The 144,179-nt window shown below is 39.7% G+C and overlaps 7 protein-coding genes across 17 annotated transcripts; 2 read left to right on the top strand and 5 right to left on the bottom strand.

Annotated features, from left to right (window-relative positions):
• Positions 1-9,423: 9,423 nt before the first annotated feature.
• LOC128520696 (coiled-coil domain-containing protein 178) lies at positions 9,424-34,109 on the bottom strand. The gene is made up of 19 exons (XM_053495052.1): positions 34,046-34,109; positions 33,315-33,445; positions 33,115-33,173; positions 32,972-33,036; positions 32,349-32,552; positions 32,027-32,247; positions 31,711-31,853; positions 31,094-31,247; positions 30,407-30,502; positions 29,677-29,813; positions 26,117-26,300; positions 24,229-24,291; positions 23,935-24,096; positions 23,422-23,535; positions 22,095-22,240; positions 21,676-21,835; positions 17,508-17,657; positions 13,951-14,085; positions 9,424-10,138 (listed from the first exon to the last, which is right to left on the bottom strand). The coding sequence occupies exons 1-19, from the start codon at positions 34,101-34,103 to the stop codon at positions 10,010-10,012; spliced, it is 2,511 nt and encodes an 836-aa protein (XP_053351027.1). The 5' UTR covers positions 34,104-34,109; the 3' UTR covers positions 9,424-10,009.
• Positions 34,110-36,119: 2,010 nt separating this feature from the next.
• dtna (dystrobrevin, alpha) lies at positions 36,120-55,801 on the top strand. 7 transcript variants are annotated; one of them, XM_053494058.1, is made up of 22 exons: positions 36,120-36,302; positions 41,172-41,239; positions 42,255-42,335; positions 43,450-43,663; positions 43,891-43,976; positions 44,224-44,378; positions 44,466-44,571; positions 45,433-45,599; positions 45,742-45,866; positions 47,256-47,333; positions 49,171-49,242; positions 49,410-49,505; positions 50,067-50,157; positions 50,268-50,356; positions 50,462-50,575; positions 51,830-51,926; positions 52,188-52,208; positions 52,812-52,974; positions 53,087-53,176; positions 53,349-53,406; positions 54,168-54,280; positions 54,382-55,801. In XM_053494058.1, exons 2-22 carry the CDS (start codon positions 41,173-41,175, stop codon positions 54,402-54,404), a joined length of 2,106 nt encoding a protein of 701 aa, XP_053350033.1. In that variant the 5' UTR covers positions 36,120-36,302; position 41,172; the 3' UTR covers positions 54,405-55,801. The 7 variants fall into 7 exon arrangements, with proteins under 7 accessions (XP_053350033.1, XP_053350032.1, XP_053350036.1 ...); XM_053494057.1 differs by lacking the exon at positions 36,120-36,302 and adding an exon at positions 39,427-39,737; XM_053494053.1 differs by lacking the exon at positions 36,120-36,302 and adding an exon at positions 39,828-40,925.
• Positions 55,802-57,685: 1,884 nt separating this feature from the next.
• cebpd (CCAAT enhancer binding protein delta) lies at positions 57,686-58,999 on the top strand. The gene has a single exon (XM_053493588.1). It carries the CDS (start codon positions 57,863-57,865, stop codon positions 58,676-58,678), a length of 816 nt encoding a protein of 271 aa, XP_053349563.1. The 5' UTR covers positions 57,686-57,862; the 3' UTR covers positions 58,679-58,999.
• Positions 59,000-59,133: 134 nt separating this feature from the next.
• spidr (scaffold protein involved in DNA repair) lies at positions 59,134-95,540 on the bottom strand. 3 transcript variants are annotated; one of them, XM_053495270.1, is made up of 20 exons: positions 95,392-95,540; positions 92,848-92,991; positions 92,684-92,747; positions 92,360-92,515; positions 91,031-91,107; positions 84,511-84,728; positions 82,623-82,723; positions 80,352-80,529; positions 74,684-74,897; positions 72,286-72,494; positions 67,539-67,697; positions 64,576-64,663; positions 63,329-63,451; positions 63,179-63,238; positions 62,004-62,205; positions 61,761-61,901; positions 60,510-60,603; positions 60,289-60,400; positions 59,994-60,044; positions 59,134-59,528 (listed from the first exon to the last, which is right to left on the bottom strand). In XM_053495270.1, the coding sequence occupies exons 1-20, from the start codon at positions 95,407-95,409 to the stop codon at positions 59,397-59,399; spliced, it is 2,541 nt and encodes an 846-aa protein (XP_053351245.1). In that variant the 5' UTR covers positions 95,410-95,540; the 3' UTR covers positions 59,134-59,396. The 3 variants fall into 3 exon arrangements, with proteins under 3 accessions (XP_053351245.1, XP_053351244.1, XP_053351246.1); XM_053495269.1 differs by having other exon boundaries at positions 84,511-84,734; XM_053495271.1 differs by lacking the exon at positions 95,392-95,540 and adding an exon at positions 94,933-94,948 and having other exon boundaries at positions 84,511-84,734.
• Positions 95,541-95,774: 234 nt separating this feature from the next.
• mapre2 (microtubule-associated protein, RP/EB family, member 2) lies at positions 95,775-113,452 on the bottom strand. Of its 2 annotated transcripts, none has more exons than XM_053494629.1 (7): positions 113,373-113,452; positions 103,121-103,248; positions 101,158-101,303; positions 100,845-101,061; positions 100,492-100,640; positions 99,554-99,712; positions 95,775-98,529 (listed from the first exon to the last, which is right to left on the bottom strand). In XM_053494629.1, the coding sequence occupies exons 2-7, from the start codon at positions 103,239-103,241 to the stop codon at positions 98,452-98,454; spliced, it is 870 nt and encodes a 289-aa protein (XP_053350604.1). In that variant the 5' UTR covers positions 103,242-103,248; positions 113,373-113,452; the 3' UTR covers positions 95,775-98,451. The 2 variants fall into 2 exon arrangements, with proteins under 2 accessions (XP_053350604.1, XP_053350603.1); XM_053494628.1 differs by lacking the exon at positions 113,373-113,452 and adding an exon at positions 107,242-107,523.
• Positions 113,453-115,068: 1,616 nt separating this feature from the next.
• On the bottom strand, positions 115,069-124,387 carry mcm4 (minichromosome maintenance complex component 4). Its single transcript, XM_053493603.1, has 17 exons — positions 124,336-124,387; positions 123,161-123,230; positions 121,921-122,076; positions 121,673-121,803; positions 121,430-121,531; positions 121,174-121,269; positions 120,996-121,091; positions 120,730-120,868; positions 118,253-118,473; positions 117,999-118,119; positions 117,654-117,913; positions 117,155-117,520; positions 116,914-117,041; positions 116,620-116,827; positions 115,789-116,017; positions 115,420-115,553; positions 115,069-115,292 (listed from the first exon to the last, which is right to left on the bottom strand). Exons 2-17 carry the CDS (start codon positions 123,216-123,218, stop codon positions 115,200-115,202), a joined length of 2,538 nt encoding a protein of 845 aa, XP_053349578.1. The 5' UTR covers positions 123,219-123,230; positions 124,336-124,387; the 3' UTR covers positions 115,069-115,199.
• Positions 124,388-125,595: 1,208 nt separating this feature from the next.
• On the bottom strand, positions 125,596-135,283 carry ube2v2 (ubiquitin-conjugating enzyme E2 variant 2). 2 transcript variants are annotated; one of them, XM_053494444.1, is made up of 4 exons: positions 135,204-135,283; positions 132,103-132,251; positions 130,462-130,587; positions 125,596-127,018 (listed from the first exon to the last, which is right to left on the bottom strand). In XM_053494444.1, the coding sequence occupies exons 1-4, from the start codon at positions 135,217-135,219 to the stop codon at positions 126,872-126,874; spliced, it is 438 nt and encodes a 145-aa protein (XP_053350419.1). In that variant the 5' UTR covers positions 135,220-135,283; the 3' UTR covers positions 125,596-126,871. The 2 variants fall into 2 exon arrangements, with proteins under 2 accessions (XP_053350419.1, XP_053350418.1); XM_053494443.1 differs by lacking the exon at positions 135,204-135,283 and adding an exon at positions 133,658-135,144.
• Positions 135,284-144,179: the final 8,896 nt, after the last annotated feature.

A 144,179-nucleotide genomic window follows, 5' to 3' on the forward strand; every position in this document is an offset into this window, starting at 1 on the left:
AGTGTTTAATATTATAAGATCCCATTTATCCAACTGTGATTATTTTCCAACATTTGTACTCCTTCCAAGCTTAAAATAATCTGTTCTACTGGACCATTTCAAGCATTTCTTACTAGAAGAAAGCAAAATGGTCATTAAAACTTAAAATGTCCACAAGTATTTAAAAACAAGTCTTATGAGACCAATTTTTCCGTGTTCAAAATATTTCCACTTGCTACACTAGCACGTTATTTGTCGTTGTGTGAAGCTGATTATTTTCCGATAACAGAACATCCCAAAGAGTTTTACTTCTTGTACACCTCATTAATTTGCTAAAGATAAATGACAATTAATGTTGTGTAACAAGTTAGTTCCTGTTCTCACTTATGTTATAGCAGCTATAAACATTCATTTTAGCCTCTCTTAAAAAAATATATAAATCAAATGACACAAACAAACAAACAACAACGAAAAAAAACAGCTTATCAAGTTCCCAAAACCATTCTGTCCCAAAGATAGTAATAATTTAATTTATTTTGTGATGGGAATCTTACATCTTACATTTATTTCAAAAAGATGTTAGGAAGAATTCAGCCTTATACGTGTATTTGCTATGAAGGAAAATTATCTAAAACTGCTAATTGAAAAATCTTTAAATGATCATCTGATTTTAAATAATTGTCTAAAATTGAAAAATATTTGTAAAAAACTAGTAAAACTAGTATACATTTATTTGAAACCAAAAATGCTGTATGGAAAGCACTACCAGCGAGATGGTATCAAAATGCATCATAAGATCATTTTATTTTTAGAAAAAGATATATAAATTCGGAACAAAACCCAGCACGAAGAGACGATTTACACAAGACCCGGTGGATGAGGTGTGATCACTCACGGCCAGAACCTGTTCAGAGTTCCTCAATCTGTTAACTAGAAGCATTTCCTATTAGTTTTCCTGTTGTTATATAATAATAAGCTATTAAAGAATGAAATTCAGTAGAATGTTTTTTGCATAAAAACATTTATGAAAGGAGTCTCCGGTATCAGTGCTCTGTATTTAAGGTGGAGCATGTTGTGTTTTTCCCTGTATTTCTATTTCAGTTATTATGAAAGTTCGAGGAAAATAAAGCGTGAGTGAGAACAGACAGGAAATAATCTAATAATAATAACTGCTTATATTCCACTGTTGATTAGTTTTCTATAACAGCCTGCCTGTGAGTGTCTCATTCCTTACATATTATCATCATTTAGATTATTAAAGCATCTACATTTTTAGAGCAACATTTCATAAAATTTTAACATGAGTTCCATCCTATAATGTTGCAGTATGTCTGAGAAATATTTGATAGATTTTATATATAGAAGACTGTTAAAGATAATTCTAGTTAAAGAAAAAGCTTGGTGGCATGTTGTGGCGAGATGATTTACAGGATGTGACTTCTACAGAGCAATGTTCTATTGTGTTTTATATAGTATTCACTATATTTCAATAATCTATATCTGTATCTTATGCCTTTTAGAAACCTGAAAAAAAAAACTCAGATAAAATGTCCTGGAAAAGCAGAAAGAGAAAGAGAGAGAGAGAGGGAGAGGGGCATAGAAGGAGTGAAAGTTAGTAGCTGAAACTCCTCCAAGCATATTTCCTTTGCTTGGCTGCAGTGGGGAGAGTATGCTAAGATAGAAAGTATTATTTTCCTAAATGGAAGGTGTCAGATGGTCACGCTGGGGTGATCGGCTGTTCAAGATCACCGCTTCCCATCTGCAATTTGTGACGTGTGAAAGATTCAGCCCAAATGTGCTCACAAACTGGAAATCCGCAGCACTTTTTCTTATCGGCGCCGAGCAAGATAACCAGGTGCTTTACAGATCAGGGAACAGATCATATTAATATCACGGAGCGCTGCGATATCATCTTGTTTGTAAAAATATTTTTGCTAACTAAGTGTGGTGCAATGGCAATGTTCAGAAAGTAGCTTTTTGTGTAAGAAGTTGGTATTTTTTATATATGCATTTTCATTACGTATTAAAGCCTTTGACTTATGTGGAAGAGCCTGAGCTTTAATAGTGTGGATTTTTCACACCCTCTAGTATGTTAGGATTGTTAAAAGATGCTTGCAGTTATTTTCACTCAACCTGCGCTTTACAGCATAAACCCGCGTTTATTCCGTGTAAATGATCTGCGTGCTTTATGCTATATTTGTAGCCTAACGCACCACTTAGTCCTTAGTGTGCGCAGCAGCATGTTAGTAATAATGACTCTACATACTGTATAAGGTCACATTGAATAGAAAATATTCATCCCTTTTATAGATTCGTGACAGTACAGCCAAGATGAAGAAGACTCTGAGGCGTATCAGTATTTGGAGTCTTTTCAGATGTGCCAACATTGCTAGCAAGGAAATCCTACGAAGGAAAAACAAAAGCTAAATTGAACACAAAAGAAGACAGAAGTTTATTGGAAAAAATACCTGGAATTACCAGAAACCAATTAAAATTTTACTAAAAAAAAAAAAAAGGCAAACGATTAAAAATGTACTAATAAAATAAAGAAAGAATCAGAATTTTACCAGAAACTCCGAAATTTACCATAAAAACACCAAAAACAAAACAGAATGTTACCTGTTAAAAAAGAAAGTTTTTACCAAAAAAACATCCAGAGTTTACCACAAACAAACTGAATTTTACTACAAACCCCAGAATTTTACCACAACCAAAACAGAATTTAACATAAACTCAAAAGTTTTACCACAAAAACCATAGGTTTACCACAGAAACCCAATAAAGTTTACCACGAAAACTTTAACACTTTAAAAGTTTAACACTGATTAAAAAAAAAACAAAAAACTAAATCATACTACAAAAGCCAGAAAAAATTTAAATTAATCAAATATGAGACATAAAAACACTACATTACTTTTCCACAAAACCCCAGAACTGTACCACATAAAAATAATTTTACCAAAACTCTACTGAAACATAATTTAGAAAAATCTAGAAATTTACCACAAAACCCCCGGAACTTTACCATTAAAAACAAACAAATAAGACAAATCAACAAAAATAATAAACAAGTTGTTAAAATGAAACAAAAACAATGAATTTTAGCCCAATATCTTAGCACAAAATCTCAGAATTTTATCCTAAAAAAACGAAGTATCTTAAAAACATTTTATACATTAGGGTAAACAAAATAGGCTGTGAAAAAAAAACTATTATAAAATTTAATAATAAAAAACATATTTAGCAACCCCCCCCCCCCCCCCCCCCCACACACACACACACACACATACATACATACATACAAAACCCAAGAGAAAGCTTAAAGTTTGTGAATTCTAAAGGTCAAAGTTCACCTCCATAAAGTTGGAAAGTGGACCAAGTGCGTCTCTTTTAAGTCCCACTTCCTTTCCCCCCCTTCAGTCAGTCTGTTATTTGCTAAGTGAATTTTTTGGCTCTATTCTGAACAATACCTTACACCCATCACTAAAAATAGTAAATACCAGATAAACCGCTGTCAGGGCACCGCTGTATTTGGACTTCGCCGCATTATGAGCCAGTTTTAAACCATATATACTGTACTGTATGTCTAAACTGTGATTCAGACATCAAAGCTTCCTTTATATACCTTCTGTTCATCAGAACATTCAGTAAACATGGAAATGAAATGCAGTAGCAAATAGCAAATGGAAATGTACTTTTTCCATATGATTGATTCAACAACACAATAATGAGCCAAATTAGCTTTAATACTCTGTGTGTGTAGGGGGAAGGGAATGTTTTCATATCTCGGTGGGAACCGAATGTCCTCACAAGGATAGAAATACTTGATGGTTTAGATTTTGTAAGGACATTTGGCTGGTCCCCATATGGAAAAACAACAACAACAACAAAATGAACTATATTTAAGGCTTACTATTTGGTCTTGAGGTTAGCATAGCCTTACTTAGATGCATTTATACCCAAGTCAATGGAAGGTCCTCACAAAGATAGTAATAGAAACCTGCGTATGTATGTGTGTGAGTGTGTGTCCCACAGGAGTGTTGCGTTGGTGTAGAAATGTAGAAGTGCTGCTTCTTTCTCACATATGGGCTTCTAATGGGCGAGTTCTCGACCAGGTGGGCCCGGGCGCTTGGAGACCTGCAGATGATCACTCATGACAAAGAAAACACAGCAGCGAGAAAGAGAGAGAGAAAATGTGTGTATGTGTGTGTCAGTGTGTATGTGTGTGTGTATGTGTGGGAGAGAGAGAAAAGAGTAAAAGAAGAAGTGTCCCCAAGAGAGCATCTGGGCAGCCAGGGCAGAGACATGATGGGACACTCAAGGGACAATAGCTTTTCTCTGTGTGTCTGTGTACCTGAGTGCATACGTGCAAGCAGGCATTTTAGTGTGTGTGTGTGTGTGTGCACTGCTAACGGGTAGCCACCCTCAGGGTTGGCAGCAGCAGCAGTAGAGCCGTGTGCGATGGAGCGGCTGTGGGCTCAGTGGCGCGATCACCTGGGGAAGGTAAAGCCACTGGAGCAGAGCTGATGCTTATTTCTGAGGAGAACTGGGAGATTTTATTAGTTAAAGCAGCACCCAAACCCAAACGCTCCTCACAGGGACACACCAAACAAACAAAGAGTTTACAGGTAGGACAGACAGCCTTCCTGAAATGAGTAAATGACTGCTGGGTTACATCTAACTCGACTCCTGATACGATTCCTACACCCTTTATTGACGATGTACAATTTACTATCCCCACGTCATGTTTCATAAAAATAAATAAGTATATAAACATAATTTTTATATCATAAATGTATTTATTTTTTAATAAGGTTTTTTTCTTTTAAAAATATGCACTTTTACATGTTATTTCTATATAATTCATTTGTTTGCTTTTAATGTGATTTACCTTATACACAAATAAATTATATATTTTTATGTAATATTTAAAGGCATAATTTTTTTCTGTTTAACATGAAGTTTTTAATTTAAAAAGTTTTTGCATGTGTTTTTTTTATTGTGTTTTTTTTTTTTTTACAAAATATTTTTTTACTATAATTTCTACACTTTTTATTTATTTTTGTGTGGTTTTAACTCATTTTATATTTTATTTTATATTCATTTTTATTTAAATTAATCAATTATTTTATTTTGTGATTTTTTTTATATTAATTATTTATTTTTATACATGATTGTCACAACAGTTATTTAGTTTCACATGTTTTAGTTCCAACGAGATTTTTATACAGGTGATTTTATAATTTTATTTCTCCACATGATTTATTTGCTTGTACAGATGGTTCATTTGTTTTTACTTTTGATGTTTACGCCAATTTATTTGTTAAGGTTTTTTTTAACTAATGATATATATTTATTCCTTATTTTTTATAGGTGATTCTTACACTCATTTTTTATAGTGATTCTTACCCGTTATAAAAAAAAATTACGAGTCATTTATTTTCATGTGGTTTTAAAATAATTTTTTATGTAAATGTTTTTTTTTATTTTCATATGCAAGTTTATTATTATTATTATTAGTTTCACAAATTATTAGTTTATTTTTACATGTGAATTTTACATCTAGTTTATTCACAAGTCAGTTTGTAATCTTTTTCCTTTGATCTGTTTTTTTTACACAAATGATTTTGTTGTTTACGTGATCACCAATTTTATTTGATGTACTGTATATTTTTTTATCTGCTGTGATTTTTTCCCATAAAGGACCCTCAACATGTATTAGATCACCTAATACACAAAGCAGATTGTGTTATTTGTTGAATCCCTCTGCTTTGCTGTTCCTTTTGGTGCAAAAAAAAGGAACATTCGAAGACATTAAGCCTTTAATTTCATTTCCTTTGCTTTGTTCCGACACCGCTGTAACCCATTTGAAAATGGATAATAATATGGTCAGCACCACCCAATTACTCCCTCCAGTCAGCAGTGAAACAAACGGGGACCAAGCAGGGAATTTTACATTATCTGTGCTCCCTTGGATAGTCTGACAATAATAACTGCAACACAACGTCAAGCTGTGGCTGCCAAGCTCGGCTTGTGCGCTTTACAAACTTCCGAAATTAACCTTTGCTTGAAATGAAAAGGCTCCTCCACTTAACTTGTTACTACAAAAAAACAAAAAAACAAAAAAAAAACCCTGACATGAACAGTAGCAGGCCTTATATCACAGCACTGCTGAGCTCTGAAATCTGATTGGTCGGGAGGTGTTTATTAAATGTCTATAACAGCAGAAAGGTTTATATTCTGTAAATGCACGCAGTCTATAATTCGGTAGCATTTCTGTAGGAACAGCTTACATTCATGCGGTGGTAAAAAAAAAAAAAAGTACACTGCTTGCTTACTGTGTGTTTAGTTGGTATTTTTGGAAGGAGTCTCCAGTGTCAGGGTTTTCTTTTTTTCAGTGTCAGGAAAGTCTTCCTCTTGTGTTTTATTTTGTTCACATTCCACTTAATTAAACTTTAAAAAGGAGTGAAATGCTTCAGGACGTGCTGCTATTGGAAAGTTAAAAAAAACCCTCTGGGTGGGAAGAGCGATGCCGCTCCATCACATCACCTCGTTGAAGATAGATTTCCACTTCCACTTGTAGTAACAGGCACATTCCCAATTATTATAGGAATTTGAAATGGTATAAAAGGAAACTCAGGAATCTCAGTACTCATACTGAATTAGCCTCGCTGTATTCTCTCTCTCTCTCTCTTTCTTTCTCTCTCTCTGTGAGAGCTACCTTCTCCCTGAGCTACTGTAGCCGTCGATTTGGCACCAAACCCTTCAAGATGTCCCCAGCAGGCTTCTGCATCGCTGGCCACGTAGTAGAGTGTGTGGTTTCCTTTAAACAGCTGTAATTTGTATTTCCAATCACCGTGCTGATTTCTGCTCATTATATCGCTGTTTCACACCGGTAAGTGAGCAAAAGTTTGGATTGATTGACTCTAATTAAGTAAAAAACGTTCCGAGCCACGGGTTTATTACCATGCTAGCTAGCCACAAATGTCAGAGACTTTCACAAATTATTATTCTGTTAAGATGAATGTGTGGGAGAGCAGGCAAGTGTGGAGGAAAAAAAGGAACATACATTATTTTCCTGATGAATTTGTTTGCCACTTCTCTCTCTCTCTTTTTTTTTTTTTATTTTTTTTTTGTCTTTTCTTCCCAGACGTTTTTTTTTTTTTTGCCTCCCCCCCATCCCCACCATGCACGTTTAAATGACTACGCAAACTCATCAGCATCATTCACGCGGCTCGAGTTGTTGTCACTGTATCAATATCAAATTCACAGGTGTAAACAGGGGCATTAATCCAAGAAGGCACAAAAGGTGTTCGCTAAATATGATATCTCTTCAAAAAGCCATTACTTCTGACTTCTGGTGTCACTCTGTACTAACTGTACCCGGGAACACAGCCCCGTCTGAAATGACTCAATATCGCAGAAACAGGAGTAACTCAGAGTTATTTGTTTTACAAGGGAAAACTGAAAAGAATAAGGATATTAACATGAACATCATGATTATTTATAGCCCCAGCCCTTTGTGTCTGGGGTGACTATGCTCATGCGCTGCATAAGACTAAACGAATACAAAAGAAAGATTGTCTTTTGCATTTCATAAAGCGCACGCATGTGCATAAGCGTGTGTCTGTGCACAGCGTCAGAGCAGCGCGGAACGTCGACGGATGGATTTGATGCATGTTTCTAGAGAAATTAATGACACTATGGCGTCCCAGGTTTGGTGCCATTTATTTCGCAGGATTGATTAGCAGGATAGAGGGCGCAGATGAATGTGTTTGGGAAGTGTACTAATTTAAAATATGGCTGCCCAAACTGGAAGAGATAGCAGAGAGACACTTCATCTTTCAAAACATGACCATGGCATCCAGAGCACGTAAAAAAAAAAAAAAAAAAAAAACGAAGAAAAAAAAAACCAGGAAGCAACACCAGGTCTCGCTGCACAAAAACGGATACGCTATCCTGCGAATATAACGTAACGGACGATGTCTGACACTGCGTTATCCCGAGATCCTGACAGCAAATTGTTGCACGTAGCACAGACATGCGGTTGTATTACTCATCAGTGGCCTCTACTTTGGCTTGATTGTTTCATTAACAAGTCTCCGGAGTGAGATTTCCCGGAGCCTTGCGTTAGATGCAATCCGGATGAACACGCCCTGACAGGCTGCGAGGAAGCAGCAGAGCATCACGCACGCATAGCTTCATATACGACTGTCAGGAATGCAGGAAGTCTGTTCGGGGTTTACAGAAGCGTTAAGACTGCGTGCCTGAATTGTTCACTCCTGATTGGTCAGAAGGATCAGCTAATAATGCAAATCGCAGCCTTATAGGAGTGCTTATGTTTACATACGACAGAGTTAAAAAAATATATATATACTAGCTTGCGACAGACCAGTGGTTTAAAGCTGGATATGTAACTATAAGTGTTGAAAAACTACAGCATGTCCTTTAGTTAAAGGACACCTATTATGCAAAATTATTGTTATTATTATTATTATTACTATTTCATCTTTTTTTTACACATTCAGATGAATCTCCAGTGTACTTTCCAGGGCTTAAACCAATTAAATTAGATTTACACTCTAATGTGACCTCATATAAGAAGAGCCCCTCCCCCAGCTTGTTGCTCAGCTCTGTCGTTCTATGAAGGGGAATGTCTCAGAAGTGTATTGTTTACGTAGACACTAAAACAGCACATTTGGAAGAGGAGTGATGTTGACGTACTAAAAGGAAAAGTGGGAATTAGTACGATACGATATACAAGACATTTAATTAAAAATAAAAACTATTAATTAATTGATTGATTGGTTGATTGATTGATTATACAACACTTTAGGACATGCTGTAATTAAGATAACAATCAACTTCAGGGTGAGGATTGTAACTCTGCGTCACCTCAGGTTGGACCACATGATCACCACATGATGTCATTGTTGATTAGTTTCCTATAACAGCACCATGCTGAGGGGTTTATTCCTTATATCATTTTTTACAAAGACAAATTAAGTTCAATTTGTGAAATTATTTTCTTTTTTTTAAATTTATTTTCTCTATTTCAGACAGAAAAACTACCATATGTATAGGTGTGTGTATTTACTGTGTAGCTATACCTACATATACAATGCATAGGCTTAAATAAACGTACGCGGAGTTAGCCGCCGAACTGAAACGAGAAACTCATCCCAAATGAATTTGTCACCGGCGCACATTAGTCATGTGATGAGAGAAAATAGGAACACGAGTGTTTTCATGGGGTTCTGAGGAACGCCAGTGGGTAGTGCTCACACAACATCCTTCTGTGCATACTATTTACCCCTGGATCGCTTCAGGCTAATGTCTCAATAATTTTCCTTCTCTCTCTCTCTTTCTTTTTTTTTTTCCTCTTTTCTCTCTTTTTTTTTTTGCAGGTCCTTCCCACAAAGGACTTGACTAATGATCCATGGACAAAATGAAGCATTTAAATTTATTCATTAATCATTCATCTCCAGCTCATTGAAAATGCTAAACTTCCACAAAATTAAGATTGAATATTGAAAAGTGATTGAGAGAGACAGTTCTGCGGGCGGGAAGACGTGGGGGGAAGAAAAGGAACAAACAACGAAAAGAGTGACAGAGAGAGAGAGAGAGGGAGGGAGAGAGAGAGAGAGAGAGACATGGCGAGGGAGGAAGCGTGTACTTTGGCCATGGGCTGGTTAAGACTACACAGGTATACTAACCACAGGATAAGGTCAAGAGGGGTTTTAGTAGGTGTAATTAGATCCGGGAATGTGGAGAAGCGTAGAATTTCTGTCAACACAGCCCTGTAATTATTCTCTTTTCCAATTAATGGTGACATAGATTAATTATCTGATGAGGCAAAGCCAATTGCAATCATTCACCCAGCTAAAATTAGATCATTCCTGACAGCAGCATGAAAGTCACCTGTTTCATTGTTATGGATTGGGCTGTGAGGAGCAGAGAGGGTGGAGAGAGTGAAGCACGCTTGAAGAGGGTTATAAGTGAGTTGTCTGGCACAAAGGTGAGCGTCCAATTACTCTGCTATCTGCACCGTAGGCATCGGCCTGTTAAGTCCATCGAGGTCCAGGCGCCTCGGTTTGTCGTTGGCGTCGGCGTCGGTCAGGAAGGCCGAGATGCGCTGGATTGCCCTGGACAAGTCATCCTGTTTAAACAGGCAAGCAGATATGCAAAAAAGAAAAAAGTGGAATAATAATAATGCATTAAAAAAAGACCAAAAAAAAAAAACCGAGAGGCTGTGATACGGAGGCGAGCGACGCTGCTGCTGCTCCATCTCAGCCTACACACAACATCAGACGACGTAAGGAAAAAGAGACAAGCGGATGAGATGGCATGCGGCACTCCTGGTGAACTGTGCATGTGGGTTCAGTGCACATCTGCTCTAAAACAAAAAAAAAAAAACTCAGCAACCAGATTTTCTATTAAACTGCCTTGCACTGTCAACCAGCTTGGGAATCTGAGCTGGGCCAGCCATGCAGAAATTCTCTGACTAACAATTATATCAGAAACAAGATCTTGGATTACGTTCCCCCGAGAGCAGCGCAGCGGGCATCCGCTCCAATTATTACCGGCCATTCACAACTCTCCACCCTGTTCTCTGTTGTTAGCAATTGTCAATTATGCTATCCCTGGTGTAAACTTGCATAACCCTGAACGGAGTGCCCTGATTTGGCAGGAGCGTTCGCGAGATGACAGCCTCATGCTCTCCCATCCCTCTCGTTCTCTATCCCCCCTTACATCCACCCCCCCATCACACACACACACACACACACACACACACACACACACACACACTTCTCCGCACTACATCCCTCCACTCTAGTTGAGCTAGTCGGAGGCAGTCATTTGTGCCTCAGGAAGACACAGTGACAAATCAGTGGCGCTACTTTTCGTGATTGGGCGTTTCTCTCCAGTGGGCGTGTGGGTGTGTTGTGCCTGTGCAACCCGCTGAAGAATCCGGCTGCTTAAATAAAACTGGTGTTGATTGAAGTGTTGAAATACTGCGGGAGAAAGCTAATATAGTCTCCCCATGGCATCTGTTACACAAACTCCACCTTGTTACAGGTACTCAGGATGGTTCAAAGTTTTCGAACGCCGCGCAATGGTGACAAATCAACGAATTCCGAAAAAGACACCTTTTTGAAAAGAACACACACTGTTATGAAAAGCTTCATTTTTAAACTGTACAGAGCAGACACTGCATTCTCAAACCGGATTGGTCAAAAGGTATTGCGCGTATTCTAATACGGTAACATTTCCAAACTACAGACTTGTGTAGTTTCGTAGGAACTTGTGATGACTAAGTATGTTATTTTTGTCTTAATAACTGCAACGATAAGAAAAAAAGGGAGGTTGCTGACGGAACAACAGTGTATAGCTGCTCTAAAAAGGAGCTAGTTTGCCTTGCGGATGTTCTTCAGAATCAAACGCAACTATGGAAATTTAGAGAAAACTATTAAAGAAACTGAAAACTATGCTACATAGCAGAGCTGACAGTGTTTTATTCTACTTATACTACAGCAATTTTCTAACACGTTGTGTTATCTTAGCTACTAAATTAGCATAAGGTAACAAAACAGCAGCATTATTGCTGGCTATACCTTGGCACAATGACTCAGCAAATCTGTGTATGTAAATGAACATGGTTCCCCGTACTAACCTGTGATTTGCTGAGTCATTGTGCCAAGGTATACTGTAGCCAGCAATAATGCTGCTGTTTCGTTACCTTATGCTAATTTAGTAGCTAAGATGAGATTTTCCATAGCCCACCGTTCACTACGTGAAATGCTAGCTGCCAAGCTATATATATGTATATATAGCTTTAAAGCTTTTATTTGTTTACTTCAATGAATTTAATTTTTACTAGTTTGACTAGTTAGCTTCCTTAACAGATTAGCCAATCATGCTAACTCTACCTGCTACGCACACTCACCAGACACAAATTAATCCCTACTACTTCCTTATAAGATCTCATTTCTCTCTGTTATGTCTCTATAGCGATTTTAACGTGATATCTAGGAAGAAACTATGGTCATAGATTTTTGTTTTACTTAACAATCATTACTAGTTGTTATCTACAGGAAGGAACTACAGTTGTACTTGTAGGTTGGAAACTTAAAAAGCATCGGACCACACAAAAGTGAGTACTACATGATTTGTCAGTTTTTGTTTTTTATCTCCTGGTTCTGGAGGGGAAAAAAACTATTACTATACAATGTGGAATGCCAAAGCATGCAGTTCCTTGCATGTCCACTGGAGGCTCCAAAAGTGATTCAATCCCCATAGAGCCCCATGTTAAAATATAAAACTTTAGGACAGAAATAAACATGTTTTGGACCTGGTACTAAATTGCTAGATTTCCCATTCAGGACAACTGCACAAGGGTGAATTTTTATGTAACTTACCAATTAAAATTATATTTTGCCATGAATGTATGCATAATTAGCAGGGTGGCTGATTTGAACGAGCTCTCTGCGATGCATCGCTTTAGCTAACCAGCTAATTGGAATCGTTGTAGTTTACCTTGCAATAAAAGAAATGTAGGAGTTCACACGGGATCACATGTTGGGTGTTGATGACAAAGTTTGATCAAGTGAATTAGCATATAAACGACCATAAGTCACATTGCCTATTTATAGATTAGCTGGGGGTTCAGGAGGAGTCTTCAAAACCGCTCTTCAGGGACCCTATGGGTGACGTCACTAAGGGTTTGTCCAGTCTATGGTTTGGATTTGTCACTTTGCAGGATCATAGCTATCTAGAACAGAATTGTTACGTCACTTATTGTTATGCTGTTGCTTTGTGAACTTAGAGTGAGATTACAGCTAGGTGCTAGCCCCCGGTAGGACGCTTATTATGGCTGCCATACAGTGTTGTGTACTGGCTCATGTGTTGTGTCTAAATAAGCGTTATGTTAATAAGCCTGGTTAGTGTTAAGGTTGTTCTGTTAATAAATTCCGGGAAGGCCCTCGGTCCTGGGCTCACGTGCAGCTTTAGGTACCGAGTGAAAACCACAAAGGTGAGTCATTCGACACTGTGGACTTTTCACCAGTATTATATGCAGGTCTGCTTTCCGCTAGAGTTATTGCGGTATTAAGTAAATCAGCAGTGTGTGCATGTGTGTGTGTGCGTGCATGTGTGCGGAGTTGGGCAGGGGAGACGAGATCTATGCTAAGCTGCGACAGAGTTGAGTAAGGCTGCTCCTTTGTCCTTCACACTTGGAGGAGTCCTAAGAACTCCTCGCCTTCACGCTCCATTCCCCAGGCCGGCTTCCTGAGCTCACCTCCCTTGACTGAGCCGCAAACACACCAGGGCTCACCTCATTACAGTGCCCGCATCGCACCCACATTTTCACCATTAGCTAGTTGGTAAAAAAAAAAAAAAGAAAAAAACATAAAAACTTCACTTTTCTTCTTATAAATATATGTTTTTAACATTATGACCAAGTGCAAATAAACAAGCTTGTTATAATATTGCTATTGTTGCTATAGTAACAGCTTGTGCTTTATCTAAAAAAAAAAGTGTAATCTGTGATATGTGATGTGGTGACGTTTTCTGTAAGGAGATGTTTATTAAAACGTTTATGGAAGAAGGAGTCTCCAGTGTCAGGGGCGTAGCGTCATGTAGGTTGCTGTAACGTAAGCCGACCGGACAAGTCACATGATAGTTTGATGATATGATCTGATATTCGTTCAGATAAGGTTATGCATTAGCTCACAACACAAACGGGATCTCTTCCACCAAAATGCTCAAGTGCTGCTCTCATTGCTTTAACACAATTGTATATATATATATATATATATATATATATATATATATATATATATATATATGCGCACGTGTGTGTGTGTCTGTATATTTATATATATATATATATATATATATATATATATATATATATATATATATTTATATATATGTGTGTGTGTGTGTGTGTGTGTGTTAAACCGCCCATACCTGGAGGGCTTTCATTTTCTGCTTGTTCTGGTTGGAGAGGGCCTGGAAGCGGGCCAGCTCTGCTTGGCTGTAGACGCTGCGGTGTTTGAAGTATTTCAGCATGGCTTTGTGCATCCTCCTCTGCAACAATGAAAGCTGGGGAGGAGAGAAAGAGGGAGAAAAGAGAGGGAGAGAAAGAGAGAGGGAGAGGGAGAGAAATGGTAAGGCAAGAGAGGAAATTAATGGCAGTGTTCAAGAAGAATGATGGAGGGAAATAGAGAAAGCAGTCAATAGCCCATTCTGCAGTACACGGGCCTGACAGGAATTTCACAGTCTCCTGCTCTCCCTGCCCACTCATGTGCACTGGGTGGAATCCAGTCACATCTGGCTGCCAGGATGGGGGGTTAATTTTCTCTAAATGCTTCAGCGGTTTTGTTCTAGCTGAGGCAAACTCTGTGACTGCAAAGCTGATGAGTAAAATATTTCGACTTCACCCACTTTAACTTTATACCAATCCCCTCAAGACATATTTTACACATACACAAAGAGTCATGAACCCCCTGCCGCAATTAGAAATTATTCCGAGTCCACTGGAAGAAGACAATAAAACGAAGAGAGAGAGAGAGAGAGAGAGAGAGAGAGTGTATATATATGTGTGTGTGTGTGTGTGTGTGTGTGTGAGTGAGAGACAGAAGACATGCTGCTCGCTTTTCTCTTTTCGGAATAGTTTTCCTGTTAAAAAAAAAAAAAGAAAGAAAGGAAAAAAAAAACGGGGTTTTCAATTCTAAAGGATGTTGTGGTTTGCTTCGCCCCATCTCTTCTCTCTTCCTTTAAGCTTATCATTGCTTGGCAATGTGTTCCTCGGAGCATGAAAGAACTAACGAGAATTACCTCAGCCATCAACTGCTGAAGAAGGGGGGAAAAAAATGGGGTTTATTCCTCGCGGAACAGAATGTTAAAATGTGTACACTAGTCTCGGCACGACACTCACGAGATGTAAAGACGTGAATATCAATAGAGGAAGAGTACGCTGGGACCTTCGGAGGATGTGCCTTCGTTATGGAGTCGCCAATTATTCTTATTAATTTTTTTTTTTATATATACAATAACAAACTCTTTCTACGTACACCGATCAGCCATCATATTAACACTGATTATCAATTATATACCGGTAAACTGGTGACCGGATCATGGGCACACAAGGCTCACCCGTGCCCGTCTGGTCACATAGAAGAAACGCTCCCTCACTCACTCACCTTCTATACCGCTTAATCATGTATTCAGGGTCGCGGGGGGCCTGGAGCCTATCCCAGGAGACTTAGGGCACGGGACGGGGTACACCCTGGACAGGGTGCCAATCCATCGCAGGGCACACACTGCGATGGATTGGCACACACACACACTACAGGCAATTTGGGAACACCGATTAGACTAATCCGCATATCATTGAACTGTGGGAGAAAACCGGAGTACCCGGAGGGCACCGCATATCATTGAACTGTGGGAGAAAACCGGAGTACCCGACGGGCACCGGAACACAAAGTGCACCACAGCCTGCTGCAAAACAGGGAAAGAGCTCAATGCCGTCTGAGAAATTAAATCTGATCCACGGTCTGATCCACCCACTGGTAACACCTGCCGCCAGACACCACAGCACCCCTAGAGGTCCCATGGAGCCATACCCTGGGTGGACCAGCAGTATACGTATAGTATAGCACCCACTGACTCACTCATCGTCTGTACCACTTTATCCTGTATACAGGGTCGCGGGGTGCCTGGAGCCTATCCCGGGAGACTCACGGCATAAGGTGGGGTCCATCTGAACACACACATACACACACACTCATTTACATATGAGCAATTTAAAAACGCAAATTAGCCTAATGTGCAGGTCTTCGGACTGTGGGAGGAAACCGGAGCACCCTGAGGAAACCCACCAAGCACGGGTTGAACATGCAAACTCCATGGAGACAGACCTGAAGGTGGGAATCGAACCCAGACCCTGTAGTAGGTGCAAGGTGACGGTGATAAGTATAAATATATATACAAATCCTAAAGGGTTTCATTATAAACGTGTGGAATCAAAGACTGATGTTAAAGAAAGATAATCAATAACAATGCGTTACCGTGAGTCAACTGTTACTAAAACCAAAGTTGATTAATTTCTCTTTAACAGCAGGTTCTGGAGGAATTCATTCCCCACTGAGGAAGTTCTCACACTGGTGGCTCCTTCCAAATGTAAAACAAACTAATCTCATTGATTTTTTTTTTTCTTTAAATCTGTTTATCCAGAGCACCCGCCTTTCAAGTCCGTCTGTTACCATAGCGACGATTTTAACGAAGCCGTGATTCATGGCTCGCACCGCTAACTAAAACCACTACCGTTACAGAAAACTAATCAACATCTTTTAACCGATTAGAATCCAGAACCGAACGCATGGGAAACATCAGATCAGGCGAAACTCGGCACCCGAGTGTCTCTCACGTCTTCTCTGTGCGTCAGCCATGTTTTTTTTTTTTTTTTAAGAAGAAAAGTAGAGAAAGAAGAAAGAAAATGTCAAAATCTTTAGTTCGAAAATAAACAACAAACTGTAAAAGGCTGAATGCCGTGTGGAAGAAAATCAGGCTTTGATCACGAGCGTGGAGAATCCCGTCCACAGGATTTGCCTTTTGCATGCATTTCTCACTTGATAACATTCATGTAGTTAGATGAGGAGTTGTGGAAGTATTAGCCTTTCAGGGTACACACTTTGACTGTGTACTGCTGGTAAAATAATTCTATTTATAAGGATATTATTATGGAATAATTATACAATGCTCTTACTCTATTATTCATTAGAAACGTTTTTCTTTCGATCCCTGACGATCGTCGGTCTTTAAATTTCAAAAGATTTGAAAAGATGAACAAACATTAATATAGCATTTAAAGAACAGACGCATAAATTGGATCAGTTATTTACAAATATTTCAGTGCATATTCTATACACGCCCCAGGATGCGGACTAACATATCAACTGATCCTTTAAAAAAATATACGTTTGGCGTCATCGTTGAAAGTCGCGAGTTTGTGTGGGTTCGCGAAAAAAGACAAAATTCCTAAAAAGACTTACCTGGAAAGTTTAATGCCCTTCGACTTCACCGTATGATGTGTTCAATTTGTGAGAAAACAACAAACTGTTACTATAGCAACGTTACCGTGTTAGAACACGCGCACTGCAGGAGCTGAGTTAATAGAAAATTAATCAACATCACGTCTGGCAAAAGACTTCATGCGGAAACATTATACTGTATGTACAATCTTTCTGTATAAATCTGGTTCGAATATTATCTCCCTTCTTTTCTGTGATAATGAACACACTGTACGTCTGTTTAGGGTCACTGCACTGGACATGTTCACGGCTGCACAACTGAAGGCCTGGTGATGATGTAATATATATACATATATGTGTGTGTGTGTGTGTGTGTAACCAAAAACATCCCCTACACAACTCTGTGCTGCTCTAACAGCCCTCTCTTGGTGTATAAGTGTGTATAAGTGTTTATTAGTGAAAGAGAGAGCTCTGGACTATTCATTTTACCTGCGTGTGATTGTGAAAAGAGGCCTCGGCTCTGTTTTTCTCACCCGACGTGAGCACAGCTTCTCGCTTGGCAACCATCGCCGCTTTCTGCAGCTCGCAGTATTCCTGCGCCAACTCCGCGTTCTCTTTTAGAGCTTTCCCCAAATTAGCCTGCGCAGTCAGGAAGAGAAGCATCAGTGACGTTAATGCAAAAGAAAAAAAAAAAGACTGGGATCCAAATCAAAAGGCATTTATCTGGCACGGCGCTGTGGAGGTCTGGATACCGATTTTGATCGTTGGATGTTCCGCAGCTGTAAATTACAGTTTTACGCTACGTTAATGCCACCATTTTATTACCGTTTCTTTCTGTGCAGTAACGACTTGACAACAGCGGACGCTCCGGGTAATCTAAGACCGTTGAGAAAGCAACCATGTGAAGTTATTTATCAAAGGAAAAAGATCTACTCGCAGGTTATTATGGGGAAGGAGTCTCCAGTGTCAGCACTTTGTAACGGTCAGAGGCAAATGTTGTAACCTTTCAGAACGGAAAGTCTTCAGAACTTCAGAAGTGGAAAACTGTGCGTAAGAACCGTTTCTGGTTTATGACGCGAAAGAAAAGTGAAGGAACAACTGTATATAGTTACATTATAATGAACCTGTTTACATAACGCTCGTTTCTATATAAGACCTTACAGTATGTGTGTCTGGAGTTAAAACTGAACTTACAGCTAAAGCTATTATGTTCTATGTCTGTGAAGATCCTCAGTCATCCATGTGTGCAGTTATCTGGAAGCTGAGTCAACTGGACTTCTCTCTTATTAGCTAGAAACGTTTCACTACTCATCCGAGTAGCTTCTTCAGACGGAGGAGCATGCTTCAACTTCCAGATATCACACTATATATATTTACAACACGCTATTCAGTAAATACAATAAAACTATTAAGGAATTAAAGGTGGATTAAATCAACGTCTGGACTCGATCCATGTTTCCGGAGCTACTCACAGAGCACCAACGTTCATGGATTTTTTTCTTCTGCTACCTGACATGTATGTGACGATGCATCCTGTCTGAGACTTTTACAAAAAAAGAGAAAAACAACATTATTGTAAACGCATGCCTGCTGAGAGACATCGGCATGTGACGCCGCGTATGCATTTGGGTTTTCATTGTTACCTAAAAAAAAAAAAAAGGATTAAAATTCCTCATTAACAAGCACGTGCATGTCAGAACACGCAGTGCTGCGGTGAAACCTCTTTGCTACGACATGCACAAACACTAATAATCAGACGGCACTTAGAGGAGCATGTAAACAAATTACAATAAATAAATGGCTGATTTGCCTGTCTCATCTCATCTCCATGCAGCTCTCATGGCTGTAGGCAAGACTGAGCCGTGAGCACGTCTCTGTCGTACCTGTACAAATAATGGAGTGCATTTGGGCAGTAAAACAGTGCAGCACTAACTGATGAGTGGAAGCCAGCAGAGGGACCGGCCATAAACATGACAAATGCAGCCTATTGATTTAAAGCTTAATTACTGCATGCGGCACTGACAAAGCCTGTCTCACATGCCTGCAAAGTGTAAATGGAACAAATGATGCTTTGTTGAGTGTAAGAAAGCGACGGTGTCGGCACTTTGCTTCCCCTTTTTTTTGGACGAGAATCACTCCTGATCAAGTAAACAAACAAACAAACAAACAATCAGAGCCGGGGACTACGAGGGAAACAAATTGATTTGGAATGGGAGTCATGCTAGAGTACATGTTCGGCTTCAACACCCTACTAGCTGTTTATACCTGCCTTATGGATGCTCTATATGACTGCCATATGGTGTCTGTTTAGATTAATTTGTTTCGTACAAATGAACATGACGCTAGAATTGCACAGAGAGATTTTTTTTATTATTTTTTAAATAAATAAATAAATAACACGAACCTAAAAGCTGGAAATTACTTTACTTGGAGACGTACACTCTCGTGATTCCAAGAAACATCTTCATCATTATTTTTAAGGCTTAATGAACGGGAGGAAGGACGTCGCTGGTTTATTCCTCTGCTCTAAAACAGAGAAATAATCGTGACGGGGGCGACGAAGCAGAGTTACGCTTGTGTCATGAAGTCTTTCGTACCTTTTTCACCAAAGCAATTACAATATAGTCTTTATTGAATGAAATATATATGATTTTTTTATTTTTTCAAATCAGTTTTAGTTGCATTTAATGGTATGGGACTAAGTGAGCTGCTGCTATCATTTCCAGAATCGCACACAAAAAAACCCCAAAGACTTTCCTGTGGAGGATAAATAAACCTCTGATTGGTACAAAGCGTTCACACTCCAGACTCCCTTCATCATGAATGTTTTCGTACCATATGAACATCTAAAGAACTTAACGGACTTAACGGATCTGCCGCAGTAGCCCTGGACTGACCAATCAGGATCGAGAATTCAATCTAATCTAATCACGAAAATGAGATTCTGGATCTGCATCCACCAGCGATCGTGCCAGCGATCAGTTCCCTCCACAGACAGACCCCGCGACTGTACTCCTCACCATTCCCTTTCTTTAACTGGTAAAAGCGGCCGCTTTAATGAGTGTGTTTGCTGCTGTTTTATTGTTTTCCGAGGAAGGCCTGAAAAGGCGCTCTGCTCTGCTGCCCTGCAGCCAGCTAATGGGACCCCGGCTCTATGAGGGAAGACTTTTAATTCTGCGCCTGTCTCGCACCAACAACTTGTTTGGAGTTTGCTGCACCCGTGCGCGCATGGCGGATTAAGCTCCATTGCCTTTTCTTGTTTTGAACTAATGCATTCTTGATCACCGTTTAATGAAACTATATACCACATGGCGATTTCACATTAGATAAGCCATGTGAGACTCTCATCAGGCGCGAGGCTCTGACTGGGGCCATAATCCTGAATCTCAACTCCCCCAATAAATGGCTTTTTCCAAGCAAAATGAAGTGATAATTCATGGCTTTCATGCAACACATAACATATTATTTCTTACAGAAAATTATATGAGGCTGCGTCGCATTACCAGAACAAACATGTATTAGCATTGTGACACTGGATGACTATACGGCTGGGATGGAAAGCAGAAAGGGAGAAATAAAAAATAAAGGAAATGTACGATTTCTATATAGATACAATGCTAACGATTTGCGAGTCTTGTGCTTTATGGCAGTAAATGCCTTACATCATGATTTATTAAGGAGTACTGTATAGCTCAAAATCCTAGGAAGCCTGTGAAATCTAATCATACAGCTAAACAAAATGTAGAGTCAATCTTTTTTCGATGAAGATGAACATCATACGGGAGCCTGAAACTGAAAAGGAAAGCTGTGGCCGCATAAATATCACCCCGGTGTCATAATTACACTAAATCAATCACGTAATTAGTCGAACGGGATCGACTCGTGTGAGTTACATGATCTCAGTATCAATACACCTGGATTCCTGAATGGACCCGAGATGAAGCTGTTCAGAGATGGAGCCTTGTTTTTGGTTTCTACAAAAAATGTTCCAGTGTTTTTGAATTTCCCCGTAAAGCAACATTAAATCCATGAGCACAACCATGACAGGGGAATGACGACAACGACAGAGGAGTAAATAAAACCATGAGGGTAACTCTCAACACGATGCTACCACCACCATGTATCACTCTTAAAAAGGGTTATTTTTTCTGTAGCTTAAAGACAAACAATATTGTTTAAGGTTGTTTTAAGTTCAGGTTTGTAACAGTTTAAAAGATCATTGTAGGTCGGGAAATTTGAGATTGTTTGAAAATGGTATGCCCTTTTCCTTAATGTAACAGCAAAAAACAGTACAGAGACATAAAAACTGTAAAAACCTTTACTGCAATTCTGAGACTAATGTGTAGATATATTATATAGAGAGAAACTGCTTCATTCCTTATTCTATATACCAGTTTCATACAGTAACTACAAAATATAGCTCAGGATATAGCTCTGTTTGCCTAGGGTTTTTTTTTTTTTTTACTTTAACTTTATCTAGGTGGACACTTGAGCGACTTGCGAGGTCAAAAACCTCAGTTGTATAAACTTATCGATAACAAGTGTGCGGTAATGCGTATATTTAGTCGAAAATTAATTAGCAGTTTATTTTTCCTTGGGGCTTTACAAAACCTAGTAGTAACATCACCCACCCACCCCCCAGCCCCCACCCTCGGACCTTCAGGTCTTGCATCACAGCATGTCGTTGAGAAACGAGGGACGAGTGAGCCTCCTCTGAAAGCGCTGTCCTGTTTCTGCAGGCCGCTGTGTCACTCTGTAGGCTGGACATCACAGTGCTGATCAGGTTGTGTTTATACTCCACCATGTCAGATTCACTCCTAAAAAAAAACACACGCACTTGCTCACACTTAAATTAAACACTTTTATTGGAACATGATTATTGCAATCGATAATAAAAAGGTGTTTTAATAACCTGATCTCGAAACTAACTGAGCACTACTGTATATATATATACACACACACACACACACACACACACACACACACCTTTCTGTAGCTTTTAGATCACACACATGAGTTCTAGCTTTCACATTAAGGAGTTTTGTACAGTGTCTCTTCTATAGTAACTTGACTTACTGTAGTTCTCCCAGGACTTGCGGCATGCCAGTGACCATCTCCTCCATTATTGCTGATTCCTTTCTGTATTCTTCACACTTCAGCCTGAGCTCCTCGATCTTTCCGGAAACCTGTTCAGATCTCACCATCACCGCTTTTTGGGCTTCCTGCAGACAAACGTATCTCTGTTAAATATTCCAAAAACATGCACATTTAGATATATAGCTGCATCTCAATAAATTAGAACATCATTAAAAAAGTTCTTTAATACAGTATTTCAATTAAAAAAAATGAAACTCATATTATATAGATTTATTTCACACAATCTGATATATTTCAAGTGTTTATTTCTATTCATTATAGCTAATGAAAACCCCAAATTCAGTGACTCTGAAAATGTGAATATTGCAAAAAGTTCAATATTGGAGAATCATGATGTCACACTCTAATCAGCTAATTAACTCTAAACCCCGGAAAAGGCTTCCTGAGCCTTTAAATCGTCTCAGTCTGGTTCAGTAGGTTCACAGAGTGCTGTATTCAAGCACATTAATGAAAAGTTGAATGTAAGGAAAAAATGTGGTAGAAAAAGGTAAACAGGAGATTCACAAGAAGTGAACTGCAGCTGGAGTCAGTGCTTCAAGAGCCACCACACAATCCAGGACGTGGGCTACAACTGTCGCATTCAAGCCAACTCTTAAAGAGGCTTCTCGCCTGTCGCTCAGTGAGCCAACCTCATATTTTTTCATAGTAAATTTTGCATTTCATTTGGAAATCAAGGTCCCAGAGTCTGGAGGATGAGATGGAGACCAGCTTTATGGAGATGTTTATGGAGATATTTTATATACCAGAAAGTTTAAAAAGTTTGGACACAAGTTTGGATTTATTTTCTACATTCTAGAACAATACTGTTCTTTTTCAAAACTACGAAATAACACATCAGGGTGTCACATCAGTCAGTTGTTATTTTAAGACCTGAAGGTCAGCTGTTCTGGAGCAGTGCTTGCAAGAACAGTATTGCATCTGCAAAACCCATCAAGCACCAACTGTCTCTCATGAAGACCTTCCCAGGAAAGCGAGACCAAACGTGCTGCAGAGGAGAAGTTTATTTAGAGTTACCAGCCTCAGAAATCACCAACTAACAACCAGCACCTCAGATTAGAGCCGTTATGAAGCTTCACAGAGCAGAAGGAGCAGATAAACATCTCAATATCAACTGTTCAGAGGAGATTATTGCTAAATTATATAGAGTATGTACGTATATACAGTATATAATTATTAATATATACAATATATAAAAACACTTACTATACTTTTTATACTTTACTATACGTAAGTCGCTGCAACATACTTTAGCTGAACGCAGATGGTTGAGACAGTCACGCTTCTCCTGGTGAAGATCATCAGACAGGATTTTGTGCGCTGTCAGGACGTCACTCAATTTCCTTTTCAAGTCTACAATAGTCTAATTAAAAGCAGATACAAAAAGGTGGATAGTTTGTATAATTAAAATGCACTGTATGTCCATACTGGGATAATTTAAACAAAATAATACTAATAATTATTATTTATTATTATTATATTAATATCTACAAAATTTAAATAAACTTTCAGTAACAAATTATAACAATGTAATCACTTTATGCAAATAACTTAAAAAAAAATAAAAAATTATAAAGTACGTTTTAGCCAGGATTCTGAACATGCAACTCTCTGGGTGTCAATCACACCGACTCTGTTATGTTGCATGTTCAGTGGTATAAATTTATTATTTTTTTAATTGCTAAGTGAATCTTCTTGTTTTATGATTGTTTGAGCTAAAAGATGTTGATCAGCCAACTGTACGTCATCGTTAATCACTTACTTTTGATTTGGCTGTGTGTATTTCTCTCAGTTTGACCGTCTCTGTCTCCAGCTGGGCGACTGCAGACGAGGCTTCTTCATGTTCTTTCCGCACCTCGTCTTCCTCTCTCTCGTAGTCGTCTTCTGTCGCTTTATACTCCATCAGAATTGAGGCGACGTCACCCTAAAGGTTTGGATAAACGAATCGTCCTTACTGAGATATAAAGTGTGTTTACAAGTGATTTGTGCAGTGACAGTGTATACACAGTGTGTGTGTGTGTGTGTGTGTATACACTAATGTGTTCCGAGAGTTTACTTTAAGGTCTGCTACCAGCTTCATCTCACTCATCAGCTTCATCTTCAACGTTTCTGTGTCTTCCTGCCAAACAAAGAGGATATACACATGTACTGGAAACTCTTTCTGTTACAGAAACTTTTAACAAATCATAAAATGTTTTTCTCTATTAAATAATCACACATCATGAATCCTTATATTATTATTGCATGTGCACAGCCTCTTCCAAAAGTATTGGAACAAGAAGGGTAATGATTTTCCCTTTTTGTGCCACATTTGGGTTTGTGATTAGAAGGTGAATCATAGATCAGCTGGTATTCCCTGATATTTATATCTCCATGTATTAACCAACGTGGAACAATGGCACCTTTGGGACAGACCGCCCAATTTTCAGGCGAGCAAAAGAATCGAATGCGGACAGTCTAGATATTAGTTTGCATATCCCTTGCTTGCTATCAAACTGGTCACCCACTGGCATCACCAAACTATTCCGCGTTCGTTTTTTGACACTTGTAGTGTGGCTTCCTTCAGTGGCTGTTTGTTTCTAGGGAGATTTATCCCCGTTATCTCCTTTTCAGGAGGTGAAATGCATGATCAATTGGCTTATGATCTGATGATTGACTTGGCCAATTCTTTTTTTTTCACTCCTGATGAGGTTCTTTCCAGTGTTGGCATTGGGTTTGGGGTCATTGTCTCTGAGAATTTCTCTGTAAACTGGCAGACAGAATGTTTCTGTAGACTTCTGAATTCGTTCTGCTGCTACCATCATGAATTCCATCATCAATAAAGATTAGTGAGCTCGTTCCAGAAGCAGCCATGCAAGCCCAGGAGATGACACTACCTCTACTGTGCTTGACTGATGAGCTTGCATGTTTTGGATCATGAGCAGATCCTTTCATTCTCCACAAATTAGGTTCTGCATCACTTCGGTAGAGGTTAATCTTGGCTTCAGAACTTGTGTGGCCCTTTACGAAATTCCAATCTGGTTCTCTGATATTTATTGCTGATAAATGGTTTGCATCTTGAGCTGGGGCTAAATGTTGGAATGTGTAACCTGTTTGGCGTCTGCTGTTGTTTTCCCAGGGTGACCTGTTCAACTCCTCGTTACTACACCAGCGTTTTATTCCACCCTTTTTTAGGACATTCCAAACTATAGTATTGTCTCTGCCCAATGCTGGTGTGACGGCTCTGATCTATTTCCCCTCTTTTCTCAGCGTGCTTTTCTCCCATAGATATCGCTCTGGTTTATCTTTTTTAAGAACACATCTTTTGTGGATGAGATATTAAGAGCTGTTAATCCTTTGACCAATCATTCGAACAACACACCTGGGGAACAAGAAACACCTGTCAGTCACATGCTTTAATATTAATCACATAAAAAATGGGTAGGTTTAAACAAAAGGTGTGTGTGTGTGTGCGTGTGTGTGTGTGTGTGTGTGTGTGTAAATATAAAAAACTAAGGTTTTGATCCATCATATCATATTCATATTTTAATCTCAAACCCAAACATCTTCAATGTGTAGCAAAAACAAAAGGTGGCCTTCTCGTTCCAATACTTTTGAAGGGCACCATAAAAGAGGGTCTTGGACATGTTTCCCAACTATAAACTATATAAACTATAATTAAAGGAGTGAACAGTCTTATGCATTATAAATCTGGGTTCCATAACCTGAAAAGTAGCTTCACTGCATAAAATAGTGCTGATCCTGAATAGCATCACATTCCTTCTCCTCTGATACACAAATTCTCAGTGAGATGCAGTCATGAAAATTAATGAAAGATGACTTAAGATGTAATAACGAGACTTGGTTACTGGTTTTGCCGGTCGCATGGCTACCCAAACGGCTGGGTAGTAAAATGGAATAAAAGCAGGAGTAGACTATAGGTGGAGTGAGAAGACTTTCCCTACCCTCATGCTCTGCTCCTGCTCAAGCGTCTGCTGCTCCAGGTCCTCCAGCCGAGCCTTGGTGTCAGTGTGGCGGGCGGTGTGCAGTGCCAGCTCACCCTTGGCCTGATCCCTCTGTTCCTCATTTTGACGGATCTTCTCTTGTATCCGCTTTTGGTCTTTCTGCAGCTGCTGCACCGCCTGCTTGCTACAATGAGGGAAAACAAACAAACGTGCACACACACACACACACACACACACACACACACACACACAAGATGCAAATACTCACATCATCACTTCATTAAAAAAAAAAATAAGAACAAGGTAAAAAGAACGCTCATTAAATATGCACAGATTTTGCCAAACAACTTAAACTGCTTGGTAGCGTCACAACGTTTATACCACGTTTTTTATTTACTGTATAGTCTTTGTTGTGCACTGTGTACTGTATGGTGTTTGTTATATAGTGTTTGATTTTAAATGATTATTATATAGTGTTCGTTGTACAGGTTTTACTGTATAATGTTTGGTTCAATGTTTGAGTGAATACTGGATTGTGTTTTTTGCATCTTGTATGTTAAATAATGTTTACTGCATAGTATTTGTTGTATATTGTTTATTATGCGGTGTTTTTGTAGGTTAAATATTGTATAGTGCTTACTATACAGTAATTTCTTTAGTATTAATTGTTTATTGTTGACTGTATAAGGTTAGCAGTATAGAGATTGCTGGGTAGTGTTTGTTTTATAGTAATTATTGTGTAGTGTTTGTTTTATAGTAATTATTGTGCAGTGTTTGTTTTATAGTACTTATTGTGTAGTGTTTGTTGCTCAGTCAGTGTCCTTGTATGTGACATTTTGTATAGTGTTCATTTGTTAGTGTTTTTGCATATTGTTTAGTGTTTAGTGTTAATAATTGTTTAGAGTGAATGTTATCTGGTACACTCATTTGCACAGTGGCAATTGTACAGTATTTATTGTGTAGTGTTTGTTCTGTGATTGTTGTTAAGTGAATACTGCATATTGATTACTGCATGTTGTTAATTGTAGAGTAACTGCTGTAGGTTGTTTAGTGTTGATTGTATATTGTTTATTGTACTGTACTGTGTGTGTCTATTGTTGCTATAGTGTTTCTTGGGTGGTGTTTATTGTAGAGTGACTAGCATACTGAGTGTTGTAGAGTGATGTAAATAGTGTTTACTATATATTGTTTATATTATAGAGATGTTTGTGTAGTGTTTGTTGTAGAGTAAATGTTGCATATTCTTTATTGTATATTGTACAGTATATTGTGCAAAGCGTGTTTGTAGTGTTGGTTGTCTAATGGTTATGGTGTTAGTTGATTATTGTATAGATCTATGGTTGTGGGTTACTGTAGAAATCATCACCATATACAGTAGTAAAGCATTTAAAAACATCACTATATACTTTGGAACAAACAGAAATCTTACATCATTATTGTATAATATTTGTGTTTATTGTATATTGTTTTCTGTGTGGTGTTTATTGTATGTTATTAACTGTAGAGTGTTGATTGTATTGTCTTCACTGTGTATTATTGATAGTATAGTGTTTAGTGTGCAGTAATTATTGTACGGTGCACGATATATCGTTAATGTAGTTACTGTATTGTATAGCATTTACTGTATAGTGATTGCTGTGTAGTGTTTGGTGTGTAACATTTGTTTTTTCGTTGTTTGATATAAAACGCTTGGGATGGTGTTTAATGGAAAATGCTTAATGTAGTTAATTAAAAATATTATTATGTAATGTGTTTATTGTATAGTCTTTACTGTGTAGTGTTAAATGTATCGTATCTAGTGTATAGTGTTTACTGTAGCATGATCACTGCATAGTGTTTACTATGAGGTGTTCACTGTATAGTCTTTGCTGTGTGGTTAATGTAAAGTATCTACTGTAACTTGTAGTGTTTGCTGCAGCGTATTTATTGTACTGACTGTGCTGTGTCGTGTTTAATGTGTAGTGTTTGTTCTAAGGTGCTTACTGTATAGTGGTTTCTGTGCTATTAGTATCTAATATTTAGTATTTGCCATAGCGTGTTCATTGCATAGTCTCTGTTGTGTAGTGCTTAACTTATACTATCTACTGTATAGTGTATATTGTTATAGTATATGTATGGTGTTTGTTGTAGTGTGTTTACTGTAAAGTCTTTGCTATGCAATATCTAATGTATAGTGATTGTTATAAGGTGTTTCCTCTTTTATCTTTGTGCTGTGTAGTGTTTAATTTATAGTATTGTTTGTTGCAGGGTGTTTATTGTATATTGATTGCTTTGTGATGTTTAATATGTATCCAATGTGTAGTGTTGTTTTCAGTGTGTTTATGGTGTGCTGTATGGTCTTTGCTGCAAGGTGTTTAATGTTTAGTATTTAATGTATATTGTATACTGCGGGGTGTGAAAGCATTTAATGTAAGGTGTTTGTTGTAAAGTTTTTAAAGTGCAGTGTTTAATGTATAGTATTAAATGTGTAGTGTTAATTTATAGTATTGTTTGTTGCAGGGTGTTTATTGTATATTGATTGCTTTGTGATGTTTAATATGTATTTGGTAAAGTGTTTGGTAAAGAGGCTTTACTGTGAAGTCCTAGCTGTACAGTGTTTAATATATAGTATCTAATGTGTCGCATTAGTGGTAAGGTGTTTACTGCTTTGTGGTGTTTAATATGTATTTGATTTGTAGCATGCACTTTAGTGTGTTTACTGTATGGTCTCTGCTGCGAGGTGTTTAATGTATAGTATCTAATTTATAATGATTGTTGCAGGGTGTTTATTGTAAAGTCTTTGCTGTGCAGTGTTTAACATATGCTTTTTTTTAATAACATGTCATGTTTGTTGTAGCATGTTTACTGTGTATTGATTGCTTTGTGGTGTTTAATATGTATCCAATGTATAGTGTTTGCTTTAGTGTGTTTACCGTATGGTTTGTGCTTGTTGATGTATAGTATCTAATGTTGGTGTTTGCTGAAGTGTGGTTACTGTGAAGTCATTGCTATGCAGTGTTTAACACATAGTATTTCATGTGTCATGTATGTTGTATGGTGTTTACTGTGTACTGATTGCTTTCTGGTGTTCAATATGTATTTAATGTGTACTGTTGGTTTTAGTGTGGTCTTTGCCGTGAGGTGTTTATTGCAATGTATGGTGTATACTGTAGTGTGTTTAAAGTATAGCCTTTGCTGTGATGTATTTATTGTATATTATCCAATGTATGGTGTTTGTTGTAGAGTGTTTAATGTAAAAGTTTTTGCTGCACAGTGTTTACTGTATAGTATCTAATGTGCAGTGTTTACTGTATGGTGTTTTGTTTATTGTATAGTAATAACATGTAGTGTTTGCTGTATAGTGTTTAATGTAATGAATGATGGTTTGTTACATAATGAATGTTACCTAAAGTTTACTGTATAGCATTTGTTGTATAGTGTTTATACTGTTTACTGTCCTGTGTAGTGTTTATTGCAGAGTATTCGCTGCATTTTGCTTATTGTATAGCGCTTATATCATTTTGTTTTATTGCATAGAGACAGTGTAACTCAGTGTGTATACGGTATGCAGAGCAGCAAACCTTTGACGGATCTTCTTATTGTAGTCCTGGGTTTCTAGTTCATGTTCTTTGTTTTTGTCACGCAGACGCAGGAGCTCCTGACGCTTCCTGCTGAAGATCTCCTCAGACGCACAGACATTTGCTTCTCCTTCTTGACTCTGATGAACCATAAGGTATAGTTTTATATACGTATTAATGAAATAAAGTGTCATTTCTTTTTAAATGGCATGCAGGCATGAGCGAGCACGCGGCCGGATGAAGATGAGATGAGACTGGATCTGAGATAATGCTGCTTGTTTGTGCTGGTTATTGCAGTGGAAACATGGCATTTGGACTAGTGATGCTTTTTAACCATGCATTTATCAGTGGAGAGGTTTATATATATATATTGTATGTACAAATGAAAAGTAACAATAAGGAAATTTTAAGAATGCCATGTTATCTGTTATTTTAGGATGTTTCTGCATCACATAATTATGTATTTGAATGCGGTATATCATGTAAAAACTGGCATTAAAAGGTCTAAACCTGAGACAAGTGGGACAACAAAATGGTGGTGATGTGTTTAAGACTATGGGCCAATGTCCAAAATAAATCATGGGCCTTTCCTGCCCTCTAGAGGACAAATGGAAATACTCTTTTTGCATATTTTAGCAAAAAACAACCCAACAGAACATTATTTTTAATGGTTTTAATGAAAAAAAAAAATAATAATCAGATTTTCTGATAATTGATATTCCACAGTACTTACAGTCGCTTGGATCTGCTTTAGAACGTTTGTAAAACCATCTTGTTTTTCTGCCAGGTTCCTTTCACGACTTTGCAGATTTGCTTTTAGTTCCATAACCTAAAGCAAGAGCGTGATGATTAAAGGTAATTTGAACGAGGATGTTTCATTTTCTCAAGGAGCAGCTGTTACAGTGAAGCAGCTGCACATCCCAGGTTTATATCGATGTGCTGGTTCTAATACATTATCGTTTCTATAGTAACAGCTCCAGATTGAGAAATGTGTAATCATTTAATAACAGCATATTGGACACGAAAGCATTTTGTTTAATGAGATTGTTTAATTATTTAATATTTATGGAAGTGTCAGACTTTTGCAAGAGTTTTCTGACAAAGTAAATCCTTTAAGCTCATCACCCTCAAAAGGGGAAAAAGAGATGATGGTGTAAGAACGACTGTTTATAGCTGCTATAAACTTGAAAAGTAGTAATGTAATAATAAAAGGATGAAAAGTACCTATTGTTATTTCATAGGGAAATAATCACCGCCCTGTTGTTTATTTATCTGTATCGACACTGGTTGTCTCTTATTGTTTAGATGTTATTAAGTTTCATTTGCTCTGGATGCTTTTTTATAAGATCTAAAGTATTAGTAAAGTAATTAAGATTTTGAAAAAATATTTTAGTAAAGTAATATCAGAGTTAAGACTCACAGCATTGCTTAACTCGGTCTCTTGTGCTTCTAGAATGGGGATCTGCCGGAGCATGGCGTCGACCTGTTTATCTGTAAACGCTACTCTCTCCTCAGTTTCACGGATTCTGGTGCAACAGAGGTCCCAGGAAGTCTTTAACTGCTGCAGTTCGGTGCTGCGAGAGAAGAAAAAAAAGTGAACTCAAGAAGGTTGAGCAACTTATTTTTAGTTTTAAGAAATAGTGCTAATAATAACAGGATGCTTGTTTAACTCGGTTCACGCCTAATGCACAGTCAACGCACAACAGAACTGAATTTATTTACCTTATAAAAATCTTATCGTTTGAAATAGTTTCCTTTTTTTAATGTATTCCCTCTTAGAACCCATAAAGAAATGCAAACTTATTTGTCATCCACGAAGAAGCACAATTCTTAACGAAGACACATTGACTTTGGTGGTCCCTGGGTCCCCAAGCGCCTGCGAGGACATGGTGGTCCCACGTCTCATTACAGACACCAAAAACTTAATGCTCTCTTTGCAATTGCGAACAAGATCCATATCTCAAAAGGAGAAAATCCCACATGACCTACAGTATATACAGTACATACATCATCCACTGAGCGTCCTCACTGACTCACGTCCTCGTTTGAAGCTGAGCTCGGACGCCTTCGAGCGTCTGCCTCATGGCGCCCATTTCGCCATCCATCTGCAGTTGGTCTTTCTCCAGCTCCTGCTCAGAACCTCTCAGCTCGTGGGACAACTTCGCGAGCACCTCACTTGCCTAAATCAGATAGAGGAAACTAATCTTATTTATTTCTATGGAAGGAGTCTCCAGTTTCAGTAGAGACTCAGAAACCTTAAGACGTCCGAGCGACCAGGAACTTATTTTTCGCTAACGCTGCAAAAGGTTCAAAAACTTTTAAGGTTTTAACGTACACAGTCGATTGTTCTCACCTCGGCTCGGGCCGATTGTATCTGCTTCAAGTTTCCATCTTCCAGGTGCAGCTTCTCGTTTACGAGTGGACCCTGTTTCTTTAGAAAATCGATATTCTCGAGCAGTTGATGATTCTGCGTCTCGGCTTGCGTCAGGACGTTTCTGACTCTCAGCATTTGGTCGTTATGTACTCTCAGATGCCACCTCAGCTCTGCGATGTCTCTGGTGCAGGCTTCATATTCTAAGGAACGAACGGTTTATCAGGCCGAGCATTGTGGCTTGTTAGACAAAACAGAACCGTGTATTAGACAAAACATCATAGGAGCCGGCTGCCACACAGACCTAGCTGTACCGCTAGAGGAAACTGTTCTTGTTTCCACAGAGAGAGACTGTCCTGTTTACTTCTCAGGCGCTCCGCTTTACGCCGTTCCTCTTGCAGCGCCTCCTTGGCCTCTTGCCGATCTGACTCCAGGCGCTTGATAAGTGACACCACCTCCAGCAGAACGCCACCTGTCCCCTTCCAGAAGGGACACAAGGTTTCAGTTTCTACATGAGAGAAAAAAAAAAGGGAAGTACTCAGTAATCTGTCTAAGAAATTACGAGGCAGAACCGAGACGGTTGCGGTTTGTGTGGATTCTGACTGTTGGTTCATGCAGTTTGTTTCCAGCAGGCTCCTAATGAGGAGTGTTCCCGAGTTTAGTTCTTCCAGAAAGTGCCGTGGATACATACAAAAGTTGGGCATACATGGGCAGAGTTTGTCTAAAACAGGGCAACGTCTTATTTAAACATAATTCCGACCCTGAACGCAAGAAAACACTCAGAAGTGTTATTATTTATATGTTATTATATATTATTCTTTCTAGCCGTTTTAATAAATAAAATCGTTAAATTAAACATCGAATGGAATTGTCACTTTATTCAATTTTTTCTGGTCAAACAAGATCACATCAGCCTTACATACGTACCATAAAAAAGCCCCACGCCCTCAATATACAGATCTGCGTGATTTCCCGGATGGGACGAATCAAACCTAGAATCGAATACACATAAATGATTAACCTGCAATACCGGGACGCAACAGCGATACCACTGCCATCACGGTTCGTACCTGGAGATGCCGTGATTTGCATTGTTTCCTTCAGAAATGTCACGCTGCTTAGCAGCTTCCTGTAGCAGAAGATATATAGCAATAACGAAAACATACAGCATGCCAAGGCAGAACTGAAACTGTCTTTAAAATCGTGTTGGGCTGCTTCTGTTAGTATGTGTTCTGTTTGAACAGTCCAGCCTGTCGGTGTTGGTGTTTACCTGTTGGACCCAGTGGTCCAGTTTGTCTGTTAGTTCCTGGACGAGGCACATGGCTTTACAGACGCATGGTGTTGGAGCGTTCGCCAGCGCACATGTTTGGCTGGAGTACACTTTCTGAAACTCTCCTCGATCTGAAGAACAAAACAGATAACACAAAGCACGCTTTTAATAGTTTTTTTTTCATTATTTTTAATTTGATTATTGTAATTTTTGGATCGTTAAACATCTGACTATGACCATAAATAAGGACAACTACAATGTGGTATGATTATACTGAGTCACTTTTAACACACTGAAGTTGATTGTTTTACTGAAACAGCACATCACAAAAAGGGTTATTCCTCTTATATAAACAATCCATCCATCCATCCATCACTCATCTAGGAACCTTTGTAGTCCAACTAGGGACTGTGGAGGCTAGTGGTGACCATTGTATTTATTCCCAGTTGTACAACCATGGTAGGACCTCTGCTCAACATTCACACACACATTCACACACTACTGGGCAATTTGGGAACACCAGTTAGCCTAATCTGTATGTCTTCGGAGCGGAGAGGAAACTGGAGAACCCTGAGGGAACCCACCAAGCATGGGGAGAACATGCAAACAGCGTAAACCCGAGGTAGGAATCGAACCCACACCCTGGAGGTGTGAGGCGACAGTACTACAGTAACAATATCAGCATTTTATTACTTTATTTACTTTATGCAAGAGCAATTATTTCATCCTACCTTGCAAACCGTCTCCGCCTTCCCTGGAAGTACGTTTAAGCACATCAATGTCAGGCATAGCACTGGATCTATTAGAGAGGAAAAATGAAAGGGCAACAATAATCACTTGATTTTAGACATACAAGCGAAATGTTTAGTGCTTTCGATTGGAGAACATATTAAAGTAGGTATTTTTCACAGACGAAAGTTAAAATATCTTTGATAAATAATTCCCTCTAAAATACACAAATGTAGATTCAATCAATCGACTCTTTTTAAAAGAATAATTTCAGAGAAGCCGATTCGTAAACACGAACAAATTAAATTGCAGAGCTTTACAGCGGAAACAGTATGCATGCTTAATTTATATGTGTATAAAAATATCTCTATAGGAACTTCTCAGCCTCTCAGGGTTCAGGTACAGCGATCATACTGTATACTGTATATACCACTGAATCAGTCGATGCTTTATGAATCACTCAGGTCAGAGGAACTGATCCACAAAGAATCTTTAAGAACATTTCATCATATGTCTATCTGCACTAATTTAATATTATTTTGACAAGTCTAGAACCGTACTGAGAGAGATCAACTGTACATACTGTAGTTCCTAACAGTCGTTATGTAATGTGAAGTGTACTTTAATGCTATAACTTTATTAACTAATAAAACAACAGTCTAAGTCAGGACATTACCCAATGTTAACTAGCAAGTTAATCAGATAACTTACCCGGTTATGTCCAAATTCAAGCACAGGATGGATATTAATGACTGAGACTGTAATCAGTCTGTAATTTGGGTTTGTTTACAGCTGACAGTGATGGTGAGAAGCTGTCGGGTTAGTTTATGTGAAATGGCCGTTTGGCTCCAGCTGATGTCTCTCTCCCTTCTGTGTACTGAGTTAGACGGTCTCCTAGCAACAAGCAAGCGGGCGCGCTCCTGCACTCTGTGTAGTGGAGTGAGACAGACAGACAGACAGACAGATAAATAGACAGACAGACAAATAGATAGATAGATAGATAGATAGATAGATAGATAGATAGATAGATAGACAGACAATTTCTATAAATAAAAATTCTATGAGTAGATAGAGGGATAGTAAGATTTTACAATTTGTTAAAAAATATATGAATTAACGAATAGATGAACAGAAGGAGAAGATTTTAACAGAAAGACAGACATTCAGAAATGAATTAATGAATAAATAAATAAAAAAAGTGGTAGCTATACTAATATATATATAGATTTTATGATCTGTTTATTAGTACTATGTAACTTAGTGGATGATGAAGAAATAACTACAAATAATACATACATATTTAAAACAGCTAGACAGACAGACAGATAGATGTAATGGTATAATTATATGAAAGAATATACAGAGGAAGACAGGTATACCGTAGTTATAATTCATTTTAACTTATGAATGAATAAATAAATGAACAGATTGATAGAGAGATAGAAATAGAATGATTTAATTAAATGAATAAATAAATAGATTTTATAAGCTAATTTACTAAGCATGGATGAGGGATAGATAGATAGATAGATAGATAGATAGATAGATAGATAGATAGATAGATAGATAGATAGACAATTTGTTTGAATAGAAACTTGAATAGATATATAGATAGTTACATTTTATAATGTTTTTCGAAAAATGTATGAATAAATGAATGAATAGACAAACCGAAAGATCAGATAATACACAGAAATACAGGAATATTTTATTCAAAAATGATGATTGAAATAATAGATATGAAGAAATACAGATGGGTTTATATAGATACATATTACCAACAGATATATATATATATATATAATATATGTTGTTTTTTTATTGTTTTATTTCTCTATCTGTCTGTTCATCTGTTTATATATATATATATGATGATGATGATGATGATGATATATAAACAGATGAACAGACAGACAGAGAAATAAAAAAATCAGGTCAGTATTTAACCTGCGTGAATCAAAAGAGTCGACTCACTGAAGATTCGGCTCTGTAAATGAATCAGTTCGGTAGAGTGACTCATCCGATTCCCGGTAGAGAGAGAGAGATTCTGCATGACGTAATCGCCAGAGACGACGCCGCGGAGAGGAGAGACAGCGTTAGAGAGAGAGAGAGAGAGAGACCGCGGCTCCAGGTCCACACCATGGCGATCATTTACCGCTCGGCTCTGATAACCTGAGCGATTCATTATGACTGTATTTTATTGTTTTATCATTTTATTTTATTAGCTGTACATTTGCCTCGCGCTGATGCCTCGCGCTGGTAAGTAGCAAGTGCAATTCGGGCTCGCGCTGTGGATGCACTAAACAAAATATCTGAATAAAGTCGTGCTTTGTTTGTTTGCTTGCTGTAAATAAATGCATGAACAGAATAATGCAAACGCATTTCAGAGCGATTTTGGGGAACGTAACGAGCGTCTGTTATTATTATTGTTATTGTTGTTATTATTGTTGTTGTTATTATTATTATTATTACTATACACCATAGACACAAATTTTCCCTGATTTTAATTTCTCTCCCCTTTACTTTAAAAAAAACGCCAAAATAAACAAATGACATTTATTTGAATTACGTGTATTTAACACTTAAAATGCAGATTATGTACATGATTGATATAGGAGTAATGGCAGGAGACCATCCCCAAGGCCACAGGTTCCTGGAGAACCCTTGCGCTGCAGACATTAGTGATTATCCTGCTCTAACATGCCCACTTTACCTGAAGAATTCCCTAATAATCACAGATTGATTCGAGCCAAATCTGACCAATTAACCTGTGATTTAAGATGATAATAATAATAATACTAACAATAATAAATAATAATATTAATAATAAAGAAATTAAACCTAGACCAGGTATAGATCAGGGGAATTGGTTTAGGGTCACAACAGATGCTGCTCGCTCAATTTCTACAATTCATTCCTGATTAAATGATCAAGGCAGTCGTAATTGGTGTGCGCATTACAGGGGTGCCAATATTTGTGCAGCATTTACAATAGAACCGTTGCTCCGGTAATAGGAGAACCCCAAAACGATGCAGTTCTGCTTATCCACAGGAGCAGCAGTCAGAAGAAATGAGATTAAAAAGTCAGTGCGTAGTTTTACTTTTTTTGTGCCGTGAAATTGCAAGGTTTGGATTTATTGAGCCAATGGAAAACAAGTGGGCGTGGCTTGTGTCATGGTGTTCAGCACAATCAATGGCGGAGCTGCTGAATATTAATTAGGATCACACATTTGGTTTATGCCTAGGGTGTGTATTTTTTATATATTTTTTTGCAATGTATAGACTTGTGATGTCACCCTCCGTCACACTAAGTTTATTATTATTATTACATTTTTCTTTTTGCCAGAGATGGTGACATCATTGTAATTAGTTCAGCTAGCAGACTGAAACAGCTTTAATCACAGAACTCTACAAAGTGAATGTGGCTGTTTTGACATTTTTGGCACCCATAAAGTAACCCTTGCCAATGCTGATCTCCGGCAGCGCTGGAATTTTCACCCCCACCCTCTGGTTAGTGGAGCAGAACCTGAACTGGTGAGCCAACGCTGTCTGGAACGGATTGCGGTGTCAGAGGTGTAGCTGTCAACACGTACACCGATGACGAAACACGAGAGAAAAGCATGCGAACCTTGAGAAATAAACATTTGTATTCGCTTAAGCTCACTCTGAAGGTATTTTGTGTCGAATCTGAAAGACCGGTTGGTTGATGAGGCAAATTACACAAAACATAGTCGTGCTCGTTAATCACAGGTCCGTCGGTAAAGGATGTCCTAGAACCCAGGCCCCCGTATTTGTTTTTGGGTCATCTCCAACAGCGCAAGTCCTAATCCTAAAACTAGCTAAAAACATTCTGACACGCATCAAATCGTAATACACTTACGCTATGCGGAGAGAGAAATTATAACATGAGCTTTACATAAACAGTCAAATTTCAGTGTTCGCGCAAAAGACTCGCTGTTCTTGAAAACAGCTGTAAATGTGTCAGGAATGACCGGGACGTCCATTTTACTGAGTTCCGCGCTGACACCGGAATGTTTCACATCAAAATTAATGTTCCATGCCATAATAATACTGAGTGCCGAAAGCAGCGTGAGTTACTGCGCTGTTATTCAGCGGAACTTCACAAGAACTTGTTTTTTTTTATTATTATTATGGGAACACAGCCGCACATTTTCAAAGCAGCCTCGATAAATAAATCCAGGTGCTGTGTAGAGAGATGAGTGTTGTTTCCTTTCCTTTGTAAAAAAGAAAAAATATTGCAATATTGCAAGTACAGCGTGTAAGAGTCCGTGAAAGGACACGAGTGCAGGGATGTAAGAGGGAACCTGCATGACATGACGGACATTGCCAGATCATGCATTTCCATAACAGGATGACTGGTGTCATGTCGCCATGACGTCATTCCATGCCGAGTGTGTTTAATGTCATTTTGTCATGATTGCTTATGTTGTCCCAGCTATCTATGTCAATTGTGTCACGTGATATTTACAGACTAAATGTCATGTGAGGCTATAAGTCAGGTTGTGAAGTTTGCTGTCATGACAAATTGATTAAACTCTCCTAAGGGTGCTCTGTGTCAGGTGACAAGAGCTTACGTCATGACATCAAACAAATGTGCAGTACATTCTGATGTTTGCGGTCATGACATTATTATGTTCCATCATTTCGCTAAAAAACGAGTCAGATGTGCTACAGGCTTTATATGTTGTCATTCGATGACGTGACATCAGTCTTAAAGTCTGCTAAGCGAGCTCTCTGATATCGTCATGTGATGATAAGAACGTGTCATCAAGTCATGTAATATTTAATGACACGATATGACGGTATACAAAGTGTGCTCGATGTCATGTGGCATTTAATGACATGTCTGTGCCATGTGCCCTGTCACATGACTTCTCTGCCTAGTGTGCACTTTGCCTGCCATGTGTCATGTTGTAACATTGGATGTCATGACATCTTATTTTACGACATGACATCAGTCTTTGCCATGATATATAGACTCTTATATTATTGGACATTGATGTCAGTTATGACCGGGTTATGAGAGCGTTTTTTCCTGATTTGGCATGTAATGTTCAGTCCTTCGCACTTATGCTACAGCAGCAGTAAAAGGTCACACCTGTTATAAAGCACCGGCACTGGAGACTCCTTCCACACAGGCAAATAGTAACCGTCAGGTTTGTGTGTTGGTAATGTACTGTAATACAAATCCCTGCAAATGACCGAGCATTACAGAAACGTTAAAATATTAGAAGAACGAGTGTGTTAATGAGAACCGGCTGAGATTCTTGTAATACGGCTCATCATTGCCGGTCATACATCGGCTCCAGCTTCAGCTCCTGCTCCGTCTCCACTTTCTTTTAATTCTCATGCAGCGGATGTGCGAGGCGAAAGGCGCCAGAAGGAGAGCCAGCGAGCGTGAGAGGAGCTAAGGCAGCCGCCTGAAGCCGAGCAGGAATGTAAAGCTTGCACGTTGGAAGTTAAAGATAGAGGCACTGCGCAGGCTGGAGCTGACAGTTTCTAATTTCAGCTTGGCTGCTCTCCGCTTCACTGTACCGCTTTTGTTGTGGTGAGGAAACAAGAGGGACGTGTACGGCAAGAACGACGTTACAGGCAACACAACTTTGTAAATAAGAGAGAGAGAGAGAAAGAGAGAGATAAAGATAGAGGGGCGGACCATGGTGCTCTCCGGCGGGTATGTCTTCACACTGACTGGGCTTGATTACATAAACAAAGAGCAGAGTTATGGTCATGCATGATTTTTCTTACACTTGAATGTTTACACCTCTGCTTTAGATCGATGCATGACATTTTTCAGTTGTTGTTTTCGCATTATTTCTTTGGCATGCGTCAGCTGCTGGCTGGTGTCACTGCTTTCCCGGATCTAGGGCGGGACATTCCCTAAACCTAATCATGCATCACACGTGGACGAAAAAGGAAAAAGCTCGGTAGAGTGTGACAGATTGTCAGATTTTTCTCCGTCACCTCTCTGTAACTGTACTTCACCACCATGCTACTGGAGTCTCGAGTGGTGTTGATTGCTTTTTTGGCAACAGCAGCCCTGACGCTACCTGTTCCTCGACATTAATTGCAGGTTTATTTATATTAACTACATATACTGTATGTACACTACTCCATCTTACACAATGACTTGGAAGGAAGGAGTCTCCGGTGTCGGTCATGACTCATGGCTACAAGGATTTAAAAAACGAAAATTGTAAAATGTTTTAACGGCTTTCTGTTGAAATTATTAAACGCTTTACTCAAGGACTCAATACTGGAGGATGTTCGAGGGCGGGCATCACTTTATTAACTATATGTAGTGTTTAAATTTCTATATTTTAAATAATCTGCTACAGTTTTGAAGCTTCCAGTGAGTTATGTTCTCCTACACGTGGTTTATGGTCGAGTTATTCCGGGATACTTTGGCACGCCGCTATAACCTTTATGTCCGTGCTATGTTTAGCTTCCTGGCTGAAGTTCATGCGCAAGAATCCTTATTTATCCTGATGCTTTCTCGGTTTGTAACTCGCCTTCTGTCCTCGCTCTACAGGGACGCTACAGATTTATTTTATGAACATTATTTAAAATTCTTTGACCAGCTTTCAGACTTCTCATGCAGCAGCTTACAGAATAGCACCCGATGCAGCATATCGTATTCTTCACGTATATCTATGTTGTGCTCTGACTTATATTCGGTGGAGAGACATTAGATAGAGAGAGATACATAGAGGGATTCAGACTGCAACTCAAATCAACTCCGACACCACTCCATCCCGTACTGTTCTCCCAGCGCCGCTCTGTAATTTCACCTTCCTTTCGGGACATGGATGATTGGATTCCCTGTTGCTGTAGCGATGCATCACATGATCGGGATGGCAGGGTGGGTTGGCCGTGTGCAGTCAGCCATGGCTCTTCAGTATTGTTCTCACACGCTTCTTTGTCCTGCTTTGCAACTTACAGTAAGAGTCCATGTGCATGCTTTAAGCATTTTTGCACAGACCGAATGAAAAGCAACTGCGTTTTCACTTCACAAGCACTGGTTTACTTTCAGTAACATGATTATTTTACACACAGATAGTGGGAATCGGTATCTCAGGGTTTTTGTGCTGTTTGTTCTATTCGACAGAATGATTGAGGAAGCGGAGCATAGCGGCAGCACCATGGCAGACAGAAGACAACTGTTTGCCGAGATGCGTAAGTGTCACACCGTTTGTTTGTTTTTTATGTTTTTGAAAAACCTTTAGACTGTTTGAAGAAACATGACTTTAAGAGAGCTGATTGGCCGAGCTCTCTCAGGGGGAAGGTATGACAGGTACTTGCGCTCCCACATTAATCACGGCTCTTCAGCCAATCAGGGGCGTCTGTGAGCTCGTGCACGCGGAAGGAGCGGCTAGCGCTTTCCTCAGAGTGTGTTACTCCGTTACTTCCTCCTAATGGTGCGTGAGCAAGCAGTTCGAAAAGATGCGGTCGGCTGACATCACGCGGTTTGGAGGAAACACGTGATAGTCTTCGGCCCTCCCGGCTGAGGGGTAGTAGTAGCCTTAACGTGGGAGCCCCCTAGTGACGGGGAGGAATTGGCTACGACTAAATTAGGGGAGAAAATTGGAAAAATCTGAAAAAAAAATAAATAAATGATGTTGAGAGAATGTTGACTGAGCGACTCAAACACAACGTTGCAAATATAACTTCAAAACAACGTAATCGTAACCCTCATTTGAAGAATCTATGCTGATTAATATCTATTTGCACAACGTGTGACCACGCCTAAGTTTCTGACGGGGTTTAGAATTTTTTTTCGGAGATTGGGACGGACACGACAGCTTCCCGATGTCACGTTTCTGAAATTTTACCGAGTTCGAGTTCGGCCCAGGGCGTCGTGTTTCAAGACGTGTTTGCAAGATTGTGTTTGGAGCGTTCGTTCAGCGTTATCCCCATGTCATGTAGTCAACATTAGTCCGACATTATTTCATGAAGTCGTTCTAAATTCCAACAAGCTAATACCAATGGCAGCCTAATTACATCACAACAATGTTTCGCCAAAAAAAGACAGCTTGTTGTATTATCAAAGTTTAAAACAAAAAAGCATAAACATTGCTTTCTTTGTCCTGAAAATTTTTAACGCTAAATACAGTAAATGCTAATTGCTGGTTACAGAAAATGTCCCTGTATCCACAGCCACGCTATTTGTTAACGTCTCTCCTCTTTTCAGGAGCTTTACAGTTGGACTCCATCAGACTTTCCACCTACAGAACTGCATGCAAACTCAGATTCATTCAGAAGAGATGCAATTGTGAGTACAAGCACTAAGACACCACGTTGTTGTAGAGCAGACCAAAAAAAAAAAAAAAAAAGTTGTCACTTGCTTTCAAACTAAAAAAAATAAAACACTTTACCTGTAGCTGTAAAAATAATAATAATAAAAAAAAAAAAAAAAAGGAAAAAAACCCAATCTTAAATAAATATGCTCTGGGTCTTAACCCTTAGTGCTCTGCAGGTATTTTGGGGCCCTAAAGAAGTTCTGACATGTCCAGTGCATTTTTCAGTTTTTTATAAACATATCAATAACCAACGTCTGATTACACTTTGTATACAATAATACATAAGCGAGCAGCACTTATGTACAAATTTGTATTTTGAAGAAAATAACAGTTATGCATGGTTATTGGAAAAATAAAAATAAGTAACTGGAATAAGGCTTCAACCAACATTTGCAATATTTGTCTAAAATGACAATCCTTAACATTTCTAAGCAAGTTCTTTAAAGACCTTGCAACAAACAAGTGACAAAGCAACTATAAAAAATTATATTATTATTATTATTAATACTACTACTACTACTACTACTAATAATAATAATAATAATTATTATTATTATTATTAAATAAAATAATAAAATAATTATTATTATACATCAAACACAATACTGTAATGGAAGGACCATTACTGCAACAACAAAAGCGACCGCACAACAATTGATATTAGAATTGAACTGCGAAGTTCTACAGTAAATCTGGAAAGACTTCACAGATTTAAACAGTGGGGATCTTTGGTGCCTCTAGTGGCTGTATGTAGCTAGTGCAGTTAGATTATTTCACTTACTATAAGCCCAGTTCCTCCTTAAAATATATATATATATATTTTTGCTACGATTTGCTACGAGTTTATTTAGCAACAAAGGTCATAAAACAGCCACAGCCCCACATTAATCCTGTTGCGCATAAAATAAAACAAAAAAAACATAGCCACGATATTTCCATGAAACGGCTGTAACTTTAAGCAAATCTCTTGACACAGTTATCAAACAACCAAACTGATATTGTTTTATTCTCCAAACAAAATAAATGTTCATCATGATCGCACCAGCAATTTATTTTTTTTGCATTATCCACGCCCTGTGCCCGCAGTGCACCTAGTGGACATCTGGAACGTCATCGAAGCCTTCCGGGAGAACGGCCTCAACACCATGGACCTCAACACGGAGTTCTCAGTGGCTCGACTCGAAGCAATACTGTCCACCATCCTCTTCCACCTGAACAAGCGCATGCCCACCACACACCAGATCAACGTGGAGCAGTCCGTCTTACTTCTGCTCAACTTCTTGCTCGCAGCGTACGACCCGTAAGACTCCAGTGTCTTTTGTGTTAATGGGCATCTTATTACGGTCGCTCCCAAGCAGGGTTGTCTGGTAGAAATGACTTGAGGGGGGTGTTAACGCCATCTCTAGCTTGCTTTCGGGTTTTATAGTCCACTTGTCTTCTCATTGATGCCTGGCCAAGATGTTGCATGGTTCTGAGCAGCTATGTTTAGCTACGTGTTTCATTGGCATGCTTTTCTTTTCCTTGTAGGGAAGGTCTGGGCAAGATCTCGGTATTTGTCACGAAGATGGCGCTTGCTACGTTATGTGGAGGGAAGATTATGGACAAATTAAGATGTAAGCTCCACCTTGAATTTTACCTCCGGCCTGAGTCAAGTAATGTTGATCGATGGAACTTACGCTGAATCGCCTAATGTGTTCTTTTATCATGATATAACAAGGTCACAGGAAGCAAGCTTCAGTTATTAAACAAGACCTTGACCTTGTCTGGAATCTAGTCACCAGTGGCTATTATTGGTCCGATGTAGTCCAGTTTAACATTACACTAACATTATGTTCTCTCCTTTCCATCACTGCTGCTCAGACATTTTTTCCCAGATAGCAGACCCAACAGGCATGATGATTTATTCCCAGTTCGACCAGTTCTTGAAGGAGGCGCTCAAGCTTCCAGTTGCCATTTTTGAAGGACCGTCTTTTAGCTATACCGAGCAGACTGCAAGGACTTGCTTTGCACAACAAGTAGGTAAAACTTTACTGTTTATGTTTTTCAGGTTCATTTTTGTTGATTAATCTGGCTACGTTGTAATTCTTTGTGCTTTGTTACAGAAACAGGTTTCTCTGAACATGTTCCTGGACACCTTCATGTCCGATCCTGCGCCACAGTGTCTTGTATGGTTGCCACTTATGCATCGGCTGGCCAATGTGGAGAACGGTGAGGTTTTGGCCAGTTTGTACAGAACGCATGTCCCCCTGCATGTTGATACAGGCATTCAGTTAGCAAATTACACTACCACTCAAAAGTTTGGGATCACTTGCAAATTTCTTTGTTTTTATTAAGCGATCTATTTTCTACATTCTACAAAAAATACTGTGTATTTCAAAACTGCAAAATAACATATGGAATTAGGTAATTATGTAACAACAACAACAACAACAACAGCAGCATCATTCAGTTGTTATTTTAAGACACAAAGGTCAGCTGTTCTGAAACAGTTCTTGCAAGAACAGTATTGTCATGTACATTTGCAAACCCATCAAGCTATATGATGAAACGGATCTTCTCGTGAAGACCTTCCCAGAAAAGCAAGACCAAAACCTACCTCTGCATGTATCGTCCAAGTATCATGTGGAAAGAAATAAACATCAGGAAAAACCATGGAGTTAGAAGGGGTGTCCAAACTTTTGAGCGAGAGGGTATGTGGCATAAACGTAAGAAAAAAACTTTGGTTATTTTGGGGTATTTAGAGAATATAGATGGAGCATTTTTAATACGACAGATCTCCTGGGATTTTCACACAACATGGAGGTGCAAGAAACAAACATTTCTCAGGCGAGAGTTAAGAGCTGAAGATTGGAAAATAATCTTCTGAATAATGACACAGATATGCAGATCATTTTGTGTTTCATTGCATTGTACTTGTACCCTGACCACAGTGACTCTTGGTATAAGGTTATGAGCAACTGTTTAATTTTAACATGACCAAGATGGAATGAGTCCATGGGAAACTTATAAACAGAATACTTACAGTTTGCAAAAATATGTGGCTCAGTTTGTTTTCCTTTGCCTGCGTAGTCTTCCACCCAGTTGAGTGCTCGTACTGCCACAGCCAAAGCATGATGGGATTTCGCTATCGTTGCCAACAATGCCATAATTACCAGCTCTGCCAGGAGTGCTTCTGGAAGGGGCATGCCTCCGGCTCCCATAGCAACCAGCACCAGATGAAGGAATACACGTCATGGGTACGGCACGTTAGGTTCAACTCATTCTTTCACACAGTACAGATTTCCGTTGAACGTTCTGATGAAGTTACCAAAAAGCTTAATTTTCTTCAAATCTTTAAGGGAAATAATTACATTTTACTTTTTTTTAACCCCCCTCTAGAAATCCCCTGCTAAGAAGTTATCGAATGCTCTGAGCAAGTCTCTGAGCTGCGCCTCCAACCGGGAGCCACTCCATCCCATCTTCTCTGACGTTCCTGAGAAACCTCTAAACCTCGCTCATGCGGTGTAAGTCAGTCTTGAACTCACGTCTCATTGTGTCTAAGTTTATACGCAGTTATCAGAACACCACCACCATGGTTTAAACCTACAACATGTCACAATGTCATAACCTGTTTCCTACCTGACTGATGATACAGTACAGACTCTGATTGGTTTGAAGGAGCTGATTGTAGTTCTTGCAGCTTCAGACTACAAGCTGATTTTAATGTGTGCTTTTGAATATGTTTAGTTTCTACGGAATTGATGAAGTTCTCCTTAAGAAGATGTTTAATTAGGATTATACCGAGAAGTCTGATTGGACGGGGTGATTCACAACCAGTCACAGAAGCACTTTCAGTAACACCACACATCTAATAACGTTATGTCGTCTTAAACAACACAACATCTCTGCACTAATCACTTCAAAGTCGTTCAGAATCGCACCTTTTTATTTATGGCTTATTTAAAGCTAAATAGCTCGTAACACAAGCCTGAATTCCAATTCCCTTAAGGGCACTACTTGGTGTGAAGAACAGGCAATAGTACCTTCTACTGTACATAGCGCACCAGCTTTCCATTCAACGCTATTTGAGATTCAACCCCAAAAATTAACTGAGCTGATTATCTAAAGCGGAAAAAGTGGAAATGTGAAGAGAAACGTTTATTATCATTACTGTCCGTTATCAGGACTGTCCAGCACCTCCGTGGTTTATTCTCCTCACCTTTTGGCTCGGACTGTGCCCTATGTCATGTGTCATGTACGCCTATGACCGCATCACGGCTTATACTGTTGCATAACTATCGTTTCCTAACAATCGGTAGCTACATTTGCCGACTCGCAAAAAGGGAACTTTATAGAAGAAGAAAGTGAGGCGGGTTAAATATTGAAAAGAACGCTTGCTTGTTGTTGCTGTAACACAAGTAGTAACATGTTCCATGGTCACTCCATAATATTCAATGTGAATATACAGTAAATGGATAAAAAAATAGATTATTCTTAAAAAAAAAAAAAAAAAAAGAATTGATGGGGTTAACAGTTTGCTGTGGTATAAGAGGACTAAAATATCTAGCTGTTTCTTTTGGGGAAAATATTTTCATTTTTATTATTAGTTTTGCCATGAAAACCTTAGGCAAACTGATGCTTTTTATGGGATAAAGCACTGCACTTAACATATTTCTTGTCTTTCTTTTTTTCCCCTCTCTTTTGCTACCAAAAATAGTGACACTTGGTAAGTCGACTGTGTCGTTTGCATAACTGCATATTAATCACCCTCATCATGAACTATCATTTACGCTGCCAACTCTTAGAAGCTCGACACATCACTCACACGAGTTCTTTATCATCATCACGGTGTCCTCTAATTTCATTCCTTTCTTTCTTTCTTTCTTTTTATCTAACTCGTGTCTCTGTTCCAGGCCTCCAAGGCCAATAAACAGTGGGAACGAGTACGCGCTGTCCCACACCATGCCCTCGAGCAACAAGCCCTTCAGAGTGTGAGTGCGGCGTTGAACACACACCACTGTACTGCTAGTCTAAAAAGAAAGTCACCTTAGCAAGTGGAAGTCTTCTGATTACTGTTACATTTATGTGGTTATAACAAATCAACCAAATATAAGACTATTTATTAACTATTTCCGAACATTTTTTTCTCTTCGCAAACTTTCAGCATTCTTGTTCTACGTGTAGATCATTTTGTGTCTTTTTAGAAATATCTTCCAACAGCTTCAAATAATTACAAATGGCTTAAAGTAGATAAAACTCTCTTTTATGTGGTTTGTTGTAATCCTAAACAGGAAATACCAGATGATTTTTTTATTTATGTATTCCAACTGCAAAGACGTTTTTGGTTTTTGAGAAACATAAATCAGCCAAACGATGCAGCTTGTTTTACTGGGGGGCTGTAGAGCAATAAAACATCGAAGTGTAGTGTGGCAGGATGCTAGGAGCAGGATTAGGAAAACGGCTTTGTATGGTTATGACCTCATACGTGAAATGGTGGAAGACTGGAAGGTGATCATTTTTACAAACAGAGGTGCCAATATTTACAGCTTTGACCTCGTGATAGTTGTCTTCTGTATTGCCCTGTGCTAAAAATGAGACTTTTCTGCTGTTTGTGTGAAAAAAAAAAAATGAAATCCACTCAGGGGAAAAAGACTTCAATTTTGTGCCAACTTTATCTAATCACAAGCATGTGGAGGTGGTGCTTTGAGTTCTTGGCAATAATTAGCTTTATTAGCACCATTGCAGACTATATTTATACACTCATCAGCCACTTCATTAGGTACACCTTGCTAGTACTTGTCTGGACCCCATTTTGCCTTCAGAACTGCTTTAATTCTTCATGGCATACATGGTGGAACAAGGTGCTGGAAACCTTCCTTGGTTTGTATGGACATGACAGCAACCAGAAATCGCTGCTGATCTGTTGGCTGCGCATCCATGATATGAATCTCACGTTCCACCACATCCCGAAGGAGCTCTATTGGATTGAGATCTGGTGTCTGTGGAGGCCATGTGAGTACAGTGACCTCTCACTGTCATGTTCAAGAAACCAGTTTGAGATGATTATCCTGTGGTCATAAAGGGATGCACACGGTCAGCAACAATACTCGGGTAAAACCATGCTCAGGTGGACCACACTAAGGGGCCCTAGAGGATGCCAAGAAAATCTTCACTACACCATTACATCACCACCAGCCTGAACTGTTGATACAAGGCAGGATGGATCCAGACTCATCAGACTAGGCGTCATTTTTCCAATCATCAATTTCGGTGAACCCAAGGCGAATTACATCCTCGTTTTCTGTTTTTTGGTGACAGTAGTGGCACACAGTGTGGTCTTCTGCTGCTGTAGCCCATCAGCTTCAAGGTTCAACCTTTTAGAGATGCGTTTTGAGTCACTGTTGCCTTTCTATCAGCTCAAACCGGTCCGGCCATTCTCCTCTGATCTCTGGCATCAACAGTACATTTCACCCAGAGAACTGCCCTCACTGGACAAGAATAGCCCATCTGACCCCAACAACCACATCATGTTTACAACCACTTAAATCACCTTTCTTCCCCATTCTGATGCTCGGTTTCAACTTCACCAGATCATCTTGACCATGTCTACATGCCTACATGCATTGAGTTGATGCCATGTGATTGGCTGATTAGAGATTTTTGCGTTAAAGAGCAGTTGAACAGGAGCGCCTAATGGAAAGGCTGCTGAGTGTTTATACTGTATGATGTCATACTTTCAGCAGAAATGTTTTTCTCGTCCCACCGAGACATACTGAGTCATTGTGTGATGGTCCGCCTCTTACTGATCGCACTTTTTCACTTTTACAGAGCCGGGAATGACGACATTAAACAGAGAAAACTCCTGACAAGGGATACTCCAGACCTACTGAAAGGAAAAGGGTGAGTGTGTGTTCTTTACGTCTCCAACGGCAAATAATTTGACTTTCTTACTTTCCCATATGATCTCAAACTCGTTTTATTGGATTAAAAAAGTACTACAAGGTAGCACACACTTAAGACCGGGGAAGTTGTGCCATGTTTTCCCTCCCTAACGTATGTGTTTTCAGGTTTCAGTATAGCCTTGATATAGCGGACAGACTCGCAGATGAACATGTTCTCATTGGGTTATATGTGAACCTCCTCCAAAAGCAGCAGCGCACCGGGTTAGTGTAATCGACATGTGGCTGGAACTGCAGCGACGGCTTTATTCTAATAATATTACAGATTTGCATTAAAATGAGATTTTTGCTCATTGGTGGACATTTTGCTCGAAAGTGGGATTCGGAGCTTGCTAACAGCCAGTGCTTGATTTTTTTTTTTTTTTTTTGAAGGCTTTGTTTAATTAGCTAACTGTATTGAATGTTTTACTTTCCAGCAAAAAAAATGGGTTTTGCTAAATCTTAATCTTTAACTAATTGTTGCATATATTGTGTAATGAATGTTACCTCAAACCTCAACACAGCAATTTTCCAATTGTTTTTTATCTAAATTTAATATTACATTATAATCCCTTTATAATTAGAATAATTGGTGTGGAGCATTTAATGCTCCACACCAATTATGGTGTGGATGCTTTATTTGAAGCATCAGAGTTTCCTCACATTCATAAATGTGACGTAGATGTCACTTCTTCATGCAAACCTTACCAACACATCTTTTCTAAATTTTCTTCAGCTAACACGCTAACTTGCATACTTGTTTTATATTTACCTTTTTTTTGATAGTTTGCTGGAAAGCAGGAATAATAACCAGGATGATGAGCACTACCTCATTGCCCGCTATGCCTCCCGACTGGCTGCTGACAGACCATCTGGGGTAAGATGGACAATTTCGATTTTTTTTTTTTTTTTTTTTGCAGTTTTTCTTTCTTTTTTTCTTTTATTTTAGCAGCAAATACTGAGAATGTTTTGTCCCCTGTGGTGCAGCAAGCCAGAGTGCCGACTGAGCTGTCTCTCTCTCTGGACACGAACAAACAGCAGAGGCAACTCATTGCTGAACTGGAAAGCAAGAACAAGTAAAAAATAAAAGACTTATAATCCTTGCTTATTAGTAGCAATCCATAGCTCTAAAGAGAGTACCACTGAAACGGTTACGTATTGCCTTGTGCTGCTCTTCACAGGGAAATCTTGCAGGAGATTCAGAGGTTAAGACAGCAGCATGACGAAGCATCTCAACCTCTAGCTGACAAAAGCCAGCAAAACCCTACACTGCTCGCTGAGCTTCGACTTCTTAGGTATAAAAATCTCTCAATGGAATTTGGTAATGTTTTGACTATTCATTTGTAGAATTAACAATTAATAATCGTCAACAACATCCAATGCATTCTTGGTATCCTTTTTCATATCTAGCGGTCCATCTTGTTTACCTCCACATTTGTAAAAGCTTTAGGCTTTAAATGAGCAGATTGATGGACTAAAGTGCTGCGCCACATCACTCACTTTGTAGGGAACCAGTGGAGGGAATGTAGCAATGGGACAGCCTTGGAGAAGTAAGGGAGCTTGATACGAAGTCATGTGTTAGCTGCATTTTAGATCACTTGCTGAGGTTGGACGGTTCTCGATGGCAAACCAGCAAGACAACGGAGCGAGCTTCTGTATTCTGTTCTCTCAGGATAGAAATAGCTAGATCTTCCTGATGTTGTTCCTACGTGACCAATTCAGGTTAGTTATATTTGAGAAAATATGGCTAGTTCGCTGTCAAGTACTACACCAATATTGCATGCAAGGGCACATGGTGTGACCTAAGCGTTGTCCAGGAAGATCACAACATCTTAACATGAGATGGTGATGCATTTCTTGGAAAGGTTCAACAGTTCAGTCTCACTGGGATTTACTTTAACAGCTCTGCCATCAATGTCAAGATGACGGCTGGACATGATGAGACTGGAGCAGAAATATGAGTGTCTAAGAGGTGGGGAAAAGGAGAGGAAATGCCATGTGTTGAGTGTCATTAGTAGGAAAGCCAGTGTGAATACATGATGTCACTGAAAGTGGGTATAGAGTGATAACACAAGAGGTCCAAGCCCTAAGCCTTGTGGGACACCAGTGGAGAGTAATGTGGACGTCAATCCCTTTTATGACAAGTGATGAGAAAAACATTCCTCTGCTGTGCCATGGACTCCAAGACTAATGAGGATGGACAGCAGAGACTTGAGTGCCTGTATCAAAGACTGCTGAAAGGTCAAGCAGGACGAAGACCTGTGACAGTTTGACAGATCTGATGGCATGCAACTTGCCAGTAACAGCCACTGTAGAGTGTGCAGGACCGGTAAAGATCTTCTGGTCGTTCTCAAGACCTGCCTCTACATTCGGTGTTTGAGACCAAGAAATGTTGCTGAAAGCAGGGGTAGGCCTTGTCGGAAACCAGTGCGGAACATGAGTGAGACAGTGACCAGATTTTGTTTGATTCTTGTGCTTGTAGATATAACATTTAGCATTTTAACTGATAAGTGAGTGCAGCCTTGCCATTTTTTTATCAATTCCATTAGGCAGAGAAAGGAAGAACTGGAAGACAGGATGTCGGCTCTTCAAGGGAGCAGAAGAGAACTGATGGTGCAGCTGGAACAGCTCATGTTACTCTTAAAGGTAGGAGATTATATGATTAAATGAAACGAGAAACTGTGATGAAACCAACTGCTGTAGAAAAGACATGATGCGTTTCATTATTAACCCTTTCCAACTATAAATGTTTAAAGAATATTGTTCAGTAGCAACCATAATGCTAATAGGAAAGGTACAAAGAGAGTGAGGAATGCTAGTCTGGATCTGGGTATGGAGATTACAACAGATTAATATTGTATGTCCGGATGCACTGTCCCAGTGAACACCTAATCATTTTGTTTACAGGAGGAAGAATGGAGGCAGCTAGTAAGTTTATAACACCTACAAGGCCTGTGAGTGCGTGAGTGTGTAGACATGTCTTAGAGATGACGAACACGTCTGGGTTTGAATGCATGGTTCCAGACACTCCCCACTAATGCGTCGTATTGACGAGCACTGCGCGATGTAGTGTAATACGAGAGAGAGAGTGGAGTGGAGCTTTTCACGATGCTTGTATTATTGGTCAAAGAAACAAATTTCTCAGAATTATTTCGTAGCGATACTGAGTACTGAGGCAATCTAAAATACCTGTACACCTGCTTATCCATGTAATGAAAGGGGGAAAAAAGCATAACCTTGAGTTAATGTTAATTGATAAGAGCGATCAGAAGCGAAGTCCAGCCGGGTTCGAGCCGACAGGGTAACAGTAACTCAAACAACTAATCTGAGCAGAAATGCATCTCATTTTGACTCTTTGTTAATCGCATGAATGTTCCTGATAAAGTTACCATGAGTAGTACCGCGCTCTAACATGCTACTATCAGACCGGTGTCTCTTCTGTCTTGAGAATAATCCACCACCACCAAAATAAATTGGATTTGTTCTTCCCTCATGTTTCATGTTTAATGAATTGACATTATTTGATGTCAGAATCAGGGTCCAGGCTCCTCCTCTCGTTCCTCCCCAAGTCACACAGCCAGCAGCTCCATGCCCACGCCCGTCGCGTCAACTTCCGGCAACACCACACCCAGTCAGACACCTCAGGACTCGCTCATGGGCCTGGGAGGAGACGTCATACAGGCTTTTGCTCAGAGTAGGTGAACCGTTATCCGTACCTGAAAATCTAATCATCACTAATAATAATAGTCAAAATGATCACGTTAGTTTCTGGAGCTGATGCGCTCGTTTCTCTTCCCGTGCATCAGGTTCGAGACGAAACTTAAGAAACGACCTGCTCGTGGCTGCAGACTCCATCACTAGCACCATGTCGTCGCTGGTTAAAGAGCTTCACTCAGGTAATCCAAACTCTTCATATAGCGGTCTCATATTCTCATCCTGCTTCTCATACAGCATGCCTTCACAAGTTGGTCAGGATTAGGTTTCTATATCAGCAGTTCTCATAGTCCTCTATCTAAAATGACACAATTCAAGCATTTCTAAGCCTCTCTCATGTCGTGTCATTTCTAGAAGCAGGAAGCGAGTGTGACAGTAACGTTGACACAGAAGCTGATGGACTCACGTCACGGTACCTCCCTAGCTCTGTTAAAGAGCTCACATTATCACAATGATCGTCATAGTCCACGCTGCAGAAGCAAAAGTCCCGAGGGTGGTGCTGGATCTGATCCAGTCCTCCTATCAGGACAGCCAAAAAAAAACACACACACATTCAACTCATGGACTTTTGGCTCAACTTGGCCTGGGTCTGCACAAGTATTAGGAGCTGGAGCAGGTTTGGCTCCAGCCCTCGGAAATTTAGTCCTTTATTTGTGTAGTTAATAAAATGGACAAAAGACGGTGAAAAGGAAGTCCTTGAGGTGCAGTTATGGCACACAACATTGTCCAGGTCCTCATACTGAAGCCACAAAAGATTCAGTTACTTTTGAAACATTGTGACCCAAATGAGCTTCCCAGGAACACAAGCAAAGAAAACGTACCAAATTACATACAAAACACCACAGATTGGTCTCCAAAGCATGATAATTAAGTCTTTGTTTCTGTAGCGCGGACCTCACTAATCCCCGAGTGTAATCAGTGGTACAGGATTAATGTCTGGCTGTAGAGTTGTAATAACACCCTCTCACCAGTAGGTGTCAGAATCAACAAGACTTCATGTTAATGCATGAATTTGTGGGGAAAAGGTTTGAAATAGACAAAATGGGTAAAATACAGGTTAAAAACAGTTGCATTGAAAAAAAAAAACAGTACATGAAAAAGATTATCCTGTACTTTCCTAATCATGAATTACTTAAAAGTGTCTTGTTCGGGGTGCGTTTCGGGGACCAACAGGATGCTAGATGAAGACCAGGAAGGAGAGGGAGGCTATGAGAGGGAGCTGGAGCGACGTCTGGAGAGGGAACTGACGATGGATGAGAAAACACCTGCTGGAGAATGTCTACATGGTGCATACACACACACACACACACACACACAGCTAAGAAATAAATCAGGACATTTTTACACAAGAATGACTTTTAAAACGTTTCTTTTTTCTTTCTCACAGGCAAAGGGATCGCGCAGTACTGAAGTGCTGAGAACTCGACAATGACGATGGCTGAATCTACTGAGCATTAACACCACTTCTGTAAATATACACATCTTTTTTAAGTTTATTTTGACTTTACAAGATTGTTTTAGAAAAAAAAAAATACTGTGAACTGACTCAGATTATGCAGAAGAGATATGTCATAACACCATCAGTGCCATAAAACGAAGAGACGCAGACAGTATTTTGCGTACTGTACTACAGAAAGTGGCGGGAAAATCAGGTCTAACAAAGCTGCTATCTTTTATAGCGTACGTCACACCTCATCCTGACTCACCTCGACCCCGCTAGCTTTCTTTCTTTCTTTCTTTCTTTCTTTCTTTATGTCACATAAGTTTCTGGTTTGAAAATGTCCAAGTGGTTGGTTCTTCTGTTTGGTTTGGAATTTAAGCTCTACATTTTGATGTAGAAATTTGTATATATATATATATATACACACCTTATATATCTTAAAATCCCAAATGACTACACTGCCTTAGCTTAGCTGATCAGGTTAACCCTTGAAGAATAATAAGGAATGATTCGAATTCTTTATATATTTTTAAGCAAACTGTCGTTTCCCATTGTCGATTTGCACTCGTACTCTTAAGTTACTGTGGAGTTAATTAGGGAAACGTGCAGCGTGATAAAACTGAACTAGTAAAAATCTATTTAAATATGAAGTCAGAGCAAAGCACCCAATGCTACTGTAATAGTACTCGTTAAAAATATTACGGCACATGGAAGCTGACCTGTATGAAATCTTTTTTGAAAATATACATCACTTAAACAAAAATTCTCTTCCCTAACATCACGTGTATTGAATAAATCGACATTTTTAACTTTTTTGAAGTTGATAGTAAAACAAAAAAATGTTTTTGAAATATGTCAATTTTTTAAATCCAACTTTCAAAAATACAGATTTTTTTTTTAGACTTTTTTTTCCGAATCCACTTTTAAAGGCAAATAATACCCAGGGCAAGTTCAAAGCAAAATAAATAAATAAATAAAAACATAATATTTATCGGATGTGATGTTGTACATAATAGGATCCAAAAATACAAAATGTACACTGACGTACTTCAGTCAGCTTCCAAGTGCCGTAAACAAGACATTTGTACAATCTGAGTTAAAACACTGTGTTAATGATGTTATTTAAATGCTGAATTCTAAGCACATGTTTAAAGTAATGAATTTGTTCATGTATTAAAACAAACTTGTCTATAGAGTTTTTATTTAATGGACGGTTTTAAAGGGTCGTGGTTTCTGCACAGCTGTTCTTATGTCCTTTTATTCTGCACACTTGTACACACTTGACCTAATAAGCCTGCCCACCATTTTGAACTGGTTTGTTACATTTTGCATGGTGCAAACAATAAATAAAGATATTCTGTTGTAACAGTAACTCTGCCTCTGTAATCTCTTGCCTGCAGCAGCATAACTGTACCGTCTTGTCTGTCTTACTCAGGTGGAACCTGTAAGGTTAAAGGTTTAAGGTTAAAAAAAACCTTTAAGTGTTAAATGAATTTGGCTGAAAAATCCATTTGGGTCCACCAGAGGGCGTTTATAACGACAGCCAATGGTAAACGCCATTAAATGTTCAGAAATAGAACATCCAGGACCGGCTGGTTCTCAGCATCAGGACACAATGAATCAAGTTCCTTGAATTTGTAGCCAAGATGTTTGCAAACAGGAAAAACATACACCATGTTCTGTTTATGCTACAGATAAACTGTTTTCCCGTCTATCTACACCTGCTGGAGAAAAAGGGAAAACAAAAAAACATTACAACTGTGCATCTGGTTTACCTTTAATGTGTTCCTAAAAAATACTTACTGTTTATTTGTGCGACTTTGGGATTGGAATTTCTAGCCAATAAAACCGTTTCACCAGCCAGTGGAGTGGCAGTGCCTTCGAGGAGACACCTTTATGTCTTCTTTTTTTGCTTTAAAGTACAGTTTTAATCTGGAAGTGCACATTCATTACATTGGACCTACCTAGAAAAGATCCAGATGTTTTGCAAAGAGTACGACTGCACTGACAAGGAAGAGTTAATGTTTTTTTAACACTATTGTGCAGTAAGGAAGTTATATTCAGTTATCTCTGTATAACATCCAAAGGGTTCCTAGCAGGACTTTTTGTTGCTGTTGCTAGGGCGGTACCCTTAAAAGTACAACTTTTGTACCTGTAGCGTGTGTGTGTGTGTGCTTTTAGTTAGAAATGTCCCTGTTAAAGATTTACTTAAAATAAACAAAAAAATGAATTATGGTTTGCGTCTGTATGAGCAAAGGTGCACACTTCCAGGTGAGACGAACACTTTAAAAGGTCCAACCGTCTTAGCGACATTGAATGTGTACAGCAGTATCTTTGTCCTTTAATTGCTTTCCGTGATGAGTTACATGCACCTCTCTAGGCGTATCATAAAAGCACAAAAAAAAGTTCCCAAAGGTACCTTGAGTTTAGTCACTAGGCCTAATTATTATAAAACTATTCATCTGGTTTAACTTTAAAGTGTTCCTAAAAACTATTTACTGTTTATTCGTGCGACTTTGGGATTGGAATCTCTAGCCAATAAAACTGTTTCTCTAACAAGTGAAGTACTCTTTGTACTTTAAAGTACAAGGTTAACCTGGAGGTGCACCTACACTACACTACACTACAGACCTATCTAGAAAAGATCCAGAAGGGGGTAAATCCTTAAACGTACACCTTTTGTACCTGTAGTGTTCAGTCTGTATTTAACATTGTGAGGAAAAGGTTGAACCTAGTGTACCTTTAAAGCTTTAACAGCACAGGTTTTTTTTATGCATCTTAAACATTCCCATGATCCCCAGCCTGCATTTTTAAACGTGACCTGAGACAGACCTGTTTAAAGTTAAGAAATAGATGTAATAAAAAAAACATACCTAAAAATGTGTGTAGATTAAAAATGCATTGTGCCAAAGTGAACAGAGACACAGTAAAAGTAGTATGACATGAACAGGAACTGTAAAAGTACTGTGTGTGTGTGTGTGTGTGTGTCAGTTTTTTTTTTTTTTTCAAACCTATCATCATAAATGATTACTCTGTAAGAGTAACAGAACTTGGTGCAGAAGTTGACTTTGTAGTAAGTAATAACTTGGTGGGCGTGCGCGCGCTCTGCTCGCCTGCAAATGGGAGCGCGTGCAGGACACGTGACCCGCATCGGCAGCGAACCTCTGGCTCCCCAAAGGGGGCGGTGAGGCCCTGACGTCAGCTGAGAGTGTGTATAAACTTTGGCACACACAGGTTGCTTTTAGACGCATGAGAATCCCGTGAGTGTGTGTTCGTGTATATATACACGTGTGTGTCTATGTGCACGCGCATGTGAGCCACCCATCTCTCGTTGTATCCAGCCGGGCGCGCACGCGAGCTTGTGGCGAGGTTCTCCCCTTTACGAGTCCCAAGTGCGCGAGGATCCGGAGATCAAAGCGCTGCGTTCATGTGCGAGCCGTGCAGCCTGGACTCCGACTGCGTGTCTCCACCATGCTACATGAGCTGGGCGATGGAGCCTACGAACTTCTACGACAGTAAGCAGACTGGTGACGGGAAATGTCCCGAGGAGAGCACCAGCACCACCACGATTATCATCAATAACAACAACAACAACAACAACAACAGCAGCGTGGTGGAGCTGAGCAACGCGCCCGCCATGTACGACGACGAGAGCGCGATCGACTTCAGCGCCTACATCGACTCCATGTCGTCCGCGCCGAACTTCGAGCTGTGCAACGACGAGCTCTTCGCCGACCTGTTCAACAGCGCCGTCAAGCAGGAGAAGTCGGACTTCTACCAGCAGCTGGCGGCGTTCAAGGACGCGGCGGGCTACCCGGTCAAGCAGGAGACCGAGTGGAGCGACAGCAGCGACGCGCCGTCGTCGCTCCCGTCGCAGATCGAGGCGTGCGCGCAGACGTCGGTGAGCATCCACACGGGACAGCCGACGCCCCCGAGCACGCCCGAGCCGCCCTCGTCGTCGTCGTGCTCCTCCTCCAGCCCGCTGCGCAGGACGCCCAAGGACAAGAGCAAGAAGTCGGTGGACCGGCTGAGCCCGGAGTACCGGCTGCGGCGCGAGCGGAATAACATCGCCGTGCGCAAAAGCCGCGACAAGGCGAAGCGGCGCAACATGGAGACGCAGCAGAAGCTCCTCGAGCTGAGCGCGGAGAACGAGCGCCTGCACAAGACCATAGACCAGCTCACGCGCGAGCTCACCAGCCTCAGGCACGTCTTCAAACACCGCGAGACCCCCGACAACCGGTGATCGCCGCCGTCACCACCACCACGCGCATTGTATTTTGTTTCTTTCCCTTTGGATGACATACCTCACCTCACATGCACGACCCTAAAACTCTGACTGTGCACCAGAACTGAACTCAACATGTTTGTGAATATTATCTTTTTTTTTTTTTTTTTTGTATTCTAAATTATTACAGGAAAAAAAGTCATATATATTACGGTACATGTTTTATAATTCCAAACTTTGTATTCAAATATGTGAACATTTTATATAAAGTTTGTAAAGAGATTAAAAAAAAACTGGAATATTGATAGAAATAAAAATGAGATACGTTTTAAATATCAAGAGCTGGTTTGTGTGGATGGATGGAGGGATGAAATGAAAGAAGGGAGGGAGAGATGGAGGGAGGGAGGGATGGGTGGGTGTGGCTACAGAGAGGACAATCATATCATTTAAGAAAAGTAAATAAGCCAGTCGAATTTAGACTCTAGAAGTGTTTTATTTCACATAAACATGTGGCTCAGGTGGTTATTCTGAGAACAACAACAACATTTCACCTCCTTTCCGAATCCTATTAATAACAACCACTCTTCACACAGGAGACCTTATGATATGTTAACACAGCTTGACCTTTAGCCGACATTACATGACACAACGCGAGACCTGGCCCCAGATTTATTACACCGTAAATAATAATAATAATAAAAAAAAAGACCAGAGGAGGTGAGAGACACACATGTATTTAGTGACCCCCTGGGTCACAGAGTGTGATCTCCTCTAAACCCATCCAGAGGGCAGAAGAGCGGGTGACCACGTGGATGAAGGCGCTCAGGGGACCCACGCTCTGGCCGAGCACCGCCTCCACCTCGTAACCCTGTCGATCAAAAGCGACACACGGGTCAACTTTCACTGCACTGCCACAAGAACTTTAAAAACAAATAAAAATATCACATCATGTGTTTTAACATGTCATTGTTTCTGTAGCAACAAATTACACAGGTGCTTAAATATATATCAGATGTTAACATCTAAGACATTTGTGTTCAACATAAAATGCTGGTGTTTAACAAAGATACAAGACGTCTTTATATGCATACTGGCCACTTTTATAGGAAACAGTTCATTCACACAAGGGGTGAGCAAATTCACACTCATGAGTCGAAACACATCTCAGATGACACGCCGGATCTCGAGAACCGACGGGCTACAAGAGAGGAGAAGACTCCTGTCCCTGTGTGGTTTTCTGCTGTGTAACTGTGCCAAATGTTTTCTAATAAAGTGGCCACAATATAGAGTAACTTATTAACACATAAACACACTTGTTTGACAGGAATCTTACCTCGGCAGGTCCTGTCGAGTTTAGGAGGGACATGATGGAGTTTTGCTGTAGCTGATACACACACACACGCACATACGCACACACGCACAAAGAGAGAGACTTTCATATCAGTTTCACAAGATGCAGCTCAAGACAATCTTAAGCATCTAGCAGCTAAAAATGCGTGATGATAATCAAGTGTTAAAAAAAAAAAAAAAAAAGCTGTGCAAAGAGACGAGAGATTTCCTTCCTCTAATTAGGGCCCTAACGAGCGCGCGTTCTGGCTGCGTGGGAAACGCTCACGTCTGCGTCTTACCTTAACCCTGACGGTCCAGTGACTCGGGGAGGGACAGCTGAGGAACACTTCCAGCTGCATCTTTTGTCGTGGTTTGTCCACGACTCCGCACGCGACACACAAAAACACGTCTCTTAAGAAAAAAAAGAAAAAAAGACAATTGTTACGCACTTGACCAATCAAAACGCATAATTTTGTGTTACATCGTATGTATGCATTATATGTGATATGACGTGACTCACTGTTTATCTTCTACTGCCTCTAGCGCGTCGCCTCCGCACCAACTGCAGACTGGCCACGAGAAAGCAGAACTCTCGTCTATGTCCGTCACCACTCCTGGTTAGAAGGAAACACAAAATTGCATCACTTACACACGTACATACACTGATTAGGGGCGATTTTTAGTCTCGAGGTTCAACGGGCATCATGACATGCTTTTCTGTACACCACGCTTGTCCAGTGCGGTTAATCGAGGCACCATTTAAAAAAAAAAATAAAAATAAAAAACACGGCCTGGCAGATTTTTGTTTTTAAAAACAAACACTGTTTTAGCATTTTCTCCCATGTACAGTCTAATTCTCTTATTTAAGAAAGCGACACCACATCATGCGCCCATCCTTCTATCCGAGGATCTGGACAAGCTGCAACCGCTTAAGGAGCAACGGATTGAAAGCGTCTTCTAAAATTCAGCGCATCTGTGGTCGATCCGAAAGTCGTGAGACCGTGGCGAAGAATTCCAAACACTACAACGCATCTAGTAGAATTTTCTATTTATAGAACACCACCGTCACCTTTTTAAAATTCAGTTAAATCCTTAATTTAGTTTTCTTTTACTCCTTATAGTAGCGATGCTGCAAATGTGTATATATAGATATTATTCACTAGATATACCTGTGACCTCGTCAAGTTTAACCACCCACTTATAAGAGTTTATGTAAAAAATTGTACAGCGCCATCTGTTGAATTTTGAAAGGAACTATAATTTTTACGTGTTACTGCAGTGCGCGTAATGAACGTGTGAGATTTCAATGACGCATTCAAAAGCGTGAATTAAAAAAATGTTCAGCGCCATCTGTTGAATCTTGAGATGAACTAATGACTTTTTCAAGGTTGATTTTTTAGTCATTTACATTTTAAAGTAAAATGTCCTCTCTTTCTGTGGCCTATATGTTACATCAAGCTCGGCCAAATACAGCTGTGAAAACCCCATTAAAATTCGTCAGTCCTTTTTTAGAGGCGTGCACAAACAGACAGGAACAAAAGGACGAATATTGCAAAAACCATCTTGATGTGTTCTGTTATTCATCTTGCGTCCCCACAAATAATTTTTCAAAAATATCTTCAATGTACAAACACCCCAGCTATACAGTTTAATTATATTTAATTATATAACCACAGGGCGAATGCTTGACATTAAATACATCTAACCTTAAACTAATTAAAAACCTTCTGAAATTGTCGGTTCACGACAGTTTTGTGAAGGTAGTACAAACCGTTAACGGTGCAGAGAGAACCGGCTGGGCTTTCGGGGCTCAGTTCGTCCAGCAGAACAGCCTGGGGTGAAGAAACATCCTGAATCTGGGGTCGTTCTGTGTCCAGCTGAACCACGGTCTGTACCGAGACGATGATCTTCCCTGGAGTCGATTCACATCATTATTAACAACTGATAAGAGGAATAAAACACAAGCTAGGACTTCACGATTTTCATGCGGCCGTTGCGTGAATGCACAGCTTACCCCGGTCTATCATAGCGTCCCTGAAGATGAGTCTCGGCCTGAAGTGCGGCGAGAGCGCGGCGATGGCCTGACGAACCGACGGCCGGAGCAGGAATGCGGAGCTCACGTATACAGGTAGGGTTCTCTTAACGGTTCCCGAGTTCTGTTGGTCCTGCAGGCTCGAGTCTGTCACAAACAGCGAGAGCTCCTCTTCTTCAGCAGGCTGAGTTCAACAGGGACAGACCAACGGGATTTAGTTTCTTCACTCTGTCTATATACTATAGACACTATAGCTGCTGGCGCGAGTCACCGCTCAGCTGGACTTCTTTCACAATAAAGTTGTAGCGCCCGACAAATCGTGCCTAATCTTTGACCTAATAATTTAATAAATCTTAAAAAAAACAAAACAAGAAAGTACACAGAAAAACAGGATTCAGGAGATACTGAAACATGACCGTATGAACGGACAAAATCAACTTTTAACAAAAAGTGCACACACACACACACACACACAATACCAATCCACAATTCGCGTCTTTCTCATATACTACTACAACAACCTCGTAGTGTAAAGAGAGCGCAAAAAAAAAAAAAAAGTTTAAAATGCATAAATCTTTCAGTTTTGCGCACTTTCATTATCTCAGGGAAAAAAAATGTTGATTAAACTGACAGTAAAAACAAACAAAAGAGGGAAAACACAGAATGACATGAGGATAAACTACGAGATACAAACATGTCTGGTTCTTCTATACGTAGTGATTTTCATGATTCAAAAAAAGAAAAAAGTCGGATCTTAAATTAAAAATCAACTTAGGCTTCCTGTGATTAACTTTTTACTCAATAATAATAATTAACCATTAAATAAATTACTAATTAGTGTACATTGTTGAAGCGAGCCAAACCCTCTATCTAACAGTTACAAAGGGATCTTAAACAGCTACAGAGTTCCTAAGACCTTTACAGAATATAAAAAACCTTACAAACTGAACTCTCAAACACTGAACGCTGGTCAGGTTTACTTTCATGCCTTCGAGTGGAGGTCATCTTCACTGAAACTAGGAGAAGATTCTTCGCTTTCTGTTTCTGCCTGTATTTTCCCCTTTCATGCAGCCAAAGTGGCAGCGTAATGAAAAACAAGTACAGTATACCGATAAAGAAAAGACAAGATATAATTTCTGGTCTGAGGTTAAAGTTACCTGCTCTCGCTTATAAACCAAAGTACCCTTAAAGCTGCATCGCCGACACACGGGCTCGACCTGATGAAGAGGAGGGAATACACATTAATGGAGTTAATATACGAATTTATGAGTTTAAAATAATTTTGTTTAGGAAAATGTTTAGGAAACCTGCAGGATCTCCCTGAGGGTCTGGATTAAAGGCGGGCGGTACAGCGGCGACTCGAGTTTAGGGAGCACGGAAGCCCGCGCCCCTGCCAGTCTGTAACAAAAACTCGGTGCTGCTGCTGTACCCTAAGAAGAAACATCAAAATTTACCATGAATGAGAAGCGAAGGAAAGAATTCTCGATTCTGATTGGTCGGAAAAGTAATGTCTGGCTTTACCTCTCAGACTGAAGACTCCTCCCATCAAGGTTAAACTAATATCTTCTAAACATTTTAGGAAGGTTTTTTTTTTTTTTTTTAGAACAATGACGACAAAAACGTTTTAAACAATGTTTATCAATACTGTCACATCTCTGTTGCAACTACAGAGGGTGAGCCTAAAAATTATCTGCACTGTCTGTAGACTTTATTAGAAAATGCTAATACATAACGTTTCAGTTTCAATAATCTCCTTACTTTTCAATACACTTTGTTCATCCGTCAAGAAACTTTCGTATCCCCTTATTAAAAAAAAGTTTATGACTGAGTGGTAAACCGCGAATGCACTGTTGTCTTCACTTCTTCATCAGAAGTGTATCTTTAACCTCGTAGGACTGCTTTCAGGGGACCACGACACCCTCGGATAGCGTTCCTCTGCGTTTATTCCGAAGTTTATCTTTCAGCTCTTCGATAAGCGTCTCACTGTAACGAGCTCTGTTGATCGTTGAACCTTTTCCTTGATGGTGTTCCAATACTTCTGGCCCTTGAGAATCCCAAAAAACTGTAAGCGTTGATGAATTTTACAGCTGATGGTCGACTTTTAAACTTTTTTCTGGGTCGGATGTTTGCGTTTCACACTCTACTGTTTAACTCTCAGACTCGTAGTGATGAATCCGTGTTCCGTCACCAGTAATGATTCTCTTTAAGAAACTTTCACCTTACTCAGAGTATTGTCTGCAGATATCCAACTGATTCCGTTCATGTTCTTCTGTGAGTTGTTTCAGGGACGAGGTACACCCTCAGGCCTGCACGCTGCTCTTCCTTTGTGCACAATCACAATTGAGGAGTCCATTTTCATCCAGCGCTGATGAGACAGAAGTTTTAATATAACTGGAGTGCAGATCATTTTGAGACTCGCCCTCGTGCATAAACGGTGAACTTACTAGAACATACCAAAAAAAATTCTGACCAATCAGAAGCGAGACCTCTGTGGTATTAATGTTGCTACAGGAATTCAGAATTACAGTCTGAATTCGTGCTAGGATATACATACGGTCTGACAGCATGAATCTTCTCCAAGAACTCGCACAGGAACCGCAGGAGGCCACAAACTGTCAATCAAACTGAAGACCTGAGCACATCTGGAAACGAGCAGAGATGGCAGGAAGATCACAAACTCTGAGGTCTATTTATCACGTATTACTGAAATTGAGTGAAACAGCGCAAAAACCCTTTAAGGAAGATTTATGCAAATAGTTACGAACAAGAGTGGAGACTTTTTGCTTGTTTAAAACTGTGGAGGGATAGCAGATACTAAAACTGAATTTGAATTCAAGGCTTCTGTAAAACCACTCCGAGCCAAAAAACAAGTTCACCTTAAAGTCTTGCTTAGAAAGGTAGATAAGGTGAATCCAACGTGTGAACCTATTCAGTGTGTTGTTTTTTTTTCATTTTAAATTAGCCTCGTTAAATTTGACAGTAAGCCAAATAGCTAAGGCGCTATGGAAAACAAGGGGCGAGCGTGGGATCCGTTAAACCTGCAAGCAGAGGCTCGTGTCGTTGGTGTTTCACTTTGGAATAGGAACAAAACATACATTGTTGTTTTTTTTTTAATTTGTTACGATAAATAAAAAAAAAAAAAAAAAAAAAACACGAAAGAAAAAGGGGGAAAAGGGTGTTTCCAGTCACAAACATGTGCAACTAATAGATGCAAAACACAAGAACGGGTCTTGGATTACTTGTAAGATAATAATATGTCCTAGCTAAACCCGACAGCTCCAATAAAACAGGAATTACGAGGGCGTGTCCTGTAGAAACGCCGGGCCCGAGTTTCTCTAATACATGACAGCGGTTTACTGCGTGCAGCTGGGGGTCTTGGAGTCCTAGAGTCTGCTCTGAGCTGTAAGCGTGTGTGTATGTGTGTGTGTTTGTTCCAGCAAAGCACGGAAGTATTGTTTAGAACCTGTTCCACAGCCCCTTAATCCAAAGCTAGCTCAAACTTGACCCGCTCGACTGCTTCTTCCAGTCCAGCCTGACGCAGCGCTCACAGGGATGAGATTGACACTGGGACAAAGGGGACTAATGGAAAGGGGGGCTGAGAAATCCAGGCCAAACTTCAGATTTTGTGCGTGTTTGTGTGTGCGTGTGCTCCATTTATTCAGCCGAACATTTTCACAAGGTTATTACTCTAAAGCAAAAGTTAGAAAGCTGAGATGTTAGAAATAAACAGCTTTGGGGTGTGCTGCTAGAAGAAAATAATTATTGACAGACAAGAAAGATGTTATTGTTACTCCACCAAGTATCTCTCTTTAACAGATCCCGGACACATTACACTGTAGGGCCATAAGTATGTGGACACACATACAGTATATATTTGTGCTGCTTCCTGAGCACCCTCATTCCAGACTGATTCCAGCTTCGCCATTATGATAAGCTTTGCTTTTCCTTTCTGAAAAGACTTTACACTAGATTTTTGTAGGGATTTGTTTTCATTCAAGTCTAAAGGAGCTTTAGAGAGCTCTGGGACTGACGTCGGGATTCCAAGGAGACTTTAGTCCCAAGGGTGTTCACAGTAGATTTCTTCAAGGCTCCGTGCAGAGCTTTAACATAACCCTTGACGCCATGTGTTTATGTGTTCCAACCTCAACACACCATGTGTTCATGGAGCTCGCTTTGTGCACGTTATTCATGCTGTAACAGGTCCGCGCCTCTCGGTTTCAGTGAAGGAGAACTGTCACGCTTCGGCATACAAAAACGTCTGTACGCATCAACAGTTTGGGAAAGAATCATGCACATATTGTTCCCACAAAATGGCCTCAATGATCCTAAACAATCAGTGCATTTCACAGAGGATCAGTCAGTCACACCACTTGATCGGGCAAACTATCATCCGTTGTCATCCTCAGCTGCGTTCGACAGGATGGTTCGATTCCTGTTTAGAAGGTCATTTGTATAAGGCGACATGGATGGCATCCACATCTGCCCCATGCAGTCAGCCTCTTCACCGGTGTCCCACAAGGCTCCGTACTTGGACCTCTTGTGATCTTGCTCAATATCTAGTCTGTTAGTGAGGTCACACCCTTACATGAGTTTTCATACCATTGTTATATAAACAAAACTAAACTCATTCTCTCCTTTTCCTCCCTCAGACACTCATGTTTCCGCTCGGATCTCAGCGCGTCTGACAGACATCTCATCCAGGATGGCAGCTCACCAACTGAAACTTCATCTTAGTAAAACCTGAACTGCTGTACATCCCAGGTGATTCATCCCAGGATCTTGTCATCTCCCTGGATCACACCTTCAGTCACTACCTGTAGACTCGAGGCATCCCTGAACAATCAACTTCCCTTTTCCACAGACACTTGTGTCAATTTCTTCTTTATAACATCACAGGATTTGTCTTTTTGTCTTTGATTAGTTTCCTTGTTATTTTGGGACTATTTGCACTATTACAACTCGCACCATTCAATCTCTCTGTAGCTGATCCAGAATAAGGCTGCACGACTTTTCACCCTTCCACCTTTTTACATTCTCCCACACCAAGACTCCACTCCGCTCCTTTTACCAGCTTCCTGAAGCTACCCGCATCAGATTCAAAACACTGATGCTCGCCTACAAAGCCAAAAACCCACAAAAATCCCAAACCACTTATCACAACCCGCACTTCCCTCCACTCCTCCAGCACGACGGCATCGCTCAGGGATCGAGGAAGATCTGCTGCGTCTAGACTGTCTTCTCGTCTGCCACCTATGTGGTGGAATGAACTTCCTCTAGATGTCTGCATAGCCAATTTTAAAAAGACCAAAAGGCCGGGTTTACCACCGCCACCACCACCACCACCCAACCTGACCCCCTATAAAGACATGTTTATTGATAGACGCCCTTAATTGCACGACTCTAACAAATCCTGAACATGTATGCAAGAACACATGGGTGTAACGATCAGGTTTCCACATAGTTTTAGCCATATAATCTTATGTGTTGTCTCTTTTTTAAAAATTTCAGTGTGGTCACCTCTCTCGAGTGAGGCGCTGGAGCACCTTCAATCCCTGGAGTAGACACAGTTTTCCCTGCAGCTGCTCCGTCAAGTTGTTTAGGTCCTCATCTGAAGATGCGTACTGCATCTCCACCTCACTGAACATTCCATAAACGTCCTGCACCAGGATGCAACACCTGAGAAGAAGAAAAACAGAGTTAGAGGACGCCAGAATAGGATGCAAATGCTTCCTATCGGATGTCTTAAATATTTTTCTAAAAAAAAAAAAAAAAAAAAAAAAGAAATTCCCGTTTTTTTTCACTAATTTAGTCCAATTCTCCCCCTCATGCCACCGTCACTAGGGGGCTCCCACATCAGCCAACAGCATCACCCGGGAATCGAACTCGCGATCTCCGTATGATAGGGCGAGCACTTTACCACTGCACCACTTTGCATTTTGGCCCCACAACTCTCACTGATGTATTAAAAAAAAAAAACATCACTTCATAGTTTTTACGGTTGGTATTATGGCTGGTAGACACAGAGGTCAGCTGGCAGGATCTTACAGAAACCCTCTAAAGTCCTGTCCCCTGCCCAGCTGTTATAATCGGAGAAGGAGAACAACCTTGGGCTGTTCAACTCCTATCCTAGTCCCTCACTCCACATTTATTAACAGATATTTTATACAGATGTTTATACAGATGTTTGCACTAACAGACTAATTCTATTTATCATCATTCCAGCTGTTGTATTTTATTTATGTTTGTTTATTTTTTATTTGCACAGACATTTCTTTTCTTTACTAATTTGCAGCCTTAAATTGCTCCATGTGAATAAATACAGTTTTTTTAATTGAATGACCGTCTTATATTACATCATATGTAATAGTATGTTATATAGATTCTTGGCAGTCTATTCAGAATCAGGCAGCGATCTAGATCCAAAAATGTGGAAAAGCTCATACTTATGCATAAAACTCTAATAAAAAGAGACAGAACACTTCATTTTTAGTGCCTATTTTTTACTCCCTTAAAAATAAATCTCCACTAAAAGTATCCGCAGTATTTCATTTAATTTATTTTTTTTGTAGGAGTTGGAGCCCTGCTTTATGGACATGACTCAGTAAAACACCGCTCCTGAGCAAACATCATCCTTTTCATGCTCGTTTAATATTAAACCTGCTTACACTGGCGCGAGCTTGGACGCAGACGAAGAGTTAACAAGTGACGTGTTGTGTAAACAGAAAAAGAAGAAAAGGGGGGAAATAAATAGATAAATCAGCTGCTTCACAAATTCAACAGGAAAAAATGAGCTGGAAAAAAGAAAATCATCGAGCAAGGAGTTGTGTCGGTGTCAAGAAGTATGAAAGTGGGCCGGGTGTGGAATTTGAAAGATGTTGATACAGGTCTCGTTTCTGGACCGGAAAAGGATTCGTGACCTGCGCTGAAATGATGAAAAAGATCAAGAATGATCGAATGTTTGTGGAGAAGTTATGTCAGATGGAGAATCAGCACCAGAGAGGCATTTGGGGTTAACTGGTTGGAGCGTTGGGAACAGTGAGGCTTGTTTAGACTTGTGTGTGTGTGTGTGTGTGTGTGTGTGAGCGAGTGTGTAACCTGAGAACGCAGAAGGTGACAGAGCAGGACCACATGCTCCTGAACAGGTTGACATAAACAGCCAGCTCGTTTCTCCTCACTAACTCTGGTGGATGGAGCGGTCAGCGACCCCACCGGCCCGCTGCCATTGGACGGCTTGAGGAATTTGCTATTGTGAGTAATCATAGGAATCCACAGCAATGTGGGGGCACTTCCTGGAACTGCACACCATTGAGCTTGTTCAACACACACACACACATGGGCGCCAACACACAACCCCACCGAGACCAGCCCTCCCCATAAGAATGCTCCAAACCACCAGGATTGGCTGGAACAAAACTGGGCGGGATTCCTTCCGCCACCGAGCCGACCAATGACCTCGCGGTTTGTGATAAACAGGCTTGTAATCAGACACCTCAAGCACATTTTGTTCTGACTTTTTCTTGAAAACATCCCCTCCTCTCTTCTCTTCTCCTCTATTCGAACCAAGAGCTTCTTCAGCTTGTTTATGCTCCACAGACCTTTTACTGGAACCAAATATTGTCTTGGAGTGAAAACAAATCCTGATTATACTCAGGAAGCAAGCTCAGGGAAAAGGGGGAAAAAAAGTGAGAGATTAAGGAAAAAACTCTAGAATTACAAGATGTGCTTGCTAAAGCTTAAGGGTCTTAAGAAAATATATCAAGATGTTTTATTCCCCCCCATAATCGATATTACTACAAAAAATATATATATAAATAATAATAAAAAAAGATTAACAGAAATTCTGGAAACTTCCTGGAAGCCAGCGAAATTTGAAAGGTTGATGACATGGCCATATGATCCAGATGATCGCTTTACTAGATAACAACTGCTACCTCATGCGGTCCAAAACCTGCCAGGCGCTTTATTTGTCTTACAATGTCAGACATGTGAAAAGCAAACAGAAAAGAAAAAAAACAAACAGAAAAAAGACAAAAGAGATCTGGTTCTGACGGGTACCCGGCATAGCTATCGTTGCCGCCACCACAGAGGGGCTCGTGTCTAGGCTCGTTTGCTGCTTCGTATAGCGTTCTATCCTGAGATGTATACGCACACCACAGTGCGATGCGCCAGTCATGTGTTTACAACATGCTCTAGAGTCTGACCGAGATCGGGTTACTAGAAGCGAATGACTTTGGTACTCTTTCTAGGGTTCTTTCTTTCCATCGCCGTTCACCGTCTGGCCAGCTGGCTTTTTCATTTTGATTAACCCCTCCACCGTCACCCCCCAAAACACATCAGCACGCGCGTCCCAGGCTGTTCTGTCAACAATCTCGACCCACTGCTGTTACTCAGCAGGGCAACAGGACAAGTGCGTGTACCGAAAAGCCTCAGGCTTTTAAAACAAACAAAGATTGCTAGCTGGAAGAAAGAAAAAAATAATAATCTTATCATAAATATTCCCAGCTCATTTTTTTTTTCTCTCCCAGATGTGCGACAAGAACCAAGGAAACAGCAAGGCCAAAGCCTGGCATGACGTTACTTATTAATGAGCAATTACTGGCAAGAACTTCTTGATTAGCCATTTGCGCCCCCCAGCTAGCTCACGTGTGAAGCCATCCAAAATCTCAACCTTTTCAAGCTGCTCCTAATACATACTCAGTCAAAGGGCAGGATGACTCAAGGAAAGTGTCGTTCGCCTTCCTCAGAATACAACTTGCTAGTTTCGTAGAAGGAGTATGCTCTTCTTCCCATCCAGAGGGTACAGCCAATTATTGCTTCCAGTCGCCCGACTCCTTAAGACATTTGGAGCTCGCCAATTTCGTTTTTGCTCAACAATGAGTCCGAAGACACCTGCTTTCTATTTGTTCACATTTGGTCAGGTGCTGTCAAGAAACCGTCACAGAGGTTTTACCTCCTGATGCTAACTTTTTACCTGGGTCAGTGCCTGGGATGTGAGCATTGGCTGGGAGTCAAACCCAGGGCTTCCGCATTTATACATCAGAGCCTTGACGCCGCACCGATGCTTGTCAGATCCTACCAAAAAATGCCTGAAGCCTTGGCATCACAATGACTCGTCACTTGCTGAATCATCATGACTGAATTCTTTAACCTTGGCAATACCACCGTACTAAAATCTGCACTTTTGACTTTCTACCAAGTTCAACCTCTAGTACAGAGTTCATCGAATAGTAAACAGCAAAAGCACTCGAAGATTTCATGATAGGACTGCGACTTCACCAGCACTGCGTCGCATACAGAAAACAAATCTGATCAGGTAGTTTTACTACAACTCACCTTTCGGTATTTCGCTTTTGATTATTTTTCCTCCCCTCCTCAAAGGATAAAAATCGAGCTCGTCTCAAAAAACAGGGCAATTATACAACAGTCTCTCCAGGCAGTCCTGCCAGTAAATTAGTGACCTCTCAATTATAATCACAGGAATTTTACAGGTATGTAATAATCCCCTAAAGCACTATTTTTAGGACAAGAACAGACCTCGTATACAACCTGCTGTTTTTCTGCGGAAAAACAGCCAACTAGAGCGCGATGTTGTTGAATCACTGTGTTGAGTAAGCGGATGGTTTGATGAACTAAAATTTAAAAAATGCACGAAGGAATCAAGAAATCTAAGGCCAAGACCGTTACATGGAGAAATGGACAGAACTGTGCAGGAAAGGTTGGGTTGAATTTTTTTTCCATGGATGATGTTTAAACAAGTATGGATTATTTTGATATGGATGTAATGTCCTCCTGTTAACAAAAACTATTTGTTATTTGAAGGGGAAAAAAAAAAAAAAAAACCTCCAACGGGATTGCATTACGCTTATGTTCTCCCAGTGTTTAAATCCACACCAGCTTTTTAAACACTTCCTACAGTGACAAAAATGATGGATGCTTTACTGGAAATTCAGCTCGTATGGTTTAAATTACCTGCATAGTGTCTCAAGTGGGAGAGTTTAAGATGTTATACAGTATATAGTGTTTATGTAAATTATGTTCAAAAATTTAATATGAATGTACATTACATATACATAAATCTATAATATCTGTAACAATAACAATGTTAACGGCATTTGTTAAAAATAGTTTCCTAAATTTCCGCCATAATTGAGTCATGTTCAATCCCACCGAAGGAACTCAAGCTGATGAACCCATTGACGGCATCCCTTCACGCTTGCGTCAGCTCACAGGCCCTCACCTGGAAGTGATTTAAGAAGTACCGTACCTGTCGACACGCCTTCGAGGCGCTTTTCCAGAGAGACACCCACTAAGAGTTCGGTGTTTGGGTAAGCCGGTGTGAGGAAACTCTACGACGGACTCGAAATAGACCCTCTGGACCACCGCCTCCACAGGACCGCATGCAGAGCCTGAGGCCTTACAAGCCTCCAAAGCCTCCAGGATGGACTCAAATGCACCTCCTGCATCCCTCTGCGTCTGTGTGTAAACAGTGAACTTTTTAAAGTCGGGTTATGTCTAGTCAAATTAATTGATATCCTTACTGTATTTGTATGTAAAGATTAAACCAATTAGGGAACATGCAAAGGGAAACACCAGGACACCTCCATGTAGAGGCTTAACAAGGTCATGCAAAAACTTATGACACTGTTGGCAATAGGTACCACTATCCATTTATCTAGAAACCTCTGTAATCCAACTAGGGGCCGTGGAGGCCAATGAAGGCCGTGGAGGTCACCCATTGTATTCATTTCTATTTTGTATGACCGTGGTATGAACTCCGGTCAACATTCATGCATTACGGGCGATGTGGGAACGTCAATCAGCCTAATCTGCATTTTTCTGGAATGTGGGAGGAAAACCGCAGAACCTGGAGACAACCCTCCAAGCGCTGGGAGAACATGCAAACTCCATGCACACAGAACTGTGAGATTCACCAAGGACCACGATCACACAGCCGTATGTTACCTGGAATCTCCTCACAAGCCCAAGATAGGTTTATATAACCACTGATTTGTTCTTTTTTTAAATCCCTTCTAATAACCGAGTGGGGTGAGACTCGACTCAATTGCATGAACAGCTTTTAGAGATGATGGCTACACCGATCTAAACTGGACAGCTGAAGTCTGGAAATGTTGCGTTATAAAAAAAAAGGAATCAATATTTTCAGTGACCCCATGCATGCTGTCACCTCAGATTCCAAGCAAAGTGAAATGCTTCAGCTTCTGAAGCCAACCCGCCATGAGACTGGCCCTACTGCGGGATGCTTTTCTGCTCACCACAGCTTCTAAAGGATGGTTATTAAGGGGTAAATTATCTCAGCCTGAACCAGTCTAGCTAGTCTTCCTTGACCCTTTCTTTCATCAACCAGGCATTTCCGCCTGCAGAACCGTCACATGCTGGATGTTTCTGGTATTGAAAGCCTGTCTAAAGAGCAAGGAGATAACCGTAGCCTTTTGGCTGAAAAGTGGATGGCCGTGCTGATTATGCCTCTCGGTGGCCACAACACTACAAACCAGACTCCATACTTTTGTGAGCCTGTGCTGAAGGCGTGTTTAATGAGACATGGACACATTTCCATCTGAGGGACTTGAAGCTTAACCGTAGGCTGATTTCGGTTGACTTCTGATAAATCCACAGATCGAGCAAGTCTGAAGGTGGACACAACCTACGACAATACCACAACATGGTAATGAAATCTGATTTCATGAAATCTGACTGGCAGGAATTATATTTTCTGTCACACACTGGTGTAATTGGGTGGCTAGCATTCTTAGTGCGTCTGATTCCACTGAGACCAAGCAGTAAGGAGGGTTGGTGCACACCGGAAGACCAGCATTCCATATATGGTAATATCCTGATACGACTGGATATCAGGTGAGACGAGGCTGCATGCATACGTCATGGTGGCTAGTGATGTTAGGGAATGCTGAAGGGCGGGATTTTTTTATTTTTTAAAGTAGAACGTTTATCAGAATGCAAATCCACAGATATGCAGATATGGAACCAGTCCTGTGGTTGCTACAAATTGTCACTAGAACACAAACAAAAGGGGTGTATGGGAACAACGTGAAATCTAGAACTGGTCACTGACCACTGTCCTCTTTTAGAACCCATCAGAGATTCCCATGTGATCTGAATTAACACAAGACCCTGAGAAAAACTGCGGACTGGCAGTAAAATCCATGGATTACAGCCACCGGTACACACAGATCTGATAGAGTTACCGTCCAATGAGTGACATTTTAGCTGAAAAGCAGCATGATGCCAGCACCTGTCTATCAGAGATGTGCTCTCTAGTGAGAGGTGCTACTCTGAGTCTGTTTAAAGATCCACATGGATTTGCGGTCCTGAAATCATCCACTTACCTTCTTACAGAAGATCAAAAAATAATTAAAAAAAAGCAATGTCGTCAATATGACAGTAGTTGTTATTACCAACACTGTCAATAAGTATTACAGAAAAGGAAATATCCAGGGTGTTTCCTACCCGAGTGGTGGCCTTTTTAAGGACTGCCTTCCAAATAAATTATAAGCAAATGTATAAATAAATAAAATAAACCTCTATTACTGGGGTTATAATTATTATTTCACTGACGTCAGTGAATTGAGGACAATCCTGCTGGATATACGTATACAAGTAAATGAAATACAAGACAGGTCACGCACATGTTTTATTGAACCGGATGCCGGAGAAGACTTAAAATGTTCTTCTCTTTTCCACAAGCACCTGGTTAAAGGATATGGCTTGGTCTTCTCCTTGAGGCCCAGGACCATCGAGCAGGTCACACCGTCGTCCTGCTTCGTCTCTGCCAAAACTTTCTGACTGAAATGCGTGTTGAGAATGATGGGATGGGGCTCGCCGTCAACAGTCAGGCTTTGCCTAAAGCAGGAACGGTAAAGGAACGAGATAAGTGTTTATGGCAGACTGTGAACCTCAGACTGACATTATTGTGCCGAAATATGCGTTTAAATGAGGGGGGTATAGATACAGTGGTGGATTTAAGTATTAAAAAAACTTACATCATATATCATAGTTCTCCCTGTGCTTAAAACAGGTGATGTCACTAATTAGTTCTCATCTGGGTGAAGAGTTGTACTAATCAGATTCAGCTGGTTTCGTTTACAGATGGAACAAAAATGTGGTGGGACTTTTATTTTTTGAAGCTGGGGTGTCCTCTCTCAGATAAACAGCTAAACTTCAGGAATTTTTAAGTGAATTGTGAACTATACTGTAAATGAATACAGGAATGAGATGTGCCTAATGAATCAGGGCAAACTGCCCCGCCCCATCAGGTGTGCTCTACCAGTGCAGCTTTAGCACAGGCTCAGCTATTCCGAATACATGTGGCAGTAACGTAGAAAAAAGGTTCAAATTTATAATTAATATACCTTTTACTATTTTTTGCATAAAATAAACATCTACTTCACACACACATTTATATATACATACACACACATTAATAAAAAAATATTAGCAAAAATTGGATTTATTTCAGTAATTCAGTTCAAAAAGTGAAACTCATAGTATATAGATTTAATACATACAGACTGATATACACACAGGTGTTTTTTTTTACTTTGGTGAGAGACCATTAAAAGGCTCAGGAAACCTTTGCTGGTGTTTTTTTGTTAATTAGCTGATTAGAGTGTGACAGCATGAGGCTTTAATACGGATATATTTATAATATTCAAGAGCCTTTTTTTTTTTTTTTTTTTACAATATTTTAAATTTCTGAGTTAAATAGATAAATGAAAAATGTTGGGTTTTGATTATCTGTAAGCCATAATCATCTAAATTGAAAGAATGAAACACTTGAAATAAATCAGTCTGTGTGTAATAGGTCTATATAATATACTATTTTCACTTTTTAATTGAATTACTAAAATAAATTAACTTAATAAATTAACTTTTTATTGATATTCTAATTTACTTGCAGCTGTATACACAATTTATATATACACTTTTTTTAAAAAACCTTGCACTGACTAGTTTTGTAACACACTCTCTCTCTATACAGTATACATATATACACACACAGTTTATCACAATATACACTGTGATGCATGTTATGTATCGGAAAAATGCTCGAACTTGAGAAACTCAGAATATCCTGTAGTGTTCAGAGATCTGGCCTGATTTAGGCTCTGTGTGCGAAACAGCAGACACCACACAGATAAAGACACACTAACTGATCGAGATGTCTTTTTCCACTCTGGGTGAAATAATATAATTAAGCCTATGCACTAAAAAGCAGATTCTGGGCTCGGGGTGCAATAACTAAAAAGCAAACCAGAGCGAGCAAACTGTAAAAAGCAAAATGTATAGAATCTGCATTCTATACATTTCTTGTCTGACATTTTGTCTGTGTGACTGATTCACTGCAAATCCAGTTATAAAAAAAAAAAAAAAAAAAAAAAACTACTTTGTACATATCGGCTCGAGCTACCTCTCGTTTCCTGCCTGCACAAGCTGAGACCTGCGCGATCCTCCCTGCGTGACGCACTAGGCCAGATAATCATATGGGTACGTCATGACTCGAGCAGGTCCTGGGACCAAGCTGAGCGGTTTGTGATTTGTTTTTTTTTCTTCCCTTCGGTCTCTGTGAACTGAACGAACCACGAGCTGAACAGGGAAGCTGGACGTCAGCCAGGCGAAGGCAAGTTTACACAGGAGAGGTGGAACCGCTCGGCCGCTCAGCGCAAACACTCGGGCCGAGACAGCGGGGTTTGAGACGGCGCAAAGTCCTCTCCCTTATCAGTTTATATTAGCTGAACTGATTCCAAACACCATGGATTAGTCATAGTTACAAACAAGGGAGCAAAGGAGCGGGTGTGAAAAAAAAAGAAGATAAACTTTTATCTGTATACATAGAAAAATAAGTGTGTGTTTGTGTGTTTATATTTATATTATATAAAACGTTCATATATACAGTACATGTGTGTATATATAAATATGTAGCGTGTATATATATATATATATATATATATATATATATATATATATTTGTGTGTATGTAGTGTGTATAATAAAACATACACACAGTGTATACAGTATATGTGTATAACATACAAACTATATAGGTGTGTGTATATAAATGTGCGTGTTGGTGTGTGCATGTAGAGAGAGTGAGTTAGCCAAAAAAAAAAGTATACACACTTCAGGAAAAGAAAAACTTTTTATATAGTATATTTTTTAATATTTTTTAATATTATGTAAATATTTTTATACTAAATTCATTGCAACACGTTATTTATTGCTATACGTGTGTGTGTGTGTGTATAAAAACAGTGATTTTTTTTTCTGGATTTTTCTAAATAGAAAAAAGATTTGTGGTTACACTATTTTACCAGAAGTAACACTAATTAAACAGACAGAGAGCGCTGATTGCTCTACAGGTAAAGGTGTGGCCCGTGTGCTCAAACTCACCACTTCCGCCCACTTCACATGTGTGTGTGCATGTGTGTGTGTGTGTGTGTGTGTGTGTGTTAAGGAGTGGCATGCTTTAGTCACCTACTGTAGGTCGCACAAAGTGTGCTAGAACAGCACTGGCACAGAGACAGCGTGCTCGTGCGAGTGACGGGGGAACAGAAACCCCACCACCACGTCAGATTTAAGTTATGAGACTAATTACTCTGCAATCAAGTCTGTACACATGACACTCACATATGATCTGATCAGCACGATTAGCAGACCTGACAGTCCTGAAGACTAGAGGTGATCTGCAGGGCGCGTCAGAGCAAGTCCACGCTGTTGCCCTGCTGCCGAGAGGGGTGTGTGTGTGTGTGTGTGTGTTTGTGAGAGAGGAGATAAAAAAAAAAATAAATAATGTTGACTCTATCGGAGCTGAGAACTTTCTGCTCTGCTTCGTGTCATTGCAGCGGTCTGGAACGTACTCAAAAATCCTTTTTTTTTTTTTTGTTTTCCTTTAGGTGTTATATAAACCGAGAGTGAACGAGCTATTCAACATCTGTGCAGCTGGTAAACTGTTACTCAGTGGAAGCCCCGCCCACTTCCCTGTTTCACATGGGTTTGACGCAATGCGATGTCACAGCGCTGTCACTTTCTATCAGGGAGAAAAGAAAGTTAGTGAATTTGGAAATTATAAGGGGAAATTATTCGACTTCGCTAAAATTATATTATATGATTATATATATCATGCACAAATTAAAAACATTTGAACGTACACACCGCAAACGCACAACTTTACGGTAATCGCTTGTGTAAACGTCTCGACACTTACAAAGTATTTAAGAACGTGTTCATGCTTACTTTTCTAGAAAATTCAAGGATTGTTCTGGCTCAATGACGTTTCAAAAGGAAAAGGGCGGAGCCTCCAAAGTGTAAGTTCCAGTCATTCCAGACTCAAACGGCTGAGCTGTGCATTATTTATTTTATTTATTTTTGTTCTAAATATTATGATTAAACGCGTGGTTCTGAATTTCTGAGGTCAAAGGCCAGATTAAACTGCTGGACTTTCCTCTCGACTTGGTTGTCCAATAACACAATGTTCTACACATGGTTGTAATTTACTTTCCTGACATCAGCAAGAGAGAGAGATGTTGTGATTCGCTCCATTTTTTTACATACACACACAAACGAAAAAAAGAAAAGAAGGGAAGCGAGAGCAAACGACCAAGGAAAGGAAATAGGAGAAAAAGGATCCAGCTGTGTTTTTCCCTTTGGCTTGCTGGAAATGAGCAAAGAGCTGCCAGGAAGAGGAATGCAGGCCGTTCCCTAGAGCAGGACGATGACGTGGTGTGTGGGAGAGAGAGAGAGGAGGGGGGGGGGGGGGGGGGGGGGGGGGGCGCAAAACAAAAAGTTGATCCAGTTTGGGCCGAGTATCCACTCCCCCGCAGCTGGATCTGCGCTCGGCCTTTCCCTCTTCTCCCCGTCCCGGAAAAAAGGAATAATAAAAAAAAGATCTTATCTGTTTCTGTACAAACTACACAGAGATAAATCTGCAAAAAAATCATCAGGATGTGAGGGTCAGACGTGACACGACTCACCTGCCGAGAGTGCCAGTGATTTCAGGTTTAAAAGCTCGTCTTCTGGTATTTAAGCTTCAGCACGCAGTCAACTCTGATTCATGAATTTTCATTTACATTCCTTCGATATATATATATATATATATATATATATATATATAAATATATATGTATAGACAAAAAAAAAGTTTTTTAAAAAACAAAGTTACGGTGAGGGCACAGCGGGCGCTACATCGTTATATTCCAATAAATTTTCATCGAACATCTTTACGTCTCGTCGTATCTTTTCTCCTAAGTGTCGTCTTTTTCAAACTCTTGGCAGCTGATTTAATGAATCTTTAAGAATTAATTAATTAAACTATAATAAAAGTAAATGCATTATTTACATTATTTTTTTAAATACATATTTGTCACACTTAAATGGTTGAGATCATCAAACTAATAAACAAATATTACACAAAGATATCCTGAGTGAATACAAAATACATCTTTAAAATGATGATTACATTTATTAAAGGGGGGGCTGTTCAAACCTGCCTGGCACTATGTGATAAAGTAATTGCCCCCATGATAAAATCATGAATAAACTGTAATTTATTTTTTTTTTGGAAGCGGAGTTAAATTTTACCTGCCACACCCGGGCCTGATTACTGCCAGACCTTTTGAATTAAGAAATCACTTAAACAGAACCAGTCTGACAAAGTCACGCACGCTAAATGCAACACAATCTGAATAAATTGTCTCTTTTAAATAACAAAAGTAGCCACGCCCACCTCGAGGCAAAAGTGTTGAACTTATTGGATCTGTTAAAAAAAAAGAAGATAAGAAACAAAGTAATTGACGTATCATGGTCTATGGGGTGGTGGGTGTGTCCGGCCATCAGCCCGCGACCTTAAGCTTAAGGGCACTTGGGTTATGCGGCAGGAAAATGGTCCGAAAACACACCGCCAAGTCCACCTCTGAATGGTTTAAAAATAGACAAAATTAGTGGCCTAGCCAATGTCCGGACTTCACCCGCCAATGTGGCTGAATTAAAACAATCCTGAGAAGAAGAGCGGGCCAAAATTCCTCCACAGTAATGGAGGGGGGGGGCAATTAATTTTTCACACAGGGCCAGGCAGATTTGAAAAGCTTTTTTTTTCTCCCTTAACAAATCATCTTTTAAAAACTGCTGTTTGTATTTACTCATTTATCTCCATGTGATCATAAAATTAGTTTTATGATTTGAATCTTTAAGCGTGACAAATAAATAAATAAATAAAATCAATCAAGATCATCTTTTGTAGATATACCATGGTTACGTTTAGAGTTTGTACGGACGCATGCGCGCCCAAAGGGAGACTCTTACCACGGCGGATGGACGTGGACGGTGTCGCCGGCGCCGGGTGCCAGCTGTGCAGCCGTTTCCTTGCTGAAGAGAGCGACGCACGTCTCGCCTTCGGGGTGTCTCCAGCAGAGCGCTGCCCGCATCCCGCAAACCTCCCACGTGTTCTGGACACGGAGTACTAACACGCCCGGTCTCTCCTCTGGCACACACACACACACACACACCAACAGGGTTCAGAGAAAACACACTACATAGTTTTACAGGTTTATATTAAATCGAGCTCAGATGTTCACAACACGTCGCTGATTATTTGCCCGTCTCAGCATGACCCTACAAACACACACCCTGTAATAAAATTGTATTTAGTTTGTGTAACTAAAGACGTTACAGTTTATGGCAGTAAAGGTCTTCTGGTATATTTTACCCTGACATGAAATGTGTGTGTGTGTGTGCGTGCATGGTTGGTGAAGAGTCCTCCCACGCAGTAACTACCGCTACACGTTTACCTTTGAACTCTACAGGACGCCTTATCTACCATCATTCTTCATTTTCCACTTTTCTTCTTTTTACGCCCACCCCTCACATACATTCACTCAGACTCTCAGACAGACACAAACACACAAGGCCAGGGTGATGATGTGAGGACGCAGAAAAAAATCGTTATACCGTGGAAAAAACTAAAATGAAAGAGGAGTGTATGCTTTTGGGGGTTTGTAATTTCCTGTAACCACCACCACCGGGGCCAAGGCGGCAGCGGTACACACGCCGGGCTAGCACCCGGGTCTCACACTTCATCAGAGGGCCATCTGAGAGGTATCCAAATCCTGGAGAGGTTTAGGGGGTGCAAGAATGTTCTTAGAAGGTTCTTGATTTTGCATAAAAAAAAACAATTTAAAATCCAGAAGAAGGAGCCATAAAAAAAAATAATAAAAAAACATATAGGGGTCAGGGTTTTACTCAGCGGGAGATAAAGCAGTCTGTTAGTTAAGTCATGGAGAGCGGATGATGACGAAAACGACGACAAGTTATTATTCTCGTTAAGAGAAAAAGCGATCAGGATGAGTAGTGAAACAAAAAGCAGCCCAGTTCCCGTGACTCATCTTCCAGGCCACTTCAGGATGACGGCTTTAACAGACAGCATTCCTTTGGGGAGAGAGAAAAACAAAAAAGCCCAGATGTTGTCATCGATGAGATTTATTGGCGATTGAGGACACGTCGCATTGAGCTGCAACGCAAATGTAGTCGATTAGCGTTAGCGCTCGCCGTTGACATTTAAAGAGTTTGTAGAAATTGTTAAAAGGTTAAAGATAAAAATAAGATTAAAAAAATAAATAAATCAGCACCTGACACACAACTGCTCATGACTTCCTTTTTTGATTTAAATTTATGCCGCAAGGTTCAGTTTTTTATAGTGTACATCCATTTTTTTTTTTTGTGAGTAAGCTTTTGTCTTCGGTGAGGATTATAAAAGTCTATACGTGCATTACGGTTGTTTCTGTGTCTTCAGCATACTCTGTGTACATACGATAAATTATTGTGTTGACGCGAATAGCCACGCCCACCCCGAAGAAAAAATGCTGGGTTGACAGCTCTTTTAAGTGACATGTGTAACCACGCCCATCTCAAGGTGAAAGCACTGAATTGATTGGCTCTGCTGAGTGATGCGTATAACCACACCCAACTTGTGAGAAAAGTGCTAAATTGATTGGATCTGTTAAGTGATGGGAATGGCCACACCCACCTTGAGGGAAAAGTATTAAACTGATTGACTCTGCTGAGTGATGTGTATAGCCACTCCCACCTCAAGGCAAAAGTGCTAAATTGACTGGCTCTACTGAGTGACACGCCTACTTTTAGAGAAAAGCACTGAATTGATTGTCTCTTAAGTGACACAAATAGCCACGCCCACCTCGAGGCAAAAGTGTTGAATTAATTGGATCTGTTAAGTGACACGAATGGCCACGCCCAATCCGAAGGAAAAGCCCTGAATTGACCGGTTCTTTCAAATGACTCATATTGCCACGCCCACATCGAGGCAAAAGAGTTGAATTGATTGGCTCTTTTAAGTGACGTGTATAGCCACGCCCACCTGGAGGGAAAAAATAGTCTGGACAGGCATTTACAGACTGACAGACAGACAAACTGATATACAGACAATTTTTTTCTGAGAGTTTATGGTTCTAGAAAATAAATATATAATTAAAAGAGCAGGTTCTGACCAATGTACAGGCAAAACCTTTCTGCTTATTGTGTGTGTGTGTGTGTGTTTGTGAGAGAGAGAGATTCCTCTACCTGCCCCAGTGGTAACTCCAGACACAGGCTGATGCCTCCAGAAGCTTATGGCTGACCTTTGTCGACACTGCAGCCTGTTCAGTCTCTCTGCGAGTCCCCCTCTGTAAACATTCACAAACTTATCGTTGCCTCCCTGTGTGTGAAACTGCTCATCTTTTTCTGTCTCCTCTCTTATCAACATTTATTTACTGAGTATAGCACATTACAGCAAACCAAGTTGAACCAAAGTGCTTCACGGTATTAAAATGACAATAAAATGGCAATAATAAAATGATCAGACACCAAACGTCATTCTAAATAAATGAGCTTTGCTTTAAACAGAGGCAGGTCAGTAATATAACGTCACTCATGTGAAACGGTGTTTAGGACACTCCAAGAGAGCGATTGTTTGCACCTGGACAGAGGGAACACTAGTAGGTTTTGATCAGCAGAACATGAAGCATCTACTTTGATAAAAATCCACTGTCTCACACAATAAGAAGGCACCAGGCCATTAAATCGCACTTAAAACAAACTTCAAAAACACACTGTCTGGGTCTATCTTGTGATAGTCTAGCTGCGAGCTAATTAAAGTGTGAATGGCTCTCTCCAGGTCACTCCGATACAGAAAGACTTGACCTTTGTGAGGAAGTGAAGATGCCCTGACAACAGAGTCGATTTGTGTGTCTGAAGACGATAATGTTTGTTTTTTAAGGATTGTTTGTCTAATATGAAAAACACACAAATATATAGAGAGCAAATAAATACATTTTTCCCCTCCTAATGGTTAGGTCTGAACAAACAGCGTGCTTGCCAGGTCAATCGGACCTTGTTTGCTTTTAACAGCTGTAATCCATAAAGACTGTAAAAGATAAACACGTCAATATGGCCAGAAAGAAAATCGCATTCTTAACACAAGAAGCCTCGACTCGTGGCATTTTCATCGTCTCTGTTCTTCTCCAGAAAATCCAAGTATGCACACTGAGACTCCTAGAGTTATTAGTCCTCATTGACATCTGTGATATCTCATACCTGGTCAGATAGGGTTACAGCAAGGCTTAAACACTGACTTGCATAAGTATGCAAGTCACAGTGCAGTCAGAGAGTCTCCCTTGACTCTCAGACTGCATGATGCTGCCGCCACCATGCTTTTTTTCCTCTCTTCTCCAAAACCTTGTATCCAGAACCTGAACAATCTTTGAACAAATTATGAAAGCTTTTTTTGACCTTCACCATTCCCTCAAGGCTTAAATACAGTGACTTGCATAAGTATTCACTCCCTTGACTTCCAGACTGCATGATGCTGCCGCCACTATGCTTCACTCTATTCACGTGGTTTTAATAACAGATTTAAAACCAAATACCAGATTTAATACCAAAAAATTTTTGGGAACAAGTTAGGGTCAAAAACTCTCTTTGACCGTCACCATTCACTCAAAGAGAACGGGTGGAAATATTTTCGCAACTCACTGTATGATTTTAGCTATTGGTCAATCAGGTTGCATTTTACACCCACTGACCAGCAAGTCCAAGACCTTGTGGGAAAAAAAAAACTAAAAAAAAAAATTAAAAAAAAAACCACACTAAATTAAAAATTTGAATTGGCTTAGTCAAACTGTGGACTCAAATTCGATTTAAAACCGTAAACGAGCCGTTCATGCTTGTGGCTGAATAAAAATAATTCTGCAAAGAAGAGCGGGACAAAACTTTAGCCGCCCCCTGATGCTTGACCTTGCACTTGTTGCCGGTAAAACTTTCACAACCAGCTATTAGGTTTAAAGGGGCAATTACTTTTCCCTGCACAGGACCGTGTAGGTTTGGGTAATCTTTGTGTAATATTAAAATTAGATAAAAAACTAACAAGCTAACAAAACAGGACTGTCACACTCGAAGGAACATCGCGCTTAACCTTTCAAATTTGCGCTTCTTTTTCCCAGAGTCCTCTGGTGTCTTCGTGTGCTTGTCTGTTCGTCTCGGAGGCGTCTGGAGCAGAGCTTGGGCCGATCGGAGCCACTCGCTGATGGACCTCTGGGGCTGCTCTGGCGGCTCCTGAGCCAGACGGTCCAGACGGCTGGTGTCGGCATCTCCATCGCTAGACGACGAGTAGTCCAAGATCTCAGCCGCCACCTGATGCTAGACAAGAGACATGACTGTTTACCTTTTTTTTTATGTAACAGCAAAATAATACCATGATGACCGAAACCCAGTCAGTGCACACAGTGTTTAAACATGCCCAGTGATGCGGCTGTGCCTGAGACTCTGGCGCAACACCAGCTCGATTACTGGAGGTGCTCACGCGAACATGTCCTACTCTGATGACTGCATTTTATTATTATTATTTTTTTTTTTTAAAGTGCTTGTTTACTTTTGGCCAAGCAGAGACACTGATCGAGTCCTCCGTCCAGCCTGGGGCTTCACCTCACGCCTTTTCAATTATATTCAGATCAGGTAACGATAATGTTTTTATACGGGACGAAACACAGCGCTGGACGAACTAATAAAAACTGAAATATTACTAACAAGTATACTCGATAAGGTATAAGTAACCTAAAATAATCTATATAAAATGTAAGAAAATATTTTCCTGTAAATTAAATATCACGCTGTAGAAAAATAAGAGAAAAAACAAAAATTCAGTGAAACAGATTAATTATAAGCACTTATAGTAATTATCAAAGGTATTATAAATAATAATAATAAATGTTTTTTTTTTTTTTTACACGTCTTTAAATAGTGTAGCGTTACACAAACAGTGACAGAAACTTCCAGATATTGTCGTGTATGAGTTATTACTATTAAGGATTTCTATGGTATTATAAATAATAATATAGATATAAATGTATTAAATAGTGTAACGCAATACAAATAGTGACATTATTTGCTTACATGGCTTACATTACAAAAAAAAGAATAAAATGTAAGCAAACATTTTTCTGTATATTACACACATACATTACGCTGTAGAAAAGCAAGAGAAAAAAATAACATCAATCGAACTTATTTATAATAAAAGCACTTATTTATAAATGTTTTTTTTTATATTTATTTATATTTTTATTTATAAACTAATAGTTTTTTGTTACAAATGTAATTTTATAGAATATTGCTGTACAAACAGTGACAGAAATTTCCATATATCGTCATGTAATTATTATTATTATTATTACGGATTTACGAGTCGAGTCGTAAAAGCGACAGACGCAGACACAGGAAATGTCTAATTGCACGTCCTTTATACGCGTAAATAAGTGTCGAGTTTGATGCAACCATATGTGTGTGTGTTTGCGTGTGTGTGTGTGTCATGCTCAAAGACAACACATCTGACACAGTTAAGGAACCGGTTTGTTGTGGAAAAATCTGGTGCTCTACCTGCCTCCGTGTCATGTGGAGGCACGATCAGCATTCCAGCCGGCCCCGTCAGCCCACGTGTGCTTTTTTTATTCGCGTCAACTCCGGCCCACAGGGCCGCATGCCAACAAACCAGTACACCGCACATGCTCACTTTCTCTTTACCCCCCCACCCCCCTCCACCCCGACCCCCACCTTCTCTGTTTCTTCTAGTCCTTCTCTCTTGGTTGATCGTAGCACTACACCCTCAGTCACCCCCCCCCCACACACACACACACACACACACAACCACCCCAACCCCCCACAACACACACACACTCACGAGCGCACGCACCCCCAGCTCAAGAACACCATGTTCCTGGCTTTGAGTCAAATATGTGCTCGGCACACACCACGCTGAGTGGAGCTGAATGGATCCGTGTACACAGTTTATACTCTATAAAACTCTCTCTCTCTCTCTGTCTTTTTTTTTAACACACATAGCGAGGAAGCCGTTCTGTCGTTCCTACATGTGCAGGAACAGGACGGATCGACAGCTGTATGAGGAACATAAGCCGGCGTGAGGCCAATTGTCTGAGCAGCAAGTGCCGGAGCACGGATCCACCGGGAAAGCGGCGAAACCGAATGATTCATGACAAAATAAAAGGTCTACATCAGTGAGTCGACCGCAATCAAGGGTACAATTCATCTAAATGCCAGTCGTCCCCGACTTATGAATTTCCGCAGATACGAGCGGACCGCGGTTCTACTTCTGGTTCAATCACAGAAGTAGCTCACGTGTAAAAAAAAAAAAAGACACTGCAGTGCACCAGATACCAATATTTACAATTATATACAATATTTTCAGTGTGTAAGTAAATGTATAAAATGTCCTGTATATTGTATTAGTGTGTGCGTGCGCAGGAGATATAAGTCAGGTTAACCGGTTTTAATGAATCAGTCCGGGAGCACGATGATAGAAAATGTCCTGTAAATCTGTCCTGATGGTAAATAATCCTAATTTCGGAAAATCCTTAACGAGCCAGAGTTCACAGTCCAGTACAGTGGAAAACAGCTCTGAGACAAACTGGCATCCAGGATTCCCCTCACAATTTAAAGGCGCAGAGACAACACCATTACATTTGACATGTGAGATCCATTTCCTTAGGCGCGATTAACGTTTAGGGACACATGATGGCAGTCTAGGGGAAACAAGACGGAAATTTAGTCAAGTGGACTGATATACTTTACATTGTGTATTCGTGTCAATGGCGTATAAAGACTCAAGAACAGACTTAAGAACAAATCGGAAAACTTGTTCGTATGTCGGGGACGTCCTGTGAAAAGTTGGTAGAAACTACTCTACTGTAGGTTGATGGATACAAAGAAACAAAGAAACTGGAAGAATGCTGGGTGATGCTACACAAGAATAAGCAGCTCCTGCCTTCTGAGTGGACTAAAAATAAATAAATAAATTGCCCTTATCGCCTATAGATTGCAAGGTCCTGATAAGGTCCAACAATTTTCTGTTAGCTCACATGACTGAACTTTACCTGGATAAACTCAGATAAGGTGAAAACCTTTAGCAAACGCACATCTTTTACGTCCAACGTCCAAAAAAACTCTGTTTCTTTGATCTGACCGCAGCAAGGGGTCAAAAATCTGAAATTCTACGGCCAAACTGTAAACACTGGCACCTCTGTAAACACAAACATTTTCACCATGGTTTATCCTTGCAAAAAAAAAAAAAGAACTTCAGTGGATGCAAGAATTGTGATTACACAACTTTTTTAAAAAAGATTAACTTTTTTAAAGATTTTGTTAAAGAACTTTTAGCCAATGCTGTACTACGTGCCAATGTATGAATAGTTTAGAGCGCACACCCTGTAGGATTGTAAAGGAACAGCAACATTCCGACACCAGTCAACATGCATAAATAAATGATAAAAATAAATTCAAAATAAATAAATCAATTTTGCTGTTACATGAAGTGTCACAAAAGAACTGTATGGATTTTCCACGTCTGCAGTAACAATCGCCTTAAATAAGATTTAACCAGATGATCAATGATTACCTACAGGTGTGGACTACAACTGGGAACCACTGGACCGAGAAGAAAAAAAAGAAAGAAAAATAAGTGAGCACTCCCATATAAATTTGTGCGTAGTCTTTCCTCCTCTTTCTGTATCAGTGCATTGTTATCTTTAAAGTAAATTATTTGTTTAGGTTGTTAGAACCTAAAAGCAATTCACTTTAATTTCAACATTAAAAAATCTAATGCTGATCACGTTATGTCTCTACTTCATTCAGTCATAGTGATTACTTTTAAAATTTTCCTTGTAAATTCTAATTTTATGCATAAACCGTGGTGTACAGATACCCAGTCTAGTATGTTTCATGATGCGTTCGTCATCAGTTCAGGGGCTTCAGGTAATGCGAGGTCTTGTGCTGTTGTATTCTGCCACCTCAATGTTTTAAGTTATTTTCTGCCCACAAAAAGTTGTACAGAGTGGTAGACTTTTTGTCTTTGGCACCACTTTGAGCGCTTAGGGCACTGGCGGCTTGGTGTTCGGCTTCACACCTGCCCTAAGAGAAGCTGAGATCTGAGTACCAGCCGGTGCCCTGCGATCATTCAGCCACTGGAGTGAGAAGAGAGTGGGAGGGCTGCGTAAGGACCAGGGCACTTAAAAAATAATGTGCGAATGTGATGATGATGATTATGATGATCCACTATGGCGACCCCTAAAGGAGAGCAGCAGAAGTACTTGTTATTTTACATTTAACTTCATCTCATTTGCAGCATCAGATCAGACTTGTGATCGAATCGGGCCATGACATTCTCCGGTTTGGGAACGTCGTGTAATACCCTGAAAGTTTTCTGATGATTTGGCTGAATACGAAGTCAAGCTCTTAACGTGTACATGCACGAGTTTCTGCATCACGATGCTGCCGGATGATCGGCTGATTGCATAATCATATACAGAATTGTACAAACAGTAAGCCTATGACATCGTCTAACCTGATACACCTTATTTGAATAAACAGGTGAAATAATAAATACTACAGCTCAGATATCTGGATATTCAAATGGCCACACCCGACACCTCAGGGTAAATAGGTCTGGAGGTGAAACAAGACGCTCCAGCGCTCTCGTTAACAATCCTCATCTCGGGTTGCGGTCCCTGTGGAGTTTTACACGCCCTCATAGCGTCTGCACGAGGTTCCTCTGGGGTTCTCCGGTTTCATCCTGTACAACTTGCCAGTAAATGCGTCGGCTACACTAAAAACAGAGCACCCAGATACAGTGTGCATGTATTCAGATTGTATTCCTGACTCGAACCCCGCGTTCCCGGGACCAGAATGATGAAAGAATGAACAAAGGAAGATCATTCAAACTTACTCTTCTGATACCCCAAAAATAAGTAAAAAAAAAAATAAAAAAAAAGTTAGCACAGAACACCACAGCACAGTACTAAAATAAAGTTAATACAGCAAGTATTATAATATAAAAATACTAATATGAACATATAATAAAAAATAATTTAAAAAACTTAATTTAAAACTTAATAAACTTAATTTATTATAATTATATATAAATATATATAAAATATAATTTATATATATATTTATATAAATATATACATATATTTAATAAAAAATTAATTAACAAAAATAATTTAAAAAAATAAAAAAATAATAAAATATATATTATAATAATATAATTTTAATAAAAATAATTATTGTTAATATAAAAATATAAAATGTTTATTAATATAAATATATTGTTATTACTAATATAAAGATAAATAAAATAATAGAACTAAAATATGAAATATTTAATCATAGAACATTATATGCTGTATTTTATTAATCAAAAAGCTGATAGAAATAATTAACAAATGAGTATTAAAAAAAAATTACAAAATGCAAAAAAAAAAAAACCTTTAAAACTATTTTTTAAGATAATAAAATGATCTAAAATTATGTAAACAATCACAGAGCACGAAATAAGTTTGTGAAACCCGTCCTGTTTTTTGTTTTTAAGCGCGGTCCTATTCCTCCTCACCGCACTCTCAGTGCTCCCAGGACAGACTCAGGATCCAGAGATAAAGCACTGGATATAAAGTGATCACTCAAAAATGAATGCATGAATGAATGAATGAATAAATAAGTAAATAAATGAATGTTCTCAAGGAACCACACCGCCCCCTAGTGTCTCAGAAGGTCAGTCGTTTTTTCTGTCTCTGGTGTGACAGCTCATGTTATTTGGAATGCTGTTAAATATTTTCATTGAGGTGGAAACCAGAAGGAATAAAAAAAAATAAAAAAACAAAACACTTAATACCAGATGTGATTGTATTTTCTTTCTTTCTGCAATGTCAGGAAAAATCTGATTCATTTGTGAAACATCGTTTTTCATTTACGTCAGAGAAATCCCCCCCGCCCCCTCCTAAAAAAAAAAAAAAAAAAAAAAAAATATATATATATATATATATATATATATATATATATATATATATATATATATAAAATTTGTGGTTCGTTCATTTTTGGTTCGATTATCTGGTGTCACAAAGTAACGACTCAGAGGTTAAAAACCTCCAGGTTATTGATAATCCGCTCCAGGGGCGGGGTCTCGCTGCTGACCCCCTGCACGTCACAACAAGCCGGGACAGAAGAAAAGAATTTTACTGTTATGTAATCTACACATCAAAAAAAGCTCTATCATTTTTTAAAGTGACATCAGAAAGATACCACATCACCATCTTAGACTGTTTTATTCCCGTAAACGATGCGCAGCACATCATCGATACAAAGGTTTACGAACAACCTACGTATGCTGCATGCTGAGGTTTGCTTAAATAAAACTGAGCAGAAAGAAATTTTTTATTCAGTCTCGACAGAAATCAATTTAAAAAGAAAGAAAGTTGTTCTTCCATAAAAATGTTAACATTTAAAAAATTTAAACTGTACAGAATGTTAACCTTTAATTGGGTGCTTGTAATCAGAGTTAAGATATGACGATACAAGTGATATATTTGCGATATAAAAATGTTTTTGCTATAACACGAAACTGGTATTTTGTCCATACTTTAACTCACCGCACAAATTTGGTCCTTTGAAGTAGAAACATCCTCGTGCTCACTTTCTGAATCGATGCTGGGAAGCTCGTCTGTGTCTATAAACAAGACAAAAACGTCACAGCTGAGAGAGAGTGGACACTTGAGCGGACACTGGACACGTTTTCAACAATGTAAACATACAGTGCTGTAAAAAAAAAATCATTCGCCCCTTCTTAATTATTACTATTTTTTTGTATATTTGCATATTTTTTGCTATATTTTTTACTTATTATATTCTTGTCTAATATTAAAAATTGTTTGACAATATCAATCAAGTGTGACATATGTGTCAAAAAAAAGGGGGCAAATACTTTTCACAGCACTGTATACATATATACACATATCGCCCTTAAAAATTATGTACTTAGGGCTGCATCAGATTATTTCGACGCATATTACAATTGTAATTTGAACATCTATCATATTATTATGTATTGCCTAAAAAACATTTTAAAATTAAATAAATACTTAAACAATTGACGAACTTTTCATAAATTCCAGACTACGCGTACGCTACCCGTAATAAACCCTTATAGCCTTTTGCGATTAAATAAATGCACAGGACCGTATTGAAATTTCACTTGTCATGTGATTAATTGTGCAGCACTATTAAGATTTAATTATTTTATCACTGAAAGCCTGCGCTATCAGAGAGTCAGGCCGGTGTTGGGTTCCTATGTGTTGAGTATCATGACTCTGTGATTAGTGTGAGGGAGGCCATGGGAAATAAACACTGGGTGAAAGCTCCACTGCTGGCCAAACAGGGACCACCTCCACAGACTATTACACTAACACAGAGACAAACTGAACTTGACATTCTTAAACCCCTGAGTTAATTAATACAAGATTGGGAAATATTTATTTACATACAGTACTGTGCAAAAGTCTTGCCCCCTCCCCCTATTTATTATACTTCATATTTTGCTTCCAAAGTGCCAAACTTTCTTGAAATTTTAATGTAATCTTGAGAAATAGTTTTACAGGCTTCCTATCTTTCAGAAAAAATGTTTGTTTGTTTGTTTATCCACACAGCGACATACAAATCATAATAGCAAAAACAAAAAAAAATAGATCTGATTTAAATGCTGAGCAGTTGGAACAGACAACAGGGGAAATTAGGTTGTTTCTGAGGTTGGGTAAACAACTCATTTTTTGAAGCCTGTCACAGTAACAAATTTGTTCCTGTTTCTTTAATTGAATCTATATCATTTAATATGTAGAAATATGGGGGGGGGGCAAGACTTTTGTACAGGACCGAATAATAAAAATATCGACAGACACGTGTCGAGAGATATGTTTTGACTTTACCTGCTCCTGCGCTCAGGAAGCGGCTGTATCTGCTGAGCGTCACTCTGGATCTCCGAGTGGCCTTTGCGGCTGCGAAAGGAAGCCTAAGTGGGCGCTCATCATCAGCGTCCTCGTCCTCGCTCGACGTCCAGGCGATGTGGACAGGGTCCTCGCCTCCTGAGTCAACACAGACACAGGAAAGTAAAAGTAAAAACTCTTAAAAATTTTATCCAAACAGCACTCGATGACGTTTTGATAAAATCAGCAACCATCACGTTCAGACGCTTCTCTTGACATGATCAAGTGAATTCTTTAAGAAGTGTGAGAAAGCGTGACCATATTCACCAGATGGTGACGTCTGCGCCAGCTGCCGCAGCACAAGGCTCGTCCGTCTTGTAGCATCGTGTTTCTAAAAACGACAACAACAACAAGCATTGTTAGTCATCTCAGAAAGATGAGAGATGTAGTGAACAGTGAAAAGCTGCGCGCGGACACGCCTCTCCCCACACCTCGGTCACAGGCACGTCCAAGAAGCTGTCCCCGCATCTATCCCATGACGACTTGGCGGCTTGCGGCATCTCGCAGGTTCCCCTTCTGTCCCACGTGTCCTTGACGTCCGGTGGAAACGACAAGCCCCTCGTGCTCCTTTTGCGCTTTGGAAATTTTTAACAAGCATGGTCAGTTTAATCACATCACACTGACTAAAGGAGCGGACACAGACGCGAGGCACTTTCTTTCACCAGCACTGCCAGTCACAGTCAGTTAGGTCTGCCAGTTACAGGAGGATGTGTGTTGGCGGAGCAAAAATAACTGGTTAAGGAAATTAACAAATCGTAATCTGTTGATGATAACTGGTGTTCGTGGAACTGTTGTATAAAAGCAATATCACACTCTAGGCCATGCTGTTGTACTGAATATCAGCACAACAGCACTCTCTCTCTCATTATACCACACTGCTGTAGAATCATGGATTCTGATTTCTCATATGATTGGTTTCCTATAATACACCCATTCTAATATGTGTTTGTTTCTATAGTAACGGGAGAGGGAGGGAGGAAGAGAAAGAGAGAGAGAGAGAGAAAGAGAGAGAGAAAGAAGTAGTGTCCAAATTTAAATCATCTCATTCTGACAACTTTAGTATCTGGTTACGACTGATCTTGTTATTTATCTCATTATTATGACTGAATTTTTAATTTTCTTGCATGCAGTAAGTGGTAGCTGTGAGCCAACTATCTCACACCTTAATAAGCAACTTTTATCACAACTTAGTTATCTGGTTTCTGCAAATTTATCATCTCATTAATTCATGTTATAAAAGTAAGGTGGTGTACTATTTAGTTCTCTTGGTTATTATCTCATTCATTATCTCATTCATACCACCGTGCCACCTGGCTTTACTACATTTCCTTTATTTACCAAGCTGTCATAAGAAATTAATTATCTTGTTAATTATCTCATTCTTAATAGGTAATACTCCTATTCCTATTTTTTATATCTCATTTTCCATGAATTTTGGCCATGATTTTACTAAATCATGGCCATACCTTGATTATCATTCCAGAAATTCATTGTCTCATTTCTGTACAGTACAAAGGCATAGCTACATAGTACAAAGCTACATAGCTACATAGCTACCTCGTTCACACAACGTAATTATCTTGTTTAGCGTGGACACAACATATTTTATCTCATCCTCATGCATTAAATAAGCAGAATTTCAGTATCTTGTCCCTGTGACTCAACTATCTCGTTCGCTTCAGTTAGAGAGACGAGGCTACAAATCAGTCATCTTGTTAATCATCCTATTCCCATAATGTGCCCATGTCCTAGTTATGTCTCAATCCCAACAACTCAATTATTTCGTTCTCTCGCATAAATAAGCCAATGTGACAGCTTAAATATTTTGTCAATTATCTCATTCCTACAACTTAATTGTCTAATTTTTGCATGTTACTAAGCTATGGCCATAGCTCAATTATCTCATTCCTACAAATTAAGTATCTCATTCCTTCAAATTACTAAGGAATGGTTAAATATCAATATTCTTTTTAATCGTCTCATTGGGTCGCCTTACTGTCTCATTTCACCTTGTTACTACACTGTGATCACAACTTATTTGAGATGATCCACATCTCAAAAGCATGACATAATTATCTCATTTTTAAAATTAATTCTCTCATTTCTTCATATTACAAGAGCATGGCTGCAATCCTATCAATTACCTCATTCACGCCACCTAATTATCTTGTTCCCTCGTGGTACTAAGCCGTGGCCATAGTATGTTTTATTTCATTCTCACACATAAAACAAGCATGACTTATGAATTATCTTCCCCTGTGCCTTTAGTTTCTTCCAGTTCCTCCAGAGGTATGACTACAAACCAGTCGTTTTGGTAATTATCTCAATCCCATAACTTAATTATCTCATTCTTTTTCATTGTTGACCAAAAGTCGTGACCATGACCTAATTATCTCTTAACCCCGATGACTGGAATGATTTCATTCCTTCGCCTTACCAAGCCACTGTGACATCTTAAAAATGTTACTCATTATCTCATTCCCTCAACTTGTCGTACTTGTTTCCAAGTTACTAACCTTGGTTATCTCATTCCCTCACGTTACTTTTTGCGCAGGCAATGGAACAGTCTTGTCAATCATCTCATTCGCACGACTTACTGGTCTCGTTCTCTCACCTTCTACTGCGCGCGTGAGTATAACTTACCACATATCACATAACAATGACATCACTATCTCATCCACATGACTCGACTGCCATGTTCCGTCACGTGACTGAGCAGCCCAGGACATAGTTATCTCGTTCCCACCGCCTTATTACTGTGTTTTGCTCTTTCGGTTTAACTACGTGGTTCCTAAGCCTTGGTATTGATCTGTCGCTCGTTGATTAATTAAACTGATGACCGCGCTGTGATATTAAGAGTTATGAAACACCGCACGACCTGCTGAAACTCGCCTTAATGGTGAAACGCTGATTATTTTCCTGCAGCAGCGCCTCACCGAGTGTTGTGTTATGAGATAAATATAATACGCTCTTACCTTTGAAAATGCAGGCATTGCACAAGTATATAAGCGGGCGATTAATTAGTCCATAAGGATAAATAAGTTGTGAATGTTTCGAGAACCAGCATTTCTTTAACGCTGTGTGAAGAACCTGCTAGCCAAAATGCTAACCGGTAGATTTTCGCGGGACTGAAACGCAATGTCTTCTTCTACAGTAAAGCAGGTTCATAGCACTGACACCTAGCGGCAGGATGCGTGCATTGCAACCATCTAAACAGCCAACCGTGTGACGCTAGAAGTTAGATTAATATAAATCCATTCATATACGATATATTTATTTATTTTTTCCACAAACTAATAAAAAACAAAAAAATACTCAAACATACAAGTCAGCAAATACGTACATTCATGTTTTATTGAGAGGAAAAAAGTACTTATTTGACGATATGATTTATCACAATATTGTATGGGAATATCAAATATTCAATAATAAAAAAACAATAACTATAAATGCAGTTATATAATCATAATTTAACTAAAAGTGCTAACTAAATTGCTTAAATGTTTAGTTACATGCTTAAAAATGAAGCGTTGACGTGTTTAACGTACATATGATTTACTGCGGAAAAATTTCGTCAGTAGAATCAAATATTTTTTCAAATAGATTTACAAAAAGTTGCAATAATAAGTCACCAAAAGTTACAGATGTACATGATTATCGTTAGACATTACTTTAACTTGACTATACTGTATATAAATGTAAAATAAATTCATAGATTTGCCACCAAAAACAAGAAAGCAAAAAAATTCCACACTCTCTCTTGCTACATTATTCTAAAAATGAATAAATAAACAAACAAATAAATAAATAACACTCAAACTTTTCCTTTTCAAAGTGACGGGTTTTTATTACGGCAAATTGATACCTCTTGTGAGATTTAAAGTAGCAGGTTAAACATACAAAAACAAACAAACAAACAAAAAAAAAAACACGTAACTTTTTTTTTGTTGTTTTATATTAAATATGTAAAAAGCAGGTCAAGTTATTCACAAATAAAATGAAAACATGCAACTTTCGGGGAATGCATAATGACGGATACAGATAATAGAGATAATAAACAAACAATAAAACAAAAGAACATGTTCTATTTATAGGTATTAACAGTACATTACATTCCTCTTCATTGTACACGATAATAAAAGAGCCGTGGAGTTCTGTAGTGGAACTGAATGCAACATCTTCACGTGAGACAGTATACGATGCACTTGGAACACTGCGTTTCTGACCGTTACGTCCTTCTGCTAAAACTTGGACTTTTAAAATTATATTAAAATATCTTCAATATACACGTCTTATTCGTTAAATGTTGTATTTTTTTTTCTCTCAGAACGTGGCAGGCTTCTAAAGACAATAACAAAATAAAGTGTCGCGAGGATACTGTAAAACAAATACACTGAAATGGTCTATCCAATAACTAAAGCAAGAACAGACAGACACAAAGCTGCTCGTGTTGTAGAAAACCGTTCCGATTGATGAAAAAAAAAAAAAAAAGATTGTAAATATTTGATTTATTGCAGATTTTATTCCTGCAGCCGGTTGCACCAGTTGGACACTAGGTGGCGAAAAATTCTTAGTATCATTTGTAATTTGTCCCTTGTGGGCGTGGCCTATCTACCATTTTTTTTCAGTTTTTTTTTTCTTCTCAAATATTTGAATTATTTGAATTAACACTAGTAGCAAAAGTAGCTCGCTGTTTTCGACTGTGTGATCGGCTTCGATTAGCAAAGCTAGCTAAACTCTCTTAGCCATGTACACTCACCCTCGATGCAACAACCCTCTCTCTGCTACGTCGCTCTAAGCTTAATATTTTCCTTCCAACATCTATAATCACACTGAATAACAAAACCGTTATACGTGTTTTTCTAACCGCAGGTAGGAACTAAAACTGTGGACGGAGAACTGAAAAAATGTCGAACCACTAGGGGACAGATTGTTCCAAGGATTAATTGCGCTAATGGTCTGGATTTTATCTTTTGCTTCTTTAATTCATCGTAAAAAAAAATAAAAAATTCATTCTTGATCATAATTAAGAAAATCGCAAGCTAAGTTCAAACGTTTAAATCAAATGCTCTGTTCTTTTTGCTAAAGCACACATCGGTTTCTCTGCGTCATTACAATCGACGAGGTAAAATACTTTATGATCAAATAAGTAAATGCTAATAAAACATAATTAAATAAACCTACATTTTTACTGTTTGTTTCTACTTTATAACTTAAGACTATGTTAAAATCATGCTACTTGGTGCAACCGTAAAAATATTAAAAATATTTTAGTAGTGTGTGAACTTAAACATAGTAAACGTTTCCGCTAAACGCTCTACTGGCGCAACCGGCTGCCGCTGACTCGGCTTCAATGTAGCGATGTCTTACAGTTGAACTGCTAGCATGAGGACTTTTTAAGAGATCTATTAACGCGTTAATAATTACATTTTAATGAGTCCGGAGTTAGCTTAGCATTAGCGGCAGGCGTGGCGCGTGAAGCGTTTCTAGCACAGCGTGAATAGATTAGCATTGTCGAAATCAAGCGGATTCGTTGCACAACTTGCACTTTTGCCGTTTAAAATTTTTTTTTCTTTTTTTTTGGAGCGTCAAAAAAAACCAAAAAAAAAACCAGTACATCTCCCAAAAGACTTATCGTGACCAAACAGAGCCACGCGCACATCGCTCCTGAAGTCCTGATGTGACGGATTAAAAAAAAGAAACGCCTGAAAGTACAACCTTCATAATTTTAAAAACTAAAAATCAAACGACCGCGCTGCAGAGATCAGGAAACAACTTTGCTTAGATCTGTGGTAAAATTATATCGGTGTATGTGGTGGTGGTGTTTTTTTTTTTTTTCTTTTTTACATGGAGGCTTGTACAGAAACGAGATTTCATTTTTCATTTCACAAAATACCCACCAAAAAAAAAGATCTTTAAAGTGGCTTCTGGATTTTTCCTCTTGTGCCATCTTAACAGAAAACAAAGAGCAAAATTCACAACCGGCAAAGGAGCGCGTGTGTGTGTGTGTGTGCGCGCGCGTGTATGGACGACATTCAATATTCATCCTGTGTGTCATCAGGGACTTCCGCTTCCTGTGCCAGAGCCTCGTGTTCTCCTTCTCCTCCAGCCTCCTGGATGAACACACACACACATCGCAACACATCACACACTGCTGTTCAGAACATTCCTGTGCACTGATACAATATTAACACGCACTAGGCTGCAGTCAGACAGTATTCAGAGTTGAGTTTAACGCTCACAGTGAGGAGTCAATCCTGTAAAAGTTGGCAACAAGTTATCAGTCGATTTGATTTTCAAGAATCAGACAGTGAACATTCACAGGAGCGACTGCAGTGGGCTCTGAGCTCCGATTAAAAATATTTGCACCGTTCAAATGTGTTACTGCGTCTAAAAGTCTCATCACCGTACAGTGTAAGAAGTCTTCTGTAAACGTCAAACACTTTTACGCCTTCATTCAAAAGAACTTTAATCACAAATCCCGGTTTGACTTGAACAATCCCCAGTTAAAAACTGTGCAACTTATTTAGGATTCTTATGGACTGTTTAACATAAAGACTATATGTCATGCTACATGTCACTAAAATAACTGAATATTATTTCAGGGCAATAAAATAAAAAAGTAGCCAGATATTAATATGGTGGCTTTATTAAACTGTCCTGTAATATACAGTATAAAACGATAAATTGCTAAATTATCTAAAACTCTGGATCAAATGCTATTCTACAAAAAAAGATGAGGAATGAGTCTGGAGACTAATCACGCAACAGTATACAAGTGGAAAAATCACACTTTAGGAATGTTTTTTTTCCCCTTTAATGTCACGTCACATTACATTTGACAGGAAATGAACTAAGTTTCCGTGCTCAGTCCTTATTTTCTATCCCTAATTTTTCCTCAAGCACAATCTAGCGACCAGACTAGTGGTAGAAGTTAAACTACATAAAGATAATCTAAACAAAGCGAAGCTTGTAAACACCATTTATACACAACAGACGTGTAACTCAACTCTGAATACCAGGAACTTTCCACACTTCAATAGTGACAAAAAATTGTGATTTCAGAACAATTCCTGAATGAAAAAAAATATATGAAAGGATGAAACTAAGAAAGAAAGGAACTGCCACAGAACTGACCTGATCGTCTGTGGAGTACAGCACTTCCATAATTCTTTCCACGAAGGGTCCGTTATCCTGGCCCTGCTCCTGGCACAGCAGCTCCACCTCCCGCAGCTTCCCGAAATAGTAGTCACGCTCCTTCTCCGCTCCCTCCAGCGCCAGCTTTAATGTGTTCATCTAGGTACAGGGAAGGAGAACCTAAATAAGGGGATGGGGTTTTTGTGACAACGTCTGAGACGACATGCTAATGTTGTAATACATGCAAGTAATACATGCTAGCAAAAAAAACTTACAAACAAAAAGGAAAAATTTACACCACAGCGATATGGAATTCTGATCGGTATGAAGAATTGTTTTCCATTTTTTTAGGGAAGGAGTCTCCAGTGTCAGAGTCTTGACATTTTCTTGTGACATTAATAAGAATAACTTTTATCTTTTTTATTTTTTCAGGAATAACTTTACTAGCTTTATGATAATCCTGTAATGTTACTATAAATGTAAATATAAATGGACAAAAAGTACATTGTGTTCTTAAGTAGCATAAAAAGAGGAATAGAACACTTTGAAGCACGGTGTTAAAGGTACAACTGTAGTCTAAAGCATCTCTCGGTTGGGCTGCATCACACCACACACTCATGCGATTGATTATTTTCCTATAAAAGCATGCTGCTAATAGATTTAATATGAGCTGTAAATATAATCGTGCCTTGTCAGATTAGCGAATTAAAACATTGTTAGCGCAGACTGCTGTGGTATAAAAGGAACAAAACCCCCAAGGGCCAGGTGTGACGGGAAAATAACCAAGTTTCCTTGATTCATTTCCTATAACCGCATACCTCCGAGGGTTTTATTCTCTTAAGAGTCAGATAATTAGTGAATGAATTCAAGCAATTTTATTGATTTATTAAAATGTGACAATATTATGGAGTTATGAGCCAGGGATAGTCGGTGTGAACCTGTTCATTAAGCTGCGCTACTTGAGCCTCCAGCTCCTTCTCGCCCTTGGCCGGGGTCGCCGCTGTCGTTACGGGGCCCTTTTTGGCAGAAGAGGGTCGCGAGGTCGACGTGGCCGATTTGGGGGTCGAACTCGCCGATCTAGTAGCCCCTGGGTCACATGGTTGGTAGAAAAGTTAGCAGATGTCACTGTTAGTCTCCACCTCATAAATTATTACATGCAGTCAGTCAATGACAGCAGGCGGGGGTTTCGATTTGAGACCCGGAGGCCCGTTTTTGTTGTTTTTTGTTTTCTCTTTTAAAACCGGTTAGTTGGTTAATTAACCATTAAATCTTACTTGGCACAAAGACTGACCTGCTGTAGGAGAGCTGGCTGCATGGGGTGCCTTTTTAGGCAGGTTGAAGATCTGCTCCCCGGGGTCTGGTGGAGGAATGGCGTCCTGGCCCTGTCGCGCCTCCAGCGGGTCGTAATCCTTACCGTCGTAATTGGCGTCGAAGAACTTCTTGAACCACTGGATGAAATCCAGGTTGTCCTGAAACCGACCCTTGACGAGCTTCTCCACTGGAATTATCTGCAAGTGAGGCGGTTTGTTTTTGTTATTATTATTATTATTAATAATAATATTAGGATTATTTACAGCCTTGCCAGACTGAGCTGGCTCCCTCACCTTGTCCACGTTCATCCTCTTGAAGGAGGCTTGAAGCAGTTTAAAGTTGTGGATGTACTCGTGCTCGAGCTTGGCCTGGAACTTGACCTTCTTAAGACTGATGCAGCCAGGGAACAGCATGTCCATGAACTGGCAGTAAGCAGCGCCTGCAATGCGAGAGAGCAGTTTAGCGAAACAATACTACGCCGTGAAAAGTATCACAGGCATGTATAACACTCTGTGTGGAGCGGAATTACTGTTGATTATTTTCTGATGAACAAATAGTGAAGTTGTGGTCATGTGATCATTACGACACGAAAACACCATTAGGTGTAGGAATGAGATAAACTAGGGATGCACCGAAATTTCGGCCGCCGAAAATTTTCGGCCGAAATAGCATTATCGGTTTCGGCCGAAACGTAAGAAAGCGCCGAAAATAAAAGCCGAAATTGTCGCCACGCCTCTCCCATCCTCCCGTCTCGTTCGCGCTGTCATTACGCATCAAACACGGAGTATGTCGGCGGTTTGGAAGCACTTCAAAGTTTCAGATGAGGACAGCAAAGTTGCAATATGCAACATTTTTTTAATACAAACAAAAAGAAAATATTTTAAACATGTTTTTTAATGAAGCCATTTTCGGTTTCGGTATCGGTTTTCGGCCAAGTGCATCCAAAAATTTCGGTTTCGTTTTCGGCCCAGAATTTTCATTTCGGTGCATCCCTAGTTAAAACATGAGAATGAGATACTATATTATAGAAATGTTATCATTAACGCGTTGTACTGAGATAGTTACAGTCTTGGATCGAGACCACGACAGCACAGTAACAAGATAGTTAAAGCATGGGAATGAGAGAGATAGTAAGTGTATGATAATGAGATAGTATAGGTAGGCACATAAACAAGTTAGTTAGAGCACAAGAATGAGATAATAAAAAAAGGCAGAGGAAGGAGATAGTTAAACCCTGAGAATAAAATAGCATGGGAAGGCACAGGGACAAGACAGTTACAGCACAAAAGACATGGAATAAAACATCACAGTGGATATCTGGGGACAAGAGCATTACAGCACAGGAACAAGATGGTTAAAGCATTGGAATGAGAGTGATGGTAAGCAGACAAGATAGTTGAAGCCTGGGAATGAGATAGCATAGGAAGTCAGATAGTTACAGCACAAGAATCAGGTAATAAAGGCAAAGCGATAAGATTGTCGAAGCACAAAAACAAGACAGTTAAATTTGGGAACGATATCATTAAAAGAGAAGAGAGATGGGTAAATTGCAGGAATGAGATAACTAAGGCATAGAAACGGGATAGTTGCAGCATAAGAAAGTGCTAATTAAGGTAATAAAGGTGATAATTGTAGGAATGTTAAAAAAGTGTAGGAATGTTAAAGTACAAAAACAAAAAAAATACACCACAGGTATGAGATAATTAAACCACAGAAATGGAATAGTTAACATGTGGGGAACGATATATTTAAGGCAAGGAACAGAAATAGTTGAAGCTTGGGAATGAGATATCAATGGAAGGCTTAGAACCAAAATAGTTATGACAGAGGAATAATTGGGTTAAAGCACAAAGATGAGATAATCAAAGTATAGAAACGAGAACGATATCATTAAGGGATAAGAATGAGTCCTAGCCCAACTGTTTTATTCCTCATACACCACAGCGATTTGAGAGAGAGAGAGAGAGAGAGAGAGAGAGAGAGAAATCTCTTTTGCTTACTGCACACAAACCAGTTTAAACATACGGACGTCACAGAGTCAAAAACATAAACACGAAATCGCTGCATGACAACTGTTTATCCGTTTGTACATTTTGTTTAGTCGTTAATAACACACTTAACAAGCCTTCCATATGTTCTCATATTATGACTGCTAGGTTTCCTCATAACACCAAAACATGAGACCAAAACATCAGCGGGCTGAAGCTGAAGAGATCATGAATGTGTCGAGTGGTGGTACGGTGCAGCTGAGTTTACCTGAAGAGAGCTGCTCCACCTTCGTGTAGTTCAGACTGAGCAGATCATTGACCCAGGCCGTGATGTCATGCCTGCTCATAGTCTCCTGGGTGATTGAGGTAGAATACACGTTGACCGCCATGCCCCAGCTGTGATCAACACACACAAACACAATTGGATTCAGTACTTTGACTTTAAACGTCTTCCTGATAATTGTAAATCTGCAGAGGCAAAAAACAAAACAAAAAAAACACGACAACAACACTCCTTCCAACCACAACTGTGATGTAGCCGAAACCCAAATCTTGTATCATCACTTAAGAGAAGCTTCAGGTAATGATAAGTGTAATAACTACAATTTTAAATAGACTGTGAAGCAAATAACAAAATGTATTGATCTTAAAAGGTAAAGGAGCAGACCTGGGGGACTCATGGACGTAGAGTATTATGGTGAACTGTTATGTTTAGATGCTGTCGTCCCCACTCTCATTGATCACTCCTATGAAGTGTGTTGACGGTAAAGTGACTGGTTGCTTTTCATCCCAGTTCCACCTCATGTCTGTCTGTCCTTCTTATACTGTCCCAGTTAGTCCTGCCAGTGTCCGCGATTGCACTTTGCACTAAATATACATTCACCTCATCTGTTATGAGACTGTGACCTGACCGTTCTCTCTCTCTCTCTCTCTCTGTGTACATACGGCACTCCTGAGTTTGTCATCCCGGCTTTTTCTGCCCTCCGGACCTGTCTGGTGCCCTGTTTCTCTTTTTGGAGCCCTGTGTAATCTGCTTGTAGACTGGGGACGGTTGCATTTGAACATGAAGACGGTCTTGTTCCTCGGCTGATGCAGACAGCTGTTCTCTGATGAAGTATGACTGCAGTCCCTTAAAAGCTCAGGACTGAAATTCCCACAAACAGTTTTGTACCTGAGCCTTCAATAAAGTAAATCGACCCCATATCAAACTAAATCAATAAATGTCATACTAAACGTCCAGCCTCCTAACATTCAGTACTACCGCAGATCAATCCCCGTTATATCTATCTGATATTTACTCATACATGTATCATGTATTATGATAAGTTCCATGTTGAGTCTGGTTCCTCTGGAGGTTTCTTCCTGATGTCATGCCGGTAATTTTAAGTTAAACATTTCTTCACATTTTTTAAACTAATATCATATATATATATATATATATATATATATATATATATATATATATATGATATGTATTCAAGATCCAGAACGAGTGGTGATAAGTAAGTGACCATTATTAAACTTGCATTAAACTTACAAGTAGCAGAATTTCACATGTAAACAGTCTGACACAAAATACATTCAGGCTGAGAGGCAAAAAATGCCACTGTTTGACTGCAATCAGACGCTTGAAAAAAAAAAAAGCCAAATCTAACTTTTATTTAAGCAACTTAGACTCAAGTGTCACTCAAGATTCAAAAGTTAGTGCAAAAGTAATGGCACTGTTATCCTTGCTTGTGAACCTAAACAGCTCCAACTTTTATCATTACAAAGTTTATAGGTGTTTTAAAAGAAATGGACTGATTTTTCATGCCTAAACAAACTCAATGAGCAGTGCATTTGTTTTGATGCGGGGAAAAAAAACAATTAAACAAACTGCCCTTTAAGGACACTGTAATAAAATGATTTTGAAGTAAAAGTTACACGAGGCCTTGGGGGCTGTTCACAAGTCAAGTCTTTAGAAGTGTATAAAACACCAGCCGCATCTCTTTCTCTATCTTTCCAAAGCGCTGGCGAGCTTGCACTCCCGTGGCGTCTTTTGTTGCTAAGTAACCACGAGCAGCGTGCTGCATGGCGACGCACAGGAAAAACACACGAGCGCGAGTGTCGCTCACCTCCATTTAAAATAACGCAATTACACATGCGATAGATGTGATATGAGAATGGCCCCAAGGTGCGGACTTTTTCTCACTCACTCATCATCTATACCACTTAATCCTGGGTGCCTATATATATATATATATATATATATATATATATATATATATATATATATATATATATATATATATATAGTGCAGTGAAAAAAGTACTTGCCCCTTCCTGATTTAATTTTTTTTTTGCATATTTGTCATGCTTAAATGATTTTTAAATGATGACTGAATTCATGAAGAGAAACGAGGTGTCCAAACCTACTTGGCCCAATGTGGAAAGGTCATTACCCCCACTTGCTAAATCATGAACTATGAATTTTGGAAAGCCGAGTTTAATATCACCTGCCACACCTAGGCCTGATTACTGCCAGACAGGTTGAACCAAGAAATCAGTTAAATAGAACCTGTCTGACAAAGTCAAGCACACCTAATTATCTCACATCATGCCAGAAACAGATGACAAGTAAAGTAATCGACATGTATCAGTCTGGAAGGAGTTACCGAGTCATTTCGTATAGTTTTTTCTCCCTTAATAAATTAAATCAGCATTTTGTATTTACTCAGGTTATCATTGAATAATATTACAATTTGTTTAATGATCTGAAACATATAGGTGTGTCGAATCTACAAATAAATAGAAGAGGCAGATACTTTTTCAGTTCAATGTGTGTGTATGTGTGTGTGTTTATATATACACAGCTGCTTTGCAACAATGACCTTTGTTAAAATTGCTATATAAATGAAAGAGAAATTGAATTAATACAGAAATACATCTAATTTAAGCTAGTTTTTTTTACTCATACTGTATGTAAGAAAAGTAAGTCTGTGGGTGTTTCATATGTAAATTCCACAAAGAAAATTTCTTCAAACTACGCTGTATTGCGGAGAGGGTAATGTCCGTATACGTAAAATCCCTGACTTCTACCTTACATTGGTCCAACTAAAGTATTTAAGTATTTCACTTACTTTTCAATTTCACAACAACTGGAAAATGGTACAAATTTTGAAAAAAAAAAAAAGAAGAAAAAAACATGCATCAATTTGTAATATATTTCTGGGATAACGATACGCTTTAAATGAGTATATTTTTGGATCTAATAATAATAATAATAATTTTTAAAAAGCTATGATTACTTTTAGAGTTAGACTAATAGACTAGACTAGCTTAAATATGTGCACAACACGTGACCTTTTGCTCAGGGAAAAAAAAAGATGAAATGAAATGCATCTCACTTTTTCAGTTCATTTTTTCAAGTCTCTAGTATTTTAAATAAAAAATAATCATTATAATAATGAAGCTCTGAAAAAACATTCACGAAAGTGATATTTAATTATGCTTATAAGGTTTAACCATCAGAAAACAAATGTATATTCAGCAATAGGATGCCTTTAATCTTTAAACAGATTGTTATATATGTGTAATAAACGTCCGAGAAAAAAAAAATCTAATTTCAGTCAGACTTAAAGGAGATGCTTCGTGTTTTTAAAATAATGTTTTAATGACTTTTTTTTTTTTTTTTTTTTTACACTTATTACGCAACAGCTAAGTGTTAATTCAATCAAAAAGTTAATCATAAACCTGCACGAAAATCATTAAAGCCCGGTATAGGTTAGCCTTTTTTTGCAAATCAGTACCACTACCCGTTTTCGACAAACCCCGCCTCCTAATCTGGGATTTGCTACAAAGCGGCACAGCGACGGCTCGACCAATTAAAAGAGAGGACGCCGCATAGGAGCGGCCAATTATATCTCAGGAAGCGGGAGGTCTCGGAATATAGGTGGGAAGTTGAGCAAAATGGGAATACGTCTATAAAAATGAAATTATATGAGCATGAATAACGTGTTAGGAATAAATAAATATTGGGTTTTTTTTTTTTACTTAGATTACTATGTCTCATTTAAATATATATATATTAACGTGTCATTAGTGTCTCTGTCACACACACATACACAGACACACAAGAGACACACTCGGGCCTCTCCGTGTCCTGTTTTAACACCGCATGACACATTTTTGGAGATTTTTCATATCTACCGCAGATTTAAACGCGTCCTGTAAAAGGTGCATCCTAACACAGAAAATGTTCGAGCAAATTCCAAACGCAGCGATAAAGAGGAACCGACAATGCGCGCGCGTTTGCCGTTGAGCCGCAGTGGAATTTAAATGTTTTTTTTTTTCTTCTTTTAAAATAACGGCTTTAACGGTCGCTGTTGTTGCTTGTGTTTGCGTGTTTACCTGTACGCGCGCTCTCCCCGCACTGTGTTCTTTCTGTAAGGGATGATGTTGGTTCCATTGTCCTGAATGATGTCGTTATTATTCTCTCCGTTCGGGGACAGTGCTTGAGTGGGACCTGGCATTTGGGTCTGGGACAAAACAAATCTAGAACCGTTCTCGGGAAAAAACTAATAGAATAAAAATAATAATAAAAACAAGAACAACGAGGAATAATAATAATTTTTTGCTTGTTTCTAAGGCGGGTCTCGCGCTCAGCTCGGCTGTGACGTCACCCCTAGCGACACCCCACGTGACTATGCATGTCGTGATTTCGTTTAATCGCGATGATGAACCAAATACAAATTATCTTTAAGGAGCGGTAAGATCATGTGTCAAATTATAAAATTTATATTAATATTATATTCGGGATTTTTTTTCTGTTATTACGTTGTAGTAATTTTAAAAATAAATAAATAAATAAATAGAGAATGTTTTCTGACTGCAGTGCTCATTCAAAGCAATACTCCATACAGCCACTAGAGGGTGCGAAGTTAACCACTTTTTAAATTATGGCTCGTTTTGATGTGTTTTATTCCTCTTTCACCGTAAAGCTTGCGGTAGGACCGAGCATTTTAGTCTGCTATAAGTTAACTTTTTTAATAAAAGGAAATGAATATATATATTTGTAATTCAGCTGCTCCCTTTGCAGCCACAGTGTGCCACCCGATCTGCACACAGCTTTGGCACAGGACTTCCGCTGGAGGGATGCCCTTACTGACGCAACCCTCCCGTTTTTATCTCGGCTTGGGACCGGCACGGCTGTGGTCTGGGCATTGGGTGGAAATTAAACCTGGGCCTTCCGCATGCCAGGTGAGAAAACTACCACCAATGCTCCCTGATTAACTCTTATATACACACACATACCGTGGTACCTCGGCAGACGAACACCCCGCTCGACAAATTTTCCCCTTAAGAGCTTAAATTTTCCAAGGAATTTGCCTCGCCAGTGCACAAGCGAACAAACCGAGCCAAATCAAACGCCGGCTAAGTTGCACGTATGCCTGGGAGACATTCAAAACTTGTTTGCATTAGTAGAAAGCCAAGCGTAGAGTTTTATTTTTTTTGTGGGATTTTTCTTTGCATTTTGAACAAGATTGAAGAGTGAAGACATAGCACCATGGGGTCCCAAGAATGTCATCAAGGACGGTAGCAAGAAGAAAAGGGTTTTGCTTTCAGTTTGGTTTTTAAAACAAGTTGAACCAAGAAACCTTATTTACATGTCTTTTCCAAAAAAAAATTCGTTTTTTGTATGCAAAAATGAATTGAAAGTGTTGGAAATTGATAATATATTTGGGTGTGTGGAACGGATTATCTGCATTTATATCATTTATAAATGAGACAATGCAAGAACTCGCCTCCCGGATGGATTTAATTCATGTGCGAGGTACTATTGTACAGAAATTCTGTTCGCAGCTTTGTGTCTTAGCCCAGGTGGTTCAGTCACAGGCGTGTCAGAGGCGTTCCTCACTGTATGTAACAGTGGCAAAAACAGGTACGTCAGGGCGAGCTTATAGCTGCTGAAACCATGGAGCAGACTGCGATGCATACAACAGGCATATAGTAAGGGCTGCTGGGACGTTGGAGCAGCGTGAGGAGCGGCAGAGAGTTGACCACACACTCCATTCACAGGGAGGAGCCACAAGTAACCTCTAGTATGCAATTCTGTTCGGCCTGCTGCCGATGTGTGCGTCACAGGTGTCCCTCAGTTAATTTAATAGTAGGCAACATTATCGTCAACTTTTGTGTCATACTGAGAGATAATATTATATCTTCATTTGATTACCAGATAATCATTAGGTGGATGTTCGCAGGCAGAGCTGCAGTTAACCTCTAGGAGTTAAGTATAAGCAACACCACGTTTTCTTCCGAAGAATATAGGATGTATAAGGAAATATAAAAGGCTGTTTGTTATTTAGTTGTTTTTTTAAATCTGGGATTGGTCCAGAAAAGTGAACTTGGTTTCTTAGGGCTCACGTGAACCAGACCGTGAGATCCACATCAGGTAAAGGAACTTAAAGTGACTGCTTCAATGCATCATGTTCATGCCTGTTTTAAGATTGGAAAATGCCTTAATGATGAGGTAAATAAAACCAGACATGAGAAGCGCAATGCATGTTAAATGTTCTGTTTTTCAATGCATCAGCGGGTGAGGGCTGAACAGCATAGGGATAAACCACCTTGTGATTCAGACCTCCTCCCTCAAATGGGTCTCGTATAGCCCAAAGTATCTGGAGACCTGTTTATTAGACTCGTATGCAGTTCTTTCCCAAAACAGTCGTTACAAATTTGGAAGCCTACAATTGTGTATAGAATGTCTATGTTTGGTGCAGTGTTACTATTTTGTTTTACTGAAACTAAGACGCAAACATTAGAATGACCAACGTCCACGAAGCAAGCTCCATGAAGAGACGGCGTGTTCGGCATGAAGCTCCGACTGAACCCAATCCCACTGAACAACATTTGAGGTAAACTGGAACTGGAGAGATCCCACAAATACGCACAACTATGCTACAAAATCTAGTGGAAAGTCTTCTCTGAAGAATGGAGGTCTATTGTCTGTTTATTTCATATGGTACTTCATTTACATGTCATTTCTAAATGTTTTGTTTGTTTTTATATGCAAAAATATGATTATAGTATTGGAAATTGGGACTATTAGTAATATTTTGGGTGGCTGGAACGGATTATATGCATTTACATCATTTCCTATGGGACAATGTGTTTTGTCTTGAGACAATTTCGCTTTAAGAAATCGCCTGTGAAACAGATTAAATTCGTATGCAGACGTTCCTCTGTACGAGTGTAACTGGTCGAGTGTCCACATACATTTGGCCATATAGTGTAGGCCCAGAGTGCAGTCCTGAAGCATTTTGGTTCTCTATACCACAGCGGTTTGATAACAGTTCTAATGAACACATTGTTCTTATTATCTGTTTATGGTTTCATTTGTTTTTACTAAATCTTTTGTCCTCAATTTTTGCATGATGCAATTTTCAACTAATTTAATTAGCACTAATGTTTGTTGTTAGGTTTGTCGCAAGCAACTAAATTTCATACAGGATTTAAAGTATTAAAAACTACTTAAAGTAGCTAATAAACATTGATCTACTGTTTAATGTGTTGATTGTTCAACTGTCACTTTTTTCTTCAGCGCCAGACTCTACACATTTAACAGTTGTAGGTTTGCAATAATGTGAACTGATTTGAAATAAAAAAACAGGCACATAAAACACTCTCCTAAGAGAAATTGTTACAATACAAAGCACTTTTTAAAAATCTGTTGTTTTTTATTAGTAGCTTTAGATTGTCAAGCATTCCACGTAAAAGTGTTAATTCTTACTATAGAAATTATATAGCATTAGCATGGGTGAATATATATATATATGTGTGTGTGATTAACAGCTGCACAGCTGTTTTAAAAGACTAACTTGCTAAAAGACTAACACACCTTCTGACCAATCAGAATCCAGAATTCAACAGCACTGCGGTCCAAGGATGTATGTAACACAGTTATTCTATTAGACAGATGCTCGTATCAAGTGTAGTCGCATTAACCTTACGTACGGCGTGGGCTAAAGCCGGTCTAATGTGGAAACTGGAGACGAGCTCGACTCTAAGTACCGTAGCGCTGCTTTTAAGGCACCTAATTTACCTCATCAGCAAAATACTAAACCCATATTGGGATGAATAAAATGATATATTTATACCTGAAGTGTAAATCACCTTACAATAGGTAGGCAGTTTGTGTCTTTACTCCACCGATTTCTGGATATCTACACAAATCTTTGAAATTGCATACTTGCATTTTTTCAGAGTAATTAATTTGGCCAAGTGACAAAGATCAATTTAAGTGAATTCACAGCAACAAAAGTCTAATGTCTCATTTTTAACCCATGTTTCACTATCCCAAGTAACAGACGACATTGGATAAGGTATTGATGAAGAATTACACTTTCTGAATGCAATATACAATGAAAATTTCCAATAAAGGATCTTATTCTGGAACCTTCTATACCCGCCCTGTGCAGTTGTAATACATTGACCTCTTTCATTTCAAAGCACAGATTTTATTCAAAATATCTATTAAAACACAACAGATTCCCAGCCAGGTTCGATTCCCGCCTCGGGTCTCTGTGTGCTTGGAGTTTGCATGTTCTCTCTGTGCTTGGTGGGTTTCCTCCGGGTACTCCGGTTTCCTCCCACAGTCCAAAGACATGCAGATTAGGCTAACTGGCGTTCCCCAAAATGCCCGCAACATTAGAATTCCTGTTACTATTTTGTTTTACTGGAACTAAGACGCAAACATTAGAATGACTAATGTTCGTGTGTGTGCCCTGCAATGGATTGGCACTCTATCCAGAGTGTACACTGCCTCATGCCCCAAGTCTCCTGTATACAGGATAACAGCACATTTCAAAGTGCTTTATTCTTTTTATACCACCACATTTTGTCATTTATTAGACATGGGGGGGGAATCAATTCAGTTATGAATCGCGTTTTTACCCATTTAAAAAAAATAAAAATTACGTTTGTGTTTATTGTAAAGATAAACCTGTTGATCGGCCAATCAGCCTCAGATATAACTGATTCTGTATCGAGTGCAGATGCTCCTGAGTGACCCATTAGAAACACATATCCATGGCATTTTATCATCAAAAATCGCACACATTAAAAGCCTCCAATTAGTCTTTTTCTTCAAACTCAAACCCAGTCATAACACACGCTTACACCAATCTCTTTGCTGTTAGATTTAGGTTTTTAAGGCGATAAAATGTTGGTTTCTTTATAATCCTACAGAATAGCGCTCTGTACTATTTACACATTGTCGTCCCATTTGGTAGGAATGAATTATTTGCCTAGTTTGTTTAGAAATAATAATTATGGCGGATGATAGAGAAATGCGCGGTTCGGTTAAATGTTAAACTCGTGTGTTTAAAGTATTGTTTAATTTAAATGCTGTGCTTGTTTTTTTTTTTAAGTGAGAAAACTAAGGTTATAAGGAACGGGCTACGATTACGAACAGAAAAAAAAAAGGCTTGTAGCATCAATGCTGTAACGGTCTGAGCTTTAAAGTTGTGTGTTTCAGCTTCTTGTGGTTTCTCACTAACATGACACTTAAAATATGTGAAAAAGAAGTGTTTACTGAGAGAAAGGCCGTTTTCAATTTTTTTGAAAACTAAATTATGGTATATATCGATAAACAGCTTTCAAAAATTAAATCACATAACTAACCAGTGTTGTTCTTTAATGAGTGAACAATTATAACGGATGACCAGCTGCGTTGCTATAAAAGTACTAAAACCCTACGCAGCTCCGCTCCATCACATCACTTGATTAGTTTTTACTCCAACAGCACGATTATCTGTTTCATGTTATCTAGTTTGGATCTCACGACCCCCCCCTGAACATGTGTACGGTTCTACAGCGGTTGTGACTGAATATTCAGGGACTCGGTGCCACTCTGTTCAAGCGCCCTTTGTGGTTCAACAGCCTTATTGATTTTTTTTCCCCCTTCACTTCCATCAACCCTTCAACAAGGTTACTATGGCTTTTTGTTTCTTTTTTTTTTTTAACCCCTTGTGCTACAAAAATAAAAAATAACACACATTTCATGAATGAGAAACAAAACCAGGAGGTTAGTTGTGTTAAGTTTATGTGAACTTGGGGTTAATTCATTTCTCTTCACTCACACAAACACACAAGACAAAAAATACTGTACAGAGCAAACAAAGCTAACTAGCCATCAGGCTAACATTGTCAAGTTAAATGAAGCAAACAACAAAACAGAACACTTTTTTTCCCTTTGTTATTAAAATGATAACTGATAATTTAATGAGTAGATGAGTGTGTGGAGAGAGACGCGGTGGTTTTATTAGTAAAGGACCGGCGGGGACTCGGTGTGAAACTGCTGGCAGCTAACCGAGCTAGCGAGGACACTCAAAGCTGCGCGCGCGCTGCCGTACTTCCGGACGTATATAATTAATTATATAGAGAGAGATTTTTGGTCCAACACACACAAGTTAAGTTGTTATACATTTTTTTTCTTTTTACACCAGAGACACGAGCGACACCGTGATCCAAACTCGACTCACCCGTTAACTCCGAACCGGACCCACGCTTCAGCCGCTTCCGTTTAATCCCCGCCTCCTGTCTTCTGTCTCATTACTCCGCCGGGTGACGTCATTAAGCCGCACCCTGTCCACCCTGAAGCGAGGAAGAAATAAAAGAAGAAAGAAAGAAAGAAAGAAAAAAAAGAAAGAAAGAAAGGCAGCAGCCCGGAGCAGGTCGTGCTGTAACGGGGAAAACAACAACGACAGGGTGAAGAAGAGACGGAACTAGGACACAAAACACCCTGAAGAGGACATGATGGAGTCTTTTACTCCTCTCACCTCAGAAAGTTATTAAGGAACCACATGTTGGATTTTTTAAATTCACTAGTTTACTAACATCCTACAGAGTTTAATGTTTTTAGACTAAAAATCTTTAGAAATCAAACTGTAAAGCATCAACACTTTTAAACAGTGAATGTCAGAAAACGGAAACTGACACCTGCTGATGTTAACAGGAACTAAACTTTACCTAAAAAATTGAAAAAAAGAATTAAAAAAAATGATAAAAACAGAGCTTCCCAAGGGAACCACAAATCATACATTTATTCTTGAAGTCTGTAGCGATCAGGTGTCACTCAGACCTGTCTGAACTATGCATCATGTTGATTCCCCCCCCCCCCCTCAAACAAGCAAAGCTAGCTTGTTTTAACGTTTTCTTGGTTTATTTTCTAACTTTGAGTTACTTGTTACACTGAATGAAGTACGAGATGACCCCGATAAAATATTGACTAAATTTTAACATGAAAAACCTGAACAGACGACATTTACAACTCTTGTAACGGTTTACAAAAAAAAAAAAAGAATTCTACAAATGCTGCATAGAGAAAGCGTAAATCAGTCCGTCAGTGTAGTGACAAAAGGTGTTACGCAGTCCTTTTGCTATATACTAGTAGGATCAAACAGCCAGTACTAATAATGTTGACAAACATTTCGATAAATAGCTAATCAACATTTATATATTCCAAACTGAAGATTTTAAAATTCAGGTACATTTGCATATCTCACAGCTACGCATCTGTTTTATACGCATGAACATAACCTAGAGATACCACTATTTTCCAAAATTTTTTTGAATAAATGAAACAAATGTCAGCAAAATTATCTGGCTCACGTTATCACGTACTCATTATACTGTATGAGATGACTGATAAAATCTTGATGGACTTTAACATCCTAAATAACAAAAGATTCTTTGACTACAGAGAAGAAAATAAAAAATGTAAATTAGGCGAAACATAATCTGCGCAATCTGGAAATCAGCTCATGCAAGAAACAAGCATTCCTCAAAAGCCTGAGGCAACAGATTTTTGTCCATTAGCATCATGTTCTGATTAATTATTTATAGTCACCACAAATGCATTTACGACTGGATCCTGAGTTCTATTGGTAGATATTAGGCCAAGCCGTTCACGTTAAAATGTAAGAAAGCAATTAATAACGCAGTTGTGAGGGGATTTGGCGCCTATGCCTGAGCTCGCTTTTTAATTCATTAACGTCTAAATCAGGAAAAAATAATTGAATAAAATTCACTGTAAAGTTGGCATATTTACATAAAGAGCAAAAAGCAAATTCATTGGCAGAAGATACAAGTAACCGAGTGCTGAAACTGGAGACTGTGTAGAAAAACTACACTACGTTTTAAACAAACTGGTAAGAAAGAACAAAATGAAGTCGGAGATAACTACCAACACATCTTTTTAATAGCAAACAAACAAAAACAAGTCTTCATATATATGAACATCATTAATAATAATAAATGCTCTACAGAATCGCGGTGAAAAGTCGACCAGGAAGTCCTCAGTGCAGTATTTACAGCAGGCGCACGGTTTTGCCCGTGACCGTTAAAAAGTCATCGTCTGTGAGAGCTCGGAGCGCTTCGTCGAACATGTCCTTGGTGATGGCCTGGAGTAACAAACAACACGCAAAAATAAATAAATACATAACTGTTAATGTACAGGGTAATAATGACTTAAGTTGGGTCTGTTCGTGGCAATGGGGTAAAAGGAAATGCATTCTGGGACAGACTTACAGCCTCGGACTGGCCGCGCAGGTCGTCGAACAGCTGCTGGTACTTCATGGCTGGTGTTTTGCCTTTCGACTGGATGAGTTTCTTCAGCGCCTGAGCCACTTCCTCTTTGCGCTTGCGTGCCGTCGCGCTCATACCTAGCACACACATACAAGAACCCACAATTGTAGGGACAAACACTGGGATGCAAACTGGAAGAACGGCAATTTTTTTTTATACATCCTTCTATTCATTAAAATCAATGAAAATTCTTTCCATCATCTCTTAGCTCACTGAACTGCTGTAAAACTGCGTTGATCTTTCTCGCCAACCGCTATATTTATTTTCTAGAATGATTAACGATCATCGCAGCACATTAACAGCACGTCGTACCTGTAGTGAGGATGGAGATGTCCACGAATCCTGTTCTGGGGTCAGTGGCCGACTGTTTGAGCGCCTCTCGGTGTAGCCTTTTCGCCTCCTCCACGTCGATGTTCTCCACTTTGTTTGAGAAGCGCACTTTAGCGTGAGCCTCGGCGAGTCGGATCAGCGACTCCAGCTGCCGCGGGTACGCCGACACCATGCCCCGGCCGCTGCCGATCTTCCTCATGTCCACGTAGGCCTGCGGGTCAAAGCACCAGGAAGGATCAATCAGCGCGATTGAAATTAGGTAAACCTTACACACAACTGAGATATTTAAATTAATTTTGATCTGGAGACAAAATTACATATGATCCTTAAACCAAGTGCAAAAGTTTGTTCATTCATTTCAAAATCTCGCTCTCCATTTCTATCCCAGTTTTTTTTTTTTTTATTAGTTATCTAACTTCAGGTCCTTAATTCATTTCTACATACCTTTCATTTTGTTTTATTTTTTCTGTAAACCTTCCTTTCAATCCATCCTTTTACTTTCCCCCCCCCTTCATTCTTTTTGCTGCCCCATCCTCAAACCCTTTCCAAGATTTCTTTTTGCCTTTTTTATTTTACACCTTTTTCTCTCTGCCACACATCATTTTTTTATGTTCTATTTTCCCCATGTTGACTGCCTTTCAAATTAAAATATTTTATTTACAACAAAAAATATATTTTTTTAAATAAAAATCATATGTGGACTATGTAAAATTGATGTTATAGAGCAGCGTCACAGTCTGAAACTCTTCCCGTTGCTCTTTCATAATTCTGATCATAGATGATAAGTTTGTTGTGTTTGCCCCTCCCCCTCACCTCGATAAGCGTCTGGCTGGCCTCTTCGCTGAGTCGGGGGTTGATGTATGTGCGTGCGTAAGCGATGTAGTCCTTGAGTACAGCCATGTCCAAGTGCTCCTCCTCGATCTGCTCCTCGCTCTGGTAGTACAGAGAGACCAGGTGATGCGCCAGACGTCTGTCGTAGGCCTCGTCCTGAGGGTCGAGCATCAGGAAGATCAGATCAAACCTGTGAGTGAGAGAAAGAGACGAAGCGATGAGAAACCTAATAACAGTCAGGGGGAAGAAAAGAAAAACCTGTTTTTTTTTTTTTACCTGGACAGAAGCGTGTGAGGGAGCTGGATGTTCTCGATTGTGGTTTTCTTCGGGTTCCACTGAGACTCCACGGGATTGGCTGCTGCCAGGATGGAAGTGCGTGCGTTGAGCTGACAGATGATCCCAGCCTAAAACGCAAAAACACTGTTAATTTTTTTTTTTTTACAGCAATGTACCACCGTGCTGCAGAATTCACGGTTCTGTAATTACGTCACTGTTGCTGATCACATGATCGCCTTGCCTTGGCGATGGAGAGAGTCTGTTGCTCCATGACCTCGTGCAGCACCGAGCGCGTGCTGTCACTCATCTTGTCGAACTCGTCGATGCAGCACACGCCGTTGTCACTGAGTACGAGCGCGCCGGTCTGCAGCACCAGCTGCCGCGTCTCCGGGTCCTTCATCACGTAGGCGGTTAGACCCACCGCGCTCGAGCCCTTCCCGGACGTGTATTGGCCGCGGGGCACCAAGTTGTAGACGTACTGCAGCAGCTGGGATTTGCTCGTACCGGGGTCTCCGCAAAGAAGGATGTTAACCTCGGCGCGAAAGTTGCCGCGTCCCGTCTGGCTGAAGTCTTTGCGTGTCCCGCCAAACAGCTGCAGCAGGATTCCCTGGAGGAGAAAAAACAAACGACAATCAGCAGGTAATAAGGTGGTGGAGTGCTTGAGAACAGAAAATACAATTAATCTGGGTAATATATTTTACGTGATTTATTGCTTATCTGGATGTTAAACTCGAGCGCACCTTCTTGATGTCCTCGTGCTCGTAGATGCTGGGTGCGAGGGCGGACGAGAGGCGCTCGTAGATATCCGGCTTGTTGGCGAGCTCCTTCAGCCTGGCCACACGCTCCTCCGAGAACAGCTTCTGCTCGTTCTCCTCGTCCAGCCCATGCAGGCGCCGCTCATCTGTCTTGCGGAAGTGGATGGCGTCGATGTGGGTCTTGTACACGGCCTTCACCTGGCTCTGCTTCGGGTTCACGCGCATAGGCGCGGCCCTGTAGATACCTTCACGGTAGGAAAAAAAAAAAAGTATAAGTGCTTTTGTTTTATCCGAAATAGAACTGAACCGTACAGAGAAGAGCTAATGCACCGGTTACGTTGATGCGATCTCCAGGCTGCACTTTGTCTACCAGGTCATTGTGGGCGTACACCACGGTGGTGTGGGGGGTCTGACCAGCGGGCATGTCCTCGGGCGACTCCTGGAGCTTGATCTGGCCGTTAAAAAGACGAGACAAAAACAGCATGTAATGTTTACTAGAATGAGGTAATTAGTAAGTAATTCAACACAAATGATTAGCAATTGACCCTCGTTAATGAAGCTTTGGACTCTAACAGGTTCCTCACCATCTGTTTGTCAGAGAACACCGAGCGGTTGTGCACCAGGGCCAAGCTGTGTGTGGTGTTGCAGTTTCGACACACCGCGGGTTCGGCGATGCGGCCCCGGTCCACCTCTATACGAGTGCTGAAGGCGCAGACCTGACAGCGGAAAAACGCTTCCTGCATCTCGGGGATGAGCTGAGACGTGCGGATCACCATGCCACTGATGGTGATGAGCTGATCGATGTCTGTGCGAAAGAGAGAGAGAGAAATTCAACAAGACAAAAACAAACCAGCAAGGTAAACTCGTAGGAATGGGAATCACCAGACACCTCCTGATCTATCACGATACCTTAGTGCCGAATGGATTCTGTAAGCATCACGACGTTATAAATATCCCGATTCAATATCACATTACTACCCCCCCCTCCGCATTTTGGTTTAATTTTAAACCTTTACAAAAAAAGTTTGATTAATTAATCGTAGCCCGTCCACCATAACCTTATTTTTCACAGCATTTAAACAATACAAACTTCAAATACAAGAGTTTAAAACTGTTTAAGACTAATTCTCTTGGAGAAAAAGGCAGACCAGAAGCTTTTAAAGCGCATGATTTTTGATAATGTAACGGCATAAAAATGCGTTTCTCAGTACAGAATCGTTTATGTCTGAAGCTGATCAAACATCAAACTGAAAACCAGACGATTCTGGTCAGTTCATCTCTATTATAAACGTAAAAAAAATATATATATATATATATATATATATATATACAGTGGTGTGAAAAAGTATTTGCCCCCTTCCTGATTTCTTATTCTTTTGCATGTTTGTCACACAAAATGTTTCTGATCATCAAACACATTTAACTATTTGTCAAAGATAACACAATTAAACACAAAATGCAGTTTTTTTTATTATTTAGGGAGAAAAAAAATCCAAACCTACATGGCCCTGTGTGAAAAAGTAATTGCCCCCTGAACCTAATAACTGGTTGGGCCACCCTTAGCAGCAATAACTGCAATCAAGCGTTTGCGATAACTTGTAACGAGTCTTTTACAGCGCTCTGGAGGAATTTTGGCCCACTCATCTTTGGAGAATTGTTGTAATTCAGCTTTATTTGAGGGTTTTCTAGCATGAACCGCCTTTTTAAGGTCATGCCACAACATCTCAATAGGATTCAGGTCAGGACTTTGACTAGGTCACTCCAAAGTCTTCATTTTGTTTTTCTTCAGCTATTCAGAGGTGGATTTGCTGGTGTGTTTTGGGTCTTTGTCCTGCTGCAGCACCCAAGATCGCTTCAGCTTGAGTTGACGAACAGATGGCCGGACATTCTCCTTCAGGATTTTTTGGTAGACAGTAGAATTCATGGTTCCATCTATCACAGCAAGCCTTCCAGGTCCTGAAGCAGCAAAACAACCCCAGACCATCACACTACCACCACCATATTTTACTGTTGGTATGATGTTCTTTTTCTGAATGAAATGCTGTGTTACTTTTACGCCAGATGTAACGGTACACGCACCTTCCAAAAAGTTCAACATTTGTCTCGTCGGTCCACAAGGTATTTTCCCAAAAGTCTTGGCAATCATTGAGATGTTTTTTAGCAAAATTGAGACGAGCCTTAATGTTCTTTTTGCTTAAAAGTGGTTTGCGCCTTGGAAATCTTCCATGCAGGCCGTTTTTGCCCAGTCTCTTTCTTATGGTGGAGTCGTGAACACTGACCTTAATTGAGGCAAGTGAGGCCTGCAGTTCAACAGTTCTGTTGTCCTGGGGTCTTTTGTGGCCTCTCGGATGAGTTGTCTCTGCGCTCTTGGGGTAATTTTGGTCGGTCGGCCACTCCTGGGAAGGTTTATCACTGTTCCATGTTTTTGCCATTTGTGGATAATGGCTCTCACTGTGGTTCGCTGAAGTCCCAAAGCATTAGAAATGGCTTTATAACCTTTAACAGACTGATAGATCTCAATTACTTTTGTTCTTATTTGTTCCTGAATTTCTTTGGATCTTGTCATGATGTCTACCTCCTTTTGAGGTGCTTTTGGTCTACTTCTCTGTGTCAGGTAGCTCCTATTTAAGTGATTTCTTGATTGAAACAGGTGTGGCAGTAATCAGGCCTGGGGGTGACTACAGAAATTGAACTCAGGTGTGATAAACCACAGTTAAGTTATTTTTTAACAAGGGGGGCAATCACTTTTTCATACAAGGCCATGTAGATTTGGAGTTTTTTTCTCCCTTAATAAGGTAAACCTTCATTTAAAAACTGCATTTTGTGTTCAATTATGTTATCTTTGACTAATAGTTAACGGGTTTTGATGAGGAGAAAAATTTAAGTGTGACAAACATGCATAAGAATAAGAAATCAAAAAGGGGGCAAATAGTTTTTCACACCACTGTATATCATTCCAAAGTCAGTGAATACGATACATGAATCACTACAAAGGAATCGCGATCGATAACCAAACAAAGTTTCCCTCCTTCATCTCTGGTAACACGGGCGTCGGACTCACCCTCGGGGTTGAGGCTGCGCATGTTGCGTGTTTTCAGCGCGTTGTAGGGGCGCACTTGGATTTGGTGCTCGAGGACGGAATCAGGGAAGCGATCAAGGAACAGCTCGTTGACCGCCATGTCGAAGGTTGGAATCACTTCCTGTGGTCAAAAGAGGAAAAATAATAAATCAGCAGAAGCTCTTTTATTTCCAGGGTAAAAAAAACGATATTCTATTCACACGGGGTTAAATAATACAATCATTACAACCTAGTCACGTAGCCCTTACCTGAGGATAGCAGATGAGCTGACGGTACAGATCAGCATCAAAAGACTGAACATGGCCACAGTTCACGTTCAACACAGGATCCCCAACCACGCTGATCTACAAAACACACAGGTCTGTAAGTCTGACACAAATGAAATGATGCGTGTGAAATTATAGACATCCTAAAATTAAAGCCCACCTCTTCCAGTTTCTGCATGTACAGAGGCTCGTTCAGATCCAGACTAGCGTTCTCAACTTCCTGTGCGGTAGGATCGATAAATCGCTGAAGGAAACGCTATGAGAAACAACAAACCCACAAGAAATAAACACCTGATTGATTAAAACTTTACATGCAAATAGGTTTACGAGGAGTTTAGACTTAAAAAGTGTAAACTGTGTGGCTCGAATGGCAACACTACAGCTGGGACAGGACGCGTAACGGTCATTTGCATTACCTGGAACTTCTCCTTGCACGTGCCCACGTTGACGTCAGTGCCCCAGATGACGAGTCTCTGTCCGGCATTCTGCTCGCTGGCTACCGTCGCATCCCCTGAGGGCTGGGGAAAAATAAAAAAAATTTAATTCACACTAAACATAAAAGGTTTAATTTCACTACAAGTAAAAAAATTTTTTATAACACTTACGGGATCATTAAACAGTGCAGCCCTGAGCCCCTCAATTTAACAACTCAGACTCACCGGCTCGGAGTTCAGGTCCACCTGTGGCGCTTTCCGGACTGATCCCAGGTCAGGTCTCTGGCGGGCCGGAGTCCCACGACTGGGTGTGTCATAAATCAGCGGGGAGCTCATGTCCGGTTCACTCTGCGGGACTGGTGTGTAAAAAAAATTAGAAATAAGACTACATAAATAAAGCAAAAAGTGGCTGTTTTTTTTTCTTTTGCAAATCATGTACAACACAAACTGCAAGAACGTGAAAATGTGAGTACCGGAGGGGCGGGGCATAGGGCTGGAGAAGAGGGAGGTGTCCTGAGGGACGGGGCTCTGCATGTCTGTGCCAGGGGAGGTGGGCATGGGCTGTAGATCTCCAGTGGAAGACTCCTGGGATCCACGGACTCGTGGGGTCCGAGGCCCTTCGCTAACAGCTATTTACACACACAGAAAGAGAAAGAAAAATAAATAAAAATCACTACAGTTTGTCAATCTGTTAATACAGCGGTTCTACACCCATTTCAAAAGGTTAATAATTAGTTAAAGCGTGTTAATGAGCAGTAAAACATGTCTTACAGAGTACATAAATCATCAGATACATTGTTTCCCCACATAGAGGATACTTAGGTGGGCCGCCTACGTAGATTTATATATTTAAACATTTGCAGAGAACGATGCCATCCACTATCAATCAAATAGTAGTGAACAGTTCACGCTCGCACTACGGTTCCTGTAGCTGTTTATTCTGCTACTGTGCAGCGTACTGAGAGGCAGTAGGGGGGTTACGGGTTTACCCTTAAAACTCAAGCACCACGGATCCATGATGGCAACAGTGTTGGTCAAAGACCAATTTAATAAATTATTTATAAATAAAACAAATAGCTTCAGACATCAAACTGTATATTTGGGTTTTCTGATACATCAAATAGAACCAAAGTTGTCATTATATTTTAAACACATACATTTTACTGATAGACATATGGGAAATAAGCACATTACTACCATTTTGTTACAAAAACAACTATAAAGACACATGATAATATAAATCTGTGCTGTTTTTCACCTTAGTTTTGCCCAGTTTTTTTTTTTATCAGTCATCATGTGTGTATAATTGGTGAAAATAAAGAAATTCTAATCATATTGCCCAGTTTGTGCTAAAATATATATATATATATTGCACAATTCTCACTCAAGTATATAGTGTATTTATTTTAAAAAATTAATAATGCAAAAAAAGCTCTGTTTTTTAAGGCCTCTGTACTTTTACACACTGCAGCATGTTTGTACACCAAAGTTGTTGATTTTTTTATTTCATCCTACTCTTCACACATGTGTAAATAGACAGAGGAATAGTAGGTTGGATCTCTGAACAAGAAATTAATAGAAATATTAAATAATTTAGTGTTAAAGGTCGTTTGTGTTTGTTCCCACGCTGTAACGCCGCAAGTATATTTCACTCCTGAGGGAAACACCGTAATATTTAACTGTAATATCTCTGATATGTATTTTATAACTTACGAGTCGATGGGTTGCTGCTCCTGCCGCGCTTCCGTGCACTGGACGAAGGTGAAGACATCTTGACCGCTTACTGGAAAAAGAAAGAAATCATGGTCATCAAATCTGACTGGTCAGAAAATGTTGATTAGTTTTCTGTCAGAGGTTTATACTAACAATCGCTCTGACCTACGATAACGTGATTAAATCAAGGAAAAAGCGAGTCTCTTCGACGCTCCACAACTTAAGTGGACAAAATGTACACGGAATCCAGGGTCCGGGTTCAATTCCCGCTGTGTGCATGGAGTTCGCATGTTCTCTCTGTGCTTGGTGGGTTTCCTCCAGGTACTCTGGTTTCGTCCCACAGTCCAAAGACATACAGATTAGACTAATTGGTGTTCCCAAATTATTTGTAGTGTGTGAATGTTGATCGGGGGTCCTACCACCGTTATAAAAATGGGAATAAGTACATTGTCCTCCACGGTCCCCTTGTTGGACTACAGTGGATTCTAGATGGATGGCCGGATCCTTCAAGAATGTAAAAGACCTGTAGTCTCCTATTCGCTATGGTATGAAGGAAATAAACCTGTTCAAGACGTAAAAACATTAAATAATACCCGAGTGTAGAGTGCTGAATAAAAAGCCAATAAATTTATCATCACCAGCCAGATGTTGATTTATTTCCTACACCATCACAACACACAGTGGGATATTCTGAAAGCACTTAGCGTTTCATACTAAGACGAAGGTTTGAGTTAACAAAAAGTTATAAATTAAGTAATAAAAGGAGAAATTCATGGAAAAATAAAAGTACGAAAAGCAGTAATCTTTACTCTTTTGATGACAGGTACATTTTAGTGACAGAAAAAAAATATATTAAATAATTAATCTATTTAACTATCCTAAACTATATTGCAAATAAACGTACAAGTTTAAAATAAAAGCTTAGAACATCTGACAGCTTAATGTCACTCTTTTGTCTCTCCTCAGGTCTTCACTAACGGACTAAAAGCATCGACGCCATTTTGCAATTTTTTATTTCTTTTTAAAGTATTATAAAGTCTGTAAATAATTTACACATACACAAAACAAGTTACGCAAAAGGTGCGTCAACAACACGTTTCAAACTTGGAACTCTAACATCACACGTTTGCTTTTAGCTTCAATCGTAAACTGGTTTGAGAGATAAACCGACCTACCGTTCTGGACGCTTCTCCACAAATACACAGCGCGTGGCGCGAAAAGAGCTCGCGTGACGCAGTTTTCGCGCGCAAACACGGACCAATCACAAGCCCGGACAGTGCCGAGGGGGGGCGGGGATACCTTAATCTTCACCTCAATACCGCGCGTGGTATTCTTTAAAACATACACTTCACTTTCCTAAAAAAAAAAAAAACATTACAAAACAATATTTATTAAAAATCCACCAGTGTGTGCTGTTTTATTTTAAGTAAATCTGACAGATTTTGTTACAAAATAAATGTGCTCCCTCCCCCCGACAAATGGTTTATTCCAGTGTTCGCGGGAAAAGGGAAGACCACGTGACATATCGAGTCACGTGACCATGTAGTTTTATAAAAAGAAAAGGAAATAACTAAAACAAGATGTTATAGTGACTAGAAATAATGCAGTGTTGTGTTTTCTTTTTCACACAGTAATGGAAAAGTTGTGGTAATATGCCTTAAGTGATAAGGAAAAATAACTCATAATTAGTTAATTACTGCAGTGCCTGGTATCCATGATTTATTTTACAAGCGTAAAATAAGCTTCAATAATACAAGGATAAAAAACAGACTATTCATCCATAATTTTGCTTTGTGTATGTTGTCACTCCGTTTTGCTGTTGTCTTTTTTTAAACCCTGCTGAGCCGTGCAATGCTGCCACCTACTGGCGTGAACGTGTAGCCCCCCCACTACAATTTTTAGGATAAATTGAGCAATATTTTGTGACAAACTTTAGTTGTTTTATTTTAAATGTTGGATTGCGCTATAGTGTTCTTAAGCTGCAGCACTAAAACACTAAATCATGGTATAAAATGTGCATTGCTGTCATTTAAACAGATTTTCTTGGACACACAAAGCAATCATTTTATTTTCCAATCTTATTTAAGTTAACTTTACAGTTACAGTCAGTCTATGGTCACCGTAGCCTCCAAGATGATCTTCTGCTCATGTAGTCCCTCCACCATCAACAAGCTTTCTGGGCTGCTTCACTGCTCACCACGGCTGTAAAGAGTGACTATTTGAGGTACTGTGGTATTCCTGTCAGCTCCAAACTACTGAAACTCTCGTTAACAAGGCATTTCTGCTTATGTAAAAAAAAAAAAAAAAACATGGATTCCTTGGCATTTACTATATTTGGGATAAATTCTTTCCACCAACAATCTGACTAAAGTTGATCATATAATCATGTATTCAAAGTCAACAACCACTTAACAAAGAACAAAAAAGACAGCGGATTGTGTTCGACAATATTTATTATCCTGATAACAGCCCCTGTGTCACAAATTCAACAAAACCAGAATAATATATCTTTAAAAAAAAAAAAAAAAAAGACCAAAAGGGACCAAAAAACGTTTTTCGAGATAGCGAGCGGTGTTAACGCTTCATTTTGTATCTTTGCGATTGATTTTAGAGAAGGAAAAAAACACACCTCTAAGCTTTCATAGCTTATTAACAAGTATCGACTACGTTAGCTATTCGTTATTACAGTGTACTTGCTTCGAATTACTCAACAAAAAAAAATTAGGCTCACGAGCAGATAAGTGATTACAGTTGAACTTTCAGGCTGGGATTATGAATGGGGGGGGGCTTTGCAGGGCGCTTGAAGTGGCACATCAAGGTGCGGTGTGGTGGCGTGCCGTGGAAAAGCCACAAAATGTGTCGTGTCACTTCGTCGTACAGTCGCATGTTTCATTCGCAACGAGCTAGGCATGTACATCTGGTGGACAGTAAACAGTGTAGGAGGAAAGGAGAACGAGAGACAGAGAGAGAGAAAGAGAGAGAGAGAGAGAAAGGTCATTATGGGTTTTTTATGATGATCAAATGTTATAAATGTACCTGACGTCTTCTAGAGAAGTTAATGAATGGTTTGGTTTAAAACAGAAAAATAGCGTACTGAAACAAACAGCTATGGTCATACAAGTGAAAAAAAAAAAAAAAAGGACCAGCTACTCCTCTCCATTAGTGAAACTACTACTAGACTACAGGCACGCTTTAGTATAATTGTCACAAAGGCTTCTATCATTCAGATAATTTATTACGCTGATGTTTTATTTCTTTTCCCTCCAAACTAATCATGCTGTCGTATTATACAGGCATCTCTACAGGCCAGATTTTTTTTTTTCCTGCCAGATTAACTTAAAAAGATCCATCTTGCCCTATTTTTTTCTGTGGCTATGTAGTAAAGGAAAAAAAAAAAAAAAAACAATACCGCATGACATAACATGACTGGAGGAGAAAAAAAATTGCGCTCCATCACAAGTGGATTCCACACGGAGACTCGCGTTTACCGTTTAGTTTTTTTTTTCTTCAGAAGCTAAACTATTTTCAAACTTCCAGTCCTGCCCGTAGTAATGATGTCTGTTCATGTGCAGAGTGAACAAATTTAACAGTTGCATGTTTTTTTTTTTCTTTCGTTATCTCGGATGACACATGAGATTAATAGAGTAAGGTGTTTTTTTTTTTTTTATCCTTTTGTTTTTAAGACAGATGGTCAGAAACAATCATTTACAATTAATTGCTGTACGTCTGTCCTTCAGGCGGTTGAGGAAGTTTCATATTCTCTTTGGACATCATTAGACGCCGTAGCTCTTGAAGAACAACTTTAATGCTATATGAATTTTGCCATTTAGCTAGAATTGGTATGCTACGTGCATCCACCTGTAACAAAAAGGGAAAAAAAATTAGTGATGAGACTCTTTCAAAAAACATTTTTGTTTAATTTCCAAATATGTACAAAAAACTTGTGTTTATTCTGAGTTTTACATTTTCCCAAGTGCTTTGTCCCATAGAAAATTAATAGATGTGCATTTCAATTGTCCAATTAATAATAATAATTAAAAAAACACATACGGTTGCATCTCAATAAATTAGAATATAATTAAAAAGTTGATTTATTGCAGTAATTCAATTAATGAAAGTAAAACTTATTATATAGATTCATTACACACTTCTAATTTTAATAATAATAAAAACCCAAAATTCAGTATCTCAAAAAATGTAAATATTGTCATAAAAAAACAACAAAAAAGTCAATAGGTGGAGTTAGTGCTTCAGGAGCCACCACGCACAGATGTATCCTGAACATGGGCTACAACTGTACAATCTCGCATTCGTTGGAACCTAAGACGACATCAGAGGCGTCTCATCTAGGCTAAGGACAAAAAGAACTGGACTGTTGCTGAGTGGGTCAAAGTATTCTTTTCAGAATTTTCATGCAAAGGGAGCCAGGACCAGGTACTGAGTGCTAATGCTCATACTTTTCAGTAGTCCAACATTTCTGTGTTAAAAATCTTTTTTTTTTTTTGGTCTTAAGTAATATTCTAATTTCCTGAGATACTGAATTTATGGGTTTTTGTCAGCTGTAAGTCATAATCATCAAAATAAACACTTAAAAATAAATAAGCTTGTGTGTAATAACTATGTAATATACAAGTTTCACGTTTTTTTTTATTAAATCACTGAAATAAATCAACATTTCGATAATATTCTAATTTATTGACATGCACTTGTATATCAAAATGTTTGGAAATTATTACAAATTAAAATTTATGTTGACACACCCCATTAAAAACGCTACCGTGTAGAGACTCAGAGGACAAAAATAATATAAGCTCTAAATTCTGTTTTATTTATTTTGGATAAACACGATTTTCTCATTGAATGAATGCGTCTCTCACTGTAGCTCCACTCACAGAAAAAAAAACAGTTTCATTGGCAGATTTCTATGACCACATATTTTATAGTGGACACTATAGTCTTTACATACAGGAAAAGTAAAATAAAAAAACCATAAGCTTTAGCACTTATTAATTCTGAGACAGAGGGCTGGATATCAGGGAAACGCTTTTCAAGAAAGCGCTTTCCTATGTAAGTCTACGGTGGAGTTAAAGCTCTGTAAGCAAGAGCCCGTTGGCATGGGCACCGAGCTAAGCCACACCCACTCCACTCACAGATGGTGTAGATGCTCATACCTCAGAAATCAAGTGTTTTAAGAATGAGCCAGAAAAAGTTCAGGCTATAATTCAGAAATGTAAATTTTAACAAAAACGTTTTGCACAAGAATTATTAACGATGTGTGTATTTCACACATTCACATTCTAACTAAAACGAGTGGCAACTCCTCCCTCCACCACTCCCAACTCCATTACAATCAGTACCGTTACAAAATATGTACACTAATAAGCTCAAAAGTATACAGACACACGTTTTAGCCACACCCATTCCACACAGGCGCGCAAAAACCAATCACATACAGTGGCATGCAGTCTGTACATACTAACACTGGAAGAAAAACTGGTGGTATTGGAGAGTTTAGTGGCTTTGAGCATGTCAGAGGATTCCTGCCACAGGTCAGTTAAGCTACTGTTGTGAAATAAAAGGTTTGAGAGCAACAACAGCTCGACCACGAAGCCGCGCATACTCTCAGAGCCGAAATGCTAAAGCACACAGCAAATAAAGATCGCCTGTCCTTCAAAGCAGGTCATGGAATGGGTCTCCACAGCCAAGCAGCTGCACACAAGCCTGAGATGACTTTGTGAAATGTCACGTGTGGGCTGGTGTAAAGCACCATCACTGGACTCTGTAACTGGGTGCTCTGCAGTGATATGATCATGCGTCGCTACCTGGCAACCTGACAGATGGATCAGGGTTCGGTAGACGCCAGGAGAGAACCGCCTACTTGACTGTATTTTAGTGAAAGAAGGTGAGTTTGGACTTGGTTCCTTAGTTATGTTATAAATCCCACAGCTTTGAGATTTTTTTTTTTTTTTTAAACGTTCTACGGTGTGTTTGTCACTCTGTTCATGAAAATGAATATAGAATGCAGCAGCGAGAGTCCTTACTAGAACCAGGAGATAAAAGCACATCACACCTATCTTATCCACACTGCACTGGCTCCCCGTTAAATTTCGCATTGATTTTAAAATACTACTCTTGATATATAAAGCATTAAATGGTCTCGCGCCGCAGTATCTGGGTGACCTGCTAGTGTCTCACGATCCGCCACGCCTACTTTGATCAAAGGATGCAGGCTGCTTGTCAGTACCACGTATTATTAAAAGTACAGCTGGGGCAGAGCTTTTTCTTACAAAGCCCCAAAGTTATGGAATAGTCTTCCAAATAGTGTTCGGGACTCAGACACAGTCTCAGTGTTTAAGTTCAGGCTAAAAACCTATTTATTTAGCCAAGCATTTTTATAAATAGATTTGCCTTGGGTAAAGAAGCAGATCTGGGGGACTCATGGACGTAGAGTATTATGGTGAACTGGTATGTTTAGATGCTGTCTTCCCTATTCTCATTGATCACTCAGGTTTGTTAACGGTGAGGCGATTGTTTGCTTTACATCTCAGGAAGCCCTCATGTTTGTGTTTCCTTCTGGCTCTCTCTTTTAGTTATGCTGTTATAGTTAGTCCTGCCAGAGTCTCTGCTTGCACTCTACACTAAATATACATTCACCTTATACATTGTGTGACTGTGACCAGACCTAACTGTTATCTCTCCTCTTCTCTCTCCCTCTCTCTCTCTGTCGAGCTACACATGTCGTTCCTGAGCTGCCAGTGATCCAGACTCCCTCTGCCCTCGGGACCTGTCTGACTTATCCTGGTGCCCCGCTTCTGGTTGGAGAGCTCGTCACATGGATGCCCCGTGTGTCTCTTTGGGATGTGTCTGGTGTCTAGAGACGGTTTCATTCTACCTAGAAGACGGTTCTGGCCTCGACTGGTGTTGGCAGCTGTTTCTCTAAAGACTTGACAGTTCGACAGTTTAGGACTGGAATTTCCTACAAGTCTACCTGAGTTTGCAATGACTACCTGGACTCCATATTAACATCAACTGTTATAGCTGAACTGGCTGCCACCTAACACACTTCCTGCTTTCTGGTTCACCCAGATGAGGATGGGTTCCCTGTTGAGTCTGGTTCCTCTCAAGGTTTCTTCCTATTACCATCTCAGGGAGTTTTTCCTTGGCACTGTCAACCTCGGTTTGCTCACCAGGGACAATCTGCTCATTTTGATTCATACACATTTACATTCCATACAAACTTAAATCATTCTTTTGATTGTGTAAATATATATATTTTTTAAAGTAATCCAGAGACTACTTACCATCCCGTTGGAATTATTTATTCCATTCATGCTAATTTTTGTTACAAATCTAACAGTCGGTGGTGCTTCGGGATACTTAGGGCCGCACTCCACTTTCAGGCTGTATATCCTGTTTTCGTAATTAGTCTGCAAGACAAAGAAACACTCTGAGCAGAAGTGTGCAGGAGCGACATGTTATATAACAGCTCGAAATAAACCAGTTACTACACGATGCACTCAGAATCTACTGCATTTCAGTATTTGAAAATTTTTATTCTTCGTTCATCGTTTCACCACCAGACAGGAGTGAGCTCGGTGACTGTTGCCATGGTAACTATACCCAGTGAGGGTTTAAAGGGGGAAAAAACCTGTTCACTGATGCCTTAAATGAAATAAATTCATTTTAATTATATATTTTAGATACTTCAACCTTTCCCATCACCATTATAGTTGCAGAAAAGATTTTTATTTTAAAGATGGCAGAACCTACACAAGGACACAGATCTTACAGAAAGTCTTATAAAGACTTAAAGAAAATAAGAAAGTAATACAAGTGTGTAAAAACATGAAGTTAAAAGTTTAAAAGTTTCATAAACCATTAGCAAGACTGAACGAGAGAAATCCCTGACTGCCGTAGGTGCTGATAAAGCTAGCAGGAAATTTACAGCTGGTTGACGAGACAAAAGAGAATCACACCACTTAAAAAAATCTAATAAAAAAAAAAAAAGGAAAAATGTTCATATGGCAACAAAACACTAAGGCAAAACTCCAGTGTAGCATTATTTCAAAATCAGCAGCTACTCCATGTTCTGTTAGCCCATCGAACTAGCTAGCCCCGCCCACTTTTTTTCCCAATAGGCTCACATGTGCATGTTTTTTCTTCCAAAAAACCCACCAAACAAATTTTACCCACTTAACCTTTAAGCTAAGCAGTGGCTAAGCCAGCCACGCCCAAACATCCAAATAATATCTCAGCCTGACTGGAAATATGAAAATCACCTGCAGGCCACCGGAAAATTTAATCATACATGTGACTAAAGGGAATGAAACATTTCAAGTCCCATGGTCTTGTTTTGTTAGTTTTAAATACTCCTTAAAACTTAGTTTTTTAAATGTATTACTATATATTTAATTTAAAAAAATTAATATATTTGTTATACATAATTCAAGTAAATATATCTTTCATAATACATAATTTAAAATTAAACATCATTTTAAATTTAAATTTGAAGTTAAACCCACCTGTTGAGAAACACTGCTCTAAAGCTACCTGACTCAAGCGCCAAGTTTTCCACATCATGTGCCCATTACTTGATAACAAGCCGGCCTTTATGCTAATTTTATTCATGTAATAAATCTGAAATAAACGTTGCATCGGGCTGTTAATTGCTACGCCTATGATTCTCTAAGCAGAATAATGTATTAAGCATTATTATACCGTACACACTGCAGAAGGTCTTCAGAAATACACAAAATACGAGCTGCAGCATGTTGAAACAGGTTTCGAATTAATCGATTTGTCCAGTTCTGGGTAAAATGAACTGCACTCTCACCACCATTAACTACTGAGGCCAACAAAAACTTCTGAAACGAATTTGAATAAAACCAAGAAGGCACAAAAGTGCATAAATCTTTAAACAGGTGAAGAGTGTAGAGGCTTACTCGTGCAGGTCCGATAATCATTCCCGTCCACCGTGTTAAGGTCATGTCCTCATCGTCCTCCAGACCCCAGCTCACCGTGCCATCGCCGACCCCTTTTTGACCTTCTTCCAGCTCCTCCAACAAACGAAAATTGCGTGGAACTTTAACTCCTGCGCACAAACCAAAAAAAGTTAAAAAACGAGTCAAAAATAAAACATGACAGTTACCAATAGAACAGATCGTCAGAAAGCAATCGTCATGCGGTTTTAAATGTTTAAAATAACAGCGGTTTATTACATTTATGCCAGTAGACCAGCTGTTGCTATGGAAATAATGATGCATCAGAACATGTGCTTTACTGGTAAACAAACCTGTAAATCGTAAATGCCAGAAAAACAAATCGACACATTTGGACAAATGGCGCTCCTTTCTAACAGGCATGTTTTTGTTTATACTGATAATACCCAGGGTAAATTTGCGCAGAGGGGGACGACTTCTTTTGGAACTTCCTTTGGGGCTGATTAATCATCTATATATCTATATTTTATCTGAACAAAAACACTGAATGATTCAGTTTGCAGCAGTACAGATCAAATCCAATCCAATCCACTGTCCCATCAGTGTCTGAATGGTTTTAATAGAAACCATTAGAAATGCCTTTCAGAAAAGAAAGCCAAACACTAACACATTCTGGAACATGTTTCTTTTGTGCGTGTGTTGATCTCGTGACATGGTACAGTAATTTTTAATGTTTTATTTTTTTTGTTAAAGCAGGTTACACTGGTGAAATTCATAACGACTTATAAAACCTCACAAATCTGTCACCTACAAACATCAACTTGGACCTAATGTGAAAATAGTTTGATAGCCAAATCTATTATTGTACACTATGTACTAATTTATTAAAAAAAGACCTTTATTTTGATTTAATTACCATCACAAATTCCTATGCATTTCTTTTTTTTACTATGTTTCTTGTTCTTCTGACCTTTTGTTTATAACTTTAAATTTTGTCTTATTTACATTATAACTATAAAGTTACAAAATCAACTGTAAATAAATAAATGTACTACAAACCATTCCAATAGAAAAAATGCCATTTACAGTAAAGAAGTTATTATTTCACTATTTTAGTTATTTTTTACTTTTTATTTTTTGTGTTTTTTTTATTTCTAATGTGACCAAGCTATACAGTACAGGTTTATAAGCAACATTGAGTTCTCATTATCATTTATTAATTTGTTCATTGATATACCTTCAACTTCATATTCTTAAGTTCACAGTTAAAGTTATCATATCCATCAAATATAATTAAAAACATAAAAAACTAACAATTTAATTTCAATTTTAACAATAATAAAATGAAGACTCCACTGTCAAATGAGCTGAAGCAGCCTGTGGCACAATGTCGCCCATGCGGCACCGAGTTTATCAGATAAAGCGTTTAGGTATGTTGCAAAACTTTATTTAGTAATTTGCATTTGTAACCTCACAAGTGACTTAAATTATGCATAATCACACTGCCTGGCCAAATAAAAAGGAAAGTCACGCACTCTAAGGTTACAAACTCAATCACCTTTAGCTTTGATTACAATTGGATTATGACACAGGTTGTGGTGTCCAGTCCATGTGTGTAAATGATTCCTCATGCACCCAGAGCCACTGTTTCACACTCTGAGTCCTGGTATATGGCCGTCCCATCAGGGATGGAAAAACTCCATGGATGTGATCAACTGGTCATTCAGTACATTCAAGTCGTCAGTTGACTTTATTTTATTTCCACATAACGTTGCTCAGTCTAGACCTGAGTAACTGAAGCAACCCCAGATCATAACACTGTCTCCAGAGGCTTGTACAGTGGACACTATGCATGATGGGTACATTACTTCATGCGCTTCCTTTCTTACCCTGACACGCCCATTGCTCTGGAATAGGTTCAATCTGGACTCTATGGACTTTTTCTACCGCTCCAAAGTATAATCTTTATGCTTTCTAGCTTACTAACAAGTTTATTTTTGTTACAGCTGTTTAGCCTCAATCCTAAGAGTTCTCGTCACTTTCATTATTACACATAGCTGTGATTTTTTTTCTGCTTCAAAAATGAGTTTGAGATTTTACCAAGCAACTTCCCCAAGCGATTAAGTCTTCGCTGTTCAGATGACAGCTCAGCACTATACTTACAGATTATCAACCCACTCCAGACATTTCAAATCTTCTAAGTAATTCTCTTTGATGAGGCCTAATAAATTGAGCCCATCTGAAATGGTGCCCTTTTTTGGACAGGCAGAGTGTGTGTGTGTGTGTGTGTGTGGCTGTTAAGCTGCTAAATGAGATGCGGATCACTTCCTTAAATTTCTGCTAACGTCCAGGAACTTGACTCGTTCCACACTGAGAATTTAAAGCTATTCACAAAACCTATCAAATTAAATTGAAAACATTACATGAACAGAAAGGCTTGTGTGTGTGTTTGGGTTTTAAGAATGTTTCATTTATATTCTAACCGCGATATCAGAATAATTCGACGCTGTAGACAGCACGGCTAACACACAGCTCTGACTAGCTAGCATGGAGGATGGATAAATATTTTAAACATCTAACATTTGGTAAATGTATTTACTTCAATTACTTAAACAAAAGAATAAATCTTTGACAGACACGCACTGCTGACACCAGCTAGCCTGGCTAACTAGCACACACACGCTAGCATGCTAGCCCAGGCTAAGTGTAACCCGCCCTGTATTTTTTATTTTTTTTTGCTAATCCGTTAGCTAGCCACTTTACCCATGAGTCTTCCTGTCACCAAATCGATTCCTACACACGCCTGTCAAATCGATCATTATATTTTATTATTATTTATTTTTCTTTCATTCGTGATAAATAATTTTAACCAACTGAAGTGACTGAGCTAAAATTAGCGCACGCGCCAGGCTCCACTCAGGACTACATAAACACAACGCCAAACCCTCCCCGCGCGCGCGCAGATCCAACAACACGCCGCGGTTTATAGCCATTTATATTTATTTGTTCGGCGGATTAAAAACACGAGGCTTCCTGCTGGGATCGTTTTCAAAAAGCGGATCGAAGCGTTTATTCTTGGTTTTGCACACATCGGGAAGACAAACCTGAGGAGGCCGCCATCTTCTCCAGCCGAGTCCAGAAGCGCACGACGACGTGACGTCAGGTCACGTGGCTACTACGTCACCGCCACTGCATTAAACTCAGCGCGGCGCGTGACTATAAATTACCATTTTATAACTGTTTACTATTTATTTGGAGTTAATGAGAGTTTACTTTATAACAATACTTAATACAACAATTATTAATTAACCAATATATCACCATTTGTTTAAAAATGGAAATTTAAAAATAGTCCCTAATTTTTTTTTATTTACTTATTTATTTATTGTGTTCATTTTTATAATCTAATAGTTAATGTTAAAAATATTGTGTTATTGTATGCCTTTGGCAATTTTACCACTATTATTATTTTTATAATACGTTATTAATGTATAATAATAACTTAATTATTATTATTATTATTATTATTATTATATGTAAAAGAAATTTACTTGAAAAGTTTCCAAAAAAATGTATTTATTTGTTTGTTAGTTGCTTTTATAACTTAATACTTACATTCATTTGTAGAGCAATATATAGGAAGACTAAAACACCTTTGTTGAATAAAATGATACCTGCGTTGACCTTTCCTACAGTCGCCACTAGATGGCAGTGTGCGCTCAGTGTTGTACAGCCTTTACTGTAACACAGCACCTATCTCACAGTAGGTCCATGATCCTTCACACAACCATCACACAACACCACAACTCTGTGTGTTCAGGTGAAGAGAACTGGAGAATCTGGTCGAAACCTATGCAGATACGGGGAGAACATGTGAAGCTCCTGATCGAACCCTGCACTCTGGTACTGTCAGACATTGACCCTACACGCTCTGGCTGCTCTAATTATCTCTAATTTCTGACTTCTGAATGGTTCTGTTCCTAGATGATAGAACCTTTCTGTCCTTTGTAGTGCACATAAATAGGGAGCAGGGAGATATTTGGGATTGAGCACAAAGGTCTCTGTGACCTTGCCAAAAGGAAGTGGCAGTAGTGCCTCATGTCCTCCCTTTGTGCCGGCGCTGACCATAATTCACACGATATTACCGACATTCACTTGTTTGTTTTGGAATGAGGAACCCTTACTGTTTTTTGTTTGTTTGTTTGTTTTAATACTGCTTCTTAAAACAACAACAGATAAGAAAAGTTCTAGATTATATTTCTCCATGTGCAGTTTCCTCGTTCAAAATCAGTGCTTGTAATCAAAGAATTTAACATTATACTGATAAAGGACTCGAGAACCTTAGGAACCTTCAACCATCCCAAACTCCTCTAAAGAACCATCAGTTAGGGCTCTCCTGACCCAACCATTCACTTAATAATTACCGTGTCTTAATCACTGATGGAATTAAAGAACTCTTTAGAGGTTAAAGAAATGTAGAACTCTAGAGTGTCTAACTCTTCCAAACATGAATTATTTGATAAAGTTTCTAACCAAAGAACCATTTAACCATCCCGTCCTCCTGTAGTTTAATAATTTAAAAATAAAAGGGTTAATTTTCAAGTTAATTACTTTAATATGTCGAAAAATGTTTTAAAGGTTCTAGAAAGTTTCTAAATTTCTATCAACCTAAAATAAATTTTATGTATTAATGTTTTAAACATTAACGTTTCTTACCAAAGAACAAATCAGGCAGCTAGGGGCAAAAAAAAAAAAAAACGTTCAAGATCTACTTTTTATGTTAGAAAATGTTCAAGTAGAACCCAAAACCACCCAGAACCTCGCGGAGGAACCCAATGTAATGAGTGCGGCCTTCTGTATCCAGGTTCTCCTGACGCAGCGGGAGTCTAGAGTCCAGGTTCTTTATGGTTCTACATGCTGACAAGTTTTCCAAAATTCGTCCTGCCCTGATGGGAGAGAACCCCAGAGCGTAACCCGAGGGGGGAGCCTGTGAGGTGGTGAGGTGGGGGGATTAAACATGAACCCTCAGGGGTGAGGAGCGGGAGAGCTGAGCTGTGTGTAGGGCTTTGCATGGCGAGGTGTTTGTTCAGGGGAGGAGGGAGAAGGGGCAGACTCAGTGGCTCTGCAGCTCACACACACACACACACACACACACACATTATACACCACTCGGGATGTTTTTAATTAGCGCCCAGTCAAAAAAAGAGGAGCCACACACAAGCGCACGCCCTGGCCTAGCTACGTGTGTGTGCGAGCATGTGCATGCCTCTGTGTGTGTGTGTGTGTGTGTGTGTGTGTGTGAATAAAGGTGCACATTAAAAATATTGGTTCTGTTTTTCAAGGAGTGGAAACATGAGCTCTCACATTTCTCATCAGGGAGAGAGAGACAGGCAGACAGACAGATAGACACAGATATATTGAGGGAGAGTGAGTGAGAAACAGGTAGAGACAAAAAAGGAGTGGGTTGACTGATGGGTGGACAGATAGATGCCCAAACAGGCAGACAGACAGACAGACAGATAGATAGACAAACAACAATAAAGTGCATTACATATGGAATAGGAGAGAAACAGACAGAGTCCAAGAGAGATACAGACAGAAGGAGAGGGAGCTAGACAGAGAGAGAGAGAAAGACAGAGAAAGACAAAGAGAAAGTTAGACAGGGAGACAGACAGATAGAGGAACAGAGAGAGAGAGAGACAGACAGACTAAGTGAAACAGACCAACAGACAGAAAGACAGATAGAGGAGAGAGAGAGACAGACAAAGAGAAACTGACAGACAGAGAGAGAGAGAGACAGACAGATGGGGGGTGGGGGACGGCGTCCTAACGCTGTAGCTGGACATGGGTATAGCGAGTCTGGAGGAAGCAATGCTGAGAAAGCAGAATCGGGCCGCACTGATGAGCTCACACCACAGCTATGCTCTTCCAAGGCCACATGGAAACATCCTCTCTCTCTCTCTCTCTCTCTCTGTCTCTCTCTCTCTCTGTCTCTCTCTCTCCCTCTCTCTCTCTGTCCCTCTCTCTCCTAGTGTGGATCTGCCATGAGAGCCGTTTAAACGGGCTTCAGTAATTTCACGATTCATTGACGAGCACACATTAGCGGGGGTCCAAGCCCCGCGCCTCACCTCCAGTGCCTTGTGCCGTCCACGAGGGAGAGCTCGGCTATGAAACGGCCGCTACAGTGTTTAGTAGCGAATTCTGAATTCTGATTGGTCGAAAGAGGGTTGATTAGTTTTCCTGTTAGAGCACAACATGGAGTGATTTACTTCCTCCTCACGTGGGGTCCAGGGGTGTCACTGGGGTGCAGTCCTGTAAGCCCGGCTCCGTGCGGCCGTGTTTCATTTCACACTCCGGTCGTGTTTTGGCTGCGGAGGCAGTGTCTGGGCGGGGCAGGTTGACAGGTTCACCTTGCCCGGCGCTCCGCTGCCTCCTCTTTCCTTCCCTGTATTGTCCTGCATCCTGTAGACCCTGGCCACCTTCACCATGACCAATGCCACCACGTCCACCGAGGGACAATTTTATTCATAATTTCAGCAATTGTGACTGAACATGGGGTGAAGAGACGGCGCCGTTATGTACAGGAGTATGGCCTGATTCCGTCACATCGGCCATCTTGGAATCGGAAAATAAATATATATATACAGGATGACATGATCTTATAATAAAAAAATTGTAAAATCAGAACGGATGAATGTTTGCCTAAACACTGACGCCGGGAGTTATTATAGCTGGCGCCGCAAGGCATGCTGGGATTCTGTTCAACTTTATTTAAATACGCTGCACAAGACGCCAAAACCATTCTCTCATGTAAGTGGACCAGATCTCCTCCAGCCCCTCTCTCTCTCTCTCTCTCTCAATGCATCATTTCCATGTGGTTGATTTTTCACATTCTCTCATATTCTATTAGCATGCCGTCACGTGGTTTCCCTTCGGTTCACGTGCAACGTACAGTACAACGACGTATTGCTTCTGACATTTTAATCACTTAAAAGTTATTCCCTCTCTTTTTTTTGTTTTGCATAAACGACAATCTCTCCTCGCCTCTTTAGCCCGAAATCCGTTTTACGGGGCGTCACTAAAAAACGAGATCGTTTCCTCACAGATTTCATAATCGTTGATCAAAACCAGAAGAGGTCTCGCTGTGAAAGCAAACCAGCGAAATTTCCTCCTATTATCTCCAGAGCGTGTGAGCGCTCAGGGTACGAGAACTTCTGCAGCTCTGACATGAAATGTATCCCTGATAATGCAAACACTAAGGAACAGAGCAGCTTGAAACAACTCCCTCATGCTAGATGTGGAAAAGATTAAGGTTCTGTGTATGTATTTTTTTGGGGGGGAAATGGGGAGGGGGTGGGGGTCGGTGTTTGCGTGCGTTAAAGGAGGCTGTCGGTCAGCGGAGGCTTAGGCCGACGCCGGTGGGAGGGAAAAAGCTCGATGGTGTGTGTGTGTGTGTGTGAGAGAGAGAGAGTGTAAGTGAAGTCTGGCTCTTTTTTTTTTTTTTTTGCAAAAAAGAACTCATAAAAGTCACATTTGTTGGTGATACATTGGGAAGTGGAGGCAACTTTGGCACATGTGTCTGTGGTGCTAAATTAACTGTTAACACAAATAATCAAAGTGCAGGCCCCATTGAGCACTGGCGCCAGTCAAATGAGCAGCCGAGGGAGGAGGGAGAGAAGGAGCGAGGGAGGGAGTCATGGAAGGAGGCAGCGCGGCACGGGCCCTCGGGCTGAGGGGCGAGAGAGAAAATGCTCAGCGCCTACTCAGGGGTCGGAATAACGAGGGCTGATTCGGGATCAGCGTCCGTTTAATTGCGTCCTGATGAGCAGGTGGAGGTCCCTGTCTGGACGAGGGGACTTTCACAGGATGCGAGTGCTTACAAAAACAGGGCCCTCCACCCCCGTGGACAGAGGAAAAACTCGCCACGCTCCTGCTTTCCAGCTATTGTGCTCGGTGAGGCGCTTTCTCGATTTAGACCTGCGCTTTGTAGCCGCGAGCGTCCGGCGGCCACCGGACGTGGCACTGGACACGGAAAGGCCTCGTGCTAATCACTCAGCTCTAATAGTTAGATAATAGTGCAGCAGTGGTGCAGGTGGAGCTGCTGTTGTATACGGCCGGGGTGGGGGGGTGGCTTGGGTGTGGGGGGGGATATTGCTAGAGCTCTCTTTGATCGAGGGGGATTCTTATCTCGATCCCGATGCTGCTACATTGTGTTGAGTTACTGTATGTTTAAGACATTTGAAGTGTAATAGAGAGCACGAGGATGGTCAGAATAATCGTTTAAAATGCCAAGAAATGCAGAGACCAGTGATTGGTGAACTGAACCACTCTCAATTTTACATACAACACTTTCTCTGCATGACTTTCCCACACTTGAGAGTAACTTCGTACCTCATTTTAAATGACCGGTCTCTTAATATGACTCCGCGCGACATTGTAAGAGGGCTTCAGGTGACTTTTGTATCGGAGAAATATGCACATGTTGTACATTTTGCTTTATTATAAACCGTGCAATACATTAGCATTTACATATACGGCATTTGGCAGACGGCATTATCATTATAGCCATTTTACATTATACCCGTATACGTATATCTCTGAGCAGTTGAGGGTCGAGGGCCTGGCGTAACAGCTCAGATTAATCTCTTTTTCCACCAAAATGAACCAGTTACTAGTTCATGTCTGGTGCTAGTGCCGGTTCAGAGTCGGTTTAATAGCGAACCTCCTAAGGACTATCTTCGTTTTTCCAGCGGCTAGAGAGTCACAACATTACGTCACCGCGTATGTCCATGTGTGTCTGTACCTTCCCAACAATGCTAGCATCAATGCTAGCGGTAATGCTAACGGCAATAAACTATTTATTAAAAATGTTAAATAAAAATGTTAGCAGCAAGCACAACAACGAAAATGGGGAACTTCAATATGGCCTTGGTAAGCTAGATTCTATCATTATCAGGAAGCTTTCCGTCCGAGTATAAAGTCCATTTTTTAAAGACGACAATCACAAACTTTGTCATGAGCAGTTCTTCGTTTTAGCCCAGAAAAATGTTAGTGCCACCATGGAAGCGGATTTTCTGTCTGAAAACAAAGAACTGGTTCAAAATTGAATCAAAATAGAACTAGCCCCAGAACCGCCTTGGTGGTGCTGGGGTTTAAACCCATGTCCTTCTGATCTGTAGACCACTAAGCAACCCTAATACATCCAAATCACTGTGATTTTCTGTTGGTATCAGACCGGTATCCATATCAATGCACCGCCAACTCATCACTTCTTTGCATTAGATTTGGAACAAGCATAAATCACAAGAGTGATAAATACTAAGTCTTACAGTAACGAGTATGAAACATTTGCTAATTCTCTGTTGAAGGTAATGGCCCTTCAGGTGAACCTGAGACGATCCATATCTCATATTAAATATTGATCTTTGAGACGTCCTCATGCTCATGAACGAAACTGGCTTGGCACCAGGATCGGCTTTTTCAACAAGCTTTAAATCATTCTGTTATTGAATAAAATAGACCAGTACTCTATAGTGCTGTTGAATTGTTTAACCTGACTAAGCACATCCCAGGTTTGTACTATACTGAAGGAAAATTGTTAATACGGTGAAACCTTCTCCAGTCGCAGGGCTTCTTAACATCCATAACAGGGTCTTTGTGGATAGTTTTAATCTTCGACAGTAACCCAGTTTCACCGCAAAGGCCTGTAACTGATTAATTTCCCATAACAGCACGACGCCAATGGTTTTATTCCTCACATATTGTTTTAATAAACGTCGTGGGACTGTGCTTATTATAGCAATGAAACCACATACGAGTGGTAAGGAGACTTTTAAAACAATGCGCTGGGAAAAAAAAAAAAAAAAAAAAAGCCCTGCAGATTTGTGTGACATCAGTGCGAAAGCAGCTCGGCTTGCCGATGCTCCCCGTTTCCCATGAAGGCCTAGAAAGTAGGCCGCAGTCAGCTCTCGTCTGGCGCCACAGTCATCACGCATGTCAGTCCCTCGGCGAGAGCCAGTGTTTTCCTTAGAGGATGAGCTAAGCTCCTCCTTTAGCCCTAACGATTTATTTTAGGCTCCTCTGTCCAAAAGTGATGCACCCTCCCCCAGTCCAATCCACAACACACACACACACACACACACATATACATACACACACACACACACACAAATACCATCTCCCCTCAAATCAGAGTTTACCTTGGCCATGTTGTTTCAGCGCAGACCAATCAGCTCGGGCCGTGTAAGGAATGTCCCTCGAGACTCAGCCCGGCTTCCCAATAGACCCATTTATTCTGAGGACACAAGCTGAACATCTGGTTCCCATTAATGCTTGTACAATAGTTCTCATCCAGGCTAAACACGTCTACACTCCGGGACAAGTGGCTGATCGCTCACAGCAGCATCGTTTCCACGATGTTTCCTAGCTGTGGAAATCTGCAATTCAGTTAAGCACAGCGTTGGTTGAATTCCTGATTCCGATTGGTCCAACCGTGGGGTTCTATTAAAAAACGCCTGAAACTGGGACCTTATGTTATATACTCCATATAGACGACAAAGGAAATGGTGGCGTCTTTAGTCTCAATGTTTTGTGTCTTTTGTATGCATCTGTAATGTTTATACTTAAATTCAACAGCTACTCGTTACAAGCATGAAACAGAAAAGCAACACACTGCGTTAAACCTTAAGGCGGATAGACGACAACACATCATGGTCGACAATCATCCCCATGATTGTGCTGCTTTAACCTGGATATTTGTGAATACAAATCAATCAATTTCTCCACAACTATGAGGGATGTTCTTGTTATGGAGCTTTTGGTAAATAAAGGTATAAACCCGATCGGGAAGACCCTAAAACTCTTAGCCGCGGTTAAATATTTAAACGATGCAAACTTTTTAAAGAAGTGCATACGTCCGTTAATGGCGATCCTGGCCAAGGTGGCCTGGAGCCCACAGCCGTTGTTCTCGCAAACATTCAGCACCTGTTGCATGAAACTTAATGGATAACGCTCGGGAGAGTCATTCACATACACAATCATTCACCAGCACCACTTGCACATTACGGATACTCAGCTGGGAGTTATTGCCACGTCCTCCATACACTCCTGACCTCGCCTTGCTTCAAACCATTTCCATGTGTTTGGGCCATTAAAGGAATTCCTGGGAGGCCAGCGTTTCAGTCTGATCATGACTCCAGCGTACTGAGAAATGTTCTACCTTGATGGTGATTATTATTTTCCATATTTTCCACATAAAAAAGTGTTTTCACAAAATATACTTGTACTAGATTGTTTCTGGAGCCTTACCATGTTCACAGTGTTAGCATGGGTGGTGTTTAAGTTTATGACAGCAGCAGAAACACAGTCGAAACTGGCAAAGACTCGTTTTGGCCAGCTTTCCCTTTGCCGATAAAAGGTCGCCCCCACAGCTTTTTCATTTTAAATAGTTGATGATGTTGCATAGAAAAATTTAAATAACCTGGAATTAACAGTGCAGGCTGGGAAAACAGCCAGCCGCGCTGTGGCTGTCTAACTGAATGGCTATAAAAGGAATCATTCAATGTCTGATTTAAATGTTTTACTGTGTGTCTAGAGAATGCGTCATGTTGCGTATACTCTCTCTCTCTCTTTCTCTCTCTTTCTCTCTCTCTCTCTCTCTTTCTCTCTCTTTCTCACTGAATATTAGCCGTATAACAGTTAGCGGTTCCCTGTATTCACTGTTATTATGTGTCATAAGTAAGGCATAGGAAGTGTATATCGTGCTGCTATGGACTTTATGCAGCAGTTACTGTATTCCTCCTGGAGTTTGTACACTCAACATGTTGTATTAAGCAACGCTCTCTATAATGTATTTAAACATTTTATTAAAAAGAAGAAACAAGATGCTTTGTTCAGAGAGTGGATTTCAAGCTATTACATGGTATCTCTGGGGCTGGATAACAAATTTGCAGGTCTTAATGGCATCCAGAAGCAAGATACTGAAGATCGGGGTTTTTTTTTTTTTGCACAGATCCACAATCTCCAGGAGGGCTGAAGGGATCTCCAGGGTATCTAAAGTTTAAAGTTACAGAGGTGGGAAG

Source organism: Clarias gariepinus, chromosome 4 (genome assembly GCF_024256425.1).
Source record: "Clarias gariepinus isolate MV-2021 ecotype Netherlands chromosome 4, CGAR_prim_01v2, whole genome shotgun sequence".
NCBI lineage: Eukaryota > Metazoa > Chordata > Actinopteri > Siluriformes > Clariidae > Clarias > Clarias gariepinus.

Excerpts from the sequence above, each read along its gene's own strand:
- LOC128520696 (XM_053495052.1), bottom strand. The coding sequence starts at position 34,103 with ATGCCTGACATTGATGTGCTTAAACGTACTTCCAGGGAAGGCGGAGAC. Across the intron at positions 23,536-23,934 it reads TACACACAGCCAAATCAAAA|ACTATTGTAGACTTGAAAAG; the intron begins GTAAGTGATTAA and ends GCTTTTAATTAG. Across the intron at positions 17,658-21,675 it reads CTGTGATGCAAGACCTGAAG|GCTAATTTGGGGAAAGCTCT; the intron begins GTCCGAGGGTGG and ends CTGACTGCGCAG.
- dtna (XM_053494053.1), top strand. The coding sequence starts at position 40,873 with ATGATTGGATTCCCTGTTGCTGTAGCGATGCATCACATGATCGGGATG. Across the intron at positions 50,576-51,829 it reads GCTGAGCTTCGACTTCTTAG|GCAGAGAAAGGAAGAACTGG; the intron begins GTATAAAAATCT and ends CAATTCCATTAG. Across the intron at positions 53,177-53,348 it reads GGTTAAAGAGCTTCACTCAG|AAGCAGGAAGCGAGTGTGAC; the intron begins GTAATCCAAACT and ends TGTCATTTCTAG.
- cebpd (XM_053493588.1), top strand. The coding sequence starts at position 57,863 with ATGTGCGAGCCGTGCAGCCTGGACTCCGACTGCGTGTCTCCACCATGC.
- spidr (XM_053495269.1), bottom strand. Across the intron at positions 62,206-63,178 it reads TGGTTTATAAGCGAGAGCAG|CCTGCTGAAGAAGAGGAGCT; the intron begins GTAACTTTAACC and ends TGTTGAACTCAG. Across the intron at positions 61,902-62,003 it reads GGACGCTATGATAGACCGGG|GGAAGATCATCGTCTCGGTA; the intron begins GTAAGCTGTGCA and ends AATCGACTCCAG.
- mapre2 (XM_053494628.1), bottom strand. The coding sequence starts at position 107,363 with ATGCCAGGTCCCACTCAAGCACTGTCCCCGAACGGAGAGAATAATAAC. Across the intron at positions 103,249-107,241 it reads CGGGGAGAGCGCGCGTACAG|CTGGGGCATGGCGGTCAACG; the intron begins GTAAACACGCAA and ends TGTTGATCACAG. Across the intron at positions 101,304-103,120 it reads GGTGGAGCAGCTCTCTTCAG|GCGCTGCTTACTGCCAGTTC; the intron begins GTAAACTCAGCT and ends CTCGCATTGCAG.
- mcm4 (XM_053493603.1), bottom strand. The coding sequence starts at position 123,218 with ATGTCTTCACCTTCGTCCAGTGCACGGAAGCGCGGCAGGAGCAGCAAC. Across the intron at positions 117,914-117,998 it reads AGATCGCATCAACGTAACCG|GTATCTACAGGGCCGCGCCT; the intron begins GTGCATTAGCTC and ends CCTACCGTGAAG. Across the intron at positions 116,828-116,913 it reads CCTCACACGCTTCTGTCCAG|GTTTGATCTGATCTTCCTGA; the intron begins GTAAAAAAAAAA and ends TCTCACTCACAG.
- ube2v2 (XM_053494443.1), bottom strand. The coding sequence starts at position 133,730 with ATGAGGAATCATTTACACACATGGACTGGACACCACAACCTGTGTCAT. Across the intron at positions 132,252-133,657 it reads AATTGTAATCAAAGCTAAAG|GAGTTAAAGTTCCACGCAAT; the intron begins GTGATTGAGTTT and ends GTTTGTGCGCAG. Across the intron at positions 130,588-132,102 it reads TGATTATCGGACCTGCACGA|ACTAATTACGAAAACAGGAT; the intron begins GTAAGCCTCTAC and ends TTTGTCTTGCAG.